The sequence below is a fragment of the Melitaea cinxia genome, chromosome Z (assembly GCF_905220565.1).
Source record: "Melitaea cinxia chromosome Z, ilMelCinx1.1, whole genome shotgun sequence".
NCBI lineage: Eukaryota > Metazoa > Arthropoda > Insecta > Lepidoptera > Nymphalidae > Melitaea > Melitaea cinxia.
In genome coordinates this window covers 20,613,793-20,757,971 of record NC_059424.1, presented here as the reverse complement: position 1 = coordinate 20,757,971, position 144,179 = coordinate 20,613,793, and the positions used below count along the sequence as shown (strand labels likewise).

Genomic DNA, 144,179 nt, shown 5'->3' with positions numbered 1-144,179 from the left:
ACGGGCTGCTTTAGATTTTGAACAGGATATTTCCTCCTGTTGCTTAACTGCATTTAAATATAACAACGCTTCAGCCTGTAATATCCCACTACTGGGCATAGTCTTCTTTCCCCATGTAAGAGAAGGATCAGAGCTTAATCCACCACGCTGCTCTAATGCGGGTTGGCGGATATATTCCCTACTATGAGTAACGAAAGCTATCAAGTGTACATGATAACAACCAAAACATTTTAACAAACAATTTAAATATAACGATACTTTTTATGTCCATGAGTTTCCATGTGTTTTCCATCGTTAGGTTTTATAGGCTTAAAATCTTCTTTAATAAATAAAATGTTTGTGAAAACTTTAAAAAAAGTGTTTAAATTTGCATAGGCTATGGGATAAACCGATTATAAAAATACATCTACGTAATATACGTATATGTCAAAATACGGAGCAGCCCGACTAGGGTAGTACCTCGACCTTACAGAAAACCACAGCTAAATAATACTGATGTCAAACAATGTTGTGTTCCTGTTGGTGAGTAAGGTGACCAGAGCTCCTGGGGGAATTGGAGATAGGGTCGGCAACGCTCTTGCGATGCTTCTGCTGTTGCAGGCGTCTATAAGCTACGGTGATCGCTTACCATCAGGTGAGTCGAACGCTTGTTTGCCGACCTAGTGATATTAAAAAAAAAAAAAAAAAAACGTAATACATAATAACCGTCTGTTACTGTGTCTGTTAGATACCAAATAATACCAGAATATATTTCAAATTATGCATTTAAACATTCAAAGGAAGCAAATAAAACGCATTTTTCCTTTAATACCTCACGAATTTTATTACGATATCACCACGACAATAATATTGTTGTCAAACGTTAAGTGTTAAACGACACACTCCGCATCGAACGCACTCTGTCACGACCATCAAAAAGTTTCTAAAAAAAAAAAAAAAATATTTTCAACTAAATTTAAACGAATTATCGTAGCGTTGAAATATGTTATCACCGTATAAATGTGTGTTATTTTAAAGTCGGATATACTTATTATTTCTTCTTTGATGGCGAATATCAAATGAGCGGCAAATTTTTATACATAATTTCATTAATATGAAACGTCGAAAGATTTACCGTTCCGCGTATAATCTGTTTGAAATGTCCCACCTTAGTATTTAGATCCACGGTTGAAAATAAATATATATTTTTTCTGGGAACAACATCAGTGTCAAGTCAACTCGGGTTAGAGATTATATTTGTCATCGGGGATCGTGGCGTTTGGTGAGGCTATAGATGGGTTTTGGCTGTTGCCAAATTAGGAGTTTCTGTTAGCGATCGACGATGTATTTTTCTTGTAGTGTATGTCATTTGATAATTGACCAGTCGGAAATTAAATAAAATGTATTAAATGAAACGAATGTGTAGACAGGAAGTTTGGTAGTATCGAAAAAGAATACTATATATGATTACTTTTAATTACGATACATTAGCTTCGCCACACGGTTTCACCCGCATTATTTCCAATCCTATGGGAATCTATAATATAAAAATGAGTCGCTGAATGTGTTGCTAACCGCAAAACTCGAAAACGGTTGGACCGATTTCGCTAATTATTTTTTTAAAATATTCCTTGAAGTACGAGGATGGTTCTTACGGAGAGAAAAATTCTAAAAAAAAAAATAATAAAATTAAAGAATCGACTGTTAGGCGATACGAAGTTCGCCGGGTCAGCTAGTGTTGGAATGAAAAAATAGCCTATGTGTTGTTCTAGATCTCCAGCTATATAGGTACTAACTTTTATAATACATACATACATCCTCACAAACATTGGTATTTATAATACTAGATAGATTCCCTCCAAAAACTAATTTTTTCCTTTGATAATAAAAAAAAATATATATTTTTTTGATGCGTTGTGACATTGTAGACTATCATCAACGTGATTTATTATGTTATATTACAAATAATAATAAATAGATTGTCTATTGTAAAATGTTTAATATAAAAACTTTTTTAAAAATATTAAAATATAAATTAAGAAGCATAGATAATTAGATATTGCTTGTTAAAATACTAAGTTATTTTAATAATAGTACGGTAAAGAAATGAAAAATATAAAGTATTCATAATATAAAGTCCTTGCATTCTCTTGTGATACGGAAGCTCTTTTTTTAAGTCAAGAATCACGATGGCGTTATGGATTTGTTTGCTACCTTTTTTGTAATATTGTGCTATATGATTTGTAAACAAAATGTAAGCCTACGTGAAAGTATGTCGTGTCGATTTGCATACATTTCTCTAAATAAAGCACACCGCTTTGGAAATGGTTGTTAAAAATATTTTTTAATAAGCCATTATTTTAGATGATGCGATTTTATTCGATTACGACTGTCAGTTTCATTGATTCCTTTTGGTAACATAAGTATAACAAATCGCGGATAATTTTATACGCCAAATGTTTGTTACTTATTGAAAAAAAAACTTAGTCCCACTAGTTCACAAGAACATAATTGTTTGAGTTTCACGAACTTAGAAATCGAATTACTTATTCAATAATTGTGTTTGCTCGCAAACGAAAAAAAACCGACTTCAATTACATCGACGAGTAATACAACGTAGATCGACGAAAAAATAGTCAAGTAACTACGCGTTATCAAAGATTACTCAAAAAGTAGTTGTCAGATCTCAATAAAATTTATGTGTGACCACATGATAAACATCAGCTTTCGATTAAATTAAAAATTATCAAAAACGGTACACCCAGTAAAAAGTTATTGCAGATTTTCAAGAGTTTCCCTCGGTTTCTCTGGGATCCCATCATCAGATCCTGTTCCTTATCATGGTACTAAACTAGGGATATCTCCTTTCTAACAAAAAAAGAAATATCAAAATCGGTACATCTAGTAGAAAGTTATGCGGTATAATACAACGTAGGTCGACGAAAAAAGCGTCATGTAAAAACGCATTATTAGATATAACTCGAAAAGTAGTTGTTAGATCTCAAATAAATTTAAATGGGACCAATTGACATACACCACCTATCGATTAAAAAAAAATTGTCGAAATCGGTCCACCCGGTCAAAAGTTCTGATGTAACATACATTAAAAAAAAATACAGTCGAATTGAGAACCTCCTCCTTTTTTGGAAGTCGGTTAAAAATTTTATGACAAATTTAGAGCGAACATTATAATTATAAAGTATATTACGCGTAGGATACTTATTTTAGTAATTTATAAGACTTAATGAAACAACTAAATGAAAAATATTTAACTGTCATTTTATCTTTGTCAAAAATCATAATACTTGTTCGAGTCACGATTATTAACTCTGGAGAAATTTCTATTATAAATTTTACATCAAAATAGACATGACATCTACTAGTTGATAATATATTAAACTTAGACTCTAGACTAACTTAGAACCTATGCCCATCTGTGGGATTACGATATGATTGAATTAATCCACAGATTAATAAACAAAATTAATCTGAGAATTAATCCATGAGAAAAGTACGAGAAAAAAAAAACGAGTGTCTTTCTCTCTTTTTATCTTCACTAACTTATATCTCCCTCTCAAGTTCCGTTCGCCTTGCCCGATCACACTTTTCGTAACGCTCTCATCATACATGCACCAGCTTACTTCCCGAGTCAAGCGTGCGTAAAGAAGCTGTACTTCAATAAGTTTGATATTCTTACATTTATACCAGACCAGATGCTAACTGCACGTTCTTAAGTTCGTCACTTAAAATAAATATGATTTTTATACTCGCTCTGTGAAGTTAATGTATTTATAGATCTGTCAGCCACGCTTATACGCCTAATGATCTTAATACGTACGGTGTGTTTCATTTCGGTTTGTTTGTTGACTTAATTATGTGGTTGTTTGATTTTAAACGTTTGAGAGGGAATTTTGGATATCTATTTTTAATGTTTGTTTTATTTTGTAACTTTTTAGGGAGTATCAGAGAGTATCTTGATATTATAAGATTTGTTGTTTTAACGTTAATGTTATCAATCTATTGTAGGTACGATCAGTGAACCAGTCGAGAATGATAGTAAAGTATTCTCATTTAAAAATTATAGTGTCGTTCATATAAGCATAGTGGTCGCAACGTTTGATTGATATACTAGCAGATGCGTGTTTGATCCCAATTTGTATAAATAAAAATTCATAACTAACTAAACTAATTTGTTGCTAAGTGCTAAACTCAATAATAGCAGTGATTAGTTAATGAACCCATCAAACTGACCTTTTTTTTAAGTCTTTTTAATAGTTTTGCGAAGATTCTTACGGAATTAATCATTAGGAAAAATTATAATACTTTGTGACAATTCGCAAAAATACAAAGTTAGTCGGGGAAGCTAATTTATAAATATTTTTTTATTTTTACGTACATTTTTTAAATATTATTAACAAAAGTGTGAAACAAAAACGAAAGGAGATTTTTTTTTAATTTTTAAGTGATATTACAAACTTTAATTTCTAAAACGCAAAAAAATATTATCAGATATAAAAACTGTATGGCTAATTAACTTCGTAAATCTTATGTAACGCTAATAATTTTTAAAAATGAATTTTCTAGAAAATGTGATTATTCGAACTATTTTTTTTTTATTTTGAATTCATATCTAAAACTCTTTAAATTTCCTTAAAATCTATTCCTACATATATAAGTCTATAGTTTTCATTTTTTTATACTACAAGGCTACGGTCCGTCTGATAGTAAGTAAATACCGTAGCTTATGGACATCTGCAACACAAGACACAGAAGTATCGCAAGCGCGTTGCCGACTCCTAGCCCCCTTTCCCTCCCTCGGAGCTCTGGCCTCATTACTCATCACAGGACAACAAAACTACTTGACTATTGCTTAGCTAGTGGTCATCTATAAGGTACTTTCTCAGCCAGGCTTCTCTAAATTTTGTGCAAGATATTCTTTGACCTTTGCTACCACAATATTTTATTTTTATTTCTTAAATAACCAGGTCGGCAAAGAAGCGTACAGCTCACCTCGCGATTACCGTAGCTTATACACGCCTGCAACACCAGAAGCATCGCAAGAGCGACGCCGACCCTACCCCCAATTCACCCTCCAGGATCACCGTGGTCACCTTACTCACCAACAGGAACACAATACTGCTTGAAAACAGTATTATTTAGCTGTGATCTTCTGTAAGCTCGAGGTACTACCCCGCTCGGGCTGCTCCATACTTTGAGAAAGAAATTTCCTGCTGTGACCTACCTCAGTTAAGACTAGACAGTAAATAGAAAGATAGACAGTTACTTCATTGGCCTTAGTCCGTCTATTGCAGACGATTTAGATGTGTCAGACAGACTGTGTCGTCTAGGACACTCTTCAGGAAAACGCAGAGTTGCGTAAGCTCCGCGCCACTCTCTCGACCTCAGTGGCTAGGCCCACAGGAACGACGAGTCGATACGTGTGGAGCCAGTTCGGCTGCAGGAGTCTTTCGTATTTTAGAGCTATGTCACGAATGCTTGACTTGATTTCAAATGAAGTTAATGTATAAGCTATATGCAAATGTATAAGCTATATTACTGTGTACTTTCATTAAAATCCATTCGGTAGACAGTTACTAGAGACTAACATATATACTAATATATACAACTACCTTATATATAAAATTCTCGTGTCACAATGTTGGTTACGATACTCCTCCGAAACGGCTGCATCGATTTTTATGAAATTTCGTGTGCATATCGGGTAGATCTGAGAATCGGCCAACATCTATTTTCCATAGCCATAAGTTATAAACGGGAGGGGGGATAAGGGTTTTAATGATATGTGCCGTCAGCACATTACATCATATGTATTTGCAGCCCTCAGTTGGAATGAGACACTCGAATGAGATACTCGCACACTTAATAAATATATCGTTCAGTTGTCGTGTTTATTATTATCATCATATACCATAGAGCCGCTAAAGTGGTGACCCCGACGTGATCCTGGTCTGCTGGTGATGCTCCAGGATATCGGAAGGCACACGACGCTATTTATTAACAATTAAAGTACTTCAAGGTTCCAACTCGCAATAGTAAAGAATGAGTATCCCCGTCGGGCAGCAGAGCAAAATGACGGTTCTATCAACACCTCAAAACGAAGCTGTCGAGCTAGCTTCCGTAACAGTATCTTCAAGGTTACCAGAATTTTGGTGTGACCAGCCACGGCTATGGTTCGTGCAAAGTGATGCGGTTTTGGGACCACAAAAGCTCAGTGACGATGCAAAATTTAATTTAATCGTTACTAAGTTAAATAAAGACATTATTCAACAAGTTAGCGATATACTTTTGAATCCACCGGAGACAAAGAAATATGAAACCTTGAAGGCTCGTCTGTTGGCGGTGTACGAGGAATCGGAAACCAGTAAATTTCAAAAATTACTCAGTGGAATGGAATTGGGTGACCAAAGGCCTTCACAGCTTTTGCGTCGAATGAGAGACTTAGCACGTGGAAAAATACCGGATGAAACACTTCTCATTATGTGGCAAAGTCATTTACCTGCTTCTGTACGAGCTGTTTTAGCTGTAAGTGAAGTTAAAGACCTCGAAAAATTTGCTATAATGGCCGATAAGGTCATGGAAACCTCAAGACCTGTGAATATTTCCGAAATTCATACTACCGGTTCCAGCTCAAGTGACAACTCTTTTATATTGGCTGAACTTGCAAAATTAAGTTTACGTATTCGTGATATGGAGAGAAGTAGGTCAAGACCAAGAATTCGTTACAATAATCAGCATAGTCGGCGACGGTCTGTCTCGAGAGCTCGTAATACTATACGGCGTACGCCGGAAAACGCTGATTGGTTTTGTTATTATCATCACAGGTTTCAAAGCCGAGCAAAGAAATGTGTGGAGCCGTGTTCGTGGAAGAAACATAATAATTCGGAAAACTAAATATGGTACGATCGCCGGCGGAGATATGTACCATTACACCTGCTCACCGCCTATGTATTAGTGATAATAAAACTGGACTGAGATTTTTAGTGGACACAGGTGCAAACATTTCAGTTTTACCCTTTAAAAAAAAGATTTTTAGTGATAATTCATGTGACAGTTATAAATTATACGCTGCTAATGGTAGTGAAATTAAAACCTATGGTACTAAGACTCTTGATTTAGACTTTAATTTGCGGCGGCCTTACCGCTGGACTTTTATTATGGCCGATGTAAAACAACCGATTATAGGTGCAGATTTTTTAGGACATTATAAATTATTAGTCGATATTGGTAAAAAGAAATTAATAGACAAAGTGACAAATTTGTGTTTAATAGCGTCAGTGACTTTAAATAAGCAACAAACAATTAGAACTATCGACTATTCTAGTGAATACAGTGATTTATTAGCCGAATATCCTAACATAACTAAACCGATGTGTTTTAAGGAGGCTCCATGCCATTCCGTTGTTCACTATATAGAAACAACAGGATCGCCTGTGTACGCACGACCGAGACCTTTACCCTCAGATAAATACGTCAAAGTAAAGGCCGAATTTCAACGCATGCTGGATATGGGTATATGCAGACCCTCTAGAAGCTGCTGGGCCAGTCCACTTCATGTAGTTTTAAAGAAAAACGGCGAATTACGCCCGTGCGGCGATTATCGTCGTTTAAACAATATTACAAAGGCGGATAGATATCCTATACCTCGCATACAAGACTGTACATACTTGTTAGCGGGAAAATGTATATTCTCGCGTTTAGATCTTCAACGTGCTTACCATAACATAGGAATTTCAGAAAAAGACATTGAAAAGACGGCAATTACGACACCTTTTGGATTATACGAATTTACTCGCATGACGTTTGGCTTAAAGAATGCAGCACAAACTTTTCAACGTTTTCTCAATAACGACGTTTTTAGAGACATGGATTTTTTATTTTCCTATATAGATGACGTCATAATTGCATCAGATTCGCAATATTTGCATAAACTTCACTTAAGAAAAGTTTTCGAACGTCTTAATCAGTTTGGTCTTACAATTAATTTGGCGAAATGCGAGTTCGGGAAAAAGGAATTAGACTTTCTCGGGTTCCACGTATCAGAAAAAGGCTTACGGCCGCTTGAAGATCGAGTTAAGACTATTTCGGAATATCCAAGGCCAGAGACCGTAGAGGAACTACGACGCTTTTTGGGGATGTTAAACTTTTATAGACGTCACCTTCCCAAGGCAGCAACCATTCAAGAAAAATTAAATGCTTTTCTTCACAACTCAAAAAAAAAAGATAAGTCGCCTATTACTTGGACCGATGACTCCATTAAAGCTTTTGAACAATGTAAGGAAAGCTTAAAAAGCGCAGTTACATTGTCTTTTCCATCTCAAAATGCACCTATGTCAATTATGACAGATTGTTCTGCCACCTGTGCCGGAGCGGTTCTACAACAAAAAGAAGGAGACTCATGGAAACCACTTGCATTTTTTTCAAGCAAGCTGAGTGAAGCGCAACAGCGCTACAGTGCTTTCGATAGGGAACTGTTGGCTATTTACATGGCTACAAAGCACTTTAGATATTTAATAGAAGGCAGACCCTTAACTATATATACAGATCATAAACCACTAGTTTATGCATTTAAAAATAATTCTATTGTAAAAAATGATACACCTAGACGGTTAAGACATTTAGATTTTATTTTACAATTTTGTACAGCAATCGAATACGTCAGCGGGACCGAAAACGTTGTAGCTGATGCATTATCAAGGATTTATACTATCGATTTTCCTTCTCCGATAGACTACGAAAAACTCGCAGAAGCTCAGGAAAATGATAAAGAATTGAAATATTTAATGAATTCAAACAATTTGAAATTTAAGAAAATAATTTTGCCGAATAGTAATATACCTATTTACTGCGAAGTGTCTACAAATAAGGCACGTCCATATTTGCCGCTGGAGTTTCGTATTACAGCATACAAAGCCATACACGATGCCAGCCACCCAGGAGTTCGCGCCACAAGAAAATTGATCCGAGATCGCTATGTATGGGCCGCGATGAATAAAGATGTTGCCATGTGGGTTAAATCATGTTTAGATTGTCAGAGATCGAAAGTGCAACGTCATACGATATCGCCAATTGGAACATTCCAGAAGAGTCAACGTTTCGAACATATACACGTAGATATTGTTGGCCCACTAACTATTTGTAAAGGATATCGGTATTTAGTTACAATGGTGGACAGAGCAACCGGTTGGTTAGAAGCTTATCCAATTAAAGATATTACGGCTGATACGATATCATGGATAGTTTATTCTGGCTGGATATCAAGATTTGGATGTCCATTGCGGATTACCACGGATCAAGGACGTCAATTCGAATCTAACTTGTTCACACTGTTGGCAAAGCGAATGGGTATAAAAAAATTGAGAACTACAAGTTATCACCCGCAATCAAATGGTGCCGTTGAGAGAGTTCATCGATCTTTGAAAACAGCCCTTATGTGTAGAGGCAATACGGAAGATTGGGTGAACGAATTACCGTCAGTTCTACTGGGCTTAAGGGCGAGTCTACGCGATGACACAAGTGTGAGCGCCGCAGAAATGGTTTATGGACAAGTCATATGCCTACCAGGAGATTTCTTTTCGCCCACAAAGCAGGAAATCACTGAAAATGAAACTTTTTTGCAAAATTTGCGACATAGAATAAAGCAAATTTCATCGATTCCGAAACGAGAAAATAGGCAAGGTCGTATATTCGTACATCCTGAATTAAGCTCGTGTACGCATGTTTTCGTTAGATGCGATCAAGTCAGGAAGCCACTTTCGCCACCGTACTCCGGGCCATACAAAGTCATCGAACGTACAGACAAATATTTTAAAATATTGAAAGCAGATTCGCAGCAATGCATTAGTATCGACAGATTAAAGCCAGCATTTACAATTGACACCAAAGAATGCAAAAGCGCACCATATGAGGATACGACTTATGTAAACAAAAAGCCGAACGAACCGAGGATTACAATATCTGGTCGTATTAGCAAGCCAGTCGTTCGCTTTACTCCATAATAAAATTATCTGTGTGAACATTTATAAAATTAATAAACGTATAGGTAATTGTAATAACGATGGGAAAACAACAAAGTAAAGATATCAAGGAGGAAATAATAATAGCGCAAAATGGTGCCGGCAACGAAGCATCTGCAACTACAAAACACACGGAAACGATATTCAGAATTGAGCTTTATTTAGTTTTCATAACTTTATTTATCCTGGCAATTATAGGATATTTAATTTGGAAAAATTGCAAAACTAACTATGGGAGATACATGCGCAGAGAGTTGCAAGATTTAGGAATTACACCTTATCGCATAAGTGACCAGAGCCCAAACAGCCCGGTTACTCAGCAAGTGATTGTGTGATGTGAAGTGAAAAAAATTTGGTGCCTAGTTAAGAGTGCAAGTTATGTTACATTAGTTTATTGATACTATAATCGAATTATGAACTCTATACTTACGTAATATACCACATATGTTAGTTAATAAAACAAAATATATTTAAGCATTTCTTTTCCAATTTCATGATGTAACATTGAATATTATTATTTTATGTTGTACTTATATTAAAACAACTGTATTTTGTAACATTTAGTTAGCGGCTAATCGAATTTCGATATGTGAGTAGTAATCAATACTTAAATTTTTTGCGTGGTTCAAATGAACATTAATGAAAACAATGTTTATTTTATTTTATTTTATTGTGTTTTTGTTCTGTATTCAGAGTTTATGTTGCAAAACTATTATGTAATCTTTTTTAGTATGTACAAAGATTTTATGTTCTGTGTGAAATAAGTTTCCTATTTTTTGTCACTAAGAAATTGTATTTACTTTATTTTTATTTTTCAAAGGGGGGTGTTATGTGCCGTCAGCACATTACATCATATGTATTTGCAGCCCTCAGTTGGAATGAGACACTCGAATGAGATACTCGCACACTTAATAAATATATCGTTCAGTTGTCGTGTTTATTATTATCATCATATACCATAGAGCCGCTAAAGATATATAGGGCAAATAACGTTTGCGGGGTCAGATAGTAAATTACATAGATAAGTATCAGATAAGATATATATATGAATTGTCATGTTTTTAATTATACATTGTCTATATAGGTATCTCATATATATTCAGTATACTATCCATATAAATAAAAGTTAATCGTCAAAATTAGTTTCGCCGAAATTACCAAATTGGACAGTTCAGATAGTCTGCGAATAATCATGGAAGTTGCTCAGAGGGCAGTTGAAGATTCCCTGTTAGTTAAGTTAAAAGTAATGTTATAATTGTATGTTGATGTTAAACAAAATGAAGGTTTATATTTTTGACGACAATTGTGTGGAGCGGTCACAGTAATGGCTGTTACGCTTGCGGTCACGGTCATGACGAACATTTCTATTGGCCTTGCAAATGTATGTTGTGATCTGGGTATTGTGTTTATTTAATCCCGGATCCCAGACACAGAGAAAATGCGGCCGTTGAGTGTGTAACTTTATTTATATTTTATTTACACTTGATGTATCGAATTTTAACGCCGTTGAAACAACGTGTTCATATATAATATATGATATACGAAACTACGTGACTGATTTATGAAATAAACCAATAAGTGTACCGCGACTTGGCTCATTACTATAAACATTTACCTCGTTCACGGGTGCGTTGACCACGATCTCATAAAATTAATTCAGGACATATAATTTAATTATTTGTACATATAAGTAGTTAAATGTCGTGACCACGAAATTAGTGAGAAGCAACTGTCAATAATTTTTATGGACAATAATAGTAATGCATACTTTACTTTTTAAATAAGAAGGCGTTAGAGGGAATTGTCATTGCTTACAATAAAAATAGTGTGAAGGACTTCATACTTTACATATTTATTGGAGATTTAGTAACTCTAACGACTCCCAGTAAGATTTAAACCCTATGTTCCGGTTCATTCAGAAAAATAAATTGTCGAATGCTTTAATATTAAGAGCCAGCGCTTATAAGCATCTTAAAAAAAATTGTTTGTCTTTGGGACATAATTAACAAAAATGTTAACTGAAAAAATGATAAAGGAAGCTACTGAAAAAATTACTACTAGTATATTGTTTTCGTTGTTGTTACAGATTAAGATGAAATAATTAAAACTTAAAAAAAGGTTGTGCTTTAGACCACACAACTGAAGTAAATTACTTTAGCTCCATCTAACTTATATCTCCCTCTCAATTTCCGTTCGCCTCTTCCTATCATACTTTTCGTAACGCTCTCGTCACGCATACGCCAGCTTACTCACCAAGTCAAGCGTGCCTATAGAAGTTTTACTTCAAAAATCTATTAAAAGTTTTTTAAAATTTAATTGAGGTCATATTCTCGATTGCACCAAACAATATATGACAACAATATATGACAATACATGTGTCTTCCCCACCCCAACTGACATTTTCGGAATAATTTGTGTCATATTGACACAACATAAATAATATTAAATATCGGGACAGTCGCTCAGAAAGCGATACGCGTGGTCAACGCGTTCGTACAGAGTTGAGTGTGATTAAATAAGGCGGAGCATTCGTTCCAGGCACTTTTGTACGAGGTATTAGTTTTACGTAATTAAGAAACTCGCTTTCAGTTTATACGATTTTTGTTGACGTGACGATTATTACTTTGATTATTGAAAATGTATGTCTACAGTTCTTTGTCTACTAGTAAAGACAGGACGATGACCTAACCTATTTTAAATTAATGTATATTGACATTTAAAAAAATTATTGAATCTTACGTTACGATGCGTAACAGATAAACACGCTGATGGTGTCGGAACACGTCCTAACTTACAAGACAGTCACAGGACCGGCGATCGGAAGTCAGTTATGTAATTAATCACCTGCAAGCACGAACTTAAAAAGCCGACCGATGGCGGGATAACCACCCAAGTGCTGGTTTTGAAATACACAGGCCGAAGACGGGCAGCAGCGTCTTCGGTGCGACAACGCCAGCCCTGCGGTCACCAACCCGTCTGCCAAGCGTGGTGACTATGACCAAAACACACGAGTTCACGACCTTTTTGGCGCGAGCTTGTGGAGTCCTGTCTCCAGTAGTGGACTGTATTAGGCTGAAGTGATGATGATGAAGATGAAGATAAGCATAATAAAGCTTGGTGTTTGCTAAAAAAAGAAAAAGGTATAGGTAAAAATAGTTAAGACATTGTAACAAAGAAATATCACCAGCGTCGGATTACGTCCTAGTTTTACTAAGCAGTCACAGAACTGTCGATCTATACAGATAAATTCTTATAATAGATCACCTGTAGGATAAGTATAATTATAACGTATGTTTAATATGTGTGCATGAGCATTTTCGAGGTGTTTTATAATAATAATAAAAAAAGTTTCAAAAACAGAGATATCGAATTACAGGACCATTCTTCTGGTGTATTAGTCATGATTTTTTTTTAGCTGGAGAAGTTGAATATTTGTGCTTGAGGATCTACCATTTGGTATTATCGTAAATTTGATAATGATTTTATTTTTGGTAGAAAAATTATTTAACGATCCAAAGTTAACAGTAAAGCGACTTGAACTCTGTTCCTTCTTTTATAATAACTGTGGGATATTTTTGTATTATTTATGCACCTTCAGAGTAATCATAAGAGTGATCAAAGTTACTGCAATCTTTGAAACTTTTCGTGCATTTTTAATTACAGTTTTTTTTCAATAAATAAATAAAGTCAGGTTTATGTGTGTATGTATAAAGCTACGTTGATTGTCAGTTAGAATTGTACCGCTGTACGCTAGTTAAAATGTGTTAACAGCTAGAGAATGTTATTAATTATTATAATAAAAATATAAATACATAATTTTTAAATTTTCGAGACTTTTACGTTTTAAATATATACGAATTTTTTATAATTGTATGAATAATTTAAATGTACATTTATTTTAAAATCTAAATTAAATTCAAAATGATTATTTTAATAAAATACTGTAATTGTTGAAACGTGTGTCTTTTTTACATATATGAATGGCACATTGCGGTTATTATCAACACAGTTTCACTGTTTATAACGAACGGCATCGCCATTCGGTCGGGCATTTAAAAAACTTAATAAACCGCGATAAAATCCGAAAAAATCCGGTTGTTTCATTATAATGAGTGAAATTCGCGTAAACATTAGAAAACACTAGTTTTATTATGTTTTGAATACGCCTGAACATCGAAATGTTCATGGTAACAAAAAAAAAAAGACATACATAGAGATGTATCACTCTTATTGTCTCTACAGCTAAAGAAATAATTGTGTAGCCTCCAAAAAGGTTGTATCTGTTTTCAACGTTATTTTGTGGCATTTCGAATTATGATAAATACTAAAATTAAAAAAAAACAACACTGTGTGCGGTCTTTTGATGAATTTGTAGAAAAAGCGTTTTCTAAAACATTATCCAGAAAACTACTATTTAAATTTGAAACTACTACTCCAGATACAGTTTAAGAAAAGTAATTATCTTTAAATAAACTTCGCGACACGTTATATTGGTAAAAATTATAGGTATAGATAAAGTAGGAAACAGCAGCAAATGTCTAGTTTAAAATCAGGTGCAATCCGAGACTGTACTGAGAAAGTGTCTCAATCTTACAGAATATCACAGACAAGTGATAATGCTCTCAACCAATTTTATGCTCCTGTGGTGACTAATGTACTTTGCTATATTATACTTCTTTGTAGAAGTTGAGAACGAGGGGTGGTATCGACATAATGCGTGTATACTCGTGATGTTGCTGGCTATGTATGTAAATATTAAATAGCAGCAAATAAATATATAATTAAGTAGCAGCAAATTCTTGGCTAGTCAGTGAAAGATCCGTAATAGAACCGTGTTATTGAAGGCATACATTTAGTATTTCAATTTATATGAAATTCTCAGAATTCCTATTTAATCAGAGCGTTATTACGTATTGGTATAGATAAATCAATCGTATTAAAGTCAATATAGTTCAATGATTATCACCAGTAATTTGTATGTGTGAAGTTTATGTCCCTCCCCCAATGGTATCCACTTATTTAACTACTAATGTTAACGTTTATCTTGAATTGACATTACGTTGTTGTTAGTGAAGAATGTAACATTCAACATCAAGTTATTTTTACTATAGACTTACAAAAAATCACGGGAGTAATGCTTACAATTATAAGATGCAAGCTCATGTTAGATATAATCAGCCACTGAACTTACTACACGTAATTTAATTAGCATTTTTAGTACGGGACCCTAAAATTTAATAAACAATTCGTATAATTTAAAAGAGAGAGGCGAGGTATCTATTGTCTAATTAAAATAAAAAGTATCACTTTTACGACTGTGTACCTATTTTGAATTCATAAAAATTTAACTTAAAATATTTGTTATCTAAATAATTTCAACAATAAAACACTTAATGTGTTCTATATGGCGCACTCGACTTAACTAAGCGCGCTAACACATTATTAAAATCTCTTTATGTTTATTTTGTTCACTAATAACATTATAATGTATGAACGCGGCGATAAACGAGATATACAAACGTTATAATTATTATAAAATTTTGCGAACGGGTGCTAGTAAGCAGGGCGTGAAGTGAATTTTCATTTCACAGTTCGCTCATACGAAAGTGACCCTAAATTGCGGGCTCGCAGATAAATCTCAATTTGCATATTAATGAGAAACTTTGCATCGCCAATACCGAAAAATTACTGCGTCCGTGAGATCGACCAGCTGCCGCGCTGCTAATCTGACTAAACCTGGATCTTTCTGTTGAATGATCTATTATCTATTGCCAGAGTGTTATTATTGGAAGGATATTCTTCCGTTGTATAAGGAATCTTCTTGCTTTCTTTCTCTATTTTCTTCTCTTTTGTTAATTTATTTTCTCAATTAGATGTTTTTAAGAAATTACTTTATTTAAATTTATTATTATGTATCATCACTATGTGTTCTGGTCGAAGGCACAAAAATAAAATTTTAATATTTAAAAAAAAAAAATGATAAAAATCCTATCACATTTGCATACACCATCTTAACAATTAATGAATAAACTTTCAAAACCACTGAAATTTAATTTTAAATCGAAGTTTGATATTGCCTCAAAGCACTGTTTGTGGATGGGAAACATGAATGACCATTTTAAACTTTTGGAACCAATATAGCCTTATATTGGTTTGTATTGGCAATTGATTTGTTAGCTTACCATCAATCTTTTTGAAAATAATAGACAGAAATTTGAAATTTTGACAGTCTAAGGTTGACATAACGATCACTGTTATAAATTAAAATATATTAAAATTAAATTAAAGAATATCATATACGTATATGATATTTCGAATATTATTTTTGATTCGTATTTGGCCAGGCATTGAACGATATTCAGTCTTATTTACGTTGAGTTATCGACCAGCAAGCTTAATGCAAGCTATGTTGCACAACTAATTTTGGGTTGTCTGTGAAATGGCTAAATAGCCATAAGTTCGTCCATTGTACGTCACAGTCTGTAAGTGTATTTAAATGTGTTTATTGTTTAAAATGTAGTTGTGGTGTACAATAAAGTAAAAATAAATAAATATAAATAAATAATTTTTAAGCTGAATATAAATTTAAAAGGTTTCTAGGCTCAACACATTATCTCTCGACCTACTAAGGCTATTGATTTAGTTCACGGAATATTGCATTAGCGCTTCTTATTATATATTATCCGATGTAGGAAATAGGTAGTGAAGTATTGTCTTTTTCCTATTTCATTTAGTACAGGTAGCAAGAATAGGCTTAGTACAAATTAATTTGGTTACTATTGCCGCATTTTAATCGCGTAATTTCTACTAAATTATTTTATAGTTATACTCATAGGTAGCTCATGACTTTGAAACCGTCTGTTTATATTTACATTTGATAAATAGTGAAATGTAGTCTTTGGAACAACCTATTTGAAAAATATATGTTTCTTTATTAATATGTTTTTATAAGTAAACCATATATTACTATACCATATATTGCGATGGGCTGAAGTAGTGATGATGATGATATATTATTTATGTACAAGTACTTTGTTTATGTAAGTCTATCACATCGTAGTTTATGTCTACGCATGTTAAATACTGCCACGGATTTTTAGTACAAAATATGTAGCCGATTTTGTTTAACTTTATTTATTATTGTTTTTTTCTTCTTTCACACACACACACACACGTGCATATTCCTAACTGCTGCTACTGTATCGTGTCCTAGGCCCAAAGGTACTCAGGGAGAAATCGCTCATTAGCGATAAAATCGCCTTTGTACATCTTGCATTGTATCTTTTTTATATGTATCTGTATTTCAGTGTACATTGAGAATAAATAAATAAAGCACATTCGCAATATTAACCAATAAACAAAATGTCGATATATACACCGAACACAGTAAGCAATGCACTCTAAAGCTTCACAATAAAACGCAGGCGGTATGCGGTAATTGAATAATATGAGAATCCCGTCAAGTGAGTGTGACATATCTGTGCACGCACGGTGTTTAATTGGACGATCCTTATGCCATTTTATGGTTCGAATCTTCTTTATAGCATTCGGTCAAGCGGCTATTCGGCGCAGCGATTGCGACCAATCACTTTATCCAACGGAAAACCTTATTTCGAAAGCTCTAGGCTTATCTGAGCTGAGTTTCTCGTATTGCGTTCGAAAATGTTATTCATTTGAGCCACGAGCTTTGGTGACTTTTTGTCTAAACGAATCTGTATATTTTTTGTTTGTTTGTAATGACAGAAAACATGTTTTTTTTTTGTGATAGCACATGTTTAGACTTAGACTGTAATTAAAAAAAAAACCTATTCAGTTGTTGTTCGAAAATCAAAATCACTCAAAATAAAAAATAAAACTACTTAGTTATGAATACAAGAGAATCAGTCACTCTCTGCAATCAATCACTGTAAATCAGTTTTTCAAAGATTGGTAATATTTATATGAAGAGAAAAAAAAGAAATTTATATTTACTGGTTTGTAGGTACTAACTAAACCAACACGTATCGTTTACTGTTTTTTTTTCCGGGAAATGGCCTGAAAATTTTATTGCATAGATTAATTAACAGGTAACATAACAATTTTATTGAATAGATTAATTAACCTTTAACAGGTTATGGAAACAGGAAACTTAAAAAATACAGTCTTTTCCAGTTTAGTCCTTTTCCAGTTTTGCGCTTAGTGATAAATTGATCGATATTTTTTTAATCTATAAATAGTATATGTTACATAGGATTGTAATGTTATCAACATATAGTGTGGACATATTAGAATAAGAATAGATAATATTCTAATGAGCAATTAAAAATAAAAATAAAAATAATTTAAAAGAGTTGTTATTGGTTAACTCCGAAAAAAGTCAATCGATTTTCCGTCGAAATTCTTCTAAAATAAACTGCCCTACATAACTTATATGGCGAAAAAATAATTATTAATAATATTAATATAATCATTAATGGTATAATATATATAAAAAAGGTAACATTAAGGTTAATCAAACTGTTATAATGAACGTCATATAAAACGATTTTATCCTGTTTTTCCTTGACATTTGTTTGTGAATGCAAATATCAATTTGTATAACAAAATAAATATCGTTAAAACTGACATATTTCTGACAGGAAACTTAGTAAGCCATAAAAGACTTTTTTTTTAAATAAATTACAAGTAATACGCAATAAAGGCTTTTAGCACATTCTCTTTTTAAAACACAATTATCATAATCCTTATGTTTTATTATTTACTAAATCATATACAAGTGCTAATAAAATTAAGTATGCTGTTTTGATTGTTTTTAAAAAGTCTTAAGCAGTATGAATATAACAAGAACTAAGAACATATATGCAGTCGATTCGTGTTCCAAATTTAACAGTTATCAAACAAAAACTCAATATGTTATACAATAAAATCATCGATACTATTGAAATCAAAAATTTAAATCAAAATGAGACACGGCTTAATCCAGCGTCGGTCTTCCTAATTGCTTTAATTATAATGAACAAATTAAGATATCCCATGCGAACTCGAAGCAAAACAATACGTCGTTTACAATTCATTTGAGTTCTAAATACGCCAAGACGCATCACGACTGATTAAAGTTCGAAATTAATTGCATTATGAATCGATAATAAAACAAAACAACTAAATATTTTCAATTTAAAATTCCAACAAAATAACATTTAGTCGGAATGACAAAACCGACGCTGGTCAAAGTTGTATCGGAATACTAATATGGCTTAAAGAAGAAATAAAGATTCGCATAATATTGTGTCGTATTTGTAATATGGACGTCGATAAATCATAGGGAACCGACTACAATCGAACCGATGACATGGTATGTCCGCAAAAAAATAATACAAGCGATCGTCCAGATGCCCAGTAGAATTGGGTGGGTGGATCAGGGTTGAACAACGGGTGAGTAGAAGTTATTTTAACACTACTATCCTTTAAAATGTTTTAATCCTTAATAGTAGCATAATGAATTCTCTTTTCGGTACTTTTTCCAAATGTATCTATATTTTATATACATATACTTGTATGTATTATAAAAAACGATAGGTTCTACCTATTATTACTTATGGTCTTAATTAGAAAGTAAAGTGATTTTATAGTCTTCTGGTATGTCTTGGTATTTTAATGAATTAGTTTATTTCAAATTTTATTATTGAAGTAAAACCTCTTTACGCTTGATTTGGGGAGTAAGCTGGTGAATGCGTGACGAGAGCGTTACGAAAATTGTGATCGAGCGAGGCGAACAAAGTTGAGAGGGAGATATAAGTTAGTAAAATTAGAAAGAGAGAGAGTTACGTTTCGAAAGTTTTACTTCAGTCGTGTGGTCTAAAGCACACTCGTTTTTATTAAAAATTAAATTAAAAAAAAATCTTTTTTGATTTTTAATCATATTACTTGTGTGCTATTATTCTTCTTGAGGTTAATTACAGTAATTCATGACTAATGTTTCTATCAGAAAATTCCCTAAGTATAGATTCAGAGTCAGGCGCTGTTACTGCGCCTATATTATTATCATTGATAGACGATAAATATGTTTACCACTGCTGGGTCTCTTTTCCGTGTAGGAGAAGGGTAGGAGCTTAAATCCGACACGCTGCTCCACTGCGAGTTAACGGATTAAAAAAAATTAGGTACCTACTACTAGTACTAGAAAAAAAGCAATTGCTAGTGAATTATTAACCCACTCGTAATTGTGCTGAGTGATCGAGTGCCCAACATGATCCTTGTATGAATCACCAGTACAAGGTTACCCTTAAAGATGGACAAGTCTTTGGAATTTACATAAACTGACTGAATCCACATACCATTACCCACGCAAAAGTACATATTGGTTAACTAATTAAAGCTCTCTATAATATGGTTTTTCAGAAATTATTTGGATATTCTTTAAAAACGTCAAGAAACCAAATATCAAAGGAACTAACGTTTTCTTACCTAAACCTGATTTATCTTCGGTTATACCGAGTTATTATTAGTTATTATTATTATTATTTATTTATTATCTGACACTTAATTCGTAGTTAAGTAGCTAACCGACAAGTTGACAAGTTTATTAACGTAGATTACACTACTTGACATACAAACATGGCTGTATGACACATTACTTATTTGTACATTACCTGTTAACCTGTAGTTAACTAATATAATAATGTACTAACCTCATTGCACAGAAAATGACCATGAAAAGTCGAATATTTCTTGAACAGAAATAAATTGCGGGATCTTAACATCATCCTAGTTGATTAAGGATACATTGCCTCAGTGTCCACAACTGCACGGTAATGCGCATGTAGTCTCAGGTTTGATACTGGCATATGACGAATATTTGTATGGGGCATACAGGTGGATACCTTGAGCTGGGCGCTTTTAATCGTGTTGCGTGTATTGAAACAGGCTTTACATTCTAATGGAGGGTGTTGGGTGTAAAGCACTTATTTTTTTGTTTACATTTATTTATATATATTTTTCATTATCAACTTTAACTTGTCAATCACAACTTGAAACATGTTATTTCCTTAGTGACAAATTTAAATTATTTTTGTTAATGTTTGTTTGATTGTCAACTTGTTTCAATTCAACCCTAATAAAGGAAATATTTATTACGAGCATCGTCTCACTAATACGATAACCATGTAGACAAATATACATCTTGAATCATGTTTGATATAGTTGCATATTTTTTGCCAACCTCAACGGATCACGACTCAGACGGAATACAACGATGAAATTAATGTTTATAAGTCCTTAAATAATTTATCTATCGTAATATATTAATATGTTTTGATAAATTAATCTTTGAATAATTTATTTATTTTTGAGTTAATCCGTTTTCTATCAAAATATATAAATATGTAGCTAGGCTCTTCGGAAGGATCCTTTAGCGTCAGTAGTGACAAAAGATTCATTGATGGCGACTGTCGCAAATTCGATTTTTGAATTGAATTAACAATTGTATTTAAAAAATATTTCTTTCTGATCTGATTGTATAGCCGTGCGGGTATCACAACCATACCTCGGTGAACAGGTGATTCCGTTGTTATCGTATAAGTATACCTAATAACATATTCTTATTTTTCAATTAATTATTATAGATTATACAATAACGTGCAGTCCTTGTAGGCCTCCCTACCGTGCCTCGGAGAGCACGTTAAGCCGTCGGTCCTAGTTGTTATCATATACACCTGATCGTCGTGAATCGTGCGATCGTTACTCATAGTAGGGAACATATCCGCTAACCTGCTTTGGAGCAGGGTGGTGGATTAAGCTATTATCCTTCTCCTACACGGGGAAAGATGCCCAGCCTATGCCCAGCAGTGGGATGAAGCGCGATGAAGGAAGTGCGATAAAGGTGAGTTGTCTGAAGCGTATACAATAATGAGTAACAATTGATCTGAACTGATATAAGCAGTTGTTTTTGGGTAGATCTTTGAGGTCTAAAGATCCCAGGAGCTCTGTCCACCTTACTCACCCCAGGAACACAACTTGAGAGCAATATCATTTACCTGTGGTCTTCTGTATGGATAAAGTACTTACCTACTGCTGCAGGTTTAGGCAGGTTATTTCCAGCTGTGCCTATGTCCTATGTCATACTTCAGTTAATGTTATTAAGAGTTGAGATAGATGACTTCACTTTGACTTCATTCAGCCTGTAACCTTGCCTTTAGGAATTTATCTTAGCAAAATACTTCCATGCATGTGTGTTAATTAAATATATTTTTGTATATTTAAATATTAAAATAACAATTTATATACATGGTATAAACGTTTTTATAGAGAAAACTTGCTGACCCGGCAAAAGTTGTTTTGCCATATCTTATATAAAAAATTCTCGTGTCACAATGTAGTTACCATACTCATCCGATACGGATAGACCGATGTTTATGAAGTTTTGTGTGCATATTGGGTAGTTCTGAGAATTAGCCAACATTTATTTTTCATACCCCTAAGTTACAAGGGGGGATTAAAGGGGTTAATAATATATGTATAGAAAAACAACGTTTGCTTGGTCAGCTAGTATATTATGAAAATTTAGGGTTGTATGAATTTTTCAATGCCAAATCATAAAAAAAAAAAATTGCAAATAAATGAAAAAAAAATTTTTTTGAGGGTTGGCCGTTGGTTATTACTTAGGGGCTTAAAATTAGTTTACGACCAATTCATAGACCTCCCAAATAAGCACAAAAATTTTCATAAGAATCGGTCAAGCCGTTTCGGAGGATTTGGTCACTAACACTGTGACACGAGAAATTTATATACAAGACTGTTAGAAGGTTTCTTTCAAATAGAGGAGTCCAGATAAAAATAAAATTGATTTTGAAATAATTTTACAATTAGACAGCTATGTGTTACAACTTCGAAAAAATTTTTTATTAAACGCAACAACTTAAATAAGTATAAGTTGTAAAAAGCGTTGTAATATTTGCTATAACGTATCTTAAGCTGTATTAATGTAGGAGAAGTTTTAGCATATTTAAAAGTATGCACAAATTCCATTGACGGTCCCCTCTCATTGTTTGCATCAAAAGAAAGAGCAAAACACCGTTCGAGATGGAGATGTCCAATATTTTAGATCGCATAGCATTCGCCGCTACGGAATCGGAATTCCTTACTCAAGGATTCCCGTGATAATCGATTGTAAAAACAGCTATATATCATTCAATTATAGAGTTCACAATGCGAATAGCCCCCGAGGAGACCGTATCGGAACGCTCAGACGTCGCTTTAGTCAGCGGGTATGCAATAGATAACAGTGCTTTATGCTAATTCCACAAACATGAGCATAACTTACAAATTTTCGACGTGTAAATACGAAACGATACCGTCTCGCCTCCGGGTCTCTCGTTCAGAAATGATGAGCAATCAACTCATTTATTGTTGCACCGACTCACGCCAATCATCGGCTATTAAGATTTCTTTGTTACGGAAACATGTTGGACTATTTACACAACACGTTTCACGGGCGTTTTTTCATTTTTTTTTCTTCTAGAAATAATTTCGACCTTTTATTCCGTTTCGGTCAGCGTTCAGTGAATAAAATGTTCAAGTCACCGAAGCTTAGATTCGCTTTTAATATCGATCGTCCGATGGGTTTATTATGAGTGAATGACGGTACGGAGTGGAGGCAACAATGCGACCATCTCGTGGTGACAATGACACATGATTGCTGTGAGAGTTTGTAATTGAAATGAGAACTTAAACATGTTTGAGTGAGTCATCAATTAAAAATGTTGATTGGCCTTGGACGTCTCATTCAGTATTGCGATGTCCGATCAATAGTGATCCACTCTTAAATATTGTAGCAACAAACATAAATTCTCGATCCTATTCGATTCCCACGACCAGTCACCGTTCTTAAAGTTCTTTCAACAAAAAGTAACAACATTGAGATATTCGATATTAACAACGGCTACTTAGAAGTCACTTAATCTGCTTTTGTACGAAACTTCATATTTCAAATTTCTAATGTGTGTATTTAGAAGATGCTTGTTTGTGTTGACAACGTTCTGTAAAAAATTGGTCAGTATTTCATTTTTTGACAAGGCTCTTCTATATTCGTTAATTTTATTTTATTTGCATATACCAATATATAGATTAATTTCGCGAAAGTAATAATTGTTGATCTTTTTAGGTCTTAAAACTACACACAATAATATAAATCGAATAATTGTGTTTGCTTGCAAACGAAAAAAAAAAACCGACTTCAATTACATCGACGAGTAATACAACGTGGATCGACGAAAAAATAGTCAAGTAACTATGCGATATCAAAGATTACTCAAAAAGTAGTTATCAGATCTCAATAAAATTTATATGTGACCACATGACAAACATCAGCTTTCGATTAAATTCAAAATTATTAAAATTGGTACACCCAGTAAAAAGTTATTGCGGATTTTCAAGAGTTTCCCTCGATTTCTCTAGGATCCCATCATCAGATCCTGGTTTCCTTATCATGGTACTAAACTAGGGATATCTTCTTTCAAAAAAAAAAAAAGAATTATCAAAATCGGTACACCCAGTAAAAAGTTATTGCAGATTTTCAACAGTTTTCCTCGATTTCTCTGGGATCCCATCATCAGATCCTAGTTTCCTTATCATGGTACTAAACTAAAGATATCTCCTTTTCAACAAAAAAAGAATTATCAAAATCGGTACATCCAGTAGAAAGTTATGCGGTATAATACAACGTAGGTCGACGAAAAAAGCGTGAAGTAAAAACGCATTATTAGATATAACTCGAAAAGTAGTTGTTAGATCTCAAATAAATTTAAATGGGACCAATTGGCATACACCACCTTTCGATTAAAAAAAAATGTCGAAATCGGTCCACACGGTCAAAAGTTCTGATGTAACATACATTAAAAAAAAATACAGTCGAATTGAGAACCTCCTCCTTTTTTGGAAGTCGGTTAAAAATAAAGTAATTAAGTCACACATTTTTTAATATGTCAAAAATAATACAAATTTGTTGTATGTTGCATAGTCATACTTTTATTGTCAACAGTATGCAACACTTCCAGTGCTGGGCACACATGCTTCTACGAGAAGAGATTGCTAAGAGACAGGTGTTTCACTGTGAGTTTGCGATTATGTACACCGCAGATATTCTTTCAAAAGAGTTTCTTTTTTATTATATTTCCACACATTGCTGACTCCAAGATTAATTATTAGTTGATAATGTAATGACACAATATGCACACTGTTTAATGAAAAATGAACTAATGACGGTGAATTTAATTTTGGACACTTTCATTTTGTTTTAATTTTAAAATAAGAATTTTCGGTATTCCAAGATATTCCAAATAAGTGTTCTTTTTAATTTTATTTTTATAATTACGCTTATTTTCACTTTTACTGACTATTTCCTCAGTAGATAAAAATTCGCATTCAAATTTTGGACTGCTTGATAAACATACGAAACAACTATTTCTAGATCATGTTTCAGATATAATTCAATCTAACCCTAGCATTTCAATGCTGGAAAATCTCCAAAACCGTACAAAACAAAGCGACACCTTGACTTGTTTCATAAAAATTAATAAATCAGTCGCAAGTTCGGACCGATGTTAAAACAGGATGGACGTAAGTAATGGAGTTAGTTCTCATGAAACTCCGATATAATTCCATCACGCCCATCAACAGTCGCAGGCCGAGTTTCACACGATTTGTTTATTTATATTACAAACAAATACAAACGCCTTTCATCTATTCTACGTGACAAAATCATATTTATACAAAACCGAAGCGAACGGATGCGTATCGAATATTTTGTATGCAATTAAATCGTTATTTATTATTCTTTTAATGATATAAAATGTGTTGAATGTCTTTCAATGATTATTTCTAAGTACTGACCGTTGTTTGTTGTTACAGCGGACATTGTCGGGGCGTGTGGCTAGTGTCGCGCTACAGTGCTGACGTCATTCGGCAAGTCACATCAAAGGTGGACGATGATTTATATGTATTTGTTAGCCGGTCCGGTTATAAGTGGGAAAATTTGTGCATTCTCATAATAAATACTTGAAGCTAGTCAGACTTTGATGTCTAATTGGGCGGGAGGAATTTTACTTGGATGGTATAATTGACGACTGATTTACAGACACGGTAACTAGGTATATATGGAGATCTCATCCTGTTTTTATCGTGTCTAAGTCTGTAGCGAGAAATCATGTACACAGTATTTGAAATTGTTTTATTGTATTTCATAAGTGTCATTCTATTTATTCAAACTAAAATTAAAGGTTTGTGGATCTAAATTTTGTCCTATAGTAATGGAAAGTTTTATAATCTTTTTAAGGCTATATGGATAAAATATTTTCTAAGCTTTCCTTGCAACAATAAATACGTTTGTAATGTAAATTAATTTAAAATAAAGTCGAACAAGTTTAAGTTTTCAAAGTTGTGTACAGATTTTGATAGCCTTTGTACTGTTAAGAAAAGTATTTTTAATTTGTGTAAGGTTTTTGAGGAGAATAAAAATTCTGATATTATTTCTGTATTAAATTTTATTGCATCTATTCACACACCTTTCGGAAGAACGGTTGAAGACATTGAAGCCAACAAAATACAATTACAAACAATAGATATCCTAAATAACTTAATTTGCGAAGGTATCAGAATTCATATAATAGTTAACATTGAAATAAACGTAAAACGTCGATTAATACTCAATATTATTCTAACACGCAGAACTATCATTGTTATACATAACGTTCAAGAAAATAACACGTGTCACCGTGCGGTATTGAGAGCGTTTACGATTGTGTCCACACTTGCACGATTTTGCTTTATCTGTGCTTTGCACGTTTATACAAAGAGTGAGCGTGCATCAAAAATCGCTGAACGATTTTCGAGTTCACGACACGACAACAATATGATTCTGACACGATATAGTACTTAGTAAATCTTTTATAAATGCCGATACATCGTGTTCATTAAAAAAAGCGTCGTGTAAGTTTGGACACACACACATAACATGATCTATTCTGGTCTTCCACCGTTTTTATATACATCAAAAGGATTGCTAATACAGAAAAAATGATTGCGTTTACTTTTCTTAAATACTTTTTTTATTTTACCAGTATATACTTACAACAGTGACGTATGTATGTACAAAATTATAGACTCAATTTTGGACTTTCAGTCTCTAATATTGGAAAATAATATTTTACATCATCGGGAACCAACCTTGGTTATACCTATACATTATTTTGTTACAAATATACAAGGTCAAGTTGTTTTTTAGGGCAAACGGATCTATGACAACTTTAAATATTCATTGGTATTTATATAAGAAGAACAATAATGCGGTATTCGTTTTAAGAGTAGAGTTTTTACAATGCTTTTATTACTTGCTATTAATCTCTTATAATTATTGAGTGTGATTTACATTATAAATAAAATTATCGACATGCATGCTATTGTTTCACTAATATTTATGCCTTTGTCAATTAGGATGCGTAATTTTTGCATATGCGTATAGAAGAATTGACGATGTTGCGTCCGACACACGACAAAATATCGTGTCGTGTAATGTAAAAAGTTATATCGTATGCAAAAATTTGCCGTCACGCAGTATTCAGTTTGACAAAGACATTTATTTTCGTGATAAATTCAGTAACTATAGGACTTATAGTCAATGATATTTCGACCAGGAAAATATATTTTTTTATCAATTGTTCCGAAGGAGATTCAAGACGCCAGCTCGAACTGATTCTGTGGCTAAAGTACTTAAAAATTAAAATGCTCTCTTCTATAATGACATTTTTTAATTATATGTTTATCATAGACGATCATAGTCTTCTGACTAGAAATGAATCTATACAGATATCTCACAATCTGGTATCAGTTACTCTTACATTAAAATAGTACATTTAACGAAACTTGTTATAACTACTGACCTCGTACCAATAAATATTAAAATTCGAATCGTTAGATATTTATGAAACTATCAAACAAGAGATAAACTGGACGTAATTAGGCACTAAATATAAGGAGAACGTTTAAAAAAAATTAATAATTTACACTCTACATATCAAATAATAAATCTAAAACAGTGTCGTTCACCTAAAGGAAACATAACACATATTAATACCTATTTTTTTTACTTTAATCACTTCGTTAAACCACTTCCAGTAATAACTATGCAACGTGTCGCAAGGTCCACTCGTAATAGCACCTAGTATTGTCGGTCGGTCGGCGCGGACGCAGCGTCAACGTAAGCGAGATGTCAACCTCACGTGTCCACTATCACAAATCTAAGCTTCTCTACCGGTGCATAAATTATTTATTATCACGTATATACGTATGTATATATATATTTATATTTATAGATCGATATTTACAGACGATGCCTTAAAAGCCGGTGCGGCGCTCGTCGGCCGAGATCGTAATTATTGTCGATGAGCCAGCGGCGGGCGGAGGGCGGGCGGTCAGGCGCGGGAGGGGGGCGGGGGCTCGGCCAGGGACGAGGTCGAGGACGAGGACGGGGAGGGGGCGGGCGGCGCGGGGGCAGCTAAGGCCAGTGATCGCGAGTACTCCAGCAAGGCATCTGCAGGGTGTGTTGGAGGATACAGGCCTCGGTACAGTTCCGGCCTTCCATAAGGGTGCGCGAGTCTAGCCGCCGCTGCCGCTGCAGACTGGTAGAAGGCAGATGCGGCTGAGGGCGGCGCTGGCGCCTCTCCATCCTTACTCGCCATATCAGCGAGTGACCATATTCTGGGTTTGGCTGAGGCTGGTGTACTTCCAGGCGGTGCGCGTGATGGTAGATGCTGGTACGCCGGGTGGATAGGTCTTTCGTACGGCTCTGGTGACTCTGGACCGCTGTCTGCTCGTGATTCTGACCACTCGGATTCCGTCCGCTGGCCCAGTAGATCTAGCCTTTGCTGTGGTCTGTCACCGTCCTCGCTCGAACCCGTGCCAGAATCTTTTCCATCTAAAATAACATCTTACAATTAGAATTGAAAAAAAATGACAGCTTAATTAGGACACTAAAATATGTGTTCTTACTTCTAGTTTATTTTATTTCAAAGTAAAGATATTACACCTACCTAAGGCATCTTTTCCATCGTTACTTTTGTGGTCATCATCGTCATTGTTATTGTCATCGTCATCAACCCTATTCCTGGGTTCCCACGTCATCTTATTCTCTTTCTTGAGACGTCTGCGCGCGTTGGCGAACCACGTGGACACTTGCGTAAGAGTCATCTTGGTTATTATAGCTAGCATTATCTTCTCGCCCTTGGTCGGGTATGGGTTCTTCTTGTGTTCATTAAGCCACGCTTTAAGTGTGCTTGTAGTTTCTCGGGTTGCATTTTTTCTCCTAGCGCCGTTTAAGTCCATTCCATATCTGCTGACAAATATTTTAATTAAAATATTAGCTAAAAAAGTATTTCATACTAATGTAGTAGTAGACTTAAAGAGATAATTCTCTATAACTAAACAAGAATTTGTACCAGATTTACAAAACAAAGATCAACGATTACATTTACTAAATAGTAGCACGTTTGTTAACACCGCGCCATCATCCAACCACAATTACTATCTAGACGAGACAGCGTAACTAAACTTTAAGGTGGGCACAAGCGTAAATGGCGTTGTCCGATTTGGAAGAGATTTCAGATAACTTGGGTCGTGACCGCCCTCCGCTCGCCTCCCCCTCTCGGCGGGCCAATGAAAGCGCCATGATAATTGAAATCGAGATAAGCCAACGGCTGCTGTCCTAGCGTTAAGCTGCTGCTTATCTGTTAGCCCCGTACGCATTCGCTCGCAGACCACGCACCCATATAGCGGCCCGCTATCTTTATTACGATGCTGAACCCATATCATTATTCTATTAAGATTAATGTACACGATGAGGGGAATCGATCGCATTGTACTTTTTGAGCAACCGTGTGAGTGAAAACGAATGAAACGCGAGATGTGAATATAAATTTCGTTGTCCGTCTCTGAACATGATTTATCGTCGCGCCGATATAACGTTACACTACAGCGCTCCATAAATATGAAGTTAATTAACAAAGCGATTACTGTTTTAAGATATTATTTCACGGTTCGTTTGAATTTTATATTACCCGGTGAAGACTAGCGCAAACACTGCCGTCCATATGCCGCCAATGCAGCTTTGTTTGTAGCCGAGAAGGGTGGAAAATAGGGATGAGTAGGTACTATGGGAAATTAATAAAACTGTCACTTAAATCGCAGAAGTGACAGGCTGCGCCCCTCGCTTCGGGTCCCACCACGCCGATCTGTACTCTAACACGTCGACATAACGAGGAGTATTCAAAATTGGAGACGTCGAAATGAACTCGACCTCTTTTGTTAAGGTTGTTGTTGACTTAATTCTCGCCCTCCATCGGATGAGATACTTGTAAATAAATATGGAATGGAATATCTTTCTCGTAGCCGTTTCATTATCGAGTGGCCGGATTTAATAAGTTTCGACCGTCGAACCGCAACAGATGTATTAACGCTAACAGTAATTAAAAAGGCGTGTGCTATACGATGATTTGTGGTTGAAACAACGCCCGAGTCACATTTAATGACGTGCGGGCGATGAATGAACTAACATTCACAGAATTGAAACGACAATAGGAAAGTAGAGCGACGGAGCTTAGGCGTATTCCGCAAACAAAAAACCTTCATTTATCCACGGCGTGCCACTTTCATGGCATCCGAGCTCGCGGGGCTCGGCTTCATTTTTTTATTATTTCGCCTTCGGGGGGTGTTTCACCCTCGCCCCTACGCGTTCAATTAAACGTCTATGTAGCTCGCCACCTCTCGCTTCCTACTTGAAGTCATAAAAATGAGATAAACATAAAAATATCGTTCTCACCTATCTCTCTTATTGCGGAATCAACGTAGAACAATTTTAAACGATCTCGATGCGCTCGGGACTTATCGATTGCGACCAACGGTAAACTTGAGAAAAATATAGACGTCCTTTTTTTTAAATAATATTCCTATCTGTCATAAGTATTATTACTGTAGGTTAATTATATTTATTGAATGTCAGTGACTAAGCGCATTATAGTTAAAAAAGTAATGTTGTAAGTAGATATTTTATAAATAAATAAAAAAAAAAACAATAGCGAGGATGTTTTTAGCTACTATTCTTATTTGTAACCAAATTAACTTTATAACACAATTATGTACTTTATATCATACATTAGTAGGATTAAATGAGAAATTTATAATTTATAAACAACATAATCTTTATTTAATCTCTATCGATTTGAAAACGTTGTAATATTATATTTAGTAAACTTTCAACAACAATGCGACGATTAATCTATCGAAATTTTTTAGCATTAAGGATGAATAAAGCAAGATAATATATTTGTAATTAATTGCGTGTCAAGGAATTACTTTTTTGTCGTCATCGAACATTCCAGTTCAATTCCAAGCGAAACAAAGATAGTATAGCTAGAAGTCTAATAAGAACGCGTATAATATGAAATTACTTTGTTTTTATGTAAAACGAAGTGTTAATCAGAGAACATTTAATATTTTCTGCGAATTTTTTAATAAGAAAAAAGTAATGAATTTAAATTGAACACGCCAGTATCAAGTTTTCAAACGAAGAATGTAATTAGTCTGTCGTGAAAAAAAGTTGTTATTTTCGCGCGAACACAATGCTAGATTGTCAATTAATAGTGTGTTTTTTTTTAATATTATGACGCATACAGTATAAAGAAATAGATAAAAATATTTACTTTGCCTTGAAAAATGTTAATTGTTTCAATATAAATTTCAACTAAATATTTATTTTAGAACTTATGAGAAATATTATATTAGTAATTATTAGATTACTGTAAAATAGTTTTAGCTGAAATTTTCTGTGTTGCCAGCCGTAATGGATTAATTATATTTTTATCGTATTCAATTCTAAATGTATGCAATCCAAGTTAGTTAAAAGAGTACCGAGAGTTTTTTTCTTCTGGCTTTTTTTTCTCTTGGCCTACACTAGGGACATTACTATATTTTATTTATTGTAATATTTCATAAATTCGAATCTAATGAATAACTCTAGATATATTATCTAAATTTGACATGTACCTAATGCTAAGATGTAAATTTTTATTTTATTCATTTAGGTTTTTACTACCTTAACTTTCTTTTTTGTTTAGCTTTTTTTTGTGGATGTAATTTTTATTGAGGTTCGTTAAGCGGCGAAATATAAATATTTTCTATTTATTTTTCATTTCAAGTTATGTTCACGTCATGAGTTGAAATGGATTGTTTATGCGTGTAATGTAATATTTCTTATGCAATACTTGCAATATGTGGATAAAAAAAATTATAGAAAAAGTTAATTATGATTACCTAAATAGAATAAAGGTAGAAACTTTCTTGTTTATCATGCGAATTTTTTAAATTAAATATTGTAAAGAAGATGTTTCTTATGGTTTTTATCATGTCTGTTAGCTTGTCTGACAGTTACGGTTACTGACCCCAATAACATGTGCTAATTCCACTGTTAGGTATAGGCGTCTTGTTATGGAAACTGGCCCTTATTCCACCACGTTATTCAATTTTGAATCAATGGGTAAAGCTTTAAAACTTTCTTCCGATTATTTTAATCAAACATGAAGCACCAGTTCTTGCAATATAAGTTGGTTAAAGCAATTAATCTTTTTTACAAAATTAAAGTAGAAAATAAATATAATTTTGTAAAACAAACACGCCCTAAACAAACCTATACGCTGTAAGTCTGTAACTGTATTGCGAGCTTATAATAATTAAATATAAAAAAAGGCTATGTAATTGCCTGTTACTCGAACACTAATTACATCTGTCTCAGTACTAACATAGCAAAAAATAAAATGAACGGATTATAAACATTAAAAAATATTATGGACAGTGCTATTTTATTTATTATTTTCATATAATGAATATTCAATATAATTAATACGCGTGTTCTTATATATGAAAATGTCTATGTATATAAAATTTAAAGGAAGTAGTTTTAAAGTATGTTATAAGATGGGTATCAATAAAAAAAAATCATTTACAACTAAAATACAAACACACAACAACTACAAACTAAAATAGTTAAAACAACTGTCAAATATTTCTTTTTATACGTCAAATATTATGTCAAAATTAATTATTTTAAAATTGTGTGGAACAGCAAGGGATGTTTATTCTAAATTATAAATTAAAATTAAATTACGAATTACGGTCAAGCAATAATTACGGTTGAATTTTTTTATATAATTTGAACGTAGGATGTTGAACGTAGTTCATAAATTAATTAGATAGAAACAAAGTGATTTTATTTTCTTTTTTCCTTTCTAATCCTACTGTTAATTTATTTTCAATACGGCCAGTGCCATTGTAAAACTACAAAGTAGCGTATGATTACTTTTTCTTTTAAATTATATTGACGTTTATGAACATGAGGTGCATAAGACTGCATACGCGCAATTACGCATCCGCTCTCACGAAGGCGTTAAAATATTAAAAATTGTATTTTAACTCATCGTGCAGCTGTCTTTTAAAAGAATATAGTTTTTTCTTTTAAAAATGTTTTTAAAACAACACTCTCATTACTAGTTTTATATAAAAACTTATTATAAAAACGCTTCGCTCCGTTACGTTACATTATTCTATATTTCTATTTTATTTATTTACAGAAGTGGAAGACAGAAAACTTTTCTCAGCTTATTAAAAGTAAAATTTTCAACAATCTTCCGAAGCTGCGTCTCTGTTTATTTGTGTAAGACGGACTTTATTCAGAATTTTTATATTATTTCAAATTTGATGCGAAATATGTATGTAAATCGTTGAAGTAAGATCTGGGTTCTAGAATATTATTAACTATTAGCTGTTATTCTATGCGTTTTTTTTTCTGTAACAACAATTTTTGTTTTTGTAGCTGATTTTAGAATTTACGAAGTAACTAATTTAAATTGTTGGAAATATTTTTGATGTGGTTCTGAATCGTGCTGTAGATATTATATTTTTCTGTTAGTAATCTATGACTTAAATATTCATTTCTTCATGTTATTGTTTTCCCTTTTCCCTGAAGCACGTTTTTCTATTTCATGGTTGTCAAATCGAATAAGTTTCATGTTGGTTTTTATATTATTCGAAATTTGTATTACATTTTTTTGTTTGGCAGTATTTTACCCATTAAGTGTTTTAAACTTAAGGTTTGAGTTGCCGTGAAATATGACGAAGTGTATTTGAACTGAAAAAAAAAACCGTGCAATTAAAAACATCGCCGGTGGTAAAAGTCGTGGCGATACATTGTGTCATTTAGCATAAATGAAAAAGATAGGGAACAAGTCCGAAGTAACTGAACACCTTCTAGCAACGAGCCGCATTGCCGACTCGCGTAGGCAGAACGAACCCGCCCAGAGTATTGGGTTACCCTTACAATTTGAAATTACCAGTGACATCGTCGGCACCCATATAAAACTACACGACAAGATATTTTGTGAGGTAATAGACGTACACCTTTTCCTTCCACTCCAACGGGTTTATCTGCCCGATGACACACGGCCTATGAAATTAAAGACACGACCCGCGTTGACAGGCTCGCGTTGAAGACGTCGGAGATCGAAAGGAAGATCGAGTTACCCGTCCGGCTAGACATCATGTTACGACTACGTTTACGGTGAAAATCCAAATGCTATTTTTTATTAGGTCGCCGCGACAAAAAGCCCTCGCGCGGCTTACGAACTAGCGACGAATAACTCGCATCGCCTTTCAGCCGACAATAAATAATTCGGTTCGTAAAAATGATATCCGATAAAGCTAATTATTCGCCGTCGTAATATCGAAATAAGCTCACGCAAGGGCCAATCTCGGGTTATGGGGGGAGTTTAAAAGGCTGTACACAGGTAGTAAATATTGTCGGGTAGATACCGCGGTTTGGGCGCGCCGCACAAAATTACATTACGGGGCCAAGCGCGCGCCATTACGGGCAGCCGCACGCTTTGGGGCCCCGTGAGCGCTAGTACGTACCTTTGTAGGATCGTTATAACATTAATCGGTGTAATATTTTCGGACGCATGTAAATGGGCCAATCGGTAAGTTGTTGTATTTTCGAGAAGGGCGTGTAACCAGGACGGGGCGGCGTCCGCCGTGCGAGGCGATCAGTAACCCGGCGTCTGTCAACACCCATACTGGTTTTTTATTCTAAGGGTGTCTTTTGTTTCCATGTGTGTTGCGTGTGTAATGAAATTCCCTTCCTTCATCAATGCTATGTGTTACTTAGCTAAGCACGCTTACATATGCGGCAGTTTGAGCGATTAATTTTTATGCGTCGACCCGCATACTTCTTGTTATTTTATTTAGGGAGCAAAGTACAAAACGTAGTATCAAACATGCTAATGTACATTTTTGTAATATTTACTTAAGTTCAACGTATCAACGGTTTATTAAATACCTAATTATTTATTGCACGAAAACAAAATTCAAATTCTCATTCAATCGATTTGGTAGTGACACTGCTTCAAACGTCCGAAAAGTTACAAAATAATATCAAGGAGAAAGACTCAGAAAAACATTTGACAGCAGCTCAGTTCGAATATGCGATCATTGCTACAACAGTTACAGTTAGTTGATGTAACGAATACGCTAACCCGTGGACAAATATCTCTTAAGAGTAACTGGTGAGATTGAGAATTTTAAACGCTGTTTCTCAGCTGGATCTATATTCCGAATCGGTAGCGGCGTATCAATTAAAAATATGTAGGTATTTAAATGGAATTTGAATGGCCAATGAATTATTTATAATTGATAAAAATAATAATAATAATAATACGAAAACAATCTGTGTGTTCCGATAAACGAAAACAAGGAGTATCAGTGTTCTCCGTATCTATCACAAATTATTTTTCTGTTTCCCCCGCGTGACCCCGCAGCGATAGCGATGTGTATGTATGTACAAATATAAGTGGAACATTAATTAATTTAACAATAACAGAACGTGATAATAATGCGGTAGGTATACCGATGACTACGTACTAAGACCATCCATTAGTAAGTGTCCATGTTTAATTATTTTTGCGTACGTACAAAACTCGTTAAATGTCCGTATGTCATGAAAGTGTACATCGATTTTGATAGCGTATAAAATAATAATAATAATAAAAGTCAATAATGAAGATATTTAGGTCTCCTAGTACCTACTGTAAACATATGCGACAGCTAAGCAGGTTTCGCTTCATTTGTTTTTCTTTTTTTTCTTTCGTAATTCATAACGTATTGTTTTCAAGTATCTTCTTCTTCTTAGACTGTATAATGACATGGAAAAGCATGTTGAAACAAACAAACTTCTCAACTATTTTAGAGGCAATATTGTAAGTGGCATGAAGATAAAAGTATGTACTAAAAATTCCAAAAATTCTCAAATACAAAGACTTAGGGATTACATTATTTACCTGGGGATTTCTTATTACCGTTGACGACTCGTTTTCCGTCAGAGATTTTATCGAATTTGTCAATTCGATACAAAAACATTACCATAATAAAACCTACTGTTATATGAATTCTGTCTTTTGTATCCATACTATTGTTTCTAATTTATATGGGAGTACATAATATTTCTTGATTAAATAAAAAGTAATATTTTACCTAAAATAAATAATCGATTGGTAACCGGGTACGTTGAATAAATAATTATAAGTACCCGGTTGACCGAGCTAAGCTCGGTATTTTTAGTAAATCGTGTTTTTTGGAAATCATAAAGTATAAATACGAATTACATATTGATAAAATATGAATAATATTTTTCGATTTTACCGACATAATAATAAAAAATAAGAACAGTCTATTTAAATAAAAAATAGCGAGTGCAATTAAAAAAAGAAAAAGAAAAAATAATTGATCAGGGACATGTGGATTTGAACCATGATCTTCTCGGTTGATCCCGAGCGCCCGATTTCCCACCGAGCTATTTCAACTACATTGACTTATGCGAAATTTACCTTCGTATTCTAACGATATTTTTTTCAATTCCTAAAAACAGGGATAAAACGACATTTCCTGAAAATGAATCCTAGCTAGATAGATTTATCTCCCCCGAAACCCCCTAAATACTAAATTTTATGAAAATCGTTGGAGCCGTTTCCGAGATTCAGATTCTATATATATATATATATATATATATATATATACAAGAATTGCTCGTTTAATAGTATAAGATAAAAGTACAAATTTTTTTTTTTTTTTTTTTTATTTTAATTATCGTTTATAAAAGTAGTAATACACGAAATATTAAAAAAAAATAGCAACAAAAAACCACTAAGGTTTCAACCTGTGCTATCTTAGTCTAATTATACACATTCATTATTTATAACGGTTACAGACAATGTTCAAATTCTTTTAATAAGAAAATAAGAAAACAATTTGTAATATTATAAATAAATACAATAATACAATAAAATACAATTTAAGTAAATGTTTAGTTCAAAATATTTAAGTAATGTTGCTTTAATTTATTTTTGATATTTCTATTTGAAATACTTTTGCATAAATCTACGGGTAGGTTGTTAATAAGCCGAGGCACAATATAAGCAGTTGTACGCTCACCATACATATTGTTAGCGCGCTGTGTACGTAGTTGTCTCTCAGTGATCGCCCGTGTGCATACAGGATGTTCAATAATATTTTTTGATGATATATTGAAAAATTGTTCTTTAAGCAATATAAAATTTACTTTGGAATGTACTGGTAAAATTTTACAATGCTTAAAGAGCCCTGATTCGTTATTGGAAAATTTACATTTTATTTTTGGTGACACTATTAGTCAAAATAAAGTCATAGCTGGTTAGTTTTTAAAAGGTAAGAATATAGTTAGAATTATATTTACTTGATTTTTCAAGAAGTTAGTAAAAGTTTCTAAGCAAGTAATTATAACAAGGTGGTCGAAATTTTTGCCACTAATAATAATCAAAATCATAGCTTATACATACAAATTAAAATTTTAATTAGAGAGAGATTTAATTTTGTTTTTTTTTTTGTCTAGTCTTTAAGTTGTCTGTATATCGATGTATGTATCTGAGAGTGAAAAATCGATTATTATTATTATTAATTATCGTTGGTAGATTCATCTACCACCGATTCCAAATGTAGATTCTACAGAGAAGAATACTATTTGCTCTTTAAAAAAAAAAAAATTGTGTTTTAATACAAAATTGGTACGATCTTGCATGAAATACAGCGTCACTAAATCCGCACATCTTTATCATTAAATACGATATCGCTTTTAAAAAGTTATGTAAAATTCATGTCATATTAACATTATTCTTGAATGCACGACTTTCGTTATTATAGTTTTTTTAACTCTCAATATATATAACATCCGAAGCGCCTTCTATCTTGAATTAATCTCTTTAATATAATCAACAATGTATGAATTCTTATCTCATAACGGTTCTCTGTTTTACATTCACAGGGATCAAAAAAACGGTTAGGTTTACGTTCTACTGGTATATATTATACTATACAGCGCTGTAATGGCGTAATTCTATATTATGATTTTGCGCATCTCTATTTTTTCCATCTCTTCTTTTATGACCTTTAAAGTTTCGGATGAATCAATTTTTAGCGAAAAATTAAAGTGGCACATACGCTTATCAAAAACAAAATTCAAAATAACTTTATTCAAATTGGCCTCAAAATCACTTTCGTATTGTCATCTTAAACTAAAATTTTAATAATTCATACAAGTGAAGCTACCACCGATTCGGAATGTAGATTCTGCAAAGAAGAACCTGAAATAAACTCCACATTTAGTCTTTTAAAAAACAAACTGTATTGTGGTACAAAATTAGTAATATCTTGCATAAAATACAGCGTCACTAACTATCAATGTTAATTTTAAGATGAAAAATTACTAATGAAGATTATGTGTAACGACCAATGCGATTTCGTTCCTTATTGTACTTGTTTGTTAAGGGAAAGGTTGGGCTTTAAAATGTAACTCTTTAAACCTTACGTTGTGATTCCTGAGTCCCTTAGACTCCGTACAACAGCATTTCTGTCTATTGTCTAACACTAATGCCATTGGGAAATAAAAACTAAAAAGGTATGTATATTTTTGGCAGTATTTTAGATTAAACTTTTGGTCCGAAGCCTCGTTTTATCTGGGTCAAACTAATCTTTGGCTACCTAAATTTATACTTTAAATTACTAAATGACAGAACTCTAAAATTGTTAAATTTCGATACCTGTTTCTGAACTAGTACAAAGTCTATTTTCATCAAAAGCTATGTCTATCTTTAGTTTAAGGTTGAAATGTCTAATACAATTAGTATTTGTAAAATTACTATTTATAAATGCTATCTAAACTTACTTAAAAATCTAATATTTCCGATTTTGGTTTTTTGATATATATCGCTTCCATTTATTAAGATAAAGATGTAACAATAAAATATGAAATAGGTAAAGGATTAGAAAAAAAATTATGAGGTATAAATGTGTTGAACAGTCATTGATTGTTACGACAAAACGATATTAAGCTAATCTGTGACATTCAGTAGTAAAACACCGGCCTTAATAATACTAATAAAGAAACATTTTCACTGCACTCGCTTAGTAATTGCAATCAGTTTACCGATATAATCCATCAAATTTAATCTGATCATTTTTTTTTTACAAAATTACCATAATAACAATGGTAATTTTTTTTAATCTATGAATATGGCATGCGAAACTGCAATGGTTATCTGTGCGATGACTTTCAAAGAATATATATTCTATATTCAAATGGTGAGTAGAAATTAAAAAAAAAAAAAATACACACACTTTTAGTAAAAAATGTTGTTTTTTTTTTATACAGGCAAAAGTTTTTTTTAAACATATATAGAAATATTTATTTATTAAACTTTTTCTGCCCACTAATAAAAAAGTGACAAAAATTTAATTTAACAACCAAAAATAATTGGTATTTACAACAGAAAAATATATAAGTAAAGGCTTAAAACAAAAGACTGCTTTAAACAAACTAAAGAACTATAGAGGTAACTTTTTATGATGTTATAAAATTGATTTATAATAATAAAATAATCGACTTCTTAAGTTATAAAAACAATAAATTAAAACAAATAAATTAAATTGGAGTGTCTGTTTGTAATATTAAAATAACCGATTTATAAAAAATACATATGGATGTACACACGGTACATATACAAAAATAATATTTTTCACAATTTGTGTCTATCTATCTGTTTATTCCGGATAATCTCTGAAACGGCTGGACCGATTTTGATGAGACTTTCACTGTCAAATAACTGATATAATAAGGAATAGCTTAGGCTACTTGTTTTTAGAAATATATTTATTTTATAGCTCTCCGAACCGAACAATAACTTTTTTGTTAAATTCCACGCGGACGAAGTCGCGGGCACAACTAGTATTCTATAAAGTAACGATATAATATACATTAATGCGTACACGACATTGACAGTAGCGTAAAGACAAAATAAATGTTCCACGCTATTCATTGTTCAGTAATTATTAATCGTCTTATTATCATTTATAATAATATAACAAATGTTATAATTGGGTAAGGTTCTTTGTTAATAAGACTTCTCTTGTTTAATAAATAGTCACCTAGGGTATAGAGTTTCTACCCGGTTTTACTTGTTATGTGATGTTTGACCTCCACCTCAATTGATAAATAATTAATAGCACAGCAATCTACGTACAAATAAACAAATTAATTCTTTGTAAATTGTAAAAAAACACAAATAACAGAATTTGGCTTTTTTATATAGCTACATTTTTATTACCAGCACATATGTTTTTTGACGCTTATAAACTATGTATTATATATAATTATATTAAGTACTTTAATAATAATTAATAATTAATACTTATATATAAGTTAAGTACTTTAAACTTTTACAGATATATTTATCAGTGGTTCATATTTATTAAGCGATTTTATTTATATCGACAAGGATAGAGTACGAGTAGATGTAAAAAATAATAATACTTTTTTCTGAGATTTTTTTTTTTGATTTCCTGTCAGTTGGATATCATATCATATGGAAAATTAATAAATGTTTTTTTTATACAAAATATTTTTCCTAGTGATGTTTTGCAATCTAAGTTTATCTATATCGATTTTTTTTATACGAATGGGGGATTAAAGGTTGTTGAAATTTTTGGTAAAGTCTTTAATGATAGAGAAAAAATTATGATATGGGTATTTATTTTTCCGCATCAAACTCCACTTCATCTCTCAGACATATCTATTTGCAAGTTGTGAAATCACAAGCTTTAGCTAATAGTTCAAATGAAACGGATCCTACTGATCTATTTAAACCTACTGATAAAATGTATCACTATCTTAAGCGTGAGATTACCCTTATCAGAATCCGTGGAAACCTTAAGTAAAGTATTTCATTTTTATGAAGTTTTTATAAGTACGTATCGCTCGTCTATATATTAAAATATATGAATGACGTCTATGGCGATCGAATTACGAAACAAATAGCAAGCAAATTTGTGTATGACCCATCGCCCCTGTAGTCCATTATCTCAGTTCGACTTAAGAAGAGAGCAACATTATCAATCACACGTCAATGAGCTCTGCGATGTTAGGGCGTTGACACTCGTGAGACTTAGGACTCACGAGACCATAATTAACTATGCAAAAATTACTTATAATTTAGATTCTATCCTAATTTTAACCTTTTTATCTCTCTTATTTTTTTATCCATCGGAGTTTAACGCAACGAAATATAGATTTAAAAATCGAAGTTACAATTGTGTTGAAAATTTTACGAGTTTTTTCGTTGATATAAATAATACATATATTCAGTTACTTTTAATGAAATAGCATTCAAACCCTAATTTTAAGTTCCTAGTTTAATCTAATACTTAAAAATAAAATAAAATTGTTTTTACTGTAATAATAATAATATTAGTAATAATAGTCTACCTTCGGATTTCATATCAATATTTAAATATTGATATTAAATTACTGTACTACATATTAATTTTATTTCTTCATAACCTTCTATATAAATAAAAATGGATGTTGCTAAGCGCATATACCGAAAATTTTCAACAAAAAAAAAAAAAACTATTAACTTTTGATAGAACGAAGTCTGTCCGAGCAGCTAGTTTTTAATAAATATATGCTGATCGTACTAATATTGTAAATGCGAAAGTATGCGAGGAAGTGTGCATGTGTGTATGTATGTTTGTTTGTTACTCTTTCACGCAAAGACTACTGGACCGATTGTAATTAAACTTGGGACGTAGATAGCTGGTGATCTAGAACAACATATGCTACTTTTAATTCAAAATTCTAACAGGATCGGAAATTATGCGGGTGAAACCGCGTGGCGCACGTAGTTGCTTACAGTAAAGTCAAATTTCAGTATATATAAAAAGTTATAAATATTTCATTAATGTGATTTAAAATAATATTTTTACGGCGTATGAGACCACCCAAGACGCAATTTTGCGTAAAAATTTTGTAGAATAAATAAATTTAAATAGTGTTATCTTCAATATATATATATAATGTGTATAGTTGTATATATATTGCAATATGTGTTGAAATATGTCGTAGTGTGATACACCTAAATACCTATATGATTCGTATCAATAAAATATAACAATTTTGTTGAAAATCTTAAGCATTATACCGCGTAAGTGAGCTTTAGAGGCAAAATAAAAATATATTTTATGCCCATATTAAAAAAATATGCAAAAATATTTAAAAAATTACTGAGATGATCTGTCACGTAAATCTTAAAAAAAATTAGGTTTCAATTGAGAACTTACAAAAAATTAACTTCTTCCATATGCTAATTTTCGAATTTAGACAAAAATTACACCCTGATAGCGATTGTTACTCATAGTAGGGAATATATCAGCAGACCTGCATTGGAGCAGCGTGGTGGATTAAGCTCTGACCCTTTTTCTATATGGCGAAAGAGGCATATCTCTGTATTCTATTCTAGCGTAAAACTGTTGTAAATAATATTAAAATAGAATAGAAAATAACTTTACGAAATAGTGTCGTCAGTCGATGTAGATGGTAGCTCTCCGTTCGAAAAAGCTTTTAAAACAACATAAAAATATTAGTTTCTGAAGTCTATTTTTGCTCACAATTTTTAGATGAACCGGGTATATAATGGAAAATCAATATATCAGATAAATGACTAGATATATTTCAAGCTAAGTGCTTGAACAATATCGTTTTAGACGTTTGTTCTTCAACTTTACTAGATACTTAATATCGACGAACAGCTTACGTGATATTGTGATACGCTGTTTGGAAAGTGAGGGCATGTTCATAGCTTCAGGTAAAAAATTACCGTCTAATTTAATTTATATACATATATTTATATATGGATTCATGTTTAAGTTAATATTTACAATATTTACTCGTAACTTGAAATTAATTATGACACAAATGGACCAAGCAGTCACAGCATAGCTTTGACCCTGGAGAACGTAGATTTGATTGTTACTTTATTGTGTACCATGTTTTGACTCTCAAAAATATATGTATTGGTCTGGACATTGTATTTATGCTACGTGTTTCCAAATTTTGTATTTCTTTCTGCTGTCAATAGTAGCATATGAAATGTTAATTTTTTTTATTATTTATTGGACAGCATACGCTGTTTTTCAAATTCAGACAAAAGAAAAAAATTTGACACTATAAACTAAAGCCGCAAGACGGTTTTGTCGTTAGTGATACGAGTATCAAGCCTAAACCGTCTACATTTCGTTTATATTCTGGCGCCAAGTTTCGATATATCCTGGACCTCACAAGTCGCTCAATGTGGAGCGTATATACTAGTGAAAATTAAGTGTCGCTCGCACGGTTCACTTGTTATCATAGGTCGCGTCTCATTTTATTGTTGACATATAATTAATATCGAAGAATTTTACGAAGCTGGGAGGCAATGTTACGCATTGCGAAGTACATATATTCAATGATACCGTTGTGCAATCGTTTCTCGGTTCGATTTTATTAGAATTGTGTTATTTATAGTAAACGATATTTACTGGACAAGGCTGGTAAGTGTTGATAAAGATTGATAATAGCTAAGGATTATATTGGAAGAATATTTTTTACTAACCTTTTATTAAATTCGCAACGGGAAACAGTAAATAAGTTTAAAGCTTCCACATTTACTGGTAACAATTTAGTTTTAGGGTACTGCCGGAAATTTTCTGCTCAAAATATGGAGCACGATTGAGGTACCTCAACCTTAGAGAAGATCAACGCTAAATAATAGTGTTTTCAAGCAGTGTTATGTTTCTGTTGGTGAGTAAGGTGACTAGAGCTCCTGGGGGGAACTGGGGATAGGGTTGGCGATGCGCTTCCGATACTTCTGGTGTTGCAGTCATCTTTAAGCTACGGTAATCGCTTACCATCAGGTGAGCCGTACGCTTGTTTTGCCGACTTAGTAATATAAAAAAAATAAAGTAAAATTGAAAGGGACATTTTCTGCATCGTCCTGTGACCATGTCATTAGCAACGTCGGTGATGTTTAAATTGAAGTTAATATAAAAATATTAGTAATTAATTTGTGTTTGGAAATAATGATGTCAAGTCTTTCAAACGTGAGTAATGACGATATCTTCGTAATGCAAGACATAAAGATGATTCCCCCTAATTAAATTTCGGTAAACTATGACGCTCGTAGTCAAGATAGGTCATGTTACTTGAAATTGGATTAAATACTTAGACAACAGGGTCGCTGCTAAGTACTTATAAGTACGTTTGGTAATCGAATAGAGGCCAAACTAAACACGAACATGTCACATTTGTGTCGTTTTAGCGGTGGAATGTAAGCTGAAGTATTACTAACTATGAACATACATGGTAAAAAAATATTTCATATAGTCTGTTATATGAAAGCATGAGCGGCAGAATAATTATTTGGGAAACGGCTGTTAGGGCTGATGCGTTCCCTTAAAAAAATATTTACGTAATATTAATAAAATATGTCTAATATAAACTAGAAATCGTAAAATAGAATCTAGAATCGTAAGACTATCAATCTTTTGTGCGCAAAAGCGAGTGTGCTTTAGATCACACGACTGAAGTAAAACTTCTTCAGCCCGTACAGAAATATACGAAACGCAAATCTCTCTCTTTCTATCTTCATTAACTTCCATCTCCCTCTCAACTTCCGTTCGCCTCGCCTGATCACACTTTTTTTAATGCGCTCGCCACGCATTTACCAGCTTACTTATTTATTTATTGAAATTAAGTCTGATTGTTTGGTAATATTCAGCAACCCTATACTAGACAAGCAATATATCATATATTCAGAGTATACACTGAAATAAGTGTATTTGTTTGCGACATTTTTTTTTTTTTTACACAATACACACACGGTCGTCTGTTCCTAAAGAATGCAACTTAATGCTTGTGTTATAAGTAACAGCCGACTGGTATATAGCTACATATTTTTTTTTTTCGATAAACATACTTATAAATAATATATTTATTTATATATAAATATATAAATAAATATTTTTATATAAATATATAAATAAATTTATTTATATATAAATATATAAATAAATATTTATATTACACCCAGACTCGGGGTGGGAATCGAACCCACAACCCTCGGAGCAGAAAGCAGGGTCACTACAAACTGCGCCAACGGGCTAGTCAGACATTTATTGCAATAATCTTTACCTACTCTCATCAGCAAAGTAAGTCACATAAGTGTATCACAACGAAAGCGCTATCTTATTGATATTTAAGTTAAATTTATACGACAACACTATACATAGAGAAGTGTTGTAGATGATGACACTTATTGTGACATTTATTGTCGCACTAGCTTCTTTGTATATGCGCCGTGACAAAGAGTCTAATGCAGTGGTTCTAAACCTTTTAGTGATGAGCATTTGACAAAATTTACGTTTTGCCACTGACCACCAACTGTTTTGGGGGGAATTATGTAGACTCAGGTATTACTGTTTACTAAGTACACGTCAGGCATTCATATTAAAGGCGACCCTTTTTCGTGGACCTCATCGGGTGCTTCTGAAGTGGTGCACGAAACCCGGGAACACCATTGGTTAAGAGTCAATCAGGGTCTAATGTATACACAGTCTTGACATAAATGTATACATTTTACAATTGAAGGCTTCGTTGTATTTTATGTTTGCCTATTGAATTCCAGTCTTTAAGAAGTTACTTATGTTAAGATCTACACAATCAAACAAAACAAAATTGTACATGTGATGTAAAATAATGATAAAATTATATCATAATGATAATTATTATAACCATATAATAACTAACAATTATAACATTCATATACAGTTATAGAGCGTTTAAACAGCTAACGATTCCGACGTGTATCATTATAATCTTCATTACTAAATAATGTTCTCGTTCAAGCGAAACCGCTAATTTGTCATTTATAAAGGTTGTTATACATGACTTAACTGACCAATGTACACGATTTACTATTGTACACTCACCCGATGTGGGCGTGTGTTCTGATGAAGTTTGAGTTTACTCTAGAATAATCTGGATGTTTTTAAAAAGTTATAACTATGCTCTAATAAGCAAAATTGTTTTTAAATAAATTTTAGGTCATTTCATTGTATTCTCATTAAGTTTCTGTTGAGTATTGTTTTGTTATAGTCAGTCAGTCAATTAGTTCAGCCTGTTTGTAATGGAACAACTCAATTTTGTATTTCAATACTTTCAACCAGAGACTATTAAAACTGAACTGTCTTTCAGGACTAAAAGCATAGCAAGTCTTTAATATTGTATTTCATCATAAACAAAACTCTTCTTGTGAGCTTTATTTAAGTTTTGAATTTTAAGTTATAAAATTGACAATTAAATATCGTTCAATGTAGTATCAACAATGTGAATATCGAATAATATTAATTCTAAACACCCCGCCAGCATCAAAATAATCTATATAGTCAAAGAACTAATCTTCAGCGGCGTACTTAATCGCGTTAAGACCATAAGCAGTGAGGCTTAAAAATCGGTTGAACGAAACGAGACCTTTCTATTATGTTCCATTATCTCTTCTATTAAGGGATGACCCGACAAGTGCATACAAGCGTCGATAGCGTCAGAATCGCTATCTTTAATCGAATCGACTTAAACACTCGCCGACGAGACCTACTAGAGTATTCGAAACCCTAACCCAGAATGTCAATTACGTATGTAACATATCATGTCCGTGCCTCGTGGCCGCTGACCGATAGGAAAAAGGAAAGAGGAAACCAGCTATGCGGCTAGAATGAAATTAGCCCCGTCGGTCAATTACTTCGAACCGAGGAGCGCGTACTAATGGCACGCGCGGCGCGGTACGACGCCGAACTCATTGCTATGCTGAGTTGCGCACTCTTTATTGTTTCATAGATCGGTAATACACGGGAGGACTGGCACTTTGCGCTGTAAATCGTTGTCCGTACACGTATACTCGATTAACAGTGCGCTGTTGGAGAAGCGTGTCGGTACACGCCGCTAGACGGATGACATCATGTCCGCGGTCGAAACGCAATCGTGAGCCCTGCTTCGAGCAGTCTCACGTACGGCTGACGCATTGCCGCAACGCCGTGTCTTCGAGGAAATCTCATTTGTTATTTGATTTGAGTTTCACTCAGTCTGTTTTATATTGCCAGCACCTCTATTTGAATAAGTGCTACTGTAAATAAACCAAAAAAATGTTCATATACAATCCAATCGTATTGTGAAAATTTGCACGGAAACTTGCCTAAAGTTCTATTTTCTTTTATTTAAATTATGTAAAGCAAACATGTAAGCACTTACACTTAATAAATAAATAAAAAATTGGAAATCGGTGTTTTCTTTACAAATAAATAAAAATAACAATGTCATACTCGGTATATAATCTGTTCGTACTATTGTACACATAAAAAAATTACAAACATAAAACCTTCTTATTTTTTTACAGAGAAATGTCAAGTATGTTTCTTTCACTATTTTTCATTTTGCTATGGAAATTTCTCGAACGCAAATGTAACTTGCGTGAACATTTTAGTTCGTTCAATGTTATATATTCTTTGTTAATTTTGATTTTTTGTAACTTTTATAAAGATATTTTGTAGTATTCCGTATCATTATAAGATCCACATATCTGTCAGGATTTCTTTAAAATTGTAATAGATAGACACGAAATATTTACAGGCTATAAAAACAAACAGATTAACAAATTAAAAATATGCAATGAATTGTTTAAAATATTGTAATTTAGTCAACATTGATAAACAATCAGAACTCTCTTATCGTTTGGATTTTATTAGCTCCCTCTTAACATATATGTAACTTCGACTTTGCAAGGTTTTCTGTTTCAAGTAGTTAATCACACAATATTACTACTAACTGACAGTAATATATAGCAACAGTCGTTTCATATAAATTCGAATGTGAACAATTTATTGACTGTTATATAAATATAATCTTCATCTAAATATTCGTATGCATAAAATTAATTTAGACGGTAACCATTTGACGCACATTGTGCATGGTCAATAGTCATTGCTGCTTGTTAGTTAATAATAATTACCTGAAAACTCAAACAAGATTATGAAAATCGATTAGATGTTATCCATATATCTATATTTATTGCGTAAAAAGTAAAAATCGACATGTTTAATATTGTTAAGATTATAAGTCATCGAAAAATACCTAACTATGTACGATTATAATATTTGGTAAATAAATTGTATTAATGTATAATAATGCGGTCCATTAGGATTTTGAGTGGTCGATGGAACCCAAATCCTTAAGAGAGTATAATTGTATGTTTACCGCTAAAGTTCGCTTATAAAAACGCGAGATAAGAAATATAGCCACTAAGGCTTTAATTAGGATCTCGAAAAACGTTATTATGCAATATTTCACGGCGGTTCGCTAAATTCGTTCTCGTAATAAATAGTCATTTAATTACGATTTGCGCAAACAGAAACCATCTTATTGGGAAGTTATAAACATTAAGAGAATACAATCGCAATTTCTTCCTGTCTTAAATAAACTTCAGTATGAGTAATCGTTACTTTGTGAGCACAATATCGAATCGTTGGGGGCCAAATAGATTGATACGTGCTTCGAATCCACAGAGCTTTTGTCAACAGCGCTAGTCTATTAAGTTCACACGAATTCCGCTCTTCTTTACAACGGTTCAAATATCATTTTTCCGTAGCTTTATTAATAGTGTATAGCCAGTCAATTCTCGTCTCTTTTACCGACGGACCTAGTAAGATTAATTTGATACGATTTTCGCTCTACGTTTGTTGAGAATAAGGAGTGAATTCGTAGGACTGTATGTTAAGTGCGGTTCGTAAAATTTCTTCTAAGTCGGGTGGTGTTGAATTTTCCGCTTATAATTATGCGGCAGAGCGGAAGTGGTGTTGTTTGTTGGTATACCGGTCACGGCGCGGCTGTCGACCATCGGGTAACGGGTTCGCGGCCGCGTATGGACTGCGGCGCGACTGTACCAAGGGACCATTACTAAAACGACAACGATAATGATATATTCAGTCGAAAATGATTTGTATTGCCGTAACAATTACATTTTATATTATTCGCATTGGTAGGTGTTTGAAGGAAGTCTATCGCATACAAAGATATTTTGATGGATTAGTAAAATTTATAGCTATCTGTGCCACATAAATTTAGTGATACCGTTAAATAGATTTTAATGAAATTCTACAATAGTATACTTATTTATTATTTGTATTTAGAAATCGAACTTTAAATATGTGTATTAATAAAGGAAAATAGTAAAGAGCAGAGCGGTGAGTCGTTCCCCATGGAAAAAGATCTAATAAATCTCATAAATACATCCCATAGATCTCATAGCCTCTCATAGCTCGGTATGAGAATTTGGTCAGCATTCGAAAACTGATACCTGGCAACGATATATCGATGAAACATTATATTAAGAGTTGCAACTTTTAACCATCGAAACAGGTTGCCAAAATTAGCGCACTTAAAATACCCAACTTAAAAAAAGGAAACGTACATCAATTGATACTCGATGTGTTAATCTATCTCAACGTAAACTATTTCATAATCAACTATCACTATTTACATCTTCGAAACAACTTAGAATAGAAATGTAATTCTTAGCACGTAAACACAGAAGTTATAATTTAAGTAACATTCATTCTACATCAAGTTATTTTATAATCGCCTACTAAGTTACTGCGAATAACGCTTATTGCGATACAAGTATTATCGCGAAATACATAAATGAGATGCCTTTCACTGCAGAATGGCTAGGAACATTCAAGCTTTTCAACGTTCCACGGAGTTCCTAGACAATCTTGGTCTGTAATCGCTTTTAAAATATCATCGTAACAGGTTGTAAAGAGTCGAACCCTTTTCCATTAAGTTTTAATGCAATATTATTAAATATTTATCGCTATTTTAGTTTTTCTTAATTAATTATTTTGTTCCAGTATTACAAAGTTTATATATGTTGCTTTTATAATATACTATTTGATAATTTTATGCATAAAAAATAAGTGAAATTGCGAGTATTATTATAAAATACCCCGCAAACGTTGTTTTGCCATATATGTTCTTAACACCTTTAATCCACCCCCCTTATAACTTGGGAGTATAAAAAATAAATGTTGGCCGATTTTCAGACCTACCCGATATGCATACACAATTTCATAAAACTCGTTTCAGCCGTTTCGGAGGAGTATGGTAACTAACACTGTAATACAAGAATTTTACATATAACGTTTGACACACGCTTTACTTTTCCATTGTAATTATTTTCATATGTAAGTTGTTATTTTTTTAGGAAATTTTGTTTTAGGCTTATGTTATTTTTGTTGTCTAAGTTAACCGTGGTTATTTGTGTTTTTGTATAATTTACTACTTATACCAAAATTCAAATTATACTAGAATTGTAATTTATGTTTAATGAAATGAAAAACAACAAAAAAAAAATAATGTTCTTGTAACCGTGTATAGGTATTATATTCTGATCGATTATTAGATGTCATCGTATTCTTGATAGAAAATGTCGTGATAGGCAGGTATGTTAACTTAAAGGATTAAATACGGATTAGGAGCCTTGAGTTTTTCGTTTACTTTTATAAATTGGGTTTAAACTTTTTGTATTTCGTTCTAAAGTGCTTATTATGAGAGTAATAACTTTTGATGATATTATATTTAATAAGATTAACACAGAGTATTCAACAGCTCATCAAAAGTTTTTATAGTTCTAAGTATAATTATAAAATATATTAATTAAGTGTAATCAACAAAACGATATGTATGTTAATTTTTTTTATAACGTGATTTTAAATGAACGCGTAAGAATATACAGAGCAGTAATTTTTTTAATGACAATAAAGTATACGGTAGCCGCATGACAGCCAGGTGACATTTTGACATATTGACAATTTGACACATTTGCACTTTGTTGCCAGTTGTAAAAAGTTGTCAATCGTAGTCGCTAGTCCGGTTATTGACTTTCGACAGTTATAATAAAAAAATACAGTATTTTTTAAATTATTTTATATAACATTCAAATGAAAATAGTTATTTACTTATCTTAATAATATAAGAGTATCTAATTGAAAAGTTATTTTATCTCAAGACGTTACATTTTAACTTTAAATTGTAATTATTATATAAACGAAAGAAACTTCGAAACATTTTAATCTTATTTTAAATGAGAATATAAACGAAGTTTTTGTTCATTTTCCGCGATTCGGTCTTGTACGAATTTTTAATAAAGAGACCAAAAGAGCCGACACGGTTCCGAACAAACTTCGTATTATTAACGTTTGTTTGACTGCGTTTAATGAATGTAAGTACGTCACCGACAATGTATTGGTGAGGAAAAAAACCTTAATTAAACTTATTTATTGAGAGCAAAACATTATTTTGTCTTTTATGGTAACTATTTCACTAATTAATGAGGATTTTTACTACGATAATTCATTCACATTTTAGAGATAACCCTATAGCTATCATTTTCCGATGCATTTTTTCTAATTTTATTTTTACATGGAATTATAAAGATTTTCGTTAAAAATGAATAATAATAATAACTTTTTCAGCAATAAATGAATATGAACACAACGTTTGCAAGGATGAGAAATATGTCTGTATTCGATAAACTCCGATTTAACCGATTTAGAGAATTCTTTATAAAAAGCTAATACAAGTAACGTAGGCTATAAAAACTTCATATTTAGTACTAGCGACCTCTGTTCGTCCATATTTTTTACACGATAAGTAATCACCAACACATATACGAAAACCTCCAGAAAACGCTACATCTTACGGTAAAAGTATTATTCCGATCGGTTAGTAGTAGTTAGTAGTTTTCGCAGTATAATCAAACAAAAAAACCAGCTCTCCATTTATTAGTACCTGCATATGACTCATACTTAGAGAGTTAATCTTTGGTTAGCTTCCTATTCAAAACGGCATAAATTTTCAAATTTCGAAACAAAGTTACTAGTTTATTTACGTTCCTAAGTGAGATTGAGTTAACAAGCTCTAACCGAGTGGGGTGAGCGTTGAATGATTGACCGGTCAGAGCTAAGGGACCGAGTGAACGAGGGAATGAGTGAATTATTCTCACCGATCCTGTCACTCCTCGTTAGGTCGTTAGCTACGTCCTCTTGTTAATTGTTGTCCGCTGGAGGTGTTATGAACATAGTACATAGATTTTGGACGTATTCCTAATATACTGTTGTGTTTAGGAAATTACAGTTTAGTTTAGTATCTGTTTGTGTTTATTGAATCATCCTGATCATAGTATTATGATCTCCTGATTACTTTTCTAAGAATACGTCATTACTAAGTTACTCCCTCTTACATCAGCTATCTGCCAGTGAAAGTCCCGTCAAAATCGGTCCAGCCGTTTCAGAGATTAGCCGGAACAAACAGACAGGCAGACAAAAATTGTAAAAAATGTTATTTTGGTATATGAAGCATGTACCTATATATCCATATGCATTTAGTAAAAAGGGTTTATTTTAATATTACAAACAGACACTCCAATTTTATTTATTTGTAATATAGATTTAATTGTGATTTTTTTTGTTTAATTTAAAATCTTGAAGGTATTCTGCACAAACTTTCGTACTAAGACTTACCACCGCAAAGACAAACTCAGAGTTCATACTGTTTTAAAAGAAACAGTTTACTAATATTAATCTAATTTTATTAAAATCATTATTTTGATAAAACATGATTTACATACAAGTACAATATTAACGCGAATAAAAAGGTAGTTATGGTTAAGGTATAAAAGCTTTTATTACTGTTAGTAAATTTATTCAATATTTTAAGGATTATATCTATACTGATATTATAAAGTTTGTTTGTTTGTTTATTTGACCGCGCTATTCTCAGGAATTACAGGGCCGATTTGAAAAATTAGTTCAGTGTTAGATAGCCTATTTATCGAGGAGGAAGGCTATATGCTATATACCATCACGCTAAGATCAATAGGAGTGGATGACTAATGAAGAATGTTTCAAAATCGGGGGTTTTTTTTAAGTAACTATTTAACGCGGATGAAGTCGTGGGCAGTGGCTAGTTATTGATAATTATAGTAAATAGTTCACACGTAGAAAGTATTGAAATTAGTCAGTCGACCGTCTTCGACATTATAAAAAAAAAACTCATATAATTACAACAACTTTCGTGTTTATTCAATAATACGGATTGTGATTAAAACTATTGATAGTGTCAGATATCGTCAGCCATCTTGGAACACCTGCCTTTTTTTGAACGCCTATTACACCGCAGTTAGCGGAGCCACCCTGCGTTTTATACCATATTAATTGGTTATTTAATAGCACTTATTTACTCGTCTCCGTCGGTCTGATGAAGTGATTTATATAAATGATTGAATGAAAAACAGGTGGTATTTTAGTTTTTTTTATAAATTGCTAATTTTTGATCAAAAAGGTTTTATGTAAGTATAAAAAATGGCCTTTAATAAATGTTGTTATTAAAAAAAATAAGTAATTTTAAGAAATGGTAACTAAGATTTACTATCGTATACTTATGAACGTAAAAATTTATTATAACGGTGGTCAACAATGTTGATAAAAAATTCTTATTTCTACTTATTTATGTCTAAAAAATATTTTATTTAATTGTAGTTGGAGTAAATAATTTACAAGAGTACAGTTTATTACAATATAAGCAAAGGAATTTTAATTAGAACGTTTTTTAATTAATACATTTTATACATTTGAAATAAATGTAATTTCAAAGTCATGGGCTTACCGGAAAGTCTTGCTTCTATTATTTGGTTCTTTAGCTCATTACAGAAGTTACCAGATCAATAAAAAAAGAAAAAAGCAAATTGCTTTATAAAGATCGTAACATAAAAAACGTTAAAATAACCGAAACAAATTTAAAAATCAAGAAATATACATCAAACAAACATAACCTCCAATTAATATTTGTAAAAGGTACACAATTTTCTCGTAACTTTTAACCTAATCTGTGATAAGCTTTATTGGCATCACACACGCACACACACATACACATACGATGATCTTCGCAATCATAGTAGCGATCGCAAAGAACAGATGTATGTATAAATCCCAGGATATAACATGTAAATATGATTATTATTCATACTTATAGCTAGACAGAACGCGTCCGTACGTGTGCCACGTATGTACATGTGCGGGCAACTTCCTCCGTCGGCTACTTTTATGTTGTTATAGCAATGATATTAAATCATATATTATTTATCATTGAATGTCTTGTAGATTATATTTGATAATACTTCGATCGCGGTTTCGTCTGACTTGACCAGTTTTGTCTAGTTGATATTTGTCCCAAGTTGAAATTAGAAAAGTCGACTTACACAAATTTCGACCTTACCTCAAGGGGTGGGTCTTTTTTTAAACGTGGGTTAAAAGGAATTGCAAAATATCTTAAACATATATTATAAAGCGGATCATCATTACAGCCTATACAGTCCACTGCTGGACATAGGCCTCCACAAGTTTACGCCAAAAATTACGTGAACTCATGTGTTTTGCCCATAGTCACCACGCTGGGCAGGCGGGTTGGTGACCGCAGGGCTGGCTTTGTCGCATCGAAGACGCTGCTGCCCGTCTTCGGCCTGTGTATTTCAAAGCCAGCAGTTGGATGGTTATCCCGCTACCGGTCGGCTTTTTAAGTTCCAAGGTGGTAGCGGAACTGTGTTATCCCTCTTACGACACCCACGGGAAGAGAGGGGGTGGCTATATTCTTTAGTACCGTAGCCACACAGTACATATAAACCGGATAAAATAATTTAAAATTAGTTAAAGTTCACACTTTAATATCGAAATTATTTCGGTTATCGAAAATAAAGCTTCGTTTAAAAAAAAATTACAAAACTGCTAAATCGGAATGTAACGTTCGATTCCATTCGATATTTACTTATCCTATCGATTAAACCACGTCAATAAAAATGGAAACATTTTTGAGTTTGAATGAAACGAGTAAGAGTAACCGAAAAATAAAACTAAAAGCGGTTTTATTTATATACGATTGATACGAAGCGGCGGTGATAAGGAGACTTAATGAAATTCCGTGGCGCGTCTTGACATTGGGAAGCCCGAAGCTACTGAGATAATATCTTTACGACGGGTAGAAACCATTCATGCTATTAAAAAATACAACGCACAAACATACACACACACTGAAAATATCTAAAATTAGATTAAAAAATCAATAGCAAATATCGATATTCAAGTAGACTTCTAAAACGTCTTTAGATCGTTGATTTGAAAATGACAATTGTACTCGTATTAGTTATTCGAAAATTAATTATATTTAAACCTAATTATAGAACAGAATAACTCTTTAAGACTCGAACAGACTCCTTATTTTTTTTTTAGGAAACTGTCACGTGCTGTATATCATAGTTTCTTTGACACGTGTACAAGAATTAGTTTAAAAAAAACGTATATTTAAGATGTACTTGAAGTTTTAAATGAAAATAATGTAACGATAAAACTTTGAATATATCTGTTAATATCTATCAATTAATCTAATTAATAATTCCATTGTTTGTCTATATTTAGTCTCGGCGAGCATTCAGAAGATAGGAAGTCATGTCGCCGTTTCTTTGTACATAATAGACACGAAGGTTAGTTAAACAAAAATTACATTGAACACAATAGTTGATCGTTAGCGATTTTATCGACGATGGGAATTTTAATAATGCTAATGATTTTTCTATCGATAGTTAGTGCTGACATCTGTTCGTAATTAACGAGAACGAAAATTACACGTACAGCGAGCTTCAGTTTCTAATAGGATAGGATTTGTTTAAGCTATTATATTAATATTACTACTATGCCCTGCGGTTTCAGACGCGTTATTTACTTGAAAAAACTGGCTGTAGCGTTACTTGGTAAATAGGTCATAAGCCAGTAGTTGCTGAGGTTAGCGCATTTAAATAAACAAAGAAACAAAAAAAACTTTCAGCTTTGTAATATTATTATAGATTTATATATTCACTTAAGGAAAGTAAGAAAAGTACAAGTAAATTGATGACAAGTGCAAAAAAAGTTAATGACATGAATAGTTCATTTTAATAAAAATAATTATAAAATAAATAAATTTGTTGATATGTAGATACGTTGTGTAGAGCATTTTAAATTTTAAAATTTATAATTTCATAACTATTGTTTTAAGACCCGCAATATGTCAACACGTTGTCAACATTACCACAAATTGGAAAACTACAAGAAAGTAAACAACCATCCATAAGTACGTCACACATTTTACGAATATTTGACCGCTTCCTTGTCACAGATGGTCACATTTATGAGACCTTACCTCGTGTTATGTCACACATTTTACAATTATACTCGTATTTAAATTGTTATTTATTAAATGAAATCATCAGTTTCAACATTTATTGTTATTTTCACTTAACTAACAATAAAATTTATTATATTTCTGAAATGTGATGTTACTAATTTTTGACTCTTCCCACTTGTCACATTATGTCACACTTCGTCGATCCTCCCTCGTAAACGTGAGACGTAATTTATGGTCAGCACTAAAAGGAAAAATTGGTGCATAACGAGAATAAGAGCATAAAATACACTATTTATGCTACAACGTTTGTTTGTCCTAATTTAATGCTTGACTGCTCAAACCAATTAATTTGTAATTTGGTACACGGCTAGGATACCTTGATTGGGCGAGCTTTTTTATTCCAATTGACTAAGCAGCCATCGATACAGTTCATTATAATCTTATACTATTAAACAAGCAATTTTTGCATATATATATAACCTGAATATCGGAAATGGCTCCAACGATTTTCATGAAATTTAGTATACAGGGGATTTCGGGGGAGATAAATAAACCTAGCTAGAATTTATTTTTAGAAAATGTCGTTTTATCCCTGTTTTTAGGGAATGACAAAATGGCTACAACATCGTTAGAATACGAAGGTAAATTTCGCACTTATTAATAAAGTTGTAATAGCTCAGGTGGGAAATCGGCCGGTTTCGATCGCCCGAAAAGACCACGGTTCCGCCTCATGTTCCTAGATCGATTATATTATTTTTTCTAATTGCACTCGTTATTTTTTATTTAAATAGCCAATTCATATCTTTTATTAATATGTCGGTAAAATCGAAAAATATTATTCATATATTACCAATATGTAATTTGTACACACGATTTACTAAAAATACCGAGCTAAGCTCGGTCACCCAGGTACTATCAATTTAGCATTGCATTTAAATAAATACTGTTATGTATAAAATAAACTATTTTTGTGTATTTTGCATGCTGTACAAAATCAGAATTAAGGAAATTGGTTTTTATATATTTTGTTAATATTTTAAAACTATTCTAATGTAATTTACAATAATAATGTATATTTTCCGCATATAAAAAACCTCGGGGCTATGTCGCTAAAAAATAGCTTTTAAGATTTTTTTTTGTTTATATAAACTAAATGCTATGTACCAAGTAGATGTTTAATTGCTAATCGTAATAATAAACAATTATGTTTATTTTGATTACTACAAAAAAAAAAAATCGTGAAAATGTTGAGTTTAACACAATTACCATTAATAGTTTCCTTTGCTTATAAAATTATATAAAAAAAAAAAAAAAAACACAAACCGTTGCCTATGTTTCAAGTGACGAAGAAGTCAAACTTTAGGTTAGAAGCCTACCATCCTCAGACAATTTTTTATCAAATTAATTTAAAAAAGATAAAAATATCAATTAAAATCTTTTATATGAGTAAATTATTACCGTCACTGTACTAATGCAACGCTAATGAAGTTAATAGATAAGGCTTGAAAAACGTGTTAACCGTTTGTACGTTCACAATCTATTATGGTTTTATATGTTACCATATTTAGAATTATAATGGTACTGCAAACTGACAACAAACAATTTTAATTATGTTTTTGTCGCAGTGACAACACCTTTAGTCTTTTATACTTTTTTTATATTACTAGGTTATCGTTAATTATCGCCGTCACAATATAATTGCTCGTTCGATTTGATCGATAGATTATTGTTATGTATCCTAGGTCACGATCTTTATGTTGATTAGGTTCCTTCGAAAATGTATCTGTAATTTGCTAGTCTAGTAAAATTTATTACTCATGTCGTCTTCGATAGTTATTTTTGATTTATATCATTCGTGATTCCTAATATTCGTGATACTTAATTTTTTTTTGTTTATTTATAATTATATCGGCAAACAAGCGTACAAGTCAGCTGATGGTAAGCGATTACCGTAGCCTATAGACGACTGCAACACTACAAGCATCATAAGCGCGTTGCCGAGCCTTATCTCCTTGGGAGGGAGCTCTGTCGCCTTACTCACCACAGAAAACTACAAAAAGTAATTGAGGAAGGGACAACCTGAAATATCCTGCTCAAAATCTGGAGCAATCCGACCTCGACCTTAAAGAAGATTATCGCTAAATAATAGTTTTTCTAGCAGTGTTGTGTTCCTGTTGGCGAGTAAGGCGACCAGAGCTCGTGGGGGGGGGGGATAAGGTGTCCTACAGGGATTCGGGGTCGGCAACGCGCTTGCGATACTTCTGGTCTATTAAGCTACGGTGATCGCTAAGCATCAGGTAAGCCGTACGCTTATTTGCCGACCTAGTTGCACAAAGCGTCTTCAAGAATAATTTATGAAGTAAAACTTCTATATGCACGCTTGACTTGGGAAGTAAGCTGGTGAATGCGTGACAGGAGCGTTACGAAAAGTGTGATCGGGTGAGGCGAACGGAAGTTGAGAGGGAAATATAAGTTAGTGAATAGAAAGAGAGAGTTACGTTTCATAAGTTTTTCTTCAGTCGTGTGGTCTAAAGTACATTCGTTTTTTTATTTAGATTTTTTTAGGTAGATACTATAATACCTTTTATTAAAACATAATTACACAAACGATAATTAACGAATGAATAAGGTAGCATCGGGTTATAATTCTTGTATTGATAAAACATTACATTAAATGCTTACATGTTATCCGTTTTTATTATCAGAATCAAGATAACTCAATACAATTTCCTTATATTTAGCTTCATTTTAATTGCATTTGTGGGAACTGTTGTGTTGTTTGTTTAGTTTTTTCTTTTAATTTTAGTTAAGATAATGACGTATGTAATATTATAAGTTGTAATGATTTGTCTGTACTAAGTAAAGCTCTTGAACTGAAATTATTCGAGTAGCTTTTGTTTTCTCTCTGTAACCAATAGTGAGGAGGCTTAATTTTGAGTTAGATAGGCCATAAAACATCTCGTCACGATTCGTATACAAGAAATAATATCTATAAATGTCAAAACGATGATAAAACTTCGTAAGTTTTTTATTAATACTATTTTTTTGATACATTCAACCAAACGTGATTTCGAATACACAAGAAATAGAAAGTTGGCTTTATTTTACGATATTGTAATTTAAAATTTATAGAAAAATAATTAAAATTGTACTTTATTATTTCATAAGGGAATGGCAGTTGAAGAAATGATGTAAGGTTTTGCGTGAAATTGTAACGTTACGGTTATAAAATTTATTTGTAAAATTATATTTGTGTTCTAACTACTGGATGGTTCTAAATTACTGTATGTTTTCTCCCTTAATGGATAACGTATCTCTGTAATACTTATATATACTTATGTTAAAATAAGTGTGTTCATCAAAATAAAATTAATAATAACACTTCAATAATAACATCTTCTTGTTACCTACTTTGAATTTTAGTAGATGTTATTTTGTTTTGATTTATTATCGTTAAAGTATAATGATTATATAAAATCCCGCGATTGTCTAAGTCTTTGGATAAGGGTTCCGTTTAAATTATTTGCACCTCTGGAAAAAAGTTTACAAAAGCTTAAAAAAGTTAAGGTTATTTCATATCACCATCAGTTCATCATCATCATCACTATCAGTTCAGCCTATTGCAGTCCACTGCTGGACATAGGCCTCCCCAAGTTCGCGTCAGACATCCCGGTTTTCCGCAATCCTCATCCAGCTCACACCAGCAATCTTACGTAGATCGTCGGTCTAACGGGCCGGAGGACGTCTCACACTGCGTTTGCCAAGACGCGGTCTCCACTCCACGACTCGTCTGCTCCAACGGCCATCGATCTTGCGACACAAATGACCAGCCCAAGCCACTTCAACATGCTAATTCTGTGGGCTATGTCGGTTACTTTCGTACTCTCGCGGATAGTCTCATTTCTAATCCTATCTTTGAGAGAAACCCTAAGCATAGTCCGTTCCATTGCACGTTGAGCGTCTTTAAACTTGTGGACCAGTCCCTTCGTCAGTGTCCACATCTCGGCTCCGTATGGTAACACAGGCAGGACGAATTGCTTGAAGACTTTTGTCTTCAAACAAACGACTGACGAAGACTCGACGTGGCCTGCCAAACGCCGCCCAGCCCAATCGAATTTTGATGGTATGGCCTAGGTAAATATAATCCTGAACAACTTCGAGAAGGGTACCATCAAGCGATACCGGTCTCGGTATGACTTGGTTTTTTAACATAACTTTCGTTTTGTCCAAGTTCATACCGAGACCGACACGTCGAGAGGACTCGTAGGTAAGCCAGCATTTGGCCATTATTATTTATTTCATATTCATTACATTTATTTCATATCGATTTTATATATTTATTTTTATTTTTAAACTGTTTGTCCACAATAACACTTATAATAAATTATCGGTAATTATTTTTACATATATATCTTTTTATATATTTAAAGCGATCGCTATCACATGTCATATCAAAGCGGCTACTTATAAAATAGTTATTATCGTTAATTTATCGTTAACCTATCGTTGAATTATCGTTGGTTATCGTTAATTATCGCCGTCACAATATAATTGCTCGTTCGATTTGATCGATAGATCATTGTTATGTATCCTAGGTCACGATCTTTATGTTGATTAGGTTCCTTCGAATGTGTATCTGTAATTTGCTAGTCTAGTTAAATTTACTACCCATGTCGTCTTCGATAGTTATTTTTGATTTATATCATTCGTGATTCCTAATATTCGTGATACTTAATTTTTATTTATTTATTTATAATTAGATCGGCAAACAAGCGTACGGCTCACCTGTTGGTAAGCGATTAGAGTAACTTATAGACGTCGCAACGCCTGAAGCATCGCAAGCGCGTTGCTGACCTTATCCCCCCCCCCCCTCCGGAGCTCTGGTCACCTTACTCACCAATAGGAACAAAATACTGCTTGAAAACAGTTTTATTTAGTTGTGATCTTCTGCTAGGTCGAGGTAATACTCCAGTGGGGCTGCTCCATATTTTGAGCAGAAAATTTCCTGCTTTGATCTACCTCAGTTAATTGCAAAATAGATTTTTTTATGTATAAATATATCGTGACTGAGTGTTCATTAAGTGGAAATTATATATGGTATGTTATGTAAATACAAATTTCAAGTGTCTACTTAATAGTTATTGTTTCCAATGTCAAATAAAACAAATTATTAATTAATGTTTAGTACTCGAAACAAAACTTTTTAACGTGTTTATAATGGTGTTTTTTTCTTCTAAGCTTTAGCCTTCTATTCACGAATAGTTACATATGTGTTTAACATACTTTATTTCTGTATTCAATTTTTTTATATGAATAATTTGTTATAAGATTTTCTTTAGATCACTTTTAGTAATAAAACCGCCTTTGTACTTTTTGTAAGTTAGAAATTTGTAGTTTTCGTTAATGTTTATTTTAAATGTGCATTAAGGCATGAAATGAAAAAAAAGCATAATTATTCTATAAAGTATAATATTCCGGAATATAATTGCGGAAATTATATATATAAAATTTTTGTACACTAAGTTTTACTTTCACAGCCCTAAGCTTTTTTTTCACAGCCCTATTTTTTAGATGAATGTATCGATAAAAAAATTGACAGTGAAACTCACAAAAAAGAATTATGGAATTCGGTGTTGTTGTTGTTGTTGCCCATAGTCACCACGCTGGGCAGGCGTTTCATAAAGTATATTTCAATAATTGATTTTTATATAAATATAGCTTTTTGAAGAATAACTACGCCACCATGTAACCTATAGTTGAATTTGTGCATGTGTGGGAACTCCTTTACGCCGACAAACAGGGCGCGTATATCTTGACACAGCTCATATCTAATACTCGTGTTCAGTAACCTTTATAATACGCCGCTATCAGTTTACATAAGACAGTGTATTTTGTCTGTGTTCAAGTTTGTATTCGATATTTTTTATCGATAAATCACGAATTCTAGTAGCAAGTTGTTTTTAGCGGTACATCCCTCGAAATGTATATCGCTTGAATGCTTTTGATCATTTATAAGCATACTCGAGATATTTTTTACGCATTAAATTACATATTTGCTATTTTCGACCACATAGGTTTAAAAAAAATTGGACTTGAAATATAAAACAAAAATTATCCGATTTTGTTTGTTATGATTTGTGAAGTTCGGAACTTACGCTCATACTTCCATTTCAACAATTTATTTTTGTTTATTAAAAATAGGTTAATTTGATTTGTACATTACGTTATAGGAACAAATGGCACATACATATGTCCTTCCTTAAGTCTAACAAAATATCTTTTAAATTTGACAATATATAGAATTATAGATGTAATATCAATACTTGAAATTAAATCAGATACAAGAATATTATATACCGTAACACTAAGACGTACTTATGTGGTTGTTTACATCGTGTACATATTGAAATAAAATACCTTTACCAAGGTGCGCTCACACCTAATATAACACACACACACGTACCTAACGCACACGCTCTCACCCATATGAACCTACACGATTTTACCAGACATACAAGCAGTGGTTACGACAGAGGTGAAATATCGAATCAGGGTCTCTGTCAGTTTACCAAATTCAAAAAGTTTTTTGAAACTAAATGCATTCATATACAGTAATACTCTTCGGCTGAAAAGATTAACGAGATTTCGAACGGAACGATAAGGAGAAACCAAATGCGACGGTAATGGATTTTTTGAGCACTACGATATTCGCTTATTGCAGAAACGCTTTTAGGTCCCTTTCCACTTTTCAAAGAGCAAAAAAAAAAACTACAATCGAAATTTTTCTATCGAATATTTCCGGTTCTTAGAGGTATAAAACTTCTATGAATTATAGCTTCTAAATGCATATCTTCTAAAAGCTGGCTGCTGCTGTGTGTGGATGAACTGGTCTGAAATTTAAAAGTTACTCTTGTGCTTGAAGTCGGTTTCTTGATGAAGATTGTGGGTGAAATATATAGCGCTGCATCTGATGCTCTAAATCTATACTAATATTATAAAGCTGAAGAGTTTGTTTGTTTGAACGCGCTAATCTCAGGAACTACTGATCCTATTTGAAAAATTCTTTTAGTGTTAGATAGCCCAGTTATCGAGAAAGGCTGTATATATCATCACATTAAGGTCAATAGGAGCGGAGCACCAATGAAGAAATATTTCAAAATCGGGCATTTTTCAAGAGCTTCCTTAGTTAGCCCAAAGGAACTGTTCCATGCAAACGAAGTCGCGGGCAGATCTAGTCATATAGTTATAGGGTTGAACCAACTTAAGGTAAGATTCAACTTATGAGTAATATAAAAGTATTTGTGAAAATGAAAGAGATTGATCTCTTTCTTAACTTCTCCTTCGCTTCGGAGTCTATCAATCCTAGTTATGATTAACTTTTCGAAGAGTTTTCATTAATTACGATTGACGAACGTATTATATATCATCAAATACGTTTGTTAGAAGTATTGCAGTGAGTGATGGTAAGAGATCATCTTTTAGATTTATTGAACTCATTTAGATGTTTGGTTGAATCTTTAGATTTTGAGACTTTGTATTTTCGTTAGCCGTCTAAATATCGAAACAGTAATTCTTATTAGACGAAATTACACAATGGAGTTGTTATCTAGTAAATATAATATTCGCGAAGATATTTCGTGTACATTATGGTTAAATATAAAAACTACTATTGATGGTATGGTTTAAATAATTATAAATAGTAATGAGATAATTTTCTGATATATACGATACATCCGATATTACCATGTCTCTGAAGAAATATTTAAAATCACTCTTTGTGATCAAAAATAAACGTTAATAATCACCACAAGAGGTGACCATTTTGAGTTTTCACAGTGTTTGTATATTTTAGATTCGTTACTAACATCGATTATTGTAGGAGGAATTTTGATATCAACTGTCCCTACGTACAGTATCGAAACTGAAAATTTTATATTTTTTTTTATTGCATGAAAAAACTACTAAAAGAAAAAAAGAGAAAATGCTATAAAATACACATAAAATCACATTTTTCATGAGTTTATACTCATTATTGATACTTAACAAATCATTCAGCGTAAAAAAATTTAAAGTGCCTTTTTTCAGTTTCGATATTATACGTAGGGACAGTCGATATGTAAGTTTTCGTAGTTTGTAGTTGAAACTAAATACAGAAATTAACAAAATTCTGTTTTACTTAACATATAGTTTCAAATTATTATAGATAGACTTAAAGTAGAATAATTAAAGACTTACCCATTAAATGGATATCCAGCAAACGCGGCATCGTAAGGATGGTAGACTGTTGGGTAGGGCCAGCTCGCAGCGCTTGCTGCGAGGTTCTCCTTCAGCTCGATTCCTGCTGCCTGATTAACAAAATAGCGTTTGAAATATATTGTATATCGTTTAAGTGAGAATATCACTAAAACCAATATTAACACAAAACATTTTTTGTATCGCTTATCGCTGAACCAGTTTATTTTATAAAGTAGCTCGACAGAACTTTTCCAATTTTCAGTGTTAATTTCTTAATTTTTTTTTTATGTAAGAACTTTTTACAAAGTATGAATAACCTAAAAAAATAAACCCATTTGGTCCAGCTTTGCTTAAGTATTACACTTGGCAACATATTCAGTGATTCATTTTAATTTATGTAGATTTAAAAAAAAAATTCTCATCTAAAGAATGAGAATTCTTTTCGACGGTATTTATTAAATTAATTTTTAAGTCTTAATGTATGTAGCCGACCTTAATACTTAAGCTAATGACGGTATCACATGCACAGTAGCATCGACTAAATCTATTATTGGAGCTGGTTTATTGATTTTTTGATGGATCGCTTCGATCGTTCGTCTCAACCGTTATTATTATTTAATGGGTTGATTGCAGTTCTAGCATCAATCATCTCTGACAAATATATTTCAATAGAGCGAAGCGGATTCTTTATATTTATCGACTAGTCTACCACTCTTCTACAGTCTACCACTTTGTCTACATTAGTCATTGTTTAATTTAAATTTTAAGAAAGTTTTATTTGTTTATATTTACATTAATCTACGGCCTTGTTACTCGACTTCGTAAAGTAATCTAGAAATGTCTTCCCCGCTTCGATAAGTATAATTTATACTGTTCTTCACATCATTAGAAGTCAGTAAATCTCAATGAAAGCTAAGACAATATTTTTTACATCGTAAGAAACGCATTTGTGTCGAATATAAACATTTACATTATACATTCGTACAAGCTAACAACGCTATAATTATTCAACGATCGAACATCGAAATGCGGAATGATCTTTAATATTTCATTAAAAAAAATTGAATTCGGACATTTATAACGATGAATTTCATGTACGTTCCGAGTTATTAATAGGGTATACGTTTAAAAATCGCGTAAAAAGCAAAGAAACGGCCCGTCGAGATGCACGGGTCCAAAAAATTTATAGCGACGCATTAAAAATAACCCGGGAGCTCGTCTTAATGCGGTCAGCCAGGATAAATCTATCAAAAGATTTTGTTGTCCAACAACTTCATTGGTGGCCGAATCGAAAATCCGATAATAAATTTCACTCAAGTACGACAGCGTAATCCAGTCGCGCTGTCGCCCTTTGTTGCTTCGACCTCTCCGATATAATTCCATTTTCTGTTACTACAAATAATAATCGACCTAAGTCGACTCGGATCTGCATTTGCTCGGATTTATTGGATGCATAAGGTGCCGATTTATATATGCGAAGGTGACGCGACAATGGTGCGACTTTAACGCGACATTCGTGCGACCAACTCATCAGCTCCGACAATTTCATAAAATTAAGCAACATACATTTACATATCAACACATAAAAACGAATATTATATATTAGTTGTAGCGATTTACATAAGTATTATACGTTAACACGACCGCATGACTAATGAATAATCAAATGTTCCGCGAGGCGTGCGGATCGGAAAAAACGTAGTCATAATCTTTATTGGTAGCAACACTATGAGTTTAATGGATCCATCTATAATCCCATTAACGTTAATAATATGTTTAACTAGGAATATTTTTATGGGACGAATACTTTCATAATCCGCTGAACGATCCCGCTGACACGCAAACGGGTACGCGATGCTCTATTAGGCTCTCTGTTGACTAACGTCAAGACTGTCTTAAGAGATTTTTTATAAATTCCTTTTTGAAATAATAGGCTTATTTAGTTTTATTTAATTACTGGTAGGTTTATAGTTGTTATACTGACCATTATATATGTTTTATGTATTTTATTAATATAATCAATTTCAGTGGTATTAATAATTGTAGTGGCTTTTAAAGTTTTTTTTTTTAATATATATAACTAGGTCGATAGACAAGCATATGGCTTACCTGATGGTAAGCGATTACCGTATATTATAGATGTCCGCAACATCAGAAGCATCGCAAGCGTGTTGTCGACCCTATCCCCAATTACCCTCATGAGCTCTGGTCACCTTATTCACCACAGAAACACAACACTGCTTGAAAACAGTATTATTGCTGTGTTATTCTGTAAGGTCAAGGTACTAACCCCAGTCAGGCTGCTCGATATTTCAAGCTGGAAATTTCCTGCTGTGCCATACCTCAGTTAATTTTTAATATAATTATTTTTGAACTTTCAATATGTTTAGTACTAATTTCTATAATACAAAGGTTAAGGAAGTTTATTTAGTCCTTGCGTGATCAATAGTATTAATAAATGTAATTAATAGTTTAAAGTTAGTATTTAATGAAATGGCAACAAAAACTAGCCATAAATGTAGATAGATATCTTTATTATTATCAGAAAAAAACCACTCCACAACAGCTGTTCTATCACGTATGGTTTTAACCCCGTGCTTTTATATATGGGTAGTTCGTTGAGTAGTTCCCTACATTTCAATGTTTTTCTAAAGCGATAGTAGCATCATGTTACTTTTGCGATAAAAAAAAAATATAATTAAACACTCGCTAAGTGTCCTGTTACAATATTGAAGCTTTTTGTTTGTTTGTTCGTATATATCCACTGAACTGATTACAATAATCTTTATAATAACTGTAGTTTCATAGTTTGGCAATGAATATGCTATTAAAATATCAAAACGAGTAAAAACTCAGGTTGTTGTTCTAACTACGTTTTTTAATTTAATATGGGGGAGATCTGGGAGAGTTGTGTAAATTATTACTTTAAGGGACATATCCCGCGTAGAAAATATTCAACAATTTTTTTATAGGATAACATTTTTTTAAATATAAATATATAGAGCGTACTATGACATTGGAATAATTACTTGAAACACCGCTCTCGAACGATGTATTTATGTGATATTTTTATAAAACTTTTTTTGCTAATTGTAAATATGTAATAAATGATTTTAATTTAATCCTTTATAGCACCTTTGTGTAGATAAGCGTATAAATTTTATGAAGATTCACAACATTCCTTCCCTTTCAAAAGCAATCATTAAAATTAATCAAATTATTATTGTTTCTGAGAATTTCAACAAAAACAAAGATTACTATTTCTGTTACAATGCTCCTACTCCCGAGGTTAGTTGTTACCAGTAGCGATAAGTTGTGACCGGTAGCGGTAAGTCGTCACAGTATTGTTTTTAGACTATTAAGTTTAAAAAAAATACTATTACATATTTCATAAAGGTAGGGCAATAGCAGGATATACTCTGCTCAAAATCAGGAGCAGCATTACTGGGAAAGTAGCATAACCTAACAGAAGATAACAGCCATTACCGTCTTCTCCATAAGGGCACACGGGGCCCGTGCCCAGGGCCCCCATATTCAAGGGGCCCCGAAGGACCGATAATTTCTCTCACACATTTATTATCAAAACATTTTTGTCGGGCACATTACGCATTTTCCACAAATCAGTAATCTTACCAGAAGGTATTTACAGGGTATATACTACGCCATTATATCCATGACTTCCACAAGTTGTCCAGATACAAACGGTAAAACGAAAACTAGATACTTGACTAAAAATATTTTTATTCGTAAATTGACGAATGGTGAGTCTTTAGAAAGAAAATGGCTCCTTTATTCACCAGCAAAGAAATCTGTATACTGTATTGCTGCCGTCTATTTAATACCACTACTGGACGTACTGGATATAATTTAAGTTCTCCTAATGGATATAAAGTTTGGAAGCATATAAGTAACTTACTGATAGAACATGAGAACAGCTTACAGCACAGGGAATTTGTGATGAAATATGATGCAAGAATGAAAACTAATAGACGACTTGATACTGAGTTGCTGTCCCAATATAATACAGAAATTAACTATTGGAAGAATGTGATTAAGAGCATTGTTGCAGTAGTGAAATTTTTGGCTTCGAGAGGTCTTGCTTTTCGTGGTGATAATGAGACATTAGGATCACAAAATAGTGGGAATTATTTAGGATGCTTAGAACTGATTAGTGAATTTTGATCCTTTTCTTGCTGATCACATACAATACTGCGGAAATCGTGGAAAGGAAAGTACATCATATTTATCGGCAAATATTTGTAACGAATTTATTAATTTAATATGACAACAAGTTATGAAAACCATTGTCAAAGAACTTAAATCAGCAAAGTACAAAACTATTAGCGTAGATTCTACGCCAGATCTGTCTCACGTTGACCAACTGACTTTCATAGTAACGATACGTAAAAGACGGACAGCCTATTGAGAGATTTTTGCAATTTTTGCTTATGGATAAACATAATGCGCAATATAAAGCAGAGATAATTTTAAACTTTTTTGAAAACCTTGATATTCCTAAAATTGATTGACTTGATTTCCTAAAGATTGTCGCAGGTAGAGCTACTACAATGCATCAAATATGCCTGGAAAGTACTCTGGTGTTCAGTCAAGAATAAAAGAAGTTTGCGAATTTGCGTTACGTTCCATGTGCGACACATTCGCTAAATTTAGTGGGTGTTCAGGCTGTTGAATGTGTTATTGAAGCAGTAACATTCTTTCAATTTGTACAAAAATTGTTCAATTTTTTCTCGGCTTCGACAAAACGATGGAAAATTTTGAAAGAGCATTTAAGTATTTGCATAGAGTACTGAAGTTTCTTTCGGAAACTAAATGGTCTGCACGCGTCAATGCTAAAAATGGTTATTTAAATATTTCTGAAGCATTGTCTTCAATCGCAAGTGACATCAATGAACCAGGAGACACTAGAAAGGAAGCCCAAAGCCTAGCAAAACATGGGAAATTTTGAGACTGTTCTTCTAACGGAAATATGGAATGCTCTTGTTATATATAAAACAAGTCTAAGTTTACAGAATACCAATATGACCATGGGCGTTGTAACGAAACTTTACGAATCTCGGATCAATTATGTCAATAACGCACGCAATAATTTTGATCAGTATGTGGCGCCACGAAGCGGCTGCTAAAGAAAAAATCCATATGTTTACTAAAAAGATACATTTGAAAGAAAAAGATCTCGCAGCACACACATCACTTTTTTTCGAAGGATCATTAGAGGCTGCACTGTTAAGAGGCAACGAAATGTTTCGTGTAGATACTTTCATTCCCATAATTGACACAATAAATACACAACTAAAAAAATGTTCGGCAGCATACCAAGAAATTGATAGTCGATTTAGTTGTCTATGTCAGTTAACAACAATCGAATCTGATGAATTGACCAAAAATGCAAAGAATTTGCAGAATTTTATCATGAAGACATTAATGTAGATGTGCCCAAAACAGAATGTATTCATTTAAGCCAATATTTAAAAAACATAGCAAAGCAATCAGCGGATTTAAATATCTCAACCTTACATAACCTAAAAATTTCAAATAAATTGGAAGAAACTTTTCCAAACGTAGAAATTGCTACAAGAATATTCCTTTGCCTAATGGTTACCGATTGTAGTGGAGAGCGGTCATTTTCGCACCTCAAGAGAATAAAAAATGATTTGTGATCAACAATGTTACAAGAACGACTAAGCAATTTGTCAATTATGTGCATAAAAATTGATATCATATAAGATTTTGCTCAACCGAAATCCCGAAAGAAACCGTTATCGTAATCGTAACAAAAAAACAACAACAGCGTTCTAATATCATAATTGACGTATTATATCATACTGTATTTGATAATAATAATAATAACTGTATTTGATTACCTTTAATAAATGGTCATACTTAGTAAAAAAATATATTATAATTCGCTTTTTCTACTTTCCAAAAGGGCCCCAAATTCTTGTGTGCCCAAGGGCCCCAGCCTAGTTTGAGACGGCCCTGATAACAGCTAAATAACATCACTATCAAGTAGTGCTGTGTTTCTGTGGTATGTAAGGTGGCAGAGCTGATGATGGATGGTAAATTTAGGGTCGGTAGCACGCTTGCGATGCTTCTGGTGTTGTAGGCATCTATAGGTTACGGTAATACCTTAACATTATTAAATTTAACATAGTTTTTTTTCACACGTTTAATCAACGTACAGGTACAAAAAAAAACATGTAATATTCCAGTAACAATTAATCATCACATATATTATTTACGAAAACTGTTCATGAAAATTTTATTATTTATGAAAAATAACGTTTCAGCATGGAAAATGCAAACACTACAAGACCATAAACTTTTTGCCATAACTATTATAAGTAGGGAGAAATCGTCTTTGTCACATCTCTCCTCGGTCGCAACTCTCCTACATCTACCCTAAATTATGTTTATGAAACTAAATAATTTTCAATCTTATTTTAAATTTTTACACGAAAAGAAAACTAAATAATATGATTCAAATCGTATATAATTTAGATTTTATTTAATTTTTAAGTACTAAAGCTATTCCTGAACGTTAATTTTACTCTCCTATGTCATACGAACCTCAACAAAGCTTGTACTGACATAATGGAAAAGTTAAATTCAGCTCGCAACATAGAAAAAAAAACTTAAATATTTGTTTGTATGATAAAGAAACGCTGTCATAACCCGACATCTAAATTTTAACCAAACAAAGATCGCTCGAACACGACTATTCTTACGCAGTGGAAGCGGTATAATAAATCTTAGATGAAATAAAAGGTGTGTAAAAAAAAAACTGGAGCCATAGAAGGCGGGACGTTAACACTTTTCCCGATGATAAACGACCATATCTGTATGAGTGATTGAATCATCTACCGGGACACGTTCACGGCCCTTTTAACACCTTCCTCGAAGTTTTACTACACGTCATATATTACGTGCTTTGGCTACTTTTATGTTGTTATGATCATTATCATTCAAAGTCACCTACGCGGTCGGCGAACCTCAAACTATGGACTTTTGATACGTCACCTTTATCGCGACGCTCATGTAATGCAACTGAAACAATTTGACCCTTTTTGATTTATTAAATCTTATATATAAAATTCTCGTATCACAATGTTAGTTACAATACTCCTCCGAAATGAATGGACCCATTTTTATTCAATTTTGTGTGCATATCGGGGTAGGTGTGAGAATCGGCAAACATCTAATTTTCATACCTCTAAGTTATAGGGGGGAGGGGATTAAGGGGGTTAATAATATTTATGGAAAAACAACGTTTGCGGGGTCAACTAGTTTATATTACACGTTTTGTAAAAAGGTCAAAATGTATCAAAAATATATCACGTGATTTCGATCGATTTTTCAAATTTTCCGGTACGTAAATAACTCAGTTGATACGCTTTCTGTAAAAAATAACAATCAGATATTTCATTAAAAAAATAAATAAACAAAAATGATACATCTCACATTATTTAATAGCGTCGATACAGTCGTAACACGGTCCGAGAGCGCGTACCTGTTAAACGAATTATGATATTAAATCTGGCCACGGCAGAAAACAACTTTTTGTTACAACATACAGCGGAATATACATCATCGGATTAACGAACTAATTTATTCTTTACACTACGCTCTGGCGTCTACTTAACACCGGTATTCTTGCGTTCACGACTGTTTTGACATGTCCCACAATAATTAGTGGTAAAATAATTTTTTACCTTAACGCCTTTCGAATAGGGAATGGGTAGCAGCATCGTACATAATCCTTTTGAAAAAATTATAATCTTCACGATAATAATTCTTTAAAGTTATGTTACTAATACATTGTTATGTTCTTATAAGTGTTACGGAATAAAGTTAATTAATATTTGGATACATCGTGAAATATTATTTTGAGAAATTGTTGTGACAGACGATATTTGTTCGATTATTATGATATTCGAGTTTTTTTGTAAGTTTATCGGTAATCGCGTTATTTGTGACCGTTTTAATAATATCAATGAACATGGTTGCACGTACGTTGCATGTCGTTTTGTAAATTAAATTTATGTTGATCCTAAGATGAAGTGAGAAGTTTTAGCGTATTAAATTATATATGTGTTTAAGTAATAGCGTGTTTAAATTTAAAACAACCACGCGCCCAACTTTTTTATTTATTTTATTAATACGAGCATTGTATTGACTGTAAATAAATATAAAACAAGTATCAAAACTATTCAAATACGGTACGTTTGAAAAATAGTAATTAGCCCGATGTTTGACTGATATAAGAAACGCAAGTTCTCTACCTCTTTTTATTGCAATTTGATTTTATTTTATACAACTTTATGTATTTTTGTATTTGTACTTCTACGCTTTTAATACAATTAAAGTTGTTTGTTTAAGAACAGTAATTAAGACCATGTTTTTTGAAGAGTTTTTTGTTATGATCTACGATACATTATAACGATTCATTACTGTTATCAACTCTAAAATTCTCATTAGTATAGACAGAATTCCTTTCCAAATCAAACGTGTCTCTCCTGATGTTCAAGTACTAATTAACATAGCGACTAATTCATTGATGGCGAAATCATCTGTGTATCTTATGGTACCATTGATAGCCAAACCTAACAGAAAAAGAACTTTCTATCCTCTGATAGCAATTCAAGTTTTATATCGATTGAAATAAATACACAGTCAAGTGACATCTCTTTCGGACTCATGATAGCCTGGTACCAACTATTATAGTATTCATACAAAAGTTTAAATTTAATAAGTTTGATAATGCAAAGGTTTATTTTTTTATACTGTTACTGCATGTCCCTTTCTATGAGAAAATATAGAAATTTTGTAAAGGTGTAGGATCTAAAAATTATTATATGTACTAGCTGACTCGGCAAACGTTGTCTTGCCGCTAAACGCTATTTAAAAATAGGGGTTGGTGATAGAAGGGTGAAAATTTAGGATATGTATTTTTCAACGCCAAGTCATAATAAAATAAAAAATAAATAATTTATCTAAAAATTAAAAAAATATTTAGGCGTGGACTACCCTTAACAGTTTGGAAGGTGAAAATAGATGTTGTTCGATTCTCAGACCTACTCAATATGCACACAAAATTTCACGAGAATTGGTCGAGCCGTTTTGGAGGAGTTTAACTACAAATACCGCGACACGAGAATTTTATATATTAGATTGTTTGCATGAACTTTGTGCAAGGCAGCAAAATTGTCAAGGAAGACAAATTGCAGAATAAAGATATATCTGTTCAAGGAATGCTTTTTACAAGGTAGTAAATACAATATTGTCACTTGGAAATACTTGGATAATTTTACACAAATGAATATGTCTTAAAATTTAAGGAAACCTAGCCTATCCTAAAAAAGTGCGATGAAATCGTTAAGAGATGTTTTTATCTATTTTTTAGGAAATAATGATTAATTCATGAACAACATTTTATGTTGAAAATCATAGTGTACCGGTTAATTATACCTTCACTATTTCTATGAAATAATGATTGTTAAAACGTAAATTGTTTTTGGAGCTAATTAGTCAGCTATAATCTTTTTTTATTTATTTACTTTTTTCTATGCAAGATCTTGTTAATTTAATTACCTAGGATTTTTATAACTAAAGAGATCTATCATTTCAAGAGTCGTAATTATCAATAAGTGTATGCAAACAGCTCGCTAACGTTTCACTAATTTTCAAATGTATTTAAGGATTGCTGCTCAATTGCTTGATTAATGCTCAATAATCCATGCTATTCCATAACGAATTAGCAGATAAAAGAATAACCCCGTAAAAACGTATACAACCTAGCATATTTTTTTTGTATTTTCTCTTGTATTTATTTAGAAGCGTCTAATGCCATTAAGTCATAATAATACATAATTTTTCCCTATCCTAAGGAGTGCTCAAATTTTCTTTTGGTGCTTGTATTTACTTAAATATCGGTTGATGAAATATGGTGGAAATCAAATGGTACGTATTATATAGTGTGGAAATCAAATGGTACGTATTATATAGTGTAAAAATTCTGACCTATAATTATATAATAACTAATACTACAAAAAAGAAACATTAACATTACGAAAACGTAAATTTGACTTGTAATGGACAGACTCAATAATTACTTAATTAACTTTAAGAATTCTTTTACAAGGACAATTGTATGTTACCACTGAGTGGAATATATTTAATGGGGAAAAAACGGAACAGCCATACTCGGATAGCACTATCAAAAATTGATATAGTTGTTATTTTATAACTTTCAGAATACGTCAGTCTTAGTTAATAAAAAAATACAGTGTGTGATTAAGACCGCACGGCAGGAGGGAAAACTTAATTGGCAATCGCAATCTATATATAGTAAATAACTGTTATATTAATGATGAGATAATAATTATGTTATATAAATGAGGAGATGAGGGAAAGCAGACGGGTTTTTAAGTCAAAATTAAAATTGTGTCAGGAAAATGAAAATCAAATAAAGTTAGATATCATAGCGCAACATCACGCAAGTAAAAATTTTAGTAAATTTTGGAAGAAAACAAACAAATTGAATCCAAAGTCAAATAGCCGCCCTGCGAGCGTTGCTGGCTTTCACGAACCCCGTGATATAGCAAACTTTTTTAGACAACATTTCAAGGTTGATCTATCGAGCAGCTCCGGTACTCGGATGATCAATACTGTGCAACCGAAGTCAATAAACGTTAGATTTTCCGCTAACGATGTAAAGAGGGTCATAAGTCAGATGGTACGAGGTAAGTCACCCGGTCACGATGGGCTCAGTATTGAGCATCTGAAGTATGCAGAGCCTGACTTGTCTAGAGTTCTCGCTATGTTTTTTAACTTATGTATAAGTCACAGTTATCTGCCAGAGGGTCTTATGTACACCATAGTAGTACCTATATTGAAAAATAAAACAGGGGATGTATCCGATGTGTCCAACTATAGACCAATCTCACTCGCTACGGTCATAGCTAAGGTACTGGACAGTCTGCTTGATAAGCAGTTAGAGGGGCATATTAAGCTTCAAGACTCCCAATTTGGTTTTAGACCGGGTCTTTCTACAGAGAGTGCCATCCTATGCCTCAAGCAGACTGTACAGTACTATACAGCTAGAAAAACTCCAGTTTATGCCTGTTTTCTGGATTTATCAAAAGCTTTTGATACAATACGGTATGATGTGCTCTGGACAAAATTAAGGGAGGAGACTGATGTACCCTGCGAGGTTGCATCTGTGCTAGAATACTGGTACTACAACCAACGGAATGTTGTAAAGTGGGCGGGCACGCACTCAGAAATGTACGGGTTGGAATGTGGGGTTAGACAGGGGGGCTTAACCTCTCCTCGTTTGTTTAACCTTTATATGAACGGGCTGCTTGCCGAGCTTAGAAATTGCAACATTGGCTGTCATATCGGGGGCGTCTGCGTAAATAACATCAGTTACGCTGACGATATGGTACTGTTAAGCCCGTCTATAGGTGCACTGCGCAAATTAATGCGGATTTGTGAACGGTACGCTGAGGCCCAGGGACTCAGATATAACTCGAAGAAGAGTGAACTCCTAGTGTTTAAGGCCGGCAAGAAAGTCTATGCGAATGTGCCACCTTTATATCTTGGAGGTGTTGCTTTAAATAGAGTAGAACGTTTTAAGTATCTGGGTCACTGGGTTTCGGACAACCTCAGTGATGACGAGGATGTGGAGCGAGAGCGCAGGGCACTGGCCGTGCGCTGCAACATGCTGGCCCGAAGGTTTGCAAGGTGTAGTGATAGTGTAAAAGTAACTCTGTTTAAGGCATATTGCCAATCCTTCTACACCTGCAGCCTTTGGGTCAGGTATACGCAGCGTGCGTACAACGCCCTGAGAGTCCAGTACAACAATGCATTCAGAGTGCTGCTCGAGTTGCCGCGTTACTGCAGTGCCTCCGAAATGTTTACTACGAGGCGCATTGATAGCTTTAAGGCTATTATTCGTAAGAGGTGTGCATCCATGCTCCGGAGGCTACGAACCAGCTCGAACGGCATTCTGAGTGCATTGGCGGACCGCTGGGACTCAGCAATACTGCGCCACTGGATACGGCTACATTCTGACTGACGAGGGTCGTGTCCAGATAGCTATTACTTTTACTTTTACTTTTTTACTTTTGCTTGTTATGGATTTGTATTGATTTTATTTGTTGTTTGATATCTTTATTTACTTTTATTCATATTTATATTGATTTACTAACATTAGATATAAGTTGTTTTTGTAATACTAACATTAAGATATGGACTACTTATGTCTGAAACAAAATAAATAAATAAAATGAATAAATAAATTAATAATGACAATTAATACGTATTAATTTAATATACTAAACACAGTGACACAACAGCGACGAGCAGCTGACTGTATTCTTCTCGCTCGGGTACAATCGGGGGTCCCCCAATTCCACCCGATCGAACTTTTCACCGTTCAGCACCGAAGAACAGCTGTCCACACCTTTCTCGCTTTTGTACACTTGGCGGTTACGAGCTCACCCGATCGAGCCTTTCACCTCAGAGCGTGACGGATCAGCCCAACTTACTATCTACGAAAAAATGTGTGTACGGCACGCTAAAGAAGTTTTCACTTCAAAAGTTTTCATTTATATAAGATTAATAATATAAATAAGATTAGTACTTAGCGGAGCGCTGGCGGGTCAAATCGTCAAAAAGCTTCTGTCATCCGTTACTACAGAATACAATACTATCTTTTTAAAGCCGTGTTGAGATACGATGGTACAAAACTTTTTTAGATTATTAATAAATTTATGTTACGAATATTTTTAAAGAAAATGCCACGCGAATTGACTTAGTGACTTATAAAAGTCGCTTTTACAATAATTTTATGATTAAAAATGTAATATCTACAAAAAATATCAGCTGTGAAATATTATCGTATAAGTAACAACATACATATTTATTATTAATGCAAAATAGAATTAGATAAAGCTTTCAAATGATAAAGATCTTTAACTTCACCGATATTTTAAGTATTATAATCAGAGATTGGCCGATATTGGCGAGATAGTGCAGAAACATGTTAAATGCATGTTTAAAATGCGTAAAAGTGTACTCGTAGTTCCAGAGAAAACCACCTACCATAAACAACGCTGGCCTTATCTAAATATCAACAGATTAAAAATACACCTACATCTTTTTACTTGACGTTAAAAAACTAAGGTATTATAATTTAAAGTCTTTGTCATAAATCAAATAAATCAACATTTAAAAAAAAGCTGTTGTAATTTTTGTGTTTGTTAATGATGTTTCAACTTTGATGATAGCTGATTTTTATTATTTTTAAGTGTTAAGGTAAGTTAAACGTTCTGTTATATTTTATGCACGTCATATATTATGGATTCACGATTGTGTATAGTTAAAAAGTTGTAGTAAGACCATTCCTTGTCTGTGAGCCTTTTATAGTTTCAACCCAAGGTTGAAAAAAATGTTGTACGAGACTTTATTACAACAACAGTTACAAATTTTCCTGTCAACGATCCTATTTTATTGCTAGTAGCATTTAGTAAAAATATAATTTTTAATAGGTCTTAATACATATTTAGTAGGTCGTATATATTTCACCCGTCCGTGTCGCTAGACAGTTTCGCGCACCTATAAGTCATCAGTATAATAGTCGGTTGTTTAACACCTATGTGTTGATTAGCATAACTCATGATTAATTATTTATAAAGTGTGCCAAAGCGGCAACGTTTCGTGAGACGCACTCGTGGTCAAGTTCGTTTTTCGTATCAGTACGCGTGTTTTATCTGTAGGTGTACGTCGACTTAAATAATAAAAATTTACGATAGCGATATACAAATACATACAGCGATATACAAATGCTTTGTGTTTTTATCAACTTTATAATAATTCACGTGAAAGTATCGGTATTAAAGGCGGTTCGTGTAAACGACGTCACCGCGTTACTTACAGTGTTTGCGTAGAAGGGCGGCTGGTCGGCGGCCAGCGCGGGGAAGTAGGCGGCCATGCCAGCAGCCGTGGCCGCGTCCGGGTACGGCGCGCTGTACATGGACAGCGGCACGCCGGACGCCAGCCGCTGGTAGTTAAGAAACTCGTATTGACACGAGCAAACGGTCTGCCCCGTGATGGGGTCCTGGAATATAGGTCTCCCGGTGTCGCAGCAACGAGTGGTGGGGGCGGGCGAGCTCGGACGCGCCGCGCCGCTCGCGCCGCCCGCCCCTGTGCTCATCCCCGCCTGCGACGGCGGCGGACTGTTGGAGGCTGTCGATATGGTGCTCTGTAAGTTGTAAATTTTGAAATGCCTTTATGGCGCGTTTTCACATTCGCTGGTGCATAATGTTTTTGGAGGCCTCCGTGCGCACAGCCGATTCGCATCGCAAGACGGTACGCTCACATGGCTATCCATCAGCCTCGACGGGTATTGATGCATATGAAAAATGGGAACGTTTGATGAGTTATAAATGTGCATTTAACGAGTGCGAGGGGAGTAAGGGCGGGGCCGCGCTCGTCAACGCGTAGGCAAATCGGACACGCTCGCGAAACCCTTTTGATGCATCGTGTGAAGGAATTAGATTACTCGCGGGTGCAATACTGCAATTTGACATACAGATTCGGAGCACGACAATGGCACCGGGCGGGATATTGTTGTCGTTATAGATTTATTCGACGAACTACCTGAATCGACAGCGCGGTCACAGAATAAACATCCGCTTGTATAGGAACAAAGAGGAAGACGCGACCCGAGCCCTTACGGTTTTCTAATTGAGCGCGGCGGATTCATACGTGGATAAATAACTTTCTAAATATTTGTCATCCGAATGAAAAATGGTTTGTGACCAAAAAACTCAATTCACTCAATGGGATTAGTAACCGAAAAATGCCACCCGACCTCTCGCGATACGAGGCCCTGACGTCTGGAAGAAAACAAGAATTAAATCTCTTTGTGTCCATTCTCTGTTATTATAGGATGTTTCCGGATAAAATAAATTATGATCGGGGATAATATCTTTGTGCCGTAATAAGGCCTTCGACGTGTGGTTGACGTTTAGATGACACGTTGCTTTACGTTCTCGTTAGCAGATATGTACCGTATGATGTTTGGTCTTTTTAACCTTTAATTATGTACTTGCTATTAGGTAAGGGTGAGTGGACGCGGCGCTATAGGACACCGGTGGTCGTACGGCTTCGGTTGCCCTAAACGTATCAGCCATTTTAAATCGCAAAACCACCTATGGGTGGGACTCGTTACCACCCGGCTGAAAACATTTATTGTGCCGAGGGAATTATTGAGGTAATCCTGAAGCCGTTAAATGTCGGATCCCTGTATTATCTACATTACATACCCAGCATAGTTATTTAATCCTTGCCAGCAATACGTATACCGCGGGTTCGAGAGCTGCGTCGTTTGACTACGCGACTAAACGACCTTATACCGGGGGAAATAACGATTATAATCATGGCGCGGAGGTATGAGGATGAAATTGACGCCGCTTATAGGGGTTACGGTTCGTACGAATGATAGGACTTTTATTTGTTGGTGGAATCGACGGCATACCTGTATTACGTCATGCGTTATTTATTCCACCATTGAGAACCATTCTATAATTAAACCTGCTTTTTATCATTCGTAATTCGTGGTGTTGATTTAGAAGGGTTGTGTTTCTTGGTGTTTTACTTATGTTCGTGTGTCTGTGGATATGTATTTGACAGCAATAGCCCGGGATTAGTTCGCGTAAGCGTAATAGTTCCCTTCCCATCTAAAACATGTATTACATAAAATATATATGGCAATGTTTATTTTCAATGCCATTAGTTTGTTCAAGATTTTGTATAAGCTTACTGTACGCGAACTTAGACTCGGGCGATCAAAGAAATGATCATATTATACTTACAGCAAATAATATAATTACATACTAGCTATATCCGTTCGAAAAATTCCCACTAAATAAGTATACCTAATAATTATCACTTTACAAAATTACAAAAAAAGTATTCATACGTGAATTGATTTAAAATTGATCAAAAACTTTACCGACCGTCAATCATGTCGCTGTTTCAAAATTAAAGCTGTCATATACAATTTTAATAATTAATTATTTTACAAAAACAGAAGCAATAATAAATTTAGTTGTTGATGCTAATAGAACAAGCAATTATCTATAAATTGATATATAATTTAAGTGGACAAATTGTGAGATTTTTTCTAAAAAGGGAGGCAAACATCTTAACCTTAGCGTAACATTTATGATAAAAATATGTTTGTCATATTTATATATTTTAAATAATCACATCTTACTACCGATATCTAAAATTAATTTGTCCATTTTTTGAATTATAACCAATCTACCGAAACAAAAAAGAAAACTCAAATAGACCTCAAAATCACTTTTAAGTCATCGTTAAGTCGCAAATAGATACTCACCAGTTTTGCCGGTATAACAGAAAGGATTGTTGAGTAATCGTTAAACAAGGCCCTTAACTAGTACGGGTATCAGTGACAATACTGATGGTGACCAGCGTATACGCAGCAAACGTACGGAAAATGAGGGAAGGGTAGTCCGGTTTGGATACTTCTAATGCTGTCAACATCTATCCGCACACTTCAGCCTGATGAACAAGACATTCGCAGTAGAAGTAGTGTCGAAATATCGAGTTCCACTAAATAAATAAATAAAATATACATGTTACCCCGTCTATTTTCAAAATATTTAAAATCTCAACTCTTTTCTTAATTTAAATGAATACAATTTGTATATTTTTAAACGCTCGAATGTTAGCTATGTCAACGACACTAGCGTCAAAAGCGGGCGTTTGTCAAAACTGTCGGTACGTTTAATTTGTGTCGTGACTTTGACGGATGAAAAATTATTAAAAATAAAGTGTTTAGTTTTATCTGTAAACTAGAACTTAGTTGAAGACATTTTAGACTTTCTTTTATTAGACTTTCGGTTAATAGGTATGCTGTAGTCGAGAAAAAAGTACAATCGCTGTTAAAATCCGCAATTTTGACTCTCCGATAATATTTGTTTCTTTATTTATTTATGGTATTTATAAGGCGTTACTTTATAAATAATGGTTCTCGGCGTACGTGAAAATAACCACAAAAAAAAAAACAGTTTTTTTTATATTCGAATTGAAATCAACAAATAGAATTAGTAATTTTTAAAAATAGAATATTTTTTATCTCGTTCAAAGATGATAAGTCCCGCGTTGTATCTCGAGTCTGTTCCAAAGTGATACCGGGGGTGCTTAGCGGTAATAATCTCAACATCTGATGCACGACGACATTTAACAGCTTCGCACTTAAGGGACGTCACTTTTCAAGGAAACAAACGCTCAAGGGACTGAAATCCGGCGGATTTCACACTTCGATTTATAATTAACGATATTAAACCGTAATACGTTTTATTACGGTTCCCTTTTGCTTATTGATATTTTTACTAATTAGTATTATTACAAATATAGCGAACTTTGCAATATTTATCGGTGGAATGTCGTGTTTGTTTTGAGTTTACTTTGAAAAAGTTTCTGCAAGCCCCTTTTTAAATGAGAAAAATTCTTTAAAAAGTTTGTATATTGATTATGCAGTGAATTTTTTTTTTAACTAAAGATGTGATGATAACTATCGATTGACTGTATGAATATGTGTAGAGTTTAGCTCCAAAAAAAAAGTATGTTTCTAGTGCAAAACGCGTGATAGCAACCCTTTATCGATACTTCGGTAATGCTCCAACTGTTACGCACATACATATATAAGTTAGATAAACGAAATTAAAAAAAAACTTGTCATCATATCCTTTTAAAATATCGGTCGGTTTTGGGATTAAAGTGCCGCAACGTTATCGCGGGCAGACATCTTTAAAAAACAAACACGATGCCTCCTCTTGTCATTCGTTTTTTATTGTAGCCCACAGGATGTGTTTAGTCGTTAAGTTCTTTAAGTGTTAAACCTTGTAACAGAATATTCGAGCGTATAAGGGTTCGATCTATTTGTTAAATAATGTAAGAGCGAGATAAAAAAAGTTTTTAATCTAAGAGAAATCGGAGCCAGTGACATGAATTTCGTTAGATACGTCAAACGGCAAAAAGTAATACGGTGACGTTCGCAGGTATCGAAGGTTTTTATCGGTGCCGACTCGAATCATTAAAGTATTAAATTTACGATAACGCAAAGCCTACCGAGTTATCACGGCGATGCTAATTATTAAATATCGAACTGTTAACAGTTCTTCATTTACACGTTCTTGGATGTATTTGAAAAAATGTGTTACGATTTGAATCATGTAAAAAAGTTCAATTTTCATTTATCAAATGGTAATATAATTTCATGGCTGATCATTGACAAAGAATGACAAATACGCCTTACCAGATTGGCCTATAAATATTTAGTATATTTATGTACAATATACCAGACTTGAATTCTATATTTATTGTATTCAAGCTATTACAAATAAAACTATATATAATTGTACATGTTACATGTACCTATAATTGTAACTATAATATTATATTTTTAAAATGTTACTCTATGTATCACAAATCATTACTTTAAGAATTTGTTTTTATAATACATACATTTAAACATGCTTATTCATGCGTTATTATTTATTATACGATTTATACCGTAACTATCTTTAAATATTTAGTTCTTAAGTTGTAAATTGTAAATATGTACACACACACATACACGCATCAACTTATCGCAGTCAACTGCTGGACATAGGCCTCCACAAGTTCGCGCCAAAAATGTCATGAACTCATCAGTCAGCTTTTTAAGTTCCAAGTAGGTAGTGGAACTGTGTTACCCCTTAGTCGCCTCTTACGACACCCACGGGAAGAGAGGGGGTGGCTATATTTTTACTGCCGTAACAACACAGCTTAAAATATGTACAATATTGTAAAATTTCGTCATAAATGTTATATTTAATAAAAAGTGTATTCATTCATTGTTTTTTTTTTATTGAAAAGGATTGTCGTTAAACGGACGCTAATGTTACTTTCATAATACATAAGTATTTATTGGATATTACGAAAAGTACAAACACAGGGAACATTAAAAACAGATATTACAATGTAAGTGGAAAATATACCTAATTTATGTTGAAAACAATCAGTTGGCAGTTCACGTCCTTAGACAATTAAAAGATACTCTCAATTTTTTTTACTACATTAAAAATGTAAACAATGTTAATTAATGTTAGCGTGGCAGGCACATGTTTTTAAATGTGCTTTTATGTGAGTGTTTCGAATTTTCTTATGACTTGACTTAACTACCGAATTTTAAGGAACAAAATAATTATATTTTACCTAAACTTATACATGTATATAAAAAAATCGTAATTTTAATAGTCGATTAAGAAACAAATAATTATTCAACGAACTTTACAAATTACATTTCTTAAAAAAACCTCATAAAAGATACGATTATAAAAGAAAAATATTTTACAATCCTACAAATATGTAGATGACGAAACGAAGTGATTCATAAAAATATTCTCAACTAAGAAATAGACAACATTTATGCAAATTATTAAGGAATTCGATAATACGAGCCTTCCGATAAGGTGTTCAAATTAGTGCCTCGATGTATTAGGCTTTGCTCATTTCCTTGAATCAATGATACCAAAAGATTCAAAAGGTTAAGATTCTTAAAATCTTCGTTAGTAAGATATATGTGGGTTTTAATAAGAAGCATGTTAGCTCTTTGATTCCTAATCTATATCAATAAATGAATCGCCAAAATATCGCAGAATTTCTGAACGACTCTGTCAAGTCGGATATTTATTTTGTGTTTATTGTTAGAATAAGTTTGGTATAAAAAAAAATAAAAATAAAAAATTGAGATGTTAATGAACAAAATACAGAAATACAAAGTTAGCCGAGTCCTAGATTATAGCACTAATGATATAGGTATAATATATATTTTTATTGTATACTGCTAAAACAAAATAATATTATACTCGTAGACAAGCAAAGATATTTTCACAAAGGCGGTCTTATCGCTAAAACTCAAAGAAGTGTACAGAGTTTGATGTCTAAGCTAATTATGTTTTCATTATAAGTAAGTTTACTTCATATAAAAAGTAGTAGGGTAGAGAAATAATAACGTTAGCGGGTTATTTTTTTATTAGTTTTCTGTAACCTTACTCTCGAACCAAATCTGACACTTTCCCAGTTCTTCTGATACCCGCAACCCTTTGAGTTTCTTATAATACGATTAGGGTAATTTACTCCGGATTAAGAGTTAGCTTTAACCACCCTGGCCATCGGATTAAAGTACAGTTAGCGGGAGATCTGGGTATTAATTGTGAAGTCTATGTCTATTAAAACTGAGAAAAAATTGTAATATCCTTAAGTAATAGTTAACCAAAGTTTCTTATAGATAATGCTTGGAGACACGGAGTAATATTTATCATAAAAAGTATTTAAATTGATATTGGTATTATTATGTTAATTAACATTTTGGAACGCAGTTGTTAATTCTAAAACAAATGATAATGAATTTCGGAAAACGTTTTAACATATTTTGGATAATATTATAAACATTTTAATATAAATATATTATAATAAATATAATCCTCATCTAAACTTGTGTTGATAAAAATAAACGGAAGGGGTTGGGGGGGGGGGGGGGAAGGGGAATCACACTGAGACGAGATGGCTTCGAATAGTCTGTTTTAGTTTTATCTAATAAAATTCAAATCATAAATCGAAATTGTCGAATGTATAATGATAATGTTATTATCGTATTGTTATTCGTAAATGAACCGTTGTAATAGTTAATTAAGCATTTGTAATTTAACCTCTCGCCGTATCTGATATAATAAATTAAAAAATGACTATCGTTCGAAGGACGAATCGCTTGTTGTGGAATTTGGCGCTTTATATAAATTCAAATTTAAATTATAAACATAGTATTTAGTAAATTTTATTATAATAATTTCTCAATCTAATAGTATTTTCATTTGCAACGCTACTACTACAAACTCTAGAAGAAACATTTTAATTTTAATATCATACTACTAATATCAAATTATCAATAAGTTATAATATAAATTAATACCATGCAAAGATCTGTGGCCTTGTGTTTCGTACCACCGTAACTAAAATACTTATTTAAAAGCTTCTTTAAACATTACTAAAATAAATTCCAGATGGACTTAAAATATAATAATAAAAATGTATTCAATAATTTACACTAAAGAATAAATTAGAATAAATTACATAAACAAGAAAAAGTACAAAAGGCGGCCTTATCGCATACAGCAATTACGTCCAGGCCACCTTTACTGAAACTTAACTTTGGGTAAAATACGGAAACGATACTAATGAATTTTATGTGTCACTTTTATACAAGTATTAGTCAAATTGAGTTAAGTAAAAACTAGTGTAATTTTACTTGTCATTAGTTTTTGGGATAAGATTAAGTTGTGAATATAAAATACTTAAACTTTTTTTGTCAGCTGCTTATCTTGTCAACCAAATGGTAGACACTTGAAATTCGATATTTATACTTTTTATACAAGTGACAAAAATGGTTTTTTTTAAGAGGTTTATGTTACAACACTACTAGTAGTTAAGGTATGTTTATGTCTTATAATTTTTAAATGGTCATTTTATACATATGCAATCAATGATGATAATGATAATTACTTATGTATGTGTGTATGTATGTGTGTGTGTGTGTGTGTGTGTGAGTGTGTGTGTATGTTTTAAATAATAATTATAATAATGTATGTGTTTGCTTTAATATGGTTGTGCATTTATAAATGTAGTCTATGATAAAATTAATATTGTCAAGTATAATAAATGTAACAACTGCTAGCAAACCATATTAAATAAATAAATGATATTTGTGACTTAAAAAAAAAAAGAAACACATCTGAACTCATGTCATCATAAGCTTTTCTGTATCTTATTATATCATCGAATTAATAATATAATATATTTACTGTTATTATAATTTCAGAAAAAAAAATGTGCTATGATCAAAAACGTCTTATGTGATAGTTTTGCCACATTACGAGATATGACGTTTTTAATCTAGATAGATCACTGATATCACTTAAATATCTTTTATTTAAAAAAATATTCTCTTGTTATTGACATCAAGTTGTTAAATTTATAGATTTAACTAGCAGTGCCCGCGACTTCGTCCACATGGAAATTACTAAAAGTTCGCAGAGTTATGAAATAAATAAATTTTTAAAACAAAAGTATCCTAAGTAACTCCTTATTATATCAGCCATCTAGCAGAGATAGTCCTGTAATAATCGGTCTATCCGTTTCAAAAATTAGCCGGAACAAAAAGACAGACAGACAGAATTGTAGTAAATGTAATTTTGGTATATGTACCGTGTATACATCCATATGCTTTTAGTAAAAACGGACACTTCAATTTTATTTATTTGTTTAGAATATAGATTAGATTGCGTGTGAATATAGAACGAAATTAAAGAAAGAAAATTGGTTGATTAACAATGTATGGATCGGTGATTATTTTGTAACATTACGAGGAATGACGTCGCTCTTAATCTACAATTCCCTTAAATAACTTTAGTTTTAAAAGATAAGCTGATAATGTTATACAATTACAGAGTACCGTTTGAAAAAAAGTATATATTTATTAAAATTTTCCTTAATTTCAATTTTGCCACATTACGAGAAATGCCGTCACTCCTAATCAAATAATCGTGGCACGATTGAATCAAAACAAAAATCGTATTCAATAATCACCGCACATCTTTCGTTTTCGACTCTATCATTATAAAAATAAAATTTTGTTTCTAATTGGACAATTACAGCGTCCGACATTACGACCTCTGCCGTATCCTGTCGAAGATATACAGCGCGATAAGAGTCCGCCCTAAGATGTAAAACGTTTTTTTTTTAACGTATTCACACCTTTCCTAATTAAACTCGAATTAGTAATAAATAAACATTGAATGAAGTCTAATGCCCTCTGTGTGAGATAAATACGTAATGATAGTGCTATAATAGGTCTATTTTATTAGGCGTTATTGTAGTGGCGAACTTTATTTTAATGATTTCTTTATTGACTATACTAGAAGCAGGTCATGCGCTTTAGAACAGTTAAATTTCGAATTCGAAAATTTCGAAATTTGTGAATTGTGATTTTTTTTAACCAAGTTTCAGACATCCTTAAAAATTTCGATGCACAAAAACGAGTTAATTTTACAAAGTCATTTAAATGTGTTAACAAAGCGAATAGAAATATAAAGAGTAACTGTTATGAACAAACTTCACAAAAAACAATAGGAATTAAAAGCGCCGACATCGTTTGAATATTTTATCATTTAACGGCGGCGTTGAAAAGAACAATCATACGATTGTATTAAATAATATACATTTAAGTGATACATTATTCGTGTGAAAACGGTACGTTAAAAAAAAAAGACCTCCTTAGACTCTCCTTAACTACGTAAATTAATAAACACTTGATACTTAGTCGAACGAAAACAAACTCAATTTCACTGTAATTAAAGTTTGAGATCGCTTGACGTGTACTTGTTTGAAAGTTCGTACTTCGGTCGACCACTACAGTCGAAGCAGCCGTTTTGTGAAATACATTCTGTAATTAATTTGTATTGGAGAGTTATCATCAGTTCCAGATGATTTTATATTTATTTGAAAATATGGTTAAATGTATTAATTGCATTTATTACTATTAGCAGTGGCAAAACTATCACATATTACTATTACCAGATTAAAATTATTTATCTGTGGTAGAGACAGCAGATACCAAAGATAATAGTGTGTAAATATATCACAACGCTACCTCTTGTAGGGTAACAACAAACAACAAGGAATAACACAATAACAAAGGAAAACATAAGTAAATGGTTACCAACCCGCCTGCCCAGCGTGGTGACTATGGGCAACACACATGAGTTCACGCATTTTTGGCGCGAATTTGTGGAGGCCTATGTCCAGCAGTGGACTGTATAGGCTGTAATGATGAAGTAAATGGAATATTTATGATATTGATAAGGTAAGGTTGTTCACTGGTTTGTGATTTCTCATAATTTTTCTACGGTTCTATAAATTTTGCAATTGAAACTGTGAATGTTTTTAAGCATTTGATTCGTTTTTGAAAGTATTTTATTTTTTATTTATTTACTAAAACTTTTTTGCACACGAAACAATTTAAAGCCATTAGATACAAAACATCCACACACCGCCCACGAGAAGAGAGGGGTTGCTGTATTCTTTACTGCCATAACCACACGGCAAATTTTAAATATTAATATTATTTACGTTAGATTCAAAACCTCGAGTAACAACTACTTTATTTATATTATTATGAATTATGTTATAATACTAGCTGTGAACGTGACTTCGTCCGCGTGGAATTAAAAGAAATTATCGTTCAGTTCGCAAAATTACAAAATAAATAAATTTCTAAAATACAAGTAGTCTAAGTTACTCCTTTTTATATCAGCTCTGCCAGTGAAAGTCCCGTCAAAGGTGGTCCAGCCGTTTCAGAGATTAGCCGGAACAGACAGACAGACAGACAGACAGACAGACAAAATTGTAAAAAAATGTTATTTTAGTATATGTACCGTGTATACATCCATAAACATTTAGTAAAAAGCGGTTATTTTAATATTACAAACAGACATTCCAATTTTATTTATTTTTTAATGAAAAAAGCTGAATCCCCTTATTGTGACACATGCGGCCTGCTAGACGATGTACACCACATATTAAGTGAATGTTGTAAATACGAAACGGAGAGAGAATTATTGATGAAACGATTTAGTATAAATAAATTTGATATGGGTACTTTTTTTTCTGTGTTAACAGAGCCTTTGTCTGATGCAGCAAATTTGCTAGTTAATATGATCTTATATCATCAATGATTCTTTCTCCATTTCTTAGACATAGTGAGAATTAGGGTATGATGGGGCTGGCATGTCTGTGTAGACAAAAGTCCCTAAAAAAAATTAAAGAATAAAAAAAAAAAAAAATTTATTTATTTGTATATATGACTATACTATACGTATTATAATAATTATTTTATTTATTTATTTATGAATACAAATAATTATAGGATATGACAAAAGGCAGGTATCTACCTCAAATATTTTCAAAATGTAACTTTGCCTAAAGTTGTCAAGTGTATCGCTTAAAATTAAAACGTCGTCTCTACTCCACACGCTAATAGAATATTTTAACTTTATACTTCAGCTCGCCTAGGCTGTATAAAATAACAACGTCACGAACTTAGTTTACGATTTTGACACATTTGACAACTTGAAATGGTTCTGTTCTGTTCTGTCAGCTAACTGTAAGACTAAATTGCACTTCCCTAATATAACTGTGACAAAGTTAATTGTTTGCTTCGAAAACTAATATAAAATTTTTAAAAGTAGGAATCAAAGTAGCTTATAGGTGTGTTTCGTACTACAAAAATATTTATTTTAATTTTATGAAGCAAACTTTATTTAGACACTAAAGTAAAAAAAATTACATCTATCTCACTCGCTTCAGCCTGTAATATCCCACTGCTGGGCATAGGCCTATTTCCCCATCAGGATCAGAGCTTAATTAACCACGCTGCTCCAATGCGGGTTGGTGGATATGTTCCCTATTATGAGTAACGATTGCTATCAGCTGTACATTATAACAACCGGGACCACCAGCTTAACGTGCTCTCTGAGGCACGGTGGGGAGGCCCACCGGGCTAACAACCAGACCGGAAATAAATATTTGTATAAACACAACCAGTCCGGTTAGGAATCGAAGCCGCGACCGTCGGTGTTTGGGCGCCGCCGACACGGCACACGCACCATTACACCAGAACGATCGTCACATTTATCTGCTTACTACATAAATTTGGAAATTTGTGGAAGTGTCTATTGGTCAAGTTCCTATTCGTCAAGTGATATTATAAGCTAAAAAACAGCACGTTATGACTTATAGAAGTGGTATAGTAGCAATAAAAGTACTGTCAATATTTAATGTAGGTAAAGTCAACGTAAGGTTTATAAATATCTAAAATTAACCGAACGTGAACGCATTAATAGGTATAATGTTTAATATTAGCACGAACACGTGTTTATTACGCAAAATACCACTAAACTCCCGACAAAATGTACGCGTACATTCATTAGTTTTCATAGTTCGTTCGAATGGAATCGAACGAACGAATGATTGAACGATATGTCATCGAGATTCCGATATGACTCGTTTTGTCTATTGTGATTTGATTAAATTTATTATTCGATTTTTTTCGACTGTTTTTGTTTCGTATTTATTGGAATACTACAAATATTTTTATTCGATATTTTAATACAATTGGAGCCAGAATATTTGAATATTATATATGCAAGTAATGTGATAATTGACTGTCGATCGATCGGTATTTTTTTTCAGGCCAGACAACTAGAAATTTCTTTATAAAATAAAATCGTTTTATATCGTAACTTTGTATGAAATAGTGGAACCGTATTAACACATAGAAGAAGTTGACAACAGACGCCCAAAACCACGGGACGCTGCATTATAAGTAATATATATCGTAGAGGTATAGAGGTCAGATCTTACTTGATTTTTATGTTGTTATACCATTCAATAAAGTACGTTAATATAACCGATTATGAAGTCAACACATCTCCGGTTGCTGAGCAATCGCAATTTTATGAATGAGTTGTTTGAATGAAACACAATAAAGTACGCTTCGATTACAATCGAACCCGGAAAGCCTTCGAGATTTTTTTACCAAAAAAAAAGTTCAAGAGATTATCAACTGTAAGATTATTACGATAAAACTCATTTTACCATAATATTCTAAAGACCTACGAATGTTAATAAAGTCTCACGCGTCCACACGACGATAAAGACCTCAGCTCTCAATAAAACACGTCTTTATTAAGTGTATCAGTTTACAGAACGACTCTGTAACATATTCTCCTTTATTACAATAAGGCTTTTGAATATGATAGTATAAAAAATGTTTCTTAAACCATATAATTGACGTTGTGATGAAACGCAAATTTAAACTCAACTGCAATAGGATGAGTCCGAAAACACGTATAATTCAAACAGAGGGCTAATCCACTGCTGAACATATACATCCCCAAACTCGCGCCAGACACTCCAGTTTTTCGCAACCCTCATCAAGACTACACCGACAATCTTACGTGGACCGGACGCGGGCTGGAGAACGTCCCACACTACGTTTGCCAAGACGCGGTCTCCATTCTAGGGCGTCTGCTGCAACAGCCATCGGTCCTGCGATACAGGTGACCAGCCCACTGACACTTCAATTTGCTAATTCTGTGGGCTATGTCGGTTAGTTTTGTTCTCTGGAGGATATTCTCATTTCTAATCCTATCTTTGTGAGAAAACCCAAGCATATCCCGTTCCACTGCACGTTGAGCGACTTTAAACTTGTGGACCGGTATTGTCTTATCGGCCTTCTTCTTGAAGATGTTGCGGTTTAGTTGGATGGTTAGACCTAGGTAAACATAATCCTGAACAACTTCGAGAAAGGTACCATCAACCAAGACCGGTCTTGGTATGATTTCGTTGTTAAACATAAAACTTGCGTTAAATTAAAATTAAAATATACATACGTAATAATTTGAACAATTTGTTCAATATTCGCCTCTCGGTAATTTTTATATGGTTAGACACGATCAATTATAAAGCGAAGGCGATTACAATCTGTCAATGTTATAATAAAACAATATTTCCTACACATGTTTGTATGTTCAACAGTTGTTGTCAACCTGTGATACAATAATTTGTAACGATTTTTAATAAAATGTAGCTACATTGTCGGGAAAAAGTGAAAATGTTATATTGCGAAGTTAAACTAGCTCAAGGCTAAACATATAATTGTTACAAAATTTGAAAAGGTTTGCGATCTCTGTTTTGACGTATTTTTCGTGTTGAAGTGTACTAAATTTGTGCGTTGTACAACTTATACAAATCTAAAATTTAAAACGTTTAAAAAACTTTGCAGAAAACATTTAGAGTTAGAGATTGTTAAATTAACCGTAAGCTATATAAAAAAAAGTATGTAACTTAAAAAGGTTTTCAACCACCTTTTCTTTACGATGTACCGTATACAAATATACAGTTACAAAACACAAGTTTCGTACACTTAGAAAATGTTGACGACCGCTGCTAGCGAATATTGAATTATCGAATGTAGGCGTTATTAAAGCGTTGCCGATTCAAAACATCCCGTGCGACTTCCACGACTTTATCGCTCCCTGTCGTTACCTACTAATCGACTGCTATTACTAAAATAACCAAGAATTTCAAACGCAGTAAGATCGTTGACGCACTGTTGAAGATATTGCTGCGTTTTTTTGTGTGTTTCTTGTTGCCATACTTAAAAGAAAGACAATAAACACACAGTTGAGTTGTTTGGGTTGTTCTGATGTTTTTTTTAAAATATATTTTATAATTTTCCCCTTTGTAAATTGTATATAATATTGTAGTCTTAGCTTACTTAGCTAATTTGAATTTACCAGTTGTGCTACGTACTTATGGATTTTAAGAATACATTTTTGTCTGTCTGTATTCGCCACAAATTTTATATACCTCGATTTCGATGACAATTTGTATAAATAAAATTTATGGTAATCTGAGGGGCAAACGATAAAAAAAAACTTTTTTCTTAACTTATTATATAAAGCAATAAAAAGTAACGTCAGCAGAAGTAAAAACGCGCGATTCGCAAAGACAACTATAAAATTGTGACTTAGATGTAGAGTTGTATTCACAAACATCAACATATACGACTGAAATGAAAATATACACGACATTACGAGCAACATCTGGTAGCTATGTATGTATTGACGACTTTTTAATATATGATTTTGATATTTAAGTTCTGTTCCATTGTGACATATACAAGTTTTAGATTTTAGAGGTTTCCTATCGGAATATAATTCTCACGCCATTACACGACTCAATGATTAACATACCAAATACATATAAAATAATTAATATCCTTTAAAAGTGTAGCAGGATATGGAAGTTATATTAGCAGAATCCGAGACATAACAATTTATTAATCAGCATTGTTATTTTATTTTATAATTTATTTAGCTAGACGATAGATGCAATAGCTTTGCGATATGAAGACAAATAAAATGGCATTGTGGAATTTTCGAAACGAATTTCTGCTTTTTGATAATACTCAGAAAAATCTTGTACCTCACATAGACGAATATTGTGCATTCGGTAGGTTTGTATTTAAGTACGATGTATTCATAATCAACCTTTGCTGTAAATTAATGTCATATATTGTTTCCCCTTGAAACGTTGACTTTATTTGCTATTTTCGTACGTATAGAAAAAAAAAATCTTTCTCACATACGTCCCCGGGAACGGCATAGAGTGCTAATAGTTAGCCTAATTTTATAATTTATTTTATTAATTGTATAATAAAAAATAGATTAAATTTACGTCTAAAAAAAGTAAATTACTAAGAAGAATTTATGCAATAAATTGTATAATAAAAAATTGATTAAATTTACGTCTGCACAAAGTAGATTACTAAGGAAAAAAAAAGTATTTTTTTTTTTTACAAAATATCACCGATTACAACATGAAACGATGATGTCCATATCGATCAAAGAAGAAACGCGGCGATTTTATCGTGTTCCGATTTTCCGTACATATTAGATGTTTTACGATAAATAATACCCTAAACAATATAATTATCACTGATATTACAGATATAATTGATAATGTGATATCTGAGCGGTGTTACAGAGACGTACCCGTTTAGTAGCTGATACAGACAATATCGGCCTAATTAAACTTCTTTTGAAGTTCGGTAGTATTTTATCCATCTTTGATTGTTGCGGCCGTACAAAACGCAGGAGTTTATCGATAGAGATTGTTCATATCATTTGAAATCTTATCATTACTACCTGTAAATCATATTAATTTCGGTTCGATTGTATTTTAATTATTTCGCGTAAGTTGTAAAACTGATGGATTTTAACCAATTTCAAAAAGGGGTCTTAAATCTATCCAAATAATAAATAAAATTGGAGTGTCTGTTTGTAACATTAAAATAACCACTTTTATCGCAACTTAGTCTTCTAGTTAGCTGACAGAACAGAACAGAACCATTTCAAGTTGTCAAATGTGTCAAAATCGTAAACTAAGTTCGTGACATTGTTATTTTATACAGCCTAGGCGAGCTGAAGTATAAAGTTAAAATATTCTATTAGCGTGTGGAGTAGAGACGACGTTTTAATTTTAAGCGATACACTTGACAATTTTAGGCAAAGTTACATTTTGAAAATATTTGAGGTAGATACCTGTATTGTCATATCCTATAATGAATTGTATTAATAAATAAATAAATAAAATAATATATTATAATAAGTATGGTATAGTCATCTATACAAATAAATAAAATTGCAGTGTCTGTTTGTATATTACAATAACCTCTTTTTACTAAATAGCATTATTTACAATTTTTGTCTATCTGTCTGTTTGTTCTGTTTGTTCTGTCTAATCTCTGAAATGGCTAGACCTAAACTGGACTGGTAAAGTACCTAGTAGTGGAAATTTATTTATCTTATAACACTGCGAACTGAACGATACTTTTTGTTAAATTTGACGCTGACGACGTTGCGGGTACAGCTAGTGAGATATATATTTCTCATCTTTTGTATGTGTGTTACCCCATACATTTTTAAACTTGAGCTACCCCTTACATTACGTAATTAATGTCGGTATAAATAAAAATCATTAGAGTTAATATACCGTACAGGTATTCAGCTCATCATATTCTATTTTTTTAACTTCAATTTTGAAATAGATTGCAATCAACATACATAGTGAATATTTTGGTATTGTGCGAAATCAGGACATAGTTACGTGTGTTGGGTAACCTTGATTTGTATCGACGTCGACACGTGGGCGATACAACACACTAATTGTCAAACACGTGTATTTTAGTACACATAATATCTTTTGTCGAGTCGGTTTCGTAATTTTAAATCAGATGCGACGACAGATCCACGTGTATGTCTTGAGATTACTCCACGGATCTTTATGTATGCGTGGACGACTATATGACCCAACGAAGTAAAAACTTCAGCGGAGTGGCTTAGAAAAAGAATTATATCTTTTTAAAGTGTTATTTGTGTAATTAACTGGTTAAAATACAAAACTTCGTACCTTGTCCTGACAATAATGAAGACAATAAAAAAGGATGATTCAATTTGGTTCATTAGATCGTAAGTTATGCGCGTACATTACATTTCGGCGGTTTATTTTTATTAATACAGATTTAAAAAAAATGATAATGGTTGTTTTTTTATCGATTATATACAATTATATTTATTTTTATAAATCACAGAAATATAAAACATATGAAATAAATATTGTAATGGAATTCTAATTAATTACTAAAGACTTTACAAATTTTAATAATTATTTCGAATATCATAAATTCAAATGAGGAACACCTACTTATATAATTTTGAGTATAAATATGAACAAATGAAGAATGATCTAATTGTCAAACACGTGTATTTTAGCACACACGATATTTTTCAGTCTGATCGGTTACGTGATTTTAAATCAGATGCGACGACAGACCCACGTGTAGGTACGTCTGGAGATTACTCCACGGGTCTTTATAAAATACAATACACCTACAATCTAAGTTTAAAATCTATATGGCACAAACAGACACACTGCGCGTGCTCAGCAAACCGCAATTATTTATGTAACGAAACAGCTTATATACACACACAAAAATCACTAAAAAGCACACAATCGTAAACACACACACATAAGCGGCGAATTTCGGAGAAATTAACACGAGATTCAAAGAAAGCCTATCAGATTAAGGTTGACCGGTATACCGTTCCTGACACCCTGGTAAGTAATCTTGATCAATATAATTATCGAGATATCGAATTAACGCGTACATCACTATCGATTCAAGAGAATTTTTAAAGGACTTAAAAAAAGGAGCAGGTTCTCAGTTCGACTATATGTATTTTTATTTTCCTCATAACATTTTACTGGATGTACCGATTTCAATGATTTTTTTTTTTGTAATCGAAAGCTAGTGCTTCTCATGGGGTCGATGAGTACTTTTCACGTTAATACATATCGTAACTGACAATTTTTTCGACTACCTACGTTATATTACTCTTCGACGTGAGTTGAAGTTGTTTTTTTTTATCGATAAAAATACAATTTATTCGATACTACATCGATAACATTATTATTATATTGAATATATCGATATATTTAAGGCGGCGTTTTTATTATTGTGGATACACATTAGAATGTAATTATTCAAATTGTACGTACATTGATATCGAATTGGGGAACTTGTAAGACAATCTTCTACGTTTACATACATAACAATATATTATGTATTTGTTAAATAATTATAAAATTATTGTTCTTTTAAAAGTACTGTCGATTGCATGTTTCATTTATGTTTGTCTTTCATTTTATTTGAAGTATTAGTTAAGAAATTAGTGACTAATAGCAATTAGCTTAACCACGCTATGAGCTTAGCCCTTGGACAAATTGATTATAGTTAGTAGATTGTTGTAAGATCAGAAGAGAAGCTTCTGACTTCAACAAACTCGATTTAGGAAATATGTTTGAACGGCTTACTTCAACCGATCAATTTAAAAATGTCGTTCTAATTTTATACGATTAAATTGGTCGATGGGCGTCAGACGTATCTAAGATAAGTGACAGCGTTGAGTCACTATTTTTAACGCAAATAGACTATAAGTTTCTGACCTCAAAGTAACAGCATCGATTTAGAACGCTTGTTTGAATGGCTTACTTCAACTGTTTAATTTAAACATGGCGTTCTAATTTAGTACGAGTTAATTGATCAAGTTATAGGCTAAGATAAGTAGCGAAGAGTTACTATTTTTCTATTCGCGAATATACTAAACCCAGAATCTGACTTCATTTCTTCTGAATTCAATGAAATGAACTGAATTTTCATTTTGAAATGTAAGTTATTATAAATCGAACTATTAACATGTACGAACATAAAATAAAACATAGCCGTGTTGTTGAACAATGGGAGTACGTTTACTTAATTATGATTTTTTTATTATTTTTTTTGGAACCGTTGAATGGCAAACACTAAAAGTTAAATTGTGCGTGAGAGAAAGAGGTCAAGTCGGTTGGGGGGTTTCATGGCTTATTATGCTCGAGACTCGCTTTCGTTCCCCTGCTTTACTTTACTTAAATCTTTATTTTGTTTAGTATTACTTCAATGTATTTGTTTTAATTAAATTGTCCTTAAAATGGGAACAAAGCAAAAGTGAGATGGTATTTTTAATTTAGAAGGACAAATACTATGATAATAATGTTTGTTTGTCTGTTCAAGCTACATATGGTGATATATTTGAATGAGGTAGGTCATAGTAGGGTGTATCCTGCTTAAAAACTGGAGCGGCCCAACCGGGGAAGTACCTTAACCTTGCAGACGATCACAGCTAAATGCACTACTCGAAAATGTTGTTGTGTTCCTGTGGTGAGTAACCTAATATCTTGGGGAAAATTAGGGGATACGATTGGCAACGCGCTTACGATTCTTCTGATGTTGCAGGCGACTATATTATAAAAACAAGGAATCCTGTATTCTGATATTAGCTTATTAACAACACGTTATTAATAAACTCTTCTGTAATTACAATTATTATAAATATGAATAGAGCTTAAAGAGAACTATGTAAACATATTGAACATTCACACAATAATGTTACATGTAAATAAAAATTCGACAATTTATGCGACACGTAGATTAATCGTATAAATAACTTCTCAAATACATAACAAATAAAATGTATCAAAAGGAGACACATAAACATAGTCACTATAAATTATAGACCTCCAAAGCGTCAAAGGCAATGTTTGGCCAAAAATTTAATAATAACAGCGCAATAAATAAAAATAACAATTCAGTTAGGAAACAATGAATGCCTCCATGAAACCCTGATTCTATTTAATGTAGACATTAGGTTACTGGGTTTTCTACCCTCAGTTCTTCATCGTACGCGATATTCAACCGTATTTCGTGAGGCTTAAGATTTATTTTCCTTTGAGTTATGATTCTCCAGTTGATATTTGGTTTGTGTGATAGCAAAGGGGAGACCGTATTGTAATTTATCAATCATTTGAGTTTAATTACACTATGATTTGTATTTGTTGACTTTTAAACCGTCTTTTGTAGACTTTTTTTTTCGATATAAATAATGATTTCGATCGTGATGTTTGCAATTTTGAAGTAATTTATTTCGTACCTAATTTTAAAAAAAATTACTTTATAATCAGTAATTGAAATATTTTAAAATATATAAGTATTCTTATTTGTGAATAGAACACAAAAAAATCAGAATTAGTAATAAGTAAATAATAATAATAATTAACTTTAGGAGATGTTTGTTTTTGGAGTTCGTATAATTCGATATAGTATATGTTTGACGATGTTAGAGTGATTTTCTGTTCAAGACTACCTAGAAAAACTTCTGCCAGCAAAGTCGATGATAGAAATTTGTAAAGGGTAATGGTATGCCTATTGATAGCTACATAAAATGTAGTTACTTATTTTCCCCCTATTATCATGTTGAGTATTTTTTTTTCAGATGTATTTTCTTTTTCTTCTGTGATGGCTTTTTATTCCAGTCATAGTTGTCAAAAGTTTTCTAAATGCATAAATACAAACTAAAATGACTATACATTCTGTTAAAGAAAATTATTTGCGATAGAACAAGAAATATATGGAAATAAAACACAATATGTATGTTTTGTTTCGAGAGGCCAAAATTACTTGAAGACATCGAATCGTCCTTTTTACAATGTAATAAGGTCGAAATTAATTCTGCACGTTAACATATCCTTCGTCCTTTCAAAGCGTAGGCAGCATAAAAATTTACAACCTATTCTTTTTCTTAATTAGTGTTTAAATAAAAACGTACCGTGAACGTCGTAGAACAGAACAATCGCAAAAGTGCAATGCGGTTAGCTGATTACTTTGTGTTTCATTGTTCGTATTAAAATAAGTACTCTGCTTATCGGTAATGAAAGTTATAATGTAAAAAAAAATGATCGATCATCGACGTCATTTTTGTAATGTTCTGTTCTATGTTAAATATAATTTATATTGTTTGTATTTTATTATAGTAAAGCTAAAATTGAGATTTGTAACCATGAGTATTTTTTATCTCTGCCAAACATATGTCTTTAATAAGAGAACGAAGCATAGGTAGTGATGACTTTGGACTTTGGTATTGATATTTTTGTATCTTTTTTTTTATCTCTCTGTTTATTTATCTATATGTTTTTAGTATTTCATCTAAATGACGTGTAAATGAAAGTGGCATAGGAATTGAAAACGTAAAAACGATTGCGTATTTTTTAATTTTTTTAAACCTTTGATTAATTGTAATTAAAAAAAAAATAAGTCAAGTTTCTTCAAGTATGTAAGCACAAGCAAAGCCAGGTGATACAGCCACATCGTCCTATAGTTTGAGGTTCATATTACACGCAGATACAAAACAACAACAATATGCATTAGTTAAACAAACTCGTTATAAAATAATTTAATCACCCTTTTAACCAGGTGATGTAAACAACATTATTCTTATCAAAGTAAATTACGAAATTTTAAGTATAATTTTTTGTAATACCTTCGAAAACGGAAGCGTTAGAGATAGTGAAAATTATTATGTCCGTCAATTTATTATCTAATTCCATACTTTTGATGTTTATAATTTTCAACGTAGGTAGGTACCTGCTTTTTATTTGACCTTCGTTCATTTAATGCGGTCAAAGATAAAGTTTTGATATTATAATGGAATGGTATGTACGACGATACAATTGAAGTGTTTATTTTTCTACAAAAATTATTAAAGGTTATTATTAAGTTGGAAATTTTGTTATTTAAGCTAATTATACATATAAGTTTTAGCGGTCGCAGATCTAGGTAAGTTCGCCGGTGGAGTCGTCGAACTTGGAGAGCCCTATGTTCGGAAGTGGACTGCGATAGGCTGAAACGACCAAGTGAGGCTGAAAAACTTTACTCTAATAGGTAAATTACTTTAATTCCTTACCCTATCTTCAAATAAATAGTACTGAATCCTATTTCGGGTTGTCTGGAAGAAATGGCTAACTAGCCATAAGACCGCCTCTTGTACTACACATTCTTAAGTTGTCTGTATTATTATTATTATTTTGTATTTGCATATAATGGTGTACAATAAAGAGTGAATAAATAAATATAGGATACTAATTTAAAATGTAATAAAACAAGCCATCTTGATTTCGTTCGATTTCTTGGAATTTTTTACGTAGTTCTTATTCCAGTAAATATCAATTACCGATGTATGTGTTTTCAATTAATCATCTACACATTCTATGAAAACAAATTGTGATATAGATGAAGATCATATTATGATATGATCTTATATATATTATCTATACTCAGCATAAAATATAGATACAATTTTATATGCTTTTCTACATTTAACTAGTTATACTTTGGAAATTGTGCAAGCTAATTATGTTTAAACTTTTAAACAAAATTTACGAAGTTTTATTTTCATTTTTGTAAATATTTCATAACTTAGGTCTAAAATAAGCATTTAGTATTTTTATGATATTTTTTTTTTATATTATAAATAAGTCAAAAAGGTCGTATTTAAGTTTTTATCGTAGGTTTTATATATGACTGAGAAGTCATAATTATTATAAAACTAAAGTTTTAATTATTAAAACAGTTCTCATATTTGTTTATTAAATCTTTACGATATATTCCTAAACTAAAACTTAAAGTCATAAAAATTAACACTTAAAAATAATATAAGTCAAGCATTGAACAAAAAAAAAGAAAAACTAAAAAAAAAGTAAAAATTTAAAAAAAAATAATACCATGTCATGATAGTTTAGTTCGTTCTTTTTATGAAATATCGTACACGTTACCAAAATTTTAAAGATACCGTCATCCAATACTTGAACAATATCAATACAAGTTTTTGAGAAAATTTTTCGTGTCAGTCAGATAATGTTAACCAATTTAGGGTCATGTTACCTCGATGATACTAATTATAACATAAAAACATGTATCACAGGTCGCGGCGTCTCTTCTTCATTTTTTACCATCTTCAAAAAATTATATAAGAATGATCTCTAACTTTATAGTAATATATTATGTTAATCTAATTCTAGTTTTATATTACAGCTTAGCCAAGTACGCATCGAAATCAAATATATCATTCAAATAGCTTTTAAAATCGTATCTACTCAAATTAACTATAACCAATTCGATACATAGATTCTGCAGAGAATCGGCAAGAAAGTCCGCCGTTCACCATTGAAATAAAAAAAATAAAGTGATAAGTTAGTAGCTAAATTGAAAATGTAAAACATAGCCTAGCAATAAAACCTAAGATGTCAAAAGAGAAAATTAAGTCCAAACATGTAAGTACAGTAAAAAAAGTACATCTCGTTTCTCTTATGTGGTCGACGACAAATTAAAAAAGGCTCTGTAATTGAGTGAGAGTGCTTTTATCGCAGGCTTAAGCGCATTTAGACGCTAGACGAAATAAGACTGACCTCACAACGTGATGACATTAGGTAGCAGTCGGAGCGGATCTCGAAAATAAGAAATAATGAGGATAATCCCTCGGAATGAGGGCCCTTACCCGGGCCCCTTATCGTCGAGATAGCGAAACTAGACAGCGCCACGCGGCCCCCGGCCGTAATTTTATCTTTATTAACTTAACTTTCGACGTTTCAATATGGAAAAAAAGTAAATCAATGATAAATGTTATTAATACGATCCGCGAAATTTAATAAACTGTTATCGCCAAATAAACAAACTCGACTATGTTTAATTTATTCACGGATATGCACTCAGAGATAGACCGATCTTTAAATAATGAACTCGCTTACGTCAACTCGGTTCCGTAGTCCAATACCGACGACAAATAGGCTAAATAAATGAAGCAAAAAAGCCCCATTTGAAATCAGCGTAGACTTCAGACTAGATAGATTTACATAATTATTACGAAATCACTTCACATAAAATATAAATAATTATATACTAAAATCATTGACACACGACAAAGTGCTATGTTTTATACATGTGGACTTTGAAATGATAATGTGAATTTGTAGGCCAATTTCAAAACGACTGATACGATTTAAGGTTATAATGGCCTAGTAAAAAAAAAAAACGGAATATGTTAGTCGACGTAATTAACATAAGTTGTGGGAAAACAAAAACATTTTAGTCATCGAATAAAGCCGCGTCTAACAACCTCTTTATTAGATTTAATTAAGTAAATTTTTACGTTTCGATAAATTTACATACAAATTAAATTAATACTATAAACTGAATAATTTTAATTTCGGAAGCTCGTTTTTTTTTTTCGTGAAAAGTTATAATGCACAAGGTGATAGCCCAAAAGTGTTTCATGTCGTCTGTTAACTTTGCGTTTGCAATATAGTACACCGTGTCATATTTTCTAACGTCTAGTGTAACAAAATGTCATGTCCTGACGAGAATGTTGAAGGAGTGCGAGCACACATTTTCTTTTTCTCTTTCTCTCATCGCCAATATCAGTGCAGGACTGTTGCTAAAGAAGCTTTACTTCAGGCGTTTGGTCTAAAGCACACTCGATTTTTTTTTAAAGATTGTTTTTATTTACAAGAATTCAACTAAATTTTTTACAGTTCAATAATAAGACTGTCTTGAATGATGTCTGCGTCGGTCTTCAGACGTGACTGTAAATATCAGCCGCTGTAGTTCAGTCAGCGGCATCTTTGTGCATCTCGACGTAATATAAAAACCATCTGTTTACTTAGGACTAATTGAGTCTAGGATATTAATTATATACCGTTTATGCAAACCCCGCAATTACAGAGCGAATTACAAAAAAAACTTTTAATGGATCTCGACAAGAAAATTGTTGTAGATTTATATAACGACAGTCGTTCTAAACGTGAGATGCCTCCGCAAGTATGCACTGCCCGTGAAACGTTTTGCTTTTAAATTATTATCGAAAATATGTAGTTTTATTACTTTTTATATCTCTCGGTGATAATTTGTACTAATTCTGATGTAGACATGATGTAACTATTAAAAATACGCTGCCTAAAACATTTGTTCGCTTTTTTAGAATTAATAACAATTTATTTTTTTATAATATTGTATTGTTACAAAATATAATTCGTACGTAAGTTAAGGTATCAAAACTTGATTTTTTGAGAGTAAAAACAAAATGTTATATGCAATGTTTATATGCTATGACAAATTAACAAGACATTTAAGTAAAGTGACGAGTATACAAAGTATTGTAACATTAATTACATGTACATCAATTACATGTACATCAATTACATGTACATCAATTAATAAAATATTGACAACTTAAGGCATATTAAGATGAACTATATAATTATGGCATTTCCTTCATATATAATACCAAAACAAGAAGAAAAAAAAATTAAAGATATACGTCAATGATATAATTAATGTTCAAAATAATTGATTAATTTCGACAAAAAGCACGTGTCAGCAGATTTTGCTTCAGTAAAATACGTCTAAAACATACGATTTTTCTTAAGATATATTGTTCAAAAGGTATATATAGAAATGTATAGGATTATATGAATATGTTCCTATTTGACTACGTACACATGTACACTACATTTTTTATTTATTAAGGAATTGAAACCAGAGCTAAACATTTTTGAATGGTATATTAAGCACATTTACTTACCCAAAAAAACAATAAATAATACAAGCATTCTTGTCAAGGTAACAGTAAAACAATTCTTTATTACGTATTTATTTTTAGAATGATTGTCACATCTGTTAAATAAAAAATAGATTAAGAAACAAGCATCTGAAATACATCAAGAAATTATATATTTGCACATGTTCACTGTTTCGGTAATCTGAATAAGAAAATCTATTAATATACTAAAAAGGATTTACTATTCGGTATTGTATGTTTCATACAGATAAGAAACGTCAAATGTTTGATAATAATGGCATACATATTGACAAAATTATATTGATTGTCAAATGCCACCGAGCTTAAATATCAGCGCAGACTAGCGTTAAGACACTAGGAATATATTTTGTTAGTACAATTTTATTAATTTTATATATTACTAGCTTCTGCCTGTGACTTCGTCCGCGTGGCATAGGAACAATTCTGTTATACACGATTTTTGCAAAACTTTTACTATTTGCGCAGGGCATGCAGCGGAAGCTCGCAAAAAGAAAAAAAAAAAAACGATTTTAAAACAGTCTTCATTGGTGCTCCGCTCTTTTTGGTCTTAACGTTATGATATGTAACCTATAGACTTCTTCGATAAATGAGTTATCGAACACTGAAAGAATTCTTCAAATCGGATAAGTAGTTGCTGAGATTAGTGCGTTAAAACAAACAAACAAACTCTTCAGCTTTATAATATTAATATATATTACTATTCTATATTAAATTGAGAAATTATTTATTCTTGATATATGAATTATAGTTACCGAAGTGCTTTGAACGTACAACAGAAATAAGATAGGCCACAAAAGATTGTGCTAAGAATTATACTGTAATAGTAACTATACTAATATAACTGAGGTAGGGCACAGCTGGAATTGCCTCGACCTTAAAGAAGACCACAGCTAAATAATACTGTTTTCAAGCAGTATTGTGTTCCTGTTGGTGAGTAAGGTGACCAGAGCTCCTGGGGATTGGGGATTGGGTCGGCAACGCGCTTACGATGCTTCTGGTGTTGCAGGCGTCTACAAGCTACGGCAATCTCTTACCATCAGGTGAGCCGTACGCTTGTTTGCCGAACTAGTGATATATAAAAAAAACTGTCAGTTAGTTTTATTAAATTTCTTGTCATTAAGTAAAACTTATTCAGAGTCCCGTCTCAAATGTGTAGCTGAGATTTATTGAGTTAATTTCAATGACGATTGAAGTAAGGACTGTAAACACAAATTGAAAATAATTATAAACTGTAAAAAAAAAAAAAAAAAACAAAAACAAAAGCTGGTTGTATTGTTCCATTTAAGTTTGATCGAAATCTGATGAGTGATATTTGAGTTATCCTTGATAGTGCGTATATAATTGGCTGTTTTTTAACTACCCATGTTGTATTACTTGTCGATGTAAATATGTAAATTGTAATCGATTTTTTTTGTTCAACAACAATATAAACAATTATAGTTTATTGTGTTATACACTTTGAGCGTCCATATTATTTAAATATATCTTTGAGTTAATATGGCCTATTCAATTCTGAACGAGAAAGAACTGAGAAATACTGAGAAGTGTCGCAAAAAATTCAAACGTTACTAAATTTTTTTTTAAATATTATTAATTTTTAATTAAGTCATTCTGTGTATTATAAATATAGAACAGTTGAATTGATATCAACTACTGTACAACACAGTTCGATAATGATGAAATTTTATATTTTTATAAGTCAATTAGATACTTTAATTTAATGCTCATTTCTTGCCTCAAATCAATTAAATTATTTATTAAGACTCACATTGAAATAATATTTCTATTGCAGTAAATAATTTATACTCGTATTGTATAAAAAAACTCCTATAAATATATATAAATAAATAATAAATAAACATCTTATAACATTCACACACAGTCGTCTGTTCCTGAGGTAAGCAACTTAATGCTTGTGTTATAAGTTAACACCCGGCTGATAAAACTAAATACTTTTTTTTATAAATATACATGGAAATAATAACACCCAGACTCAGGGGGGGGAATCGAAACCACAACCCGCGGAGCAGAAAGCAGCCACTACAAACTGCGCCAACGGGCTAGTTAATATATATATTATGTCGAAAATTTGAATTAACTGTAATATTTTCTAATTTTACTAAGTTATAGTCACAATACTATTTAGTAAAATTCGTATTATCAATCTAGTAGTAAATTGTTTATATCTTACTAGCTGTCCTTCACGGTTTTACCTGCGTTGATTTGAGGAAAAAACTATCTTTCCTTCGTCCTAAAGCATACCAAACATGGCTTTTCTAACTAGTTTAACTTTTTTAGTTGTTGGTAGAGCAAGTAATTATCTATAAAATGATATATAATTTATGTGGAGTAATTGTGAGGTTTTTTCTAAAAAGGGAGGCAAACATCTTAACATTAGCGTATTAATCTAAACGATATGCTTTAGTCATTTTAATATGTTTAGCAGTGATCGATATTAAGTTATTTAATGATAAACTAATATTATATACTTAAACGTTTATTTATGTTTATCATAAAAGATGTACGTTTCAAAATTGTCTTGAAATGTTAAGATAAAAATCAAGTCTCAAGCCTTAACGGCTTTATTTTACGGAATTATTTTAAATGATATTTTCAAATATCGTACACATTTAATTTTATACATCGTACTTTAGATGTTTTCGATTTTAATATGAGATTAAATTTAAATTGAAATTTCGTATTTTTATATTTTTAATGACAAAATATTTAAGTCATTAAACGATTAACTTCCATTAAAATTTTATACAGTGAACTAATAGCCCGTGTAAGCCACAAATGGGTATAGGTTTTGTGTATGGGTATTATGCAATTAATGGGAGTGCTTTAAAACTTATATTTTTTTTTATAAATCTTATATATAAAGTTCTCGTGTGACAATGCTGGTTACGATATTCCTCCAAAACGGCTTGACCGATTTTTATGAAATTTTGTGTGCATATCGGTTAGGCCTGAGAATCGGCCAACATCTATTTTTCATACCCCTAAGTTAAGGGGGTTAATAACATATATGACAAAACAACGTTTGCGGGGTCAGCTAGTATTAACATATAACTTAATTACTTCAATACAAGTAACATTAATAAACTAAGTCATGGCTTATATGTACAGTTTTTGACAACTGAATGTTACATACACATTTGAAGACCTTTATTATTAAACATTATTTTATAATATAACTAGCCGACCTGGCGAACTTCGTACCGCCTTATTTTTTTTACTTGAGTATATATCGAAATAAAATATAGCCTATCTTTCAAGTTAGATCAAACTGCATACGGTGTGCAAATTTGATTAAAATCGGTTAATTAGTTTAGGAGTCCATTGAGGACAAACATTGTGACACAAGATTTATATATATTAAGATATTATTAAATATAAAGTAACAGGAATGCGTCAACTTTTGAATTAAATGAACATATTGGAGTTATTAAGGTTAACTAAACGATCAATCAGAATAAATTTGACTCTTTAGTCTAACAAGAAAGTTCTTATAAGAATTAAAAAAAAAATTACACAAAATAATTAACCGTTGTTTATTATTGTAAAGTACACTTATCTTACGATAAACGTTAAATAAACAATTGTGTTGTTTTATATTGAATGGCCAATAAACATTTCAGCAAGAACTGTATATAATTTACAAAATCAATGACGATGAGTGTAATTTTATAATAAAGAAATTTCAATGAAGTTTATTTTCTCTCTCTCTCTTTTCAGTCTCTAAGATCTGCTAGTACAAAATACTAAATTTAGCTAACTTTAAAATTGTACAATAGTCTTATAAAAATTAACTTTGGAAATAGCTTTTTTGACATTATATTAACAATACAAGGATTTCTGTAAAATTGTGTTAAATATGATAAATTAAATTTCATAATTATCTAATGATTATTTAATATTTTGACTAACATTTGTATTTAAAACGATTAACTTGATTTCTGAGTTAATAATTATATTTTTTGTAACGTTATTAACGTTTTAATTATTTCTATGTAACTATATAAAAAAGGCAAGAGTTGTTACCGCTAAGTACTAATAAGTTACTTATACGCATGTGTGTTATACTATGTTATTAGAAATAATGATTTATTGCAAAAAATATTTTTGTTTAAAGTTAATAAAATGTAATTATAAATATTGATAATAAAATATATTATTTTACTTAAATTTATTGAAAAATAAAGTTAAAATAATTTCAATATTACACATACTTATATTAAATAATAAAATGATAATGTACGATTATCAATAATACAACAAATACGTAAATATTTAGAAATGATCGTGTAACGTAAGCGAAACAATTTGTGCAACATGAGCTGTTGCTAAAGTAACATTATGTAGAGTTGATTAAGTTTGTACATTTGTAATCAAATCACAAACCGATTGTGTACGCCTCGCCACCAGCGACACATGTTCACCTTCTATTCTAATAACTACAAACAGACGCTTAACATTATTTTATGCCGACTCTACAGTTACTCATTTTTTACTGTCCATAAAATTATTCGCGTTCGAAAAAAAAAACCAAAATGTTTTTTAATGATGAAATTAAGGAAACCCGCGGAAGAATGTTTCTCTTATTGCAGCTCGGCTAGCGTAAACACCGAATAATAGGCTTTTAATAGTCCTGGAGGATTGCCAATAAAACCCGATTTTTACTGAATGGAGAGCTACGTGAGCGTACCGCAATATAAAGTATGTCAACAATAGTCATAAACAGTATCGACATGTAATATCAGTAATATTAAAAATAATAATAATAAAACTAAAAATCGCTCTGCAAAAACTTGTTAAAATCACAGTTACAATAAAATCGAAAAAATTTCGAAGCACGAAAGACATTTACCTGGTTCGGAGGAGATCCTCGGAAGGCGAATTGAGAAGTCATTTTTCACTTTAAAAATATCGATCGTTGAACTTGAAAAAACACGTAAAGTTCTCGTCACAGTCCGCACTCACTTCACAGTTTCATATTCGCGGGCACGGTCCGGGGCGAGTCCGGTGCATGGCGGAAGGGTGCAGCGTCGCAATCGATCGCGGCCGGCGGACCGCGGAGCGAGTCGGAGCGTTCCGGAGCGGCCGCGTGCTGGGAGCGCGTGGTCGCGCGCGGGCGGCAGTGGGTAATGCGGTAGCTGGCCGCCAGGTGATAGTAATTGGCGCCGCCGTCCCTCTCTGCCGCGGCCGTCCCTCTCGGCGCGCACACGCACACTCGCGCCTGTGTGTCGCGTCGCCGTCGGTCGCTCGCACACCGCTCCTTCTTTTCACGCTCGCGTCGCCGTTTGACCCCGCGCCGCAGCCGACGCTCTCGATTTTTGCGGTGCGATGGGTGGCGCCCGCCGTAGGGGCGGCCCCGCTCGGTGGGGGCGCCGGAGGTGGGGGTAGATGCACTCCTTTCTTTTTTAAAAGCTTCTCTTTCTTTTCTCGTATTTTTTACGCCGGTGCCGGTATGGAGCGGTCCCTTTTATTTCATTTTATACTTATATATTGTGATAATTAACAGTGACGACGCGCACGACGAGCGCCTTCAACGTAGTCGACTTAATGATAGCTTTGCATGTGATTAAAGGTAACCACGACATTTGTAATTTTTATTTCCAATAACGCTGAACTAGGCTAGCTATGCGAGGCGTGCGCAGTCGGTTGCCCTGGTCGATGTACACGATGCTTATATTACAAAGCTCGCTGGAAGCGCGTTAGCGGTGACAGTATTAAACGCTCCTGCCGGTGTGTTCGTCCCGACTGTGAATGTATTGCGGACGTTGTTATATTTAAAACGTTATCAACGATTCTGATTCTCGGTTTTTAGTCGAAAACAGACAATTTTTTTTTCTTTCAGCCACATAATAATCTATAGGTACGAACAATGTAAAGATGAATGTCTTACTATCGTTTTATAGTAAGAAAAATACCATAAACAAACCTAATTTACTCTAAATGGTTGTACCTCTATATTGACGAACTATTAATCCATTGATGGATATAAGTAAATTCGACGTTACGTTTTATGTTCGTTGAAAGGAATATGAAATTATAATGATTGAATGTTGATATTTTATTATTATTTAATGTCTGTTTTTCTATAAAAACCTTATACATCATCAGTATTCCTTCAACAAAATAGCAATTTGTAAATTGAATACAAAATGTTAAAAACGATCGAAATGCGCTCAAAAACTAAATATACGTAGAATGGCGATGATTTTTTGTGAATGTTTAAATATTAATGAATATGTTGATATTATTTATGTAGCCATAAAACAGTCTGAATAATACAAATATAATTTATTGTACAACGACAAAGGATAGAGTCAGCTGGTGATCCGAGCAAATAACATTAACAGAGTGTCAACTATTCCGGTTTAATAGCGAAACGAAGATGCACTACAATTAAACAAGTACAATAAGGCGACCGAGTGTCGAAATAAAAAAAGCGCAACGTACGATCGATCTGTTCCCCTCTTCTTTCTTATCGCGCGAATATTTCACACTGAACGCAAAAAACTCACACAAATATAAAATATTCAAACGGTATAACATAAAATAAATTATCTTAGGTGTGCCGCGTCTGTGTGCGTGGCCCCCTCCCTTGGGCGGGCCGCGGCGACGACCAATGAGATCGCTCGGCGCGCGACTCTACAGACTCGACTCACTCAACGCGCAGCTCACGATCCGGACGCACGCTCTTCAATTAACACTATCTCTACTATGATAATAGGGCGTATTATAACAACCATATAATAAATAAATAAACATAAATTTATAACAACATCAACACTTAAAACAATTCAAAATTTGGTAAAGTCATTGTATGTCTTTTTTGGTATAGATAATGATATTTTTTACATAATGCAATGCTATTTACGTTTCCGTAATATAATAATTATATTATTAATTAAAATAATAAAGTCCATACAATAGATGATAATTCGTTTTTATCTTGAAGTACCCACTGTATTCAGTTTTAGATAACGTTAATTGATTCTGCTGAAATTAAACGCTCTGAACGTAAATACATGTAAATGAGTGTATCATTTAATATATTACGGTTATTATAATCTTCAATAATGATTTTAAAAATAACATTTTTAAAGAGTCAAGGTTCTCCCCAACATCGATAACTAGCTTTGATTTAAAAAAATCTGTATTCTAAATACAAACTCTTTTCTTTTTGCAATTTTTTTTTTAATACAGAAGTTTTAAAAATAAGTATTTAATGTATAAAACAATTGATTTACAGATTGGAGCGAAAATTTACATAACCTTGAACAAATTTTGTTTACTTCTGTATGACAGCTCTACCTGTGACTACTTACGTATGTGTATCGCATAATTTATAAACATATTAGGACATGTAGTTAATTGTATTTAAATGTACATGTTTTTATACATTTTAAAGGAATTATTGATAAATATATGTTAATAAAAATGAATAAGCAAAATCTATTTACATGCGTAACATCCAAACTACTGCGTCGAATTGAATAAATAGTTGTTTTTTGTGTTCAAAGAGACAAGGTTTGAATAAAAGGAAAATTGAAAAAAAAAGTGTACATACATACTCTTTTTTTTAAAGAAAAGTATGTTGTACGAAGCTTACCAGTATAAATGTGTTAGTACTGTACAAGATTGTTAAATAAATGCCTCACCACTGAGCAAGGAACTCTACAGCGATTAACGAAAGAGGATGGAGCTCAGTCACGCTGTTACCGGAAGCGGGTCTGCCAGATGATGTGTAATAATTATTTATATACATACAGACGAGATAGAAAATAATTATATATATATACATATATATATGTACTGTGTAAAGCTTTATTAAGATTCAATTTGAATCTTGATTAAATTTCTGAAATCTTTCTAATTTCTTAAATACGTATGAAATTTTTTTTTTTTTTTTTTAATCTCCATAGGGCACGAACAATGTCTTAAAACAATTATATATATAGATATTTGTGTATGAGTTCGTATCCTAAATAAAATAAAATTTTATATAGCAAGATAATTATTAAATTATTATAATTAAATGTAAGTACGTCTTTAATATTTCGTTCATATTAATACAAGCGGTACTGTTTGTGTGAATACAATAATCTCATAATCGTATAACTTAAATATAATTTAGATTTATTAACTATTTAGATATCTGTTAAATTTATTTTATTTTGTAATTATGATTATTAAGAAATCATTTTCTTAGTATTATTATAAACTTAATTCTCTAATAACTCTACATTCCTGAAATTGTATTTTTACGACAGCTGGGCGAAATTTTTTTCCCAGTTTCTGTAAGAAAAAAAAAATTGTGTCACGGTGTTATACTGCAGTATTTGCGAGTTCTTTACTACGAGTAACAATCGCTATCAGGTGTTTGGGTTAACATCTAGGGCTGATAACTTTACGTGTTCACCGAAGAAAGATGGGAGACCCACATAGCATATCCAGACCGGAAATAAATATTGGTACAAATAAGCACCTCAGATTGTGAAAAATAATAATATCATAAACTTTTATCCGTTGGATACCGTCAATTGTCAAATAGCGGTTTTAAGAACGGGTGAAACAGAGTCTTAGAGGCTCAGACTTGAATTGTTCTTGTATAAAATATGAAATTATTAGAAAATATTTTAACATTGATATAACATAATTACACATATTCCGTCTATGCAAACAAATTTTAATAATATTTATCAAAACAATACCGTTCTGGTGTAGTGTTGTGAGTTTGATTTCCGCTCGCTATGAATATTTGTAATTGTAATTAATATTAATATAGAAATTTTTATTTCCGTTTTAGATGTCTGATCTTGTTGGTCATCCTAGTGTACCTCAGAGAGCACGTTAAGCTGTTGGTCCCGGTTATACGGTATACACCTGGAAGCTATCCCGGTATGCACAACTGGGAGCGATGATTACTCATAGTGCAGCGTGGTGCATTAAGCCTCGATTCTATTCCTGCACGGAGGAAGAGGCCTATGCCCAGCAATGGGATGTTACGGGCTGAATGCAAATGTATGAATGCATCTGTGTACCACAGATGAAGTCATTTGATTATATATATATATATATATAAATATATATATATATATATATATATATATAAATATATATATATATATTTTTTATATTTTTTTATTTTTTATTTTTTAGTTATTATATTATGTGTATATATATACTTAAGGTTTTTTTTTAGTTTAATGTAATTTATATGTTAAATATAGCTTAACTATTTATTTTTATAATTTATAATATTATATTTATTAGAATTGTAAGTGACAATATATATATATATATATATATATATATATATATATATATATATATATATACATATATATGATGAAAGATGAGAGGTATAGAATAATAAATACAATCATATTTGCTTACTTGATAGTGAGTTCGAAGGACTGATGATATAATAATAATAATTAGATAAATTGAATTAAACTAAAAAAACCTTAAGTATATATATATATATATATATATATATATATATATATAATGTAATAACTAAAAATATTATTAAAAGGAGTCCCTTTAGGCAAGGTTCCGAAGATACTGGCAGCGTTCCCCCTTTGAATAGCTAGACTAATTCTTTGTCCGAAGTAGCTGCCAGCTCTTCGGTCTCCTGTGACGTCGAATAACCTTTTTGCTATTTCCTTAAAAAGTGTTATAGGATATGAGGATTGATTAAAGTTAATTTCGTATATTCAGAAAACGATACGTTTGCTCGTAGAACGTTAAATTTAGATTACAGAATTTGTCTTGAATTTATATTGTTCGAACATCTTGTTGTACATTTAATTTATATTTTGGTGTTTTGTTGCCATGCAATACGGATAATACAGATGATATAAAATACATTGTTTATGTACGATGTTTGACTGCATTCTTGTTTCGTTTAAGGCTTTGCTTAGCGACGATAGTAATAAATATGTTCCGAACATAAACACAAACATTTAATTGAAACACACATATACAATTACTGGTTGACCCCGCGAACGTTGTTTTACCATATATGTTATTTGTCACCCTAATCCCCCCTTATAACTTAGGGGTATAAAAATTAGATGTTGGCCGATTCTCAGACCTACCCGATATGCACACAAAATTTGGTTCAGCCGTTTCGAATGAGTATTGTAACTAACATTGTGACACGAATATTTTATATATGAGAAGATATCAACAGCCGCCCGACCGAAAACTTTATTAATTTGAATGTTAATAATAAATGTGTGTGTTAAATATTAAACCGAATACTTGGTTATATTAACGTTATATTTGAGGTTAGGGTACAGAATGAAATATCGTGGCCAAAATGGGTTGCAACATGACTCAGAAAGTCCCTCGATCTTAAAGAAGAGTAGTACTAAGTAATACTTTTTAGGAGTAGTGTTGAGTTCCAAGTTAGAGTAAGGTAGCCCGAGTTCTTGAAGATGAGCTGTGTTGACAGCGAGGGTCTACAACGCGCTTTTTATGCTCCTACAGTTGCAGGCATCCATGCTAAAGTAGACGCTTGCTATCAGAACATTAGGTTGTCAAATTAATGGTAAAAAATAATTAAAAATAGCGTGGTACCTTTTCCATCCAAATGAATTTTGAAAGTATATATATCACACTTATGTTAATGAGTAATCAAAAAGAAAAAAATTTTTTTTTTCAATTTAAACAGTTGGCAATTATAAGTAGAATTTGCAACATACGATGTCGGTTCGAGGAGTCGGTATATAACAAAATTCACTACAAAAAACTACTGAGATATTTCAATACATCATAATTATTTATATAATTATTATTCATCGTTATAAATAAAATCCTTTGATCTTTTTTTTTTTTAATATCGCACATGTGGCATGAAACCGTCTAATTCTTATATCACCTCAACGACAGATCGAATATAAAACACTCGATTCTTAAAAGAAACGCATACCTAATAAAATGGGGCTAAAGATATTTGTTTTAGTCAAATGAGTTCTGAACGAAGGCGTTATTAACGTTTCGTATACGTAGGATACGGAGAGCGATCAACGTACGTCCTGTAGATAAAAGTGATTTGGATATACGGGGGTATACCATTCGAGTAGATTACAAATATTGAATAAAATTGCATACGAAATGAGCGAAGTGATAGGTGGATGTTTGAACGGGGCCTCCAGTAAATACTAAGGCGGGATGAGAGTTACTTAGGAGTCGATTGGGGATGGAATACTAGTTAAAGTGCACTTTGACCCGTGAGATTGGTTATGTTTATTGCAAATGGGGTAGTGTTCTAGAAAACATTCTATGTGTAGAGTAGATGCGAATTTCGTTGATTTCGAAATTCGTGACGAAATTAATTGGACGCGATGTTATTACGTTTCAGTGGGTTAGGTAGAGTCCGTCGTGTTTTTGACGTTGTGCGTTCACTGTTTTATAATTTCACTTTTATGGTTGTATCTAAAAACTGTGTTTTTGTCACACATATTTATGTTAATATTTTTGGTGTTTTCACTTTTATTGTTTCGCTCCTAGTAGGTGAGGTTTATCGCGCTTTTCATATGACGGGTAAGGATTGGAAAGTCATCCACAGTTAAGATTTTTTTTCAATATATTACTAAGTCGGCAAAAAAGCGTACGGCTCACCTGATGGAAAGCGATTACCGTAGCCTATAGACGCCTGGAATACCAGAAGCATTGCAAGTGCGTTGCCGACCCTATCCCTACTTCCCCCGGGCGCTCTAGTCACTAGAGTTACTTTGCGCAGGAAATTCCTGCTGTGCCCTACCTCAGTTAAAATTACAACGAATATAAAACAAAATTACTTCATATGTATAAGTAGACTACGACAGCACATGTTGGAACCTTATTGATTTTTGTTGTTATTATTTAGTTATTTATGTATAGTTAAAACGATAATAATAAATAAAAAATGTAATATATATACACACATATATACATATATTTTTTTTTGTTAGTTACACATTCGTCTATAGGATTGATAGAGTTTAAATCGACAATGTGTATACGATTAATTGATTCTCAAAAGGTTAGTAAATTAAAAAAATAGTTAATCATTATTATGTTTTTGTTGTATTATTTACTAATAGTGTGTTTGTTTTATTGTTTATATTTTACAAAATAAAAACACGTGAATAGTTATCTACCGCAAGTTTTTTACTTTTTATTTGATTAAGACTTGAAAAGTGCACGCCGCATCTGTATACAACAGGGGTTTGATACACATATTATGACACGCGCAAGATACGCGTCAACGTGTCTGCTTTTTGATACTATACTAGCTGTGTCCGCGACTTCGTCCGCGTTTAATTGAACAAAATGGTTATTGTTCAGTTCGCAGTTTAAAAAAAAAATCTAAAATAAAAGTAGCCTAAGTTATTACATCAGCTATCTGCTAATGAAAGTCTATATCCTTATTACATCAGCTATCTGCTAGTGAAAGTCTGCTAGTGATTAGCCAGAACAAACAGATAGACAGACACACAAAAATTATAAAAAATGTTATTTTGGTATATGTACCGTGTATACATACATATGCATTAAGTTAAAAGTGGTTATTTTAATATTACAAACGGACACTCCAATTTTATTAATTTATTTGTATTGATAATATAATGTTATGATAGGCTGGCAATACCAATAAATGAATCAAAGTAAAACTTTTCTATATTACTGTTAGTAAACCTCCTGGTCTTGGTTAATTTCTTTCCAAGAATTTCCTGACTTTCCAGACTTATTAATCCAGACCTATCTAAAATTGTTTAATTTAAAATTATTCATTATAATAGATGTAATTTGATTTGATTGATTTTCGCAATTATATGTTTTTATTTTTACCTTTCCCCAAAGAGAAAATATTGAATTTAGGTGATAATAACTGTCCAATGTCTTTTATTATATAACTTAGTTTTATGATATCAATACAAATTATGTTAAGTTTCGTTATTAATTTAATAGTTTTTACGCGAACGCTTGTGCTACGCGGTCAAGGACTGTACAAAAAATAAACAGATACACACAAATAAGAACTATTAAAGTCTTAGTATAAGCGTCAAGTATAGAAAAAAATTCTGAAACAATTTTATAACATCTTCAATATTATTACTTCAAAAAAAAATATTAAAACACATCCAATGTACAAAAATAGTTCTGTAAATGTTTAATTGTACTCATATTTTCCGCTTTATGATTATAATTTACAGTAACTCAGATTTACATGAACGGTAGTTTTAACTTAATCGACAATGTGTAATTATACGTCAATGAACTAATTATCCCTTACAATAACCGTGGCTAATGTATCGCGTCCGTTTTTAAATACTTTTACTACACTAAAGAATAATGAACTGCTTTATTATCTTGAAATCGCCTTTATTGTTTATGAAATAAAGATTAATTTAGCTTGTTAGCATTCGTAATGAAAAAGGTTCAAATACGAGAGTAGGTACTATTTCTCAGGCTGTCCTCGACAAGTATTGTTTTTGTTCAACTTTTATTACTCAGTAGTATGTTTTTAAAATCGATACCAAATTTACGATTAAATGTATAAATTAATTTCAATAGCTACAAGAAGCAATCTAGGTTCAAATAACGTATTTAGATTTATTTCATGTTAAGGGAGTCATACTTTGTTTTTAGGTAACGAATAATGAGAGTTAGTTCCAAAAATTATAATTGTCTGTGGTCGTGTTATTTTTTTAAATCAGATTTAAATTATATTAGATTGAAATAAAATAATTATTAGAATTTATATGAGAATTTAATTTCCGTTTACCTTGAGCCACGATAAATGCTATACGGGTATTCTATTTTTGAGATTTCACATTATATATAGTTTTCTTTTTACTTTATTTTGTTTATTTGGTTTAATTTTTAATTTTTTAAAGTTTACTAATTGATTATTATTAATAGACACTAATTATCTTTTTTTGTTACTAAATTTTTATTTATTTATTTATTCATCCTTTATTGCACACAATAAGAACATTGAAAAGAAGAGAAAAAAAACAGTGATTTTTTACAGACAACCCGTCTATAAAGGAAACATTTGTAACATATAACAGGCACACGGTGCAATTTAAAACAATATACTATGTATAAGATTCATAAATACAATTAACTAAAAACTATATTTATATATATAAACGTAGACATACATATATTCACATAATAATATGCATAGTTAGCATATATATATATATAATAGCATTACATACATATATACTTTTTGATAATAATTATTAGAAATTGTTTATTTTTTGGATATTTTAAAAACAGTATTAGGGTTTTACTTATATTTATTATTAATACTAAATAAAGTAAGAACAATAGGATAAATGTGTAATTTTATCGTCGAAGATGGTAGAGTGGAGTCATTGATATAAGTAGGAAAACATTTTCTCCGTGAAAGAAGGGGACAAGTTACAAAAACAATTTAAGACAAAAAAGAGTAGCGAAAACCAGAAATGAATCTGGGAGGGCGGGTGATGCTCGGGGAGGCGGAGAGGGCACGGTAACAACATAGGAGGCGAGCCAGAGAGCTTTAAGCCGCTAGACATGAACTCACGATCTCAGTCTTAAATGATCTTAAGCCTTTTTTATTTTTAATAGTAGGTATACAACATTTTAACGTTAGTGTAGATTTTTAAATCTATTAATTAATTTAATTTAAAAAATAAGGCGAAATTAAAAGTATGTATTAAAAATGCAATTCTAATATTTATTTGTCAAAGACAGTTTAGTTCGCTACTTATTATTTATCGTTAAATATTGCAAAAACTTATTTCTAGACTGGAGAAGGCATACAACATTGAACAATATTAGGAAGAAAATAAGTCCCAAAATAAAAATGTGTCAAATGTAACAAATGCCTTTTTGTCATGACACATCATTATGTACCGATATTTCTATCGCTCAAAATCGTAAGTTAGAAATACGTCATTATATTTAATAGCGATAAATATTGAAAATTATAAATCATAATCACGATCAAAGTTCACAGTTAGTGCTGGGACTGCTGCGCTGTCGCGTCATCAACAACGAAATGCAGAAGATAACTGTGCCAAAAAACGTCTAACAAATATTAGGGACTAGAGGACAGGACTGTTGATCAGTCTTACCTAATAAATCATTTTTAAAATAAGCGTTACGCATGAGGATTGAAAAAAAGCAATTTAGAGGCCTTAGAAGTTGTTTTATATACAAAAAATTCGAATATTAAAATAAATGTAACATGTACTAATGGGTCGTATATCTTCATATCTATATACGTATCTATGAGATCTAGATAGCGATGTCTCTTTATCTTTCCATCCGATCTAAAAGGCACATCAAATTTAAAACATTAGTCTTTAACTCCAAACAAGCTACATTAAGAAGGTAATATATGGGGAAAGATAATAAAAAAAAGATTAATTGTGTCATACGCCAAATTTAATCCTCATGTTTTTTTTTTTTAATAATTCACCAAGGTCAAATAGCAATGTAGTTTTTTTTTTGATACAATAGGTATACGTAAATATGTCCTGTATTGTTTTATTTATTCACGTATTGTATATGAATATATAATATATTTATTTCCATATATTAACTTCAATAGTAGTTTCAATTATGTTTAATTTAGTAGGTACCTAAAATAAGTCATAATAGTCTAAATAGTTCATTTTTTTACATATATTTCTGTTATTAATAAATTACTTACTAATAACTATATATATGACAAATATTCTTTAATTTATAAATTATTGATTTCAATGTGATTTTGAAACCTACTAAAATACAGATTTTTTTAATTTTGATACTTAAAAGCTATCAGCAGGATGAGAATTCTGTCTTATTGTATGTTTTTTGACCAACCGACGCATTTTTCGAGTCTTTAAATTTTATTCCTAGCAGTCTTATAGCGTTCTCGGTGAAGAGTGTATGACCAGACCCAGTCGTAAAACTATAGGAGTCCTCTATTTCGGAACCCAGAAGATGATAAACTTATCTATAGCCTATAAACTATTATTGTAAATATTTCAAGTCCAATGCCGCTATAAAACGTCAATACACAAAAGTTAGCCGCAAACAATAATAATAAAAAAAAGAAAAAAATAACAAGACAAAAAAAAAACATAAATAAGACTAATTAAGCCTTTTGATCCGCACACCTAGTTGTGTCTTTGTTATAGATATTACTATTAGTGTAATGATTATCTTTACACTTTTTAAAGTTAAAACGTTGTTATTATCTTTTATGTAATCGTAAATGTACAAAAAAAATAAAAAAATAAAAAAGGTTGTATAATTGCCATCTCTATACGATTCGATGTGACGATCATTTGTGGCACTCACCGAGTATACTGTTTGCGGATACGGTGGCCCGGGTTAACAGAGGGATGGTCATTTAGTAGAAGGTAGTCCCCTCGTGTCTGCTACATAGACTGATTAAACGTTACTCGTCTGCCTCGTTGTTTTGCTCCGTCGATACCACTTCGGATGGTATTAAAGTGATTTCTCTTTACGCAGCAATTCATTTTGCTTGTTTTTGCGTTTTTTTTTCAAGCGTATCGCTGAAATCACGGTTTAACGTATACCGCGTTTTTTTCGCTGGGCGGGAATTATGTTAATCGCGAAAAATTTACGTATTTTTTTTTAAATTTCATATAATGTATTTTGACGTAATCTCGTGTGGTGCACTGAATTTTATTTTTAGAGTCCGGAGTGTATGTTCGATTCAAATTCGAAATTTAAAAAATAATTGAATAATATTATTCTTAACAAGGAGACCTTATAGGTATTATTTGAATCAGATTTTTTAAATCTTTAATTTATTTATCAACAACAATTTGACAACACGTTGGTGGTGGATGTGGAAGTCAAGTTCTGCTTGGAAAGGATATTTCTATAGATATAATACATATTTTTATCTAAACAAATATGTGTTTCTATTCTGGAAATTTGTCTATGCTGGCCTCTCCCCACCTCAGAGGCCTCTTTCTCCATGTAGGAGAAGGATCATAGCTTAATCCATCACGCTGCTCGAATGAGGGTTGGCGGATATATTCCCTACTATGAGTAAGAATCGCTATCAGGTGTATATGATAACAAACGGTATCGATGGCTTAACGTGCTCTCCGAGGCAATATGGGGAGACCCACAAGGACTGCACAAGGAAGAGAGAATACCAAGGTTAAAAACAAATTAAAGCGTGGAAATATTTAATTGTTCAACATAATCACAAGGACTCTAGAACACATTTTAATATACGTTTGAGCGAAAAATCTGCATATCACGACCATTACGCTTAGAGTTCCGCTTCAACGACACCGGTGTATTTAGTGCAATGTCGTACGCCCACTCTACGCTAAAACGGCTATCATATTCAATTATAAATGAAAATTAAATTTAAATGCAATAAAACTAGCTTCTCATGCTATTTACGAAAATACCAAGATGTCTACCTAATATTACACATGTTTTAGATTAAGACAGTACATATTTAACTATCCTAAGCTCCGAATCTTCATATTTTGATGGTAGAGTATCGTATCGTAACCGTATATTTAACTCTATGTGTATGAGTAGAGGTTGCCATGGTTACGGCTAATAACATCGGTATCTCAAGTTGAGCTTGATTTTAGAACGAGTGTTTTTGATAACTGGCTACTGACGACTCTAGTTAAGCACAATGATTGTAACCTAAGAGTGCGTAAACAAATTTAAGAGGTGATTTCAAGATTATACTAAAAGCGTATAGATCATATTATTTTTCGTGCCTTATCGAATTTAAAATGGAGCTTAATATTGTATATTTATATAATAAACTAATATTTAGAACAAGCATAAAAAATTCTTGCGTCCCTGATTTTGATATTATATGGACAATGTCACGACACGCTTCTAAAAAAAATGCTAACCTACTTTACGTACGGAAGTATTATAGGACTATGTTAAAAAGACACAAACCCGACTCTTCAACCGAACGTTTTTATTGTATACACAATCTTTATATATATAAGATTAAATTTTATATATATATATATATTGTTGTCACAATATGTGCAGTAGTCTACACCAAGCTTAACACTGGCAAAAGAAGAAGAAGAAGAAGTAAACACACTGGCTGGAAATAAAGGTAAAAAAGCAGGTAAAAAAAAAACAAAAAATAAATAAATAAACTGTCAGCTGTAGTTACTTTACAGTGAGACTGTTCTGGAAATGCTATTATACTTTTCAGTGGACAGTAGACTAAACACTTTTAACCTTTTTAAACCGCCAAAACGCGTGAATGTCAGTCAGCTGTTGACTTAAATACAGGCCTTAATTGCCTACCGTGGAAGAGACGACTTGTGTGTATTTTTACACACTGTAAATAAATTAAAAAGCAATGAAAATACTAAAAAATATATATAAATAAAAAATCCAAGTTAATTTTTATCTTTCAGTTACTTATTTACCAATCATATGTAACGTTTTAACCTATAACCGACCATTGTTTAGGAACTTTAAGTTATGCAGCACTAAATAGATACCGTCGGATTAATAACAATGCAAATATTCATAATTTTCATCGCTCGCAATTTAAATGAGTATTTTGTTAGTATTGAGTAGAGTGACCACGTTTTTTTTTATTGAAACGGTATCGAGTCGTCGTATTTTGTAGTGACCAGTAATTTCAATCATTATAATGAAACAACCCCTAACGTTATGTTAGGACATCTGACACCTCAGTCCTCCCTTGACCATGGTTGCTTTAAAATACCTAAAACGTCGGGCATCTAAAAAACTTAAACATAAAAATAATAATCATAATAGCATAGATATTAAAGAAAAGATAATCGTTTTATTTACTTATATATGTATATCATATTTTTTTTTATTATACGTATATAAAAACTAATGAGAGTTCGTGATATGATCTGCATCTGGCATAATATTATGATTCCTTTTATTTCTGCGTACATTTATTATTTAATTACATATTATATAAGTAAATTTCAAGTTCAAAATAGAAAAAAGCGAAAAAGTCGAAAAATGTATGTATGTCATGTCATCCAATTTAAGAACAAATGTGTATATTGAACATACAAAAGAGTTAGTATCTAAAAAATTTCGGCTTATATACGCAATGGATTTAAACCCATTACAAACCATTTTATAACCAGCAGGTACTTAGACTCCTGAAATTATATTCAAAGTGACCCAATAGTTAGAGCATTACTAATAAAAGCGACACTTTCACATTATAATATCAGTAAAGATTAAAACCCTTTTAATAAAAGATGAAACACGTTAAATAAATGCGATCAAACCATATCCGGGTTTTAATCCGGTATACGTGCGTATTATCCTAAAACTAATTACTGATATGGCGTCCCTACTACGGGTCGGACCGCTGACCCTTTCGGCACTCATAACAACTTAATATTAACCGGGTACAGTACGTAACAATGTTTGCGTGTTAAAACATTATCACTTTTGAATATTTAGGACGGTGGCATCGATTCAATGAGGTCAAACGCCGACATTGTGTAGGGATTATTTTTGTGTTATTTAATGAGATTAATTTGATTGTGTAGTTTTTATTTCAACATTTCACAGCAAGTCTAGCGTGAATCTACACAAAAATCCTTTAAGAGTTTTGGTACACATTCTTGTTAACTTTGTAGGTTTATTTTATGTATGGGTTACTAGTAAATACTAGTGTCAACCAGATCTAGTTTATTCTAGAATGAGCTGGGCAATCGAAAGTGCTTCACAACACAGGCATAATATCTTATTATTAGACAACGTGTGTATATTATTTAAAAATATATTTATTTATTTTTAATCATTTATTGCTGACTGTAGTCCCGTCCTCCCGAAATGTCCGGAACCTTCCTCACATAACAACTCCACTTGAGAGCAATAGCTTAGTGGCTGTGATTGTCTGTAAGTTTGAGATACAACCAACTCTGTTGTACCCAATCTGAAGAAGATCCTAAATTTTATGATCCATGATTGCATTGAGAGACCATCAGGTTTAAGTTATTCTCATTCGAAAGCGACAATAGAGAAAAAACAGAAGGCATACATGTAGTTTTACTATTTTCTTTATAAAAAAATATATATTTAAAAAAGGAAGTCTACATGATGATAGAAATGGGAATGATCAGCTCGCTATTGGAATTTTTTCCATCCTCTATGAAACACGGAATGGTGTTATCATCTTTATATAAATTGATCATCGAGACCAATTCAATCAGTCTAACACAGTTCTTGGGCTGTAATTTGGTAAGGGTCTGGAATGTCTTGTAAATTAAATGTGACAAATTCTGGTGTCTTACATAAAGCCCATGTGCTATATAAGAGGGAAATGCAGAGACGCATTACGATACAAAATTAAAGTATTTATTAATAGTGGTTCCAATTACATCTCGAGGTATTCGGTCATAATTCATTGCTGCCCAACATTTTTTATCACGCATCTCCTGCAATTAAGGAAATGTATTCAAATGCCATATGATCTAAAACGTTTCTGATAATGGAATAGCAATATTTCCGTCCGAATTTCAGTTCTTGGTAAGCTTCAGTGCAATCGTTTATTTTAACTTTTTTGTTTGTCCAAAATATTAAATTAGGTATTACAGTTGATGTACACGTGTACACACTAGGAAAATTTATACGAATTTATAGCGTGACGTAAAATTGGCGATGAAAATTTTCCATACGAAAACATTTTGCTTCTGATGCTAAATATACATAGCTGTAAACACACAAACTATATGACGCGAAACAAAATGACAATTGAAAGATTTATTTATTTACTAGCTGTGCCCACAACTTCGTCCGCGTGGAATAAGTAGCGACTTTGGACAGCATTTTTTGATATATATTTTGGTTTATTTTGGGTTATAAACACCGTCGTTTGGGTATTAACATGTTCAACGTGATTTTTTATTTTGGAATAACTTTCTTATTTATGAACCGATCGCCATGAAATCAAATGAATATGAAGTGATGCTTACCAAAGTATACTAGTGAAAATAACACCTAACGCACAGACAAACAGACAAAATTCTAACAATAATTGTTTTGGGTGCTATTTGCGTTGATAAAGGTCCCAATAATAATTTTTCTCGTATATCTTCCATGAACAGACAGCGATCCGTTACATTTTTATTATTTGTATTGTATTTTGAAAAAAAATAAAAAATAAAATAAAATAAATATAATAAATAAAATAACAAGAAAGTGACGCCGCATTGGCGTAACGGTCACTGCCATCAATTGTGCCTGTTGCGCTGGCGGTTGCGGGTTCGATCCCGCACATGCAAACATTTGCATTGACCATAAAGGTGTGTGCAGTCCTTGTAGGTCTCCCCACCGTGCCTCGGAAGCCGTCGGTCCCGGTTGTTATCATTTACACCTGATAGCGATCGTTACTCATAGTAGGTAATATATCCGCCAACCCGCATTGGAGAAGCGTGGTGGATTAAGCTTTGATCCTTCTCCTACATGGGGAAAGAGGACTATGCCCAGTAGTGGTATATTAGAGGCCGAAGCAAACAAGAAAGTGCATATACCAGTCAAGTTTCAACTAACAACATAACAAGATGTTAATATTAACGCCATTAGATACAATTTTATCAACTTTATCTTGTGATACTTGCGTTTTTATATTACGAAAAATATAGAAGCCGTAGAAAGATTCTGAAAAATTGTACAGAATTCAATCTCCTCTTATTCTGACAATTATAAAAGATTATGTCAATTTTTAGCTTGTGTGAAACACAAGACTAAAATTCTTTGCCATTAAAACTGTATGACAAGGAGCAATATTTTCTTTAAGCTATTCTAGACTAAGCTACCTCTTTGATTTATCTATATGACGACGACGGTTCCGTTTGACCATGTCATGTTCATCAGCAAAGTGTTGTGCATGAGCCCACAAAGGTTTCTGAGTTGGTACGACCAAAAAAAAAAGCGTAGCAACGCGCTGGGTATGGTTTTTTTTTATAGATCTATTACGCCATTTTGAAATACTTGAGTGATGAACATCCATCCGCTCCGCTTTTTGGCGTGAACTTGTCGAGGCCTATGTCCAGTAGCGGACTGCGAAAGGCTGCTGTGTGTGTGTGTATATCAGTGACGAAATATTTATATTTTTTTAAAATTTTATGCATATTTAGAATTGACAACTAGTGAACTAAATATTTGTAGATAGTGTTTCAAAGGTGATTTGCATTGGATGTAAAACAACTGTGTACTAACACGATCCACTTCCTTATTTTTGTCAAGTTCAAGGTAGAGCGCTTTGTGTAAATGCGGTGTTATTGAGTTATTCGTAACAATCGAATGTACTTGATGATTTTAATGATAGCATTGTTTGAGGAAAGGAAGTGAAGCCGATGACCTACCGACCTTACGATTTTAATGAAACGAAGAAGTTACAAAATTGCTCATGTAAATTTAGCTAAAAACAAACAAGTACGTTACAGTCGTATGGGCAAATGGAACGGACAGTTAAAGAGACTTTGTTTAATTAATTATTGAATATGAGTCTTATCTATTAGTTTTTCTTGAGAAGAGACTGAAAACCACCTCTTACCAGGGCTTTGATCCCGAGGAAGCAAATATCTAAACTTCTATTGTCTGAGAGAGACACTTGTACTATACTAACAACCAAATATTTCTCTACCTACTGTAAATCTAGTCAGGAACTTTTTTAAAAAAAATAGAATATGATTTCATTTCCAATCACAAATGACCAGTTAACACCACTTTTTGTCAAATATTTAGAAGCAATAACATATACATATACACTATAGATTTCGAAATTGTATTTTTTTTGGTTTTATCTTTTCCGAAATATCTGTGTATGTATATATGTTTTTATGTATTTTTAATTCTATTTATATTTATCTATTTGCACAATCCCGCACTTTGGTACTTATAATCTTCTTTTAGCTGAGGTTGTCTGAAAGAGATTGCCTAAAGCAATAAGACCGCCTTTGCATGCTATCATTGTAACTACTTTTTGTTTAATTTTATTTCTTTACTGTTGTTTTTTTTTCTATTTTTTACTACGAAAATTAATAAAGATGGGTTGTCTGGAAGAAATGGCTAATTAGCCATAAGTCCGCCCATTGTACTTAACTGTCTGTAACTATCTTTATGCTTTGTTTGTATATATTTGTGGTGTGCAATAATGTATAAAATAAATAAATAATAAATAAATAATCTGTATCCTAACCAAGTAGTTGATTTTTAAGCCTGCGATATAATGCCAAATGCCGAAATTTTATGAACGGATACACGCATCAGTTAGCGTCCATTAGCCGCTTGCGACGAAAACGACCAAGAGAAAGACTAGTCACTTCATAATTTGGCTAATTCAACAAATTATTTACGCTGTACAATTTGACCTTTACTCTCTCTCTATATATATATATATTTTAATTTGTTTGTACAATACGAATTTGGTAATTGTCTATTTAACAATTGTTACATCTATTTTTATATACACGTGTTTTAAATTTGCGATTTCGTTTAAAATATAAATTGAAAAGTAGCTAATTGCTTGTGTGTATAACACGTTGTATGACAATCTCGTTACTTGTATACCATTAGGGACTTACTCCTTCAAAATTTGTTTGTTCTAGTATTTTCTCGTAAATAAGTTTTTTTTTCTAGAATTAACTTAAACATAAGTAATGTCTAATTCGAGTAAATTTAAAACCTGTTAAATAAATATATGACCAACTCATTACCATATCCAAGTAGATACATTTTTGATCAGTATTTTACTATTTCTATAAAACAGCAAGAACCTACTTAATTACCTAGACCAACTAAAAATATATAGGTATGTTCCGCGTAGGTTTTTCGTTCGAAAATTTTTAAGAATCTATAATGTGACAATGATCGTTTGAGATTTTTTTCAAGTGTTACCCTGGAACAAAATTCTAAGTTGTGGTTTCAGAAACACATATAAACCATAAATACCTAGACCTGGTAACACACTCCTACTTAAATTAATATTTGTCACGTGCGGGGATTACATCCGCAGCTACAGATGTTGCAACCATTGTCTCATCATGCAATTGTAAATAATCAATTTGAGCATAACGATTAAAATAATCTATCAACAAATTTAATCACAAGCTGTGCCTCGCGTTAATTTGAGAAATAAATGTGCTCTAAATATTATATAGCTTATACTCCTATAGCATAAGCTAAATAGCTATGAGATAGATAATCACACAAAAAAGCATTCCAATTAGAAGAAGTAGCTTATGGGATTAGTGCGTTTAAACAAATAAAAACACAGCTTTATATTATTTAGTATGGGTAAAATTTACTTTTGACTAAAGTCGGATACGCTCTAAGATAAACAACAAGTCATCTGCTATCTCAACCCAATAATGTATATTATTTTAATGCTGATCGCTTACATCAAACAAGCAGTCAAAGTGTCAAAATATTGATTTTAACACCAGCATTTGATAAGCAAAGCATCCAATCCGTCCATCCATCCTCTATACACAAAACTATATACCATTTTTCCTTGCTGACTATTATCTACTCCACCTCAGCAATGAAGGTTAAATCAGATTGTGTGAGAGAAAGTAGATTAGTTCAGTGGTCAAAGTGGCTAGATTTTTTTAAGAGTACGACTTCGATCCCCAATAACACCCAATATTTGAACAGGTCATACGTATGGGCCAATGTTAGTGATATATTGGACGCTTATGTTTGGATTGTGCCTAAACCATCTTTTATCCTACTGGAAGCCGTTGACTGTGAAACGTTCATTTATTTAGATCAATAGTAGGTAGGAGTTCTACCAACACCGCTATCAATATCGACTTGTACTATGTTACTATTAAATGTCATTCAGACTGAACCTTATCTCCGACAGTCGCTTGTTCCCGTAGCTCGGCTTATTGGTCGTCGTTTATTATCAAGATAGCTTATCTTTGAGGGGCCAATTAAATTTGAAAACAAAGGTAACATAATAAGGCGCCACAGTGAACTCAGCGGGAGGAGAGGGTTCGGGCTGCGTAGGCGCTGCCGCTTTGACCAGATTTAAGAAACTATTGAATCGGCTTTTTTGTATTCTATTGACTGTCGGTTTTTGTATTGCACTATATAAACTTTAGGTATTAACGGTGACTTTTCTATTTTCCGGTGTCCTTGTAATGGCATATTTCGGTTTGCAATTTTGTAGTTAACTTATGCTAACATCATTCCCGGCATTCCACTCACACTTTTACGGACTACATGATTTATTATTTGTCATCAATATCCAAAAACCTAATATTTATATGAGTTTAGCTTATAAAATACCTTTTGTATTGTTGTATTGTGTACTTGATATATCCGTATCACGATAAGCTCACTCCACACCAACGTGATATCCGCTCGGTACCTCAATCTTCCCACTTTATTGCCCTTATTTCTTCCATTGGTAGACACAAAGAAGTGTGTTTATAGCTAATGGTACTTAGGTGTGTATTTTAACACAAACCCAAAACTACAAAAGGTACACGTAAAAAAATACGCTACACGATAATATAAGCATCCGACTGCCGAACTCTGGAACAATAGCATCCATAATTCATAATTTTGCAAGGGAATTTCGACTCTATCACGTTTCAGCGGGTGCTAAAATAGTGAACGCAGTTTATGTGGAAATTAAATTGATGCTAGTTGCCGCCCGTTCGTCTTGAGATTCTCTTCGGTGGCGCCTGTTTTTTGTAAACATTTTTTTTGCCGCATATTATAGTGGAAGTTGGCAGCGTAATAAAATGGCAACAGTAAGAAATTTTACAGCCACTTTCGGCAAGAATGTTCGACGTTATAATGGTAGCAGTTTACGTGGGAGAATTTCGGCTGATCGCTTAGTTTTGTCGTTTTTAGATTCTCACTGGACGATCTTAAAAATTTATCTATAGTTTAACGGTCATTTAAAAATTCTTTTTTCAAATTATTCTTAAATTTAACAAGTGTAACTATAATATATACCTATATCATAAACATTCAAACTTGAGTCATAATTATCGAAGGTAAAAATGTTTTCAATTTTATTATGACCCGTTAGAAAAAAATAGTAAAAAAAAAAGACAAAAACACAAAGCGAGTTCCAGAAGGTACGTTATAAATCACGGTAACGAATGCAAAATGAAAGAAACAAAAAAAAAACAACAACATTAAAATGAAATTAGGGTAACAAGTCGAACTTGAGTCCTACTAACATTTTCTTATCACGCAAACTGAACACTATGCTTTAAATTGTTAACAAACGACATGTAAAACCTGCGTCACATTGGAGTCATTGCTCTTAAGACTTTTAGGACAGTCTTTTCATCTATTTTATCTATTAGACGACGTTTTGTATGGTCATAAATAGCCCCACCAAATTAGTTATTATGCACAATATTTATGTATTTTGAAATACTTTATAACAGTACATAATTAATAATAACAACTTTATAACACTCAAATAATACTAAAAGATGAATATCTATATTATGATTGTTTATTTTTACATATAGATATTCTTAATAAACTGTCTTACTCAAAAATAATAGATTTCTTACTTAGCACTATTTTATCATCGTAGTTCGTGCACACATAATAATATCACATTTGAAATTTGAATATTTTTTTTTCAAAGCAATTTCGATTGAGTTTCGTACATAAGAGAGATGTAAAAAACCGTCTATATCCGTACGGTAACAAATTCATGAATATGACAAAATAAAATGTATTAAATAATGGGTATATTTAAACTATAAAATAATTTGTTTATGGAACCTATCATCATCATTACTTCAGCCTATCGCAGTCCACTACTGGCTTCCACAAGTTCGCGCCAAAAATGGCGTGAACTCATGTGTGACCGCAGGGTTGGCATTGTCGCATCGAAGAGGCTATGATGACGTTCATATAACCTATGATTATATAGTATTATTCTCTAAGTTCATTGACTTTTGTTTGAATCGTAGCGCGTCGTCGCAAAATTTTTCGTGTTGTTATAAAATAGCTTTAGACGAGAACTATTTCAATTAATAATCTTTCAATGTCGATCATAACAACTTACGGTTATAACTTCTAAACAATGCTTTTCTGTATGGGTAATAGGCCCGTAATAATTCGATGTGGTTTTAAAAAAATATATACTTATTATGTAAATTTCTTTTTTATAAAAATCTGATTACTTGTGTGTTAGTATACAAAAACAAAGATATGTATGTATTAATCTATACAAAATAAATTTTAAAAGTTTTACGTATTGCTAAGCATAAAACTTAATACAAACCGGACCGAAACTGCTGTCTGTTTTTAGTTTGTGGACGATTCTTATGAAATAAAAAAAAAATTAAAATAAACGGTTATTTCAACTTTTCATAATCATAAAATTTGACAGTTCATAAGACAAAATCTATCAAAAAACACAGCAATAAATATAAGTTAATTATGAAATACATTAGTGTTGTTAGAAGATTTATCGATGATTTTATAAAAATTGATAATGCAAATTGTAGATTCATATAACTTACATACGCTAAAAAAGTAATTTTTAAAGGCAAAGTTTTGTATAACCAAATACTAGATGCGTTATACTTCTTACAAGTAGACATATATTTGCATATCGTCAATATATCATAAAAGCTCTGGCACAACAATTGGATAAACAAAAAAAAAAAAAAAGCAAATAAATTTAAAATGCACAAATCGAATGACACCATTCATTAAAATAGTCTAGATTTCAACCTTATAGTCAAATTATCATTAATGGTTACTCGTTCATTCATAGATACGGTGGCACCACGACCACACAGGCCTACAACCAGGCGTTATCACGAATAGATGGAGTTTATCTAAATCGACAGTTTGTTATGTCGTTGAGAGCGAGGGCCTTCTGATACACGTTACTTCAGGCGCAGATCATTTCGATATAAACATATTATAATGGTAAAACAAAGGTGTTTTGTATAATAAAAGTGGTTATATTCTCGTGAGTATTTTGCTATGAATAAAAATGTTAAATAAGTCATTTAGATTAGCTTAAACTTAAGCATAATACAATTGTAATGAAAGTGCTGCACTATATCCCCTCTCTTTCTCACGCCTCTCTGTTTATTTCTATTTCTCCTCTTCCTAAGACATTCTTTCTCAAAAGTTTCAAAGTTAAGTTAAATTCTCAAAGTTATACACAAGAGTGTATAACTTTTTACATAATGTTCTTACCATTATACACGAGACGAGATTTTGTTTAGGTTTAACATTTGAAAACATTGGAATGCCTCGAGTGCGTAGATTTATTTACTTGATCCTCTGATTCAAGCTATAAGTTCTTTTTTAAACAACTTAGCTTAAAAATCACAAGTATGTTTGTATATATAGAGTATGTAGGTAGGTACATATATCCATAAGTACATCTCTAAAATTTATTTGATATTGATATTGATATATGATTGATACAGTTGAATGGTTCTAAATGTTAAATCACTGTAATAAAAACAGAAAACATATAATAATAACTCAGTTAATGAATAGGTAATTAAAAAATAAATTCAATTATAATAAATAGAATTATTCAACAATAAAGCAATAAACCCTTGTGTGACAGCAACGCAAGCAAACACATCGTTATAATCCCTCGACTGAACACACACATAAACACAAAATGCACCGCTTAGATTACCAGCGTTGAATCTTCACGAAAGCTGGGAACGACAATAAATGAGATGTACTTTAACCAATAAAAAGAGCAAAAGATCATGATTAGGTCCCAGTACAAACTTAGCGGCTGAGCTCCATTACCGAGGGAAGGACATCACGACTTTAGCGGGCTTTTATTATTTATATACGCAGAATACGATGAACAAATGAACGCTCATGCATTAGAAATACTCGGTACTGGTAAGAATTGAGACATCATTGCGAGACTTCGCCTTCGGTTCCGTTGAGTTCTAAATTTAAATATTTTTTGAAATAGTTGCGTCATTTGGTCAAAATCTCAATATATTGAGGGAATCGAGTTATTCGGAGGCCATTTATTTGTTTTCCAATAATTTCAAATTATTACTAATTTTGTTTAGTATATAAACCCGAAAGTTCCAAGTCGAATTTCTGTACATGATAAGTTTTAAGTTGTAGTGTCTGTAATTTAGAAACTGTTACAGTTTGACTGTATTGAAAGTATTCCGTTAAAAAGTTAAAACAGTATAAAGACAACCGTACTGTGAATTACTGAAATACAATCAAGCAGTCACTTTCGCGTACCTAATATATTACAGGCACGTTTTGGTGTTCTAGTATCCCAAAGTCGTAGCCTAAATAGCCGACTAGAAAAAAGGTCAGGCTCAACCAGATCATAGCGCTTAGTTTTTTTAAAGTTTTAAGTTTAAAGTTTAAGTTATATATGTGTTTTCAAGGAAAGGATTGTTGTATTGCTGTGGTGAGTAAGGTGATCAGAGCTCCTGGGGGGATTTATGGTAAGGCGCAACGCGCTTGTGATGCTTTTGGTGTTATAGGTATCTATAAGCTACAGTAATCACTTCTCATCAGGTGAGTCGTACGCTTGTATACCGACCTAGTTATATATAAAAAAAAATCTTCTTCTATGGTCGATATTGTCGGCAAATGGAGCAGATGTGGCTTGGAGTGGAGACCTTGTCTTGGCAAACGCAGTGTGGGACGACATCATGCCCGATGGACTGATGATCTACGTAAGATTGCCGGTTCAGGCTGGATGAGGATTGCGGAAAACCGGTATATCTGGCCTGAGCTTTGGGAGGCCTATGTCCAGCAGTGGACTGCGATAGGCCGAACTGACTGACTCGAGTTTTGTGTAGCACAACAAATTTTACGATTCATTGTTATTTCTATAGATTAAACTGTACTAATATTATGTAACATTAACTGTAACATTTATATAATTAAAAAAAATTGTAATAACTAAACTAACATAGTATATAAGAATTTTGTTTACTATAGAGAGATATAGAGATATTTGTTTACTAACCAAAATGAGTCACTGGTCACTTTAATAAAAAAAATTATTATTATTATTATTATTATAGGTGTAAGAGCATTCATTCAAATGTACTGATATTTGTATGTGGGATATAAAACATATATAAGAACAATAAGCAGAAATGTTAATCTGTGTCAAAACGCCACTAAAATCATACGGAATTTCTTTTGCAGAGCTATTGTATGAAATTTATTATCACTTTTTATGTTTTACAATGGCGTAAATTAATTAAATAATAATATGACATACTTAATATACAATTATTATTCACACATTCACAGTTTTAAGATTGCCGCTAATCTCATAAAATAATTTTAAAAGGAATTATCATACAGAGCCTTCTTAGAAACGTTTCCTTGCGGCTTTGACGCTAACGCTGTAAGAAATATACATTTTAATATAATTAAAGTTACGATATACTTTGAGGAAATTATTATGAACATTAATTAAAGAAACGTAAAGATAAGCGTTTCGGAGTTCCGCGAGTGTCAAATTTGTTCCGTCATCCTATATCCGTTTTTGACCGGATTTTTGGAATTTAATTCTTAAGAAACGATATACAGCTTGTGGTTTGAAATAAAATGGGGGGAGGGGGGTTAAAATCATGTGAAATAATGCTAACGAGTGACGCTAAGATCCGACTTAAAAGTAATGTTTAACTGTACATTTTTGCGAGAAAAGATCAATATTTTTTTAAATACTATGGTAATCGTTCTTAACAAATAATCTTAGTCGTACGTCGAAGTCAATACACACCACCTTTAAAATATTCAATATTAATTCAGATACTTTTTCAAAACTCCGACGTTCATAAATTTATAGGAAAAAAAAATGATTTTTATTAAATTTGTAAAGTGGATTTAAATATGAGCATACATTTGTTTTAAGATCTATTTCTCAAAGTCGGTTCTAGTTTACTAATTTAAAAAGACACTAGAGTTCCTTGCCAGCAATTTGATTTGGCGGTAGCTCGTACTTAGGCAACATATTATATTACAGTTAAAATAAAAATGACCACTTGGCGACCACTAGTTTCTTTAAAATGTCTAAAACGACCTCCAACACCGACGGTTAATGTCGAAAGAAAATGTGTCATTATTATTATTATTTTGTCTTAAAACTCGACAATTTCATATATTTTTTAATTAAAACGCTATTTTTTAATCACAAGTGGACAAAATAATGCGATTGATTGCATTATTAAAAAAAAATGACGGACGTTAGTCTAGATATTTCGTCGGTTTCTCAAGATGTCATCCTTCTTCGCCGACTCTGAAATAAATATCATATTAACAATGTAAATAAAATTTAATGCCGCAACTGTCGATTTGAACCTTTGTACTCTTTCGGTAGCTTCGATTTAATATATAAATTCTCAACGCGATTTACTACGGAACCTTACCATATCCGTCGCTTGATACTATCTTGTCCCCGCTGGTAACAAAAGGCTGTAAACGCGACCTCGTTCACTTTGATGTTTTAGGGTAAAGTTTTTATCTAGATGTATATGTATTTATTAATTTATGTACAGTGCACAGCCTAAAACTATTATAATGAATATCATCAAGAGTTACTTATTATGTAATTTTGTTAAATAATATTAAAATATGTTATACGCATAAATGAAAAAGAGCTTTAAATTGTATGAGTTTTTATAGTTAATTACATGTTGTTTATATAACATTGCAGGCTTATAAACGCTGTTGCAAGGTTTAAAAGAAAAAAGGCTATGCATGTTTTCGATTCCGGGAAAAAAGTAAACAGCTTAGTAATTGTGACGGCCATGTGAAGTAAACCGTATAAGTGCTTAAAACCATTTAGTAGACTTAGTGTTTATGTTGCGCTGCATTTCTATCAGCCATGAGTGACTTTAGTACGTAACGGGAATATGGAAGAATCCACTGTCCGCCTAATTAGAGAAATAAAAGTAGAAATTAAGAATAATAAAAGAAGAATATAATGAAATATTTACTTTCCGATCGTTTGTCGTCTGAGAACAATGCCGCCTAAACTGTTTAATTTACATCCAAAACAGCGAAATAAAAAGGTGACACACAGTCAGCGACTAGCGCTGGCCGGCGCGCGGCGTCCGCGCCGATGCAAAAAGGACGACCCATTAGAAGGCGCCACACGAGAACCCATTTAAAAGTATGAGAATATTTTCACAAAAAGCCTCACATTCAACTCCCGGCACATTCATTTTATGAGAACAATGAGTGATTTTTGTATTTCTCTTTAATTCTATGTCGATTTTATCCGCGTGGAGGCGAGCTGCGGTTGTTGCTTCGTTCCATCTTCGACTTTTTGTCGGGGAGCGCGGGCGTTAGCGAGGAGCTGTGTTCCTCCCGCCGCCCTCGACCCGCGCACGATCACACCTCTACGAAGCCGGGAGCCGGCGCCTCGCCGGGCCTCGGAACCGGACCCCTCGACGTATGAAGCTCGTCAATCGCGTCCGTTTCACAGACCGGCCTCATCAAATAATGCGACTGAATTATCTTTGGAGCATTTCGTTAAAACTATCCTAACGAAAATACGCGACTCGCGTCGTAACCGGTCGGTCGCCGACCGTAATGAGCGGAATCGAATCTGTTTTTTTCTCGACTCTATTACTAATCTATGACGGGTGCGCGCAACATCGATGTCGGCATAATGGTGCTAAGACAATGGGCTTCGAGTCTTGTTTATTGAGTCGATGGAGTTGTTTTGAGGTAAAATGTGTGCAGGAGTGGAGGCGGCGTCTGATGTCGGGGAGCCAATGGTAGCGATTGGGCTCGCAGTGGGAGGAACGTGTAGCCATGCATTTTGTTCACGTGATGCGGAGAATGCCACGATGCTGCCATACGTTTCGTTATAAATAATAAGAGTTTGTTTATCCTCGGACCGAATTAAACTCATACACTCGGGAGCTGATAGACTAACCGCCGTCATAATTGAGACGTTATTTTTTGTATTGACGCTTAATGGCACCGATACGATAGAGTACAATGTAATTAGATCGGGAACGCTTCATTAGTGCAGCTTTTTACTGTCTCCTAATAAACTTCCGTACAAAGCGATTAACATACGGGCAATTTAAAATGACATTATCCTTACTTCGATTTCGAATCGTTTTTATTTGCAATAGAAGATTCAAAAACGGTTTATGATTATATTAGCATTTATTGCAGACTTTTGGACAGTGTTTAAAACATAGGAAATGTAGCCGTATTTATTAAGCTTAAAATCGAAAATGGGTATATAGAAAGCCTCGCTGTCAACACAAAAGGCACCCCTAGCACTATTTACTTTTTTTTTTCAATGAAAACACAATATTATAAAAGTAATATTGTTGGCTGTGATATTATTTAGGTTTAGCAGTGGCGTTGCGAGGGGGGGTTACATGGACGCTGACAAGTGGCCGGGCATCATGCCCCGGGCGCTACTCACAGAGGAGCGTCAAATGGTCCACTAAACAAAAAATTGCTGGACATATTATATGGTTTTTGAATGGGGGGGGGGGGTCCCGCTAAAAAGGTTTTGTGTCCCGGGCGCGAGTAAAGCTCACTACGTCACTGGCTTTGAGGCTCTTCGAACGACTTGCTCCAGATTTTAAGAACACTTTCTGCTGCACCCTGTATCATAATGTAACGAACTCAGAATAATGGACTCACTCACAGGCACTTCAACTTATTTACAATACACACAGTAGATATCTATGAACTATGCAAAAAATATTTTTGTCTTGGACAGTCCATTTACCCAGGAAGGTTTAAGGCTATATAAAATTTTAATAAGTTGTTTCTTCAAATTAACACAGTTATCTTAATATATATAAATCTCGTGTCACAATGTTTGTCCTCAATGGACTCCTAAACTACTTAACCGATTTTAGTCAAATTTGCACACCGTGTGCAGTTTGATCCAACTTAAAAGATAGGCTATATTTTATTTTGATATATTTAGTTATTATAATTAAGAAAAAGAAAATCAGGCGGTACGTAGTTCGCCAGTTCAGCTAGTTACAACTATAAAGAAATATTAAATTGCATCCAATCACCAACTAACAACATCGTATAAACAATACAAAAACTCACAAAACTATTCGTTCGTACAAAGCCGTAGATATCGAACATTATCAGCGCCGACGATATAATTTAGGCGGCAGGACGCAGGACGTATGAGTTATAACGAGCGTTCGTTTCGTAATAAAGTCCCGTCTTTCGATAACTGAGACGCATAAATAACATTGTACATTGCGATCTCTGATTAGTTGTTGCGTGACATCGGAGTATTAGTAACGGCATTGTACGACGCATCCTGAGCGTCAAAAACAGGGGCATAGTTTGCCAACTTTGCCAAGAGAGGAAGTTTTAAATTTATTTCTGAACATTTATTATTTATGAATGCATTTGAATGGTTCACTTCGAATTAATTATTTTTTTTAATTTTATTAAGTGTAATTTTCATTTGATTTCAATTGAGTTTGAAAAAGTACTACTTCCGAGAGCCGAAAATCGGTGATGCATTTTTTGCGTGTTTGTAGTTTGTTTCGATTTTTTGAAGTATAACATTTTAACGCACGCCTGACTTGGGGAGTAGCTGGTGAATGCGTGACGAGAGAGCTACGAAAAGTGTGCTTGGACGAGGCGAACAGAATCTGAGAGGGAGGTATAAGTTAGTCAAGAAAGAAAGAGAGAGACTTACGTGTCGTATATTACTGTAGGAGTTATATAAGTTTTACTTCAGTTGTGTGGTCTAAAGCATACTCTTTTTTTTAATTCCAATTAAAAAAAAATCCTTATTTTCTTGTTTTTTTCTCTTATTTTCTCCTTTGTTTCTTGTTCAAGTAGTCTTCATAAACTCTTTTTAATCGTCATTTTACAAATCATAGTTGTATTGTTTACTTATTATTTTTTATATAATATACAATGCTTTTAAAAGCGACTGGTTCAGTTAAAGGAACTATAAAAATAGAGAATAAAGCTGGTTGTGATAGCAGTAATTCTATTGTTCTCAATTAGAAAAGGTTCGATCTTACTTTGCTATTCTGATCCTTAAATGGTATTGCATCGGCAAGTAAATGTACCACTCCTGGTTTCTGGTCTCATTCCATGTTTAGGATAATGATAAGAGCTCAATTCACTGCGCCTACAATACGTTTATTACTATTTTATTTGGCAGGGTACAGCAGGAGATATCCTGCTCAAAATTTCGTCAAAACTCTTGTAACTTACAAACACCAGAGTGTTGCCGGCGTCCATTGGTAACGATAATCGCTAACCATCAGATGGACAGATACTTATTGGCTCTTCAGCAGTATTATATATATATATAACCTTTTTTGTATCTCTAGATTGTCAAACGCGTACGGCCAGCGTCGTCCCAGCGGCCTCAGCTCTGTTTGTTAAAATCCATACAGATTTTAGCCCTGAACTTGGCGTTTGCACTCGTATATTTTATGTTACCGGACTTCAGAATCAAGAGTAAATTCTAATTTTACGATTTATTTACGTCTTGATTTTGAAGACTAGAAGTAATTTTATAACCTTTAGAAGGTGTTAAGCTATTCTAAAAATATCTACTCTTCGAGAATCGAAGCCTCAAGCTTCGTAGATGTTAAATGAAGTAATCAGTATATTAATGTGTGCAAAAGGACAATTATTTGCTTTCGGGGTAGAAATTTAGGCAATTCGCTACGGCTAATCTGAGGTAACAAGACTAGCTTAGTCTTATAACTTGAAGTCAAATTACATATTTTTCTTGTCTTTTTTTTATATCACTAGGTCGGCAAACAAGCGTACGGCTCACCTGATGGTAAGCGATTACCGTAGCTTATAGTAACCACAGTAAACCACAATCGTCATACATGACTTTTAATTTATTCCATAATTCTGCTGAGCTCTTGGCGTTCTTTATGTGCACGTACAAAACTGGATTAATTGTTAACATTAACTTTGCCTTCGTTTTGGCGTCATTAATCGGCTTTACATCGAAATCTGCCGTTGGTTTGATGTACTTGTCCATACCCTCAAGTACCAACAAGCTTTCGGCCGCAAAACACCACTCGTCGTAATTCTCCCTGCCTTTTAATTTCGGCACACTAGCAATATAGTTCATTGTCGTGTTTCTGCGATACAACTTACACAATTTATCTATTTTAAATCATAAAATAACTGATAAACCGGTAGAAAGCCCTATTGAAACACGTAGTTGGTTCGCAACAGACTAAAAATATTTATTTATGCCTTGGATACTGTACATTTTGATACAACATCATAACAACGCCTGCAACACCAGAAGCATCGCAAGCGCGTTGCCGACCCAATCTCCAATCCCCCCCAGGAGCTCTGGTCACCTTACTCACCTACAGGAACACAATATTGCTTGAAAAGCAATTGAAAAGCAAATTGCAGTATTATTTAGCTGTGATCTTCGCTCTCTATGTGTTGTCTACTGTCAATTTAATGATTATCCATTTTTGCCTGTGGTTTAGCTTCGAGTGTATTTGGGGCACTTAAATTAAAAATAAAAAAGTTTCTATAGAGTATTATCGCATAAAAAGTAATCCCTTTCTTTTTAATTTTCTCGTGTTACAAATCACATGGTGTTAATGAGGTGAAATTGAATCTTGTTAATTTAATTAGCACCTGGAAATCTCTTCGACTTAGACTCGCGTTGCGTGACAAATTCTTATTTGTTCGAACAGTGACAAGTTTTTTACCCTTTTGGTGGTAGAACCAGATGAGAATGCTTAAGTTTGGTCATATCATACTTCGGCAATCAGTGAACGAATGAGTCCAGAGTTAATTGCAACTTATGTGTACCTTATTACCAACGTAAACAATTACTAAAATCTTTAATAATTTTAAATTGAATATCTTGTAAGAAACGCGTTGGTATTTCTATTTATCTATTTATTCCATCATCTAATGTGTAGCTGCGTTGTCATAATCGTAAAGCATTAGAATCAATCGTTCGTGGTAAATCAGTAAATCTCTTTTGAACCATAGCTGTATGAGAATTAGTTACTAATATTTTTTTTTTCATTAATTTCGAGAAGTGCTAGCAAAAATTCTTCTGAGTCTTCGAAATCTTAAAAAACTTCTTATGAACTACAATAATGTAACGTTTATAAGCCTATCGCAAAATATTTATGCAAAAGTTATTTTTGTAGCAAATTTTATTACGTATTTCTTATAAACTACTTAAGATTTATTATTTAAAAAAAAAAAAAATATTTCACAATTATAATAAGTATAGATTTACAGAAAGATGTCCAACATGTGCGACAGTAACTATTATTATTGTTTTTAATTTGAATTTATAGTAAACTAGCTGAACCCGCAAACGTTACACCCCTTATAACTTAGGGGTATGAAAAATAGACGTTGGCCGATTCTCAGACCTACAAGCGTAAGGAGCGCTAGCTTGCAAGCGGAATTGTAATTTAAAAAATTCATTTAGTAAAGTTAAAAGGTATTAATTCGAAATTTAATAGCTTAGAACTATGGTTTGGGTAGATTAAGAATATAGTAACATTTTATGTAGTTACTAGCTGATCCCGGAAATGTTGTTTAGCCATATATATTATTAGCCTCTTAAACCCTATAACTTAGAGGAATGAAAAATAAATGTTGGCCGATTGTCAGACTTATCCGATATGCACACAAAATTTCATAAAAATCGGTCCAGTCGTTTTGGAGGAGTTTCGTAACTAACATATAAGACACGAGAATTTTATATATAAGATTTATAATAATTCTCGGTATCTAAAGTTTTAAATTACTGTATTAAAAAAAGTTACTCAATAATTGTTATGTTAATATGTTCATAGTACAATTTAAAATAAAACGTAATAAAAATAAAAATAAAAGATTCAACCAAAATATTTCATAATATATCCATATATATACATTTCATGTTTATTGAATAAATTGCTTAAATATTCAGGAAGTGCGTATAAAAATTAAGAAGTGTGAAATCGATCGGCTTTTAAAAATAAATTTATTAATCAAAAACTTGCCTATGAGGAAATCAGATAAAATCGATAAATTTCAAATGTAAAATATAATTTATTTCGTATAGATACCACACTAGCCTTGCTTAAAAATAAAAATTAAAATTAAATTCCACAATTCTTCTATTAAACACAACTATTAGTATAATTTATGAAATAATGATACGGCAAGCATATGTCAAAGTTAAGCGGTTTTGTTTTTTGGTCGCAAACGACAAAAAAACGACTTCAATTACAAGTAATACAACTGAAAAAATAGTTAAGTAAGTTTTACTAAAGATAACTCAAAAATACTCGTCAGATCTTTTTAAAATGTAAAGGAGACCACACGATAAGCACCACTTCTCGATAAAAAAGGATTATCGAAATCCGTTTACCCAGTAAAAAGTTATTGGGTCACATTTCAGCCTATCGCAGTCCACTGCTGGACAAGGGTCTCCACAAGTTAGCGCTAAAAATGCGTGAACTCATGTGCGTTGCCCATAGTCACCACGCTGGGCAGGCGAATTGGTGATCGCGGTGCTAGCTTTGTCGCGCCGAAAAAGCTGCTGCCCATCTTACACAGGTGTATTTCAAATCCAGCAGTTGGATGGTTATCCTGCCATCAGTCGGCTTTTTAAATTGCAAGGTGGTAGTGGAACTGTCTTAGCCCTTAGTCGCCTCTTACGAAACCCACGGGAAGAGAGGGGCTATATTCTTTAATGCCGTAACCACACAGCAGATAATACATGAAAAAATACAGTCGTGTTGAGAGAATCACCTTCTTTGATTAAGTCGGTTAAAAAAAGAGAAAATGCTGTGAGTATTTATTTAATTTATTTATTTATATTTGTGAATAGCTCTGTGCCCAAAATTCTTGACCGGTTTCAGCTTAGTATGTGTTTCGGATATTTCGAAAAAATTGTAAAATAGTCAGCAGTGTATTAGGTGTATTCTTAATTTTTTATTATTTTTTTTTCATAATTTAAAATAGTTTATTAATCATTATACATATTTACAATTCACAATTTAAGAACTAAATATTTACAGATAGTTCAGATACATTTTTAAATAATATTATAATACTCTCAAAAAGGCTAAGACTGGAAGGGAATACTGCTTTATTTGAGATAGCTACAAAGATGATAATAAAGTAAATACGTCTAAATTCTTTAAATGATGCCCAAAGAGCTGGATTATAAAAAAAAAAAAATGAGAAATTGTCTCTTGAAGTTGATAACTCATCTGGTGGACATCATCCATCCATCCATCAGCCTTAACACTCTACTGCTGATATAGACCTGCCATAATCTCGGTCCGTCCGGTCCTGCGCCCTCTG

General features: G+C 32.6%; 2 protein-coding genes and 2 long non-coding RNA genes across 4 annotated transcripts; 3 read left to right on the top strand and 1 right to left on the bottom strand.

The window, feature by feature from the left end:
- Positions 1–6,069: 6,069 nt before the first annotated feature.
- LOC123668917 lies at positions 6,070–6,891 on the top strand. Its single transcript, XM_045602608.1, has one exon. It carries the CDS (start codon positions 6,070–6,072, stop codon positions 6,889–6,891), a length of 822 nt encoding a protein of 273 aa, XP_045458564.1.
- Positions 6,892–28,453: 21,562 nt separating this feature from the next.
- LOC123668982 (homeobox protein caupolican) lies at positions 28,454–109,746 on the bottom strand. Its single transcript, XM_045602666.1, has 5 exons — positions 109,705–109,746; positions 78,986–79,312; positions 65,029–65,138; positions 29,072–29,370; positions 28,454–28,956 (listed from the first exon to the last, which is right to left on the bottom strand). The coding sequence occupies exons 1-5, from the start codon at positions 109,744–109,746 to the stop codon at positions 28,454–28,456; spliced, it is 1,281 nt and encodes a 426-aa protein (XP_045458622.1).
- LOC123668983 lies at positions 55,273–75,384 on the top strand. Its single transcript, XR_006745653.1, has 3 exons — positions 55,273–55,288; positions 59,085–59,090; positions 75,316–75,384. It is a non-coding gene; the product is annotated as an uncharacterized LOC123668983 (long non-coding RNA).
- On the top strand, positions 59,719–70,692 carry LOC123668984. The gene is made up of 3 exons (XR_006745654.1): positions 59,719–59,730; positions 66,283–66,290; positions 70,377–70,692. It is a non-coding gene; the product is annotated as an uncharacterized LOC123668984 (long non-coding RNA).
- Positions 109,747–144,179: the final 34,433 nt, after the last annotated feature.

Bases quoted from the DNA above. Each gene is read 5' to 3' on its own strand.
- LOC123668917 (XM_045602608.1), top strand. From the start codon at position 6,070: ATGACGGTTCTATCAACACCTCAAAACGAAGCTGTCGAGCTAGCTTCC.
- LOC123668982 (XM_045602666.1), bottom strand. From the start codon at position 109,746: ATGACTTCTCAATTCGCCTTCCGAGGATCTCCTCCGAACCAG. The intron at 79,313-109,704 runs GTAAATGTCTTT...TACAACTTACAG, and splicing joins GAGGATCTCCTCCGAACCAG to AGCACCATATCGACAGCCTC. The intron at 65,139-78,985 runs GTAAGTAACGCG...TTTGTTAATCAG, and splicing joins CGCCCTTCTACGCAAACACT to GCAGCAGGAATCGAGCTGAA.